Consider the following 119,535-nt stretch of genomic DNA (forward strand, 5'->3'; position numbering starts at 1 on the left):
GATTGGATCAAAATATGTTGAGAATTTTCTCTAATATATATATATATACCCTTTGGCCTTTGTCCTGGCTAATTATCAACAACGGTATTCAATTATATATGTAGAATATATAACTTTTAGTTGAATCAAAACTATTTTGGTGTTTATTTGAATTTGAATTATAATATATTAGTTTTGAAATTCATGTCAGATTAAAACGGACAATGTGAATTACATCCTAACGATAAGATATGTATAATAGCACAGTGACAAATGAATAGATGTTCGGATTCGGTTCAACGGGATCAAAATTTTGTAATTTGGTACAACAAGGAAGAAAAAAAAAAAAGCCCCCAAAAAAATTGCGTTTTTCTCGCAAATAATTCGTGATTTGCGTTTTATTCGGAGTTCGATACGAAAAAAAAAACACAGAGACAAGATGGACAAATTTGAGCTTTTAAACGAAAGAACAAAAAAAAATACAAATGAAAAGAAAATATAAAAAGATAATTTTAATATTATTCAATTTTTATGTACATTTTATTTTAATGTATATTATAAGATTAAAATATAAACTAAGAGAAATTTAATAGTTTTCTCTTTTCAATGAAAACATTATATTGTTGTCAGTTTATTTATTAAAATAAACAATAGATCAGTTATACTTAATATAAAAATCTAGATATTAAAGTATGGTAAATGAGCACATAAAATAACCAACTTTCATAGTGAGCATATTGACATTGATTTATTTTCGAACAATACAACGATTCACTCACGCCAAACAAGGGATAACAATAAGTGTGGCCGATATAGTTTAGAAAGCTGATAACAGTATCCGCGCTCAAATACTCGCAGAAGGAATCACTGAAAATTAAATATGGAAAAATAATTTTTTGTGGGGATCACAAAAATTCTACAATTCGAATTTTTTTTCTAAAATATTAATATCTATGCATAGAAGTATTTATACTTATGTACGGAAATATTTATAGCTATGAGGTGAACAATTATTTATTGTGTGGGTACTGTAGTGCGAAAATAATAGTACCCGCAGCACTGTACCCGCGCGCGGGGGGGGGGGGGGGGGCATCGAAAATTAAATGCAGAAAGATAACTTCTTGCAGAGATTGCAAAATCTCCACAATTTTAATTTTTTTTTCATATTATTAATATCTACGCAATTTTTTCTTTCAAATGAGATCCATGATGACGTACTATCAGACTCATTGTTCCGCAAGTATTTATACCTATTTTTGCAAATATTTTTTACATATGACACTGAAAGTATTAATATCTAAGCATTGAAAGTATTTATACTTATACACTGAAATATTTATACATATGAGGTCAACTATTTTTGTTACAAAAAGGCTGACGCGGGGATGATTGGGGTACTCGAAAATGGATAATCATAACAAGTCATGCATCAAAGTATTAATATTTTTTTAAGTGTTAATATCTTATCTTCTCAAATATTTATAACTGCGAATGTATGCATATCTAAGTATTTTTTACATATGACACTGAAAGTATTAATATCTAAGTACTGAAAGTATTTATATCTATGCATTGAAGTATTTATTCCTATGAAGTAAACTATTTTTGTTAGAGAAAAGTTGACGCGAGAACGAGTACAAGCATTGTAAAAATGAAACTATATAATTAGTGGGGACCATAGAGAAATGATATTGCTGGGATTTAAGAATAATAATTAGTTAAGATTATAAAATTAGTGGGGACAATAATACATTATTTCTCTAAGTGCGGGTACTGTAGCACGGGTACTAAAATAATTATTCTATAGTTTAATACAAATAAATTAGGGAAAATTTCTAGTGTACCTAATCAAACTTTCAAAATAGCCAATTTCTCTATCAAAATATTGAACTTTTTATGTTTCCATTTTAAATTGAAATCCTTTCTTATTTGCCCATGTGGTGATTAAATCTGAAAATTTAAGTTCAATTTATAATTTTATTTTATTTTGAAGTTCAAATGTCTATTTTGTCCCTCTTTCAAGACTAAGATCTTCTTTCTTTTTCATTCCATTGCTGCTAATGGTGTTTAAGGAATTTCTTTCTAATCTCAACGGAGTATTTTATGAATACTCCTTTCCAGTCCCAATGAAACTTTACTTATCTCAACTTAGAAGAACGACACTGCAAGACCAACTACAAATTACTTTAATTGATGATTTATAGCTCTCTGTTGGATGATAATAACTTTCTTTCTATTATAATTGTTTATTTTTATTGATGATAATAACTTCTCTGTTTTCAAATCAAAGTATTTTTTTTTTGAAAATCTTCACAGAAACTGCGAAGTCGTGAGAGGGAATCGAACTCTCGATCTTTGGGGTACAACAACTCTAGGACTTATTTCTAACCAATTGTACTACCTCCCCTTTCTCTTTCAAATCAAATTATTAGAGACTACAAATTAAAATGTACATCAATCGCAATTGAATTGATTACTTGTGCATAGTGTTAAATCAATGTAACACATGTGTGGAACTTGGTATATGCAATCTTGCTTAATATCAAGCAGAGTATGGGCTGAAAAGATTTAATGGCCCATTTCGTATTAATTTTGGAGCCTAATTTGATTGAGCAGATTTGAATTCAAGTGCAACTCAGAAAATTAAAGGATGAAGAATTCAAATGTTGGTCTCGAAATTTTTCAAAAAATTAAATTAGTTTTAAGTTCTTGACTTTATTATAAATTAATTCATAATAGATCTGATGAAGCATGACATATGGAAAGTGTGTGCTTCACAAAGGATGGAGGAAGAAGTTGGTCATGACGGTGTTCTTCTTAGTTGAGATCAGTTAAGACTTCACTGGAACTGGAAAGGTGTTTTCAAGAAATGCTCCGTTGGGACTAGAAAGGGATTCTTTGGTGGTGACACTATTGACAAAAAATGAAATGAAAAAGAAGAAAGGAGACCTCAATTTTAGAAGAGGGACAAAATAGACATTTAAACTTTAAAATAAAATAAAATTATAAATATAGTCTAAATTTTCAAATTTAATCAACACATGGGTAAATAAGAAAGGATTTCAACTTAGAATGGGAAAAATAAGATATTTCAATATTTTGATGGAAAATTGGCTATTTCGAAAGTTTAGATGGGTACACTGAAAATTTTCCCAATAAATTAACATGCACAAATTTACACTTTTCACATTGTTTACTAAACATTTCATAAGAAAACATCTAAAGTCATTAAATTTTAGAATAATTATTTGAGTATCTTCACTCACTTAAGTATTCTCAAAATTTCTACACCATATTTAGAGAAATTATGTACTATAATCTCTACTAATTATTATGGTACCCGTTTTTTAGTTCCCACACTCGTTCTCACGTCAACCTTCATAAATATAAATACTTAGAAGATAATATATTAACACTTGAAAAATAAGATATTAATACTCTGATGCGTTAATTGTTATGATCATTTTTTTTCAGTCCCCCAATCGTCCTCGTGCCAACATTTTCCTAATGAAGTAGTGTGGACCCATATCACTGCATCAACCTTCTCCAATCGTCCCATCGTCAACCTTTCTCTAGCAAAAATAGTTAACCACATAAGTATAAATACTTCAGTTCATAAGTATAACTATTTCCTGTACTTGATATTAATACTTTCAGACGTCATCCAGTGTTATATGTAAAAAATTTGTAAGTATATGTATAAATACTTGCATAACGAGGTATAAATACTTGTGTGACGATGAACCTGAAAGTACGTTATTATGGATCTCATTGAAATAGAAAATTGCGTAGAAAACGTTCGTGGTTTCAGATTCACAAAAGTTCTCACAAATCATCAGAAATATGAACAAGATTGAACGGAGAAAAAAAAACTCACATCTAAAAACGTGTATGTCCCCCATGTAGTTTGGGTGGTCCCCCACAAATATATATGGTGCAAGTACGTTTAAGAGATTTGATTAGGGAGATAATTATTTACGTAAAAATTATTCACCTCATAGGTATAAATATTTTATATAAAAAAAAATAATGCTAGAGTTTTTGTAGTCCTCCAGATAGTTATGATATAGATACAGTACAGATATTGTAGCTAGTGTATTAATAATACCCGGGTCGGGTATACCCTACCCTACCCGCCCGTGCCCGCTGCCCGGGGGTACCCGTGCTCGAGCCCGGGTATGGGTCGGGTACGCGGGTAGGGGCAAAAACCGGACAGGACAGGGTTTTTTGGACCCATACCCGACCATACCCGTACCCGACCTTACCCGTACCCGACTTTACCCTACCCGGGTACCCGTCTACCCTTACCCGTACCCGTACCCTTATACCCGACCCAATAATTTAAACCCCAAATTCAAATTTCCCCCCCGCAAATTCAATTTAATTTCTGTTTTTAAAATTATGTTTTTTAATTTCTGTTTTTAAAATTATGTTTTTATTTCTGTTTTTTAATTTTTGTTTTTAAAATTATGTTTTTATTTTTGTTTTTAAATTTTTGTTTTTAAATTTTTGTTTTTAATTTTTGTTTTTAAAATTATGTTTTTATTTTTGTTTTTTAATTTCTATTTTTTAATTTCTGTGTTTTAATTTCTGTTTTTTAATTTCTGTTTTTAAAATTCTGTTTTTATTTCTGTTTTTAAAATTCTGTTTTAATTTCTGTTTTTAAATTTCTGTTTTTTTATTTATATTTTATTGTTTTAAAGTGAAAAAAAACATAACAAAAACAGAAAAAAAAAATAACAGGAAAAAAAACGAAAAAAAAAACGAAAAAAAAAACAGAAAAAAAAAACGGACCTACCCGGACCGCCCTACCCGGCCCGTCCTACCTGGACCGCCCTACCCCTCAAGGGTATCGCGGGCACGGATATAGGATGGACAGGACACGGTTTTTGAAAAAAATACCCGAGATACCCGTATACCCGTGCCCGACCTCTACCCGTGTCCCTGCCCGGTTATACCCGGCCTGCCCGTGCCCTGCCTGAGATTAATACACTAATTGTAGCGCAGGTAATGTTATGAGCTGCCTAAATCTTAACAGCTCGATGTACATCACATGCATGAAAAAAAACTAATGATACATTTTAAAGTCAACGACATTTTAAAAGTCCGTCGTCATAATTCTTCCGTATTTTTTGTTTTGACTTTTCTTTCACCTTTTACTTTTTTTTTTTGCTGTATGGGTTTGAAATCCATCACATTTTAGTGTTTTTAAAAGTACACAAGTTTTAGATATGGTAATGAGCTTTTAGATTTGTTTTCCCATAATTTTTATTTGAATTACTTGTTTCTATTTAAATCACTCGTTAAGTAGTATTTAACTTTATAACTCTTAAATAAGACTCTAAGGGTATCTACATTCCAGCAACTCAAATGAGTTTTTAAATAATTATTAATTACTTTTTAGAAATTAATGTCTCTAAAATTTTTAACGCTCACATCTCTAAAATTAATTTTTAAATTTCTATTAAGTCACGTCAGCAATAAATTAAAAAGGAAAGATAATTTAAGCTAATTATTTGAACAGTGTGGAGTTTATAAACAGTTTCTTAATAACAAACTTTTCAGCATAGTTTCTAAATAAGATATCTGAAACTAAATCAAAGACTGCCACATCAAATTAGAAACTCTCATACCATTATAGATGTAGATGCTCTAAGACAACTACTAAACTTTTGAAGTGAACCAATAAATGACATTTTGTAAATGTCACAAGTGAATTGTATAGAGCGTTTATTTCAACTTGAAAAAAAAATGGTTTAAAAGAAGCTAATATCAAAATGCATCAAGGAACTTCCCTTGGTAACATTATTATAGTAAGTTGAAGGCACAAACTTATAAGGAGTATGGCTAATATAATATCAGTGTCATTTCAGTCTATATAACACCAATTCCAAAATCTATCAAATTGAGTTCAAATAGTGAATCCAAACCGTTCAAACCGATCTACTTCATTAGTTGTGCATTTACATGTAAAATTTATAAGTTTTTGAGTTTATTTGGTATCAAGTCAAGTGGTCAAATATGTGAGTTTTTAAGTTAATTTTAATACATTCATTTTTCAATTTTTTTGCCGCTTGATTTGATACTAAAATAACTCGAAAATATAAAAAAGTTTGCATATAAACACATCACTCATAAAGTAAATTAGTTTGAACGGTTTGGATTCACCATTTGAACTCGATTTGATAGATTTTGAAATTGGTGTTATATAGACTGAAATGACACTGATGTTATATTAGCCATACTGATCACTTATAAGAGCCTTTCGGTTTGTATTATAAAAAAAATAGCGGAAAATTGTTGTGTGCAAAACAATTCAAGATAAAATAATAAGATACGAAAACACTACTTTTTGTTTTTACTACTTTTAGTTTTTCAAAACATTAACATATTATAAGCGTGGGAATTTAAATTCCCACATATTTTTAAAAGAAATTCGAAATTATGTATTTTCCATGATCGTAGAGTTAAAATATCACATTGCCGTGTCTCACTTATATTCAATGGTTTAAATAGTGATTATAACAATATAGCGGAACGGTTAAAAAAAAAAAAGCGATTGCACTAAGTAGCTAGCTATAGCGCCTATAACTAGCTATGTATCGCCCCATAGCGCCATAGCTTTTAGGGTACGAAGAAGTTATAGCTAGCTATTTAGAACACTGCTCATATCTCACATTTTTTTTTTTCGTTTTCAAGATCTAAATATTCGATTCAAACTGCTCAATATGATTTATATATTAAAATATGCTTCAAAATCAAATTTTACATTTTTTTAAAATCATTTTACTATTTAAATATATAGATACAAAATCAAAAGATTCAATATCATAAAAAAAAAAAACATTGATTATGTTACCTATCTAGGATATGTTTGGATGAAGTGAGAATAGCTAGAATAGGAGCTATTTGGAATAACAATGTACATCCAAACAACATTTTTGTTATTCCAAATAACTATTATTCTCTATTCCTTGTAAATATTAGAATAACTACTATTTGGAAGTGTGAAGAGAGTGAAAAAAATACTTCCTTTTTAGATTTTCGTCAACAAAGTCCTGTAATGATAAAGTTGACATCATTTTTGATATCTTCATGCCGTGTCAATTCATTTGAGACCCAACTTAACTATATTTTCTCTTAATTAACATCTTGTTAACACTACTCTTTCTCGATTATAGCTATTCACTATTTCAAATATACAATCCAAACAACATTTTATTTAAATATGAGTGAGTCTATGGTACTATGCATATTACGATTTGGTCCGTAATACGGCTCAATATTTGACTTTTTAAAATCCTAACGGTCGATCCGAACCGTTCATCTTGTTCTATATATTAATATGTGTTTGGAGACCAAATTTTACATTTTTTGAATTTTTTTTACTATTTTTTTAGATTTATTGAAAATCTCTGTTTTTGGATGGTCCAGAATTTTCAGATCAAGTGATTTTCTAAATATCTAAAAAAATAGTAATTTTTTTCAAAAAAGGTAAAATTTGGTCTCCAAACACATATTAATATAGAGAACAAGATGAACGGTTCGGATCGACCGTTAGAATTGTAAAAAGTCGAATATTGAGCCGTATTACGGGCCAAATCGTAATATGCATAGTACCCTAGACTCACTCTTTAAATATATACAAAATCAGAAGAATCTATAGCATCTAAAACACAGAGATCTTGTTACCTATCTAGAGTTTAGCTAGTTTGATAGCGAGAGATTGTTGTAGAGATTATAAGAGAAACGTGTTGTTAGAAAGAGGCGTTAGCTTGTTATTGACTTTGAGATGTTGAGTACTTCGAGTGATAGTTTGATCTACCTTTTCTATACTAAATCGTATAATATCTACAACTTTCAATAGTGAAGTTTGTCAATTTGTTGACTTTCAGAGGATTAGTAGTAGACTCAATTCATTGAACCACATGAAATCCATGAAATAGTACATTTTTTTTTATTGGTCTCATCCTTTTTAACCCCCCAATTTTTTTTTTTTACCATTAAAAAAAAAAGATAAACACGATATGATCAGAATTCTATTTTTGATATGGATACAACGTGAAATTGTGGCCAAAAATTGAGTTACGTTGTGTTCGCCGACCTTCTATTTTCTCCAACACAGTAAAAAAAACAGAAATTGGATGGGCCCCACAATTTTTTTGGGCCAATCAGATTCAATCAAACCATTTGAATGATCAAAGTTGGTGAAAAAAAAATTGGTGGACGCAATGTGAAGCGGCCACTCAATTTCTGACCGCAATTTCAAGTTTCGTCCATATTAAAAATAAAATTTTTTAGATTTTGTAATTTTGTAATTTATCATTTTCTTAATGGTAAAAAAAAAAATTTCGGATTTGAACCACATCAACTATATTTTTCTTGATTGCTGTCATGCATCTATCAATGACTATGGATTTTTATGTATAAGAGGTGTATGACTGTATGTTATTTTTTTTACTTAATTAATGTGAAAATTGAAAATTAGATCTTTGGAAAAATATTAAAGAAATTTGATATTTAGGCATGCCGAAGTTTAATTAAAATTTCGACATTAATTACCATTGTTTTTTTGATGCTATTGTCTTTTATTTTCATGCTTCCTTTACTTTCGCCATCTAACGTAAGACATATAATAGAAAAAAAAAATTTCCATTTATTAATTATGGGTTGTACCTGATTAATTATTGATTTTTTTTTCATATGAAAGACTTATTAAAGGAACTGGCTTGATTTATTTTTTTGGATATCAAAAATATTCCTAATTATCCTCATGTGTAATTGTTGTATTTGAATAATGATGAAAAATGTTTTCCCTTAAAAGATACAGTACCTTGTATTCATTTATAATAACAATTTATTTTGATTAAAACAGAATAATAAATATATTTTTATTTTAGTTTAAACCAATTAAGAAAACATAAAATTGTAGGTTAATTTATGAGAGTTATTTTCTGAATAAACAATTTTATGGAACTACCATGAAAGCTTTTATTGGTGTTAAAATGCACTTTTATAATTAATTCGATGTAAATGGGAATTTTAAACCTAGTTCATGCGTTCATTCCAATTCTAAACCACAAGTAATTTTAGCATATGACAACCTACAAAACTATAAACCGTTGTAAAAAGAAAAATAAACTATAAACCGTTTTTGAGGGCATTTCTATGGCTAAAAATAAGTAATTTTGAAAGGGGGCCTTGAAAAATAATCCCAATTACAACAAATGCATGTAACCTCCTAACAAGGAGCTATTTACATTTATCATAAATCAAGGAGCTATTTACACAAATTAATTATAAAAAGCTACATTTGAAGGGAAAGCAACTTAAAGCCATGGCCTCTATGTTTTGTTTTGTAGCCTTTCTTTCTCTTTCCATCTCTATTTGTGCTGCACAAGCTCCATGGAATGCCTCTCAGTCTCTAACAACAGCATGCAACCAAACACCTTCACCTGATCTCTGTGTTAAGCACTTGTTAAAATTTAACGAGAGCCTAACAGCCGACATCCATTTACTTACCGGGCTTATGGTCAGGTACGTACTGCCAGTAAAATTTATGGATCAATTTTTTTTTTTTTGCTTTTAATTAATGGTAATAATTCATCAACAAATAAAAACATTAAGGGCTGCGGCTCAATACGCGAAAGAGACTGCAGATAATGTATTTGGTGAGCAGCATGACGAGTCGTCTGCTGATCCCGTGTATGAGACATGCCTACACGACTGCTCAGAAAGCGTGGAGGACGCAATTCAACAGCTGGACGACACGACAAAAGCTGTTGACATGAGAGCCTTTAAAGATGTTGAAGATTGGGTGGCAGCGGCAGTAGCAGACGCATCCACGTGCAATGAGAGTTGCAAGGGAGCCAACAATGGTGAGACGGAGATCAAACAGCTCAATGACATGACTGTTGAATTCACTGAGCTTTGCAAGGTCATATTGGCTTTGTCCAAGCTTGATGCACAAGGCCAACACTGATCGATCGATTGATCGATATTATTTCTGATATCATCTGATAGTTAACCTGTTATTCTTTCTTTGTTATATATATATCTTGTTATTCTTGCTTGTGCTGCTTTTGGATTTTGTGTTCACTTGCTCTCCAGCTATAAGATTGCTAGATTTGATTAATTAGAAATATTTGATACTATTATGTATATCGAAATTTTGGATACATACAGGGGCGGACCTAGGATTTTCGTTAGGGGGGGCAAAAAAATCGAACCGGGTTTAAATAACCAATCGGATTTAAATATATTAACTAATTAGATACTTGATAAAAAACTTTGCTTTAACTAATGTTTTTCAATACCCTGACTTGTAATTTCTGATTCTATAACTTATAATTCTAATTATCAATCATAATTCAAAAAAAAAAAAAAATTTAATGTCTAGAGGGGGACAAAAAAATTTCAAGAAAGAACAAAGTCGATCAAAACATTCAGATTTCCATTAAAACTCAAAATTCAGGAGAGGTAGCTCCCCACCGGAATACTCAAGGTCCGCCCCTGGCTGCATATGGTTCAGTAGATTAATTGTGTGTAATGTTTGAGAAAATGGTGAATGCTGAATTGTATATAGATAGTTAAAAAAAAAAAGAAAAAAAGAAATTAGCGATTCCTTTTGCTCTGTTATTTGTTGCCACTGACACGATTAAATAGCATTATTATACTAACCGTTGCAACATTTCAATAATATTTTAGGCAAAATTGTTCAATAATATTTTTTTTAGATAAAAATGAAAATCCAATATTTTCACTTTAAATATGAACGAGAGAACTCTCATCCGAAATTGAATTAACTCAATTTGAGACTCATGGGCTCAGGTATACCCAAGCCCAAGGCCCACAACACCTTTATTGCATTTACCGATGGCAGAAAAGCTTATCGGCCTGTCGGCCCGTCTATCCTGTCTGGACCGGCCCTTTACCCGGTCGGCCCACAACACCTTTATTAGAAATTGAGGGAAATGTATCCTCCCAGGTACCGGAATTCACGGTTTGAGATTAACTCCCATTTGCTTTGAGATTCGGTCTAGCACGAAGGACAGTATTGTTGTTCTTTAAGATTAGTGCCGATTTAAAAATAACGGTCCGGATCTACTAATTGTAAAAGATTCCCTATTAAGGTACCGGGGAGGATCTGAATTCAAAATTGAGTGTAGGCTCTGTCCCTGCCTCCTCCGTTCCTCTCATTTCTCATTTCCAGCGATCTCGCTCCCCACCTCCGCCTCCCTCAAGCCCTTCCACGGCTCCGCTGTCACACTGTGCCTTAAGGCCTCTTTCTCTACTGATCCGCCATCGTACGGCCTCTGCCTTATGGTTTGTTTATTATATTTCAATTCCCCTTTTGTTGGATTTGATTGACGAAGTTCATGGTTTGAATTGAATGTTAGAGGTAGAATTTTATATTTCATTATGTGGATACTTATTTACTGATTGCTACCAATTGGGAAATTTTCAATTGTTCATAATTTTCTCAGCTGATTTAATATGTGTGTGTTTTTTTTTAACAATGGAAGAAACAGCACTGAGTGAGAGGTATTCAGTTTATGATGGCACGAGTAAAGGATAGAACTGAAGACTTCAAAGAAGCTTCTCGTGTTGCAGCTCTTTCCCATGGTTATTCTGAGGTTCATCTTTTAAGCTTTTGTTTTAGTTCATTATCATTTTCCTATGAAATCTCAAATCTTTACTTACATTTTATTGTACTTTGGAAAACAGGCCCAATTGGCAGCTCTATTGACTTTGTTCATCATGCATAAGTCATTGCCAAAGTCGTCATTTACAAAATCTGCAATCAAAATGGTAATCCCCGCTCCCCCAAATGAAAAATGAGAAAAAAGGGGGAAACTGAGTAAAGATAATTTATGTTTTGTGTGAAAGGTTGCATATATCTTGAGCATTACAGTTACTATGATTAAGAAGAAGTTCTTTGTTTAGTGAATATAAGTTTGCGTCTGTCCATATATTTCAGCTTGAAAGTATCAAGGAGCTAGAAAGCTTCCTTGTTAAGCATAAGAAAGATTACAAGGACTTGCATCGAACTACAGAGCAGGAAAGAGACAACATTGAACACGAGGTATATTCAGCTTGAAATGTACGGTTTATTTTTGTTGAAATCAACCTGTAGAAAGGTAATCTTGTGATGATTTTTGGACATGTACATTGAATGCTTGATTCATTGCTGAATGATGTCTTGTTATGTATCAATGTTTTCTCAGGTTGGGATTTTTGTCAAGGCATGCAAGGAGCAGATAGATATCTTGTTGAATAGAATACATGAAGAAGAGGAGAACAGGAATACAAAAACATGGCTTTGCTTGAGTAATTTTTCTCATGTTGATCTGGTTGCTCACAAGCATGGCGTGGTATTTGCACTTGATTTAGAAATATAATTTGTTTTTTCAAATCTTTTGTGGAATTCTCAGTCACTCGCTCAACTCAGGAGATAGACCATTAGGTAATTTCTGTACAGAACTGTCCTTGAAATTTGCCTTGCGCAATGTAGGTTCTTTTTTTGTTTTTGTTTTTTGTTTTTACTGTTGCAGGTTTTAATTTTGAGCGAGCGGCTGAACTCAGTTACATCACAATTTGATAGGCTTAGATCAGAGCGTTTTCAAGATGCGATCAATAGAGCAATGCCTAGGAGAAAGGTTCAGAGCAAAATTGAGGCGAAACCTGTGGAACTGTCTGTAGAAAAATTGCCACAGATTGCAGAGGCCGAGACATCCACTAGGGCAACTGTCAGAGTTCAGGAGCAACTCTTGGATGATGAGACCCCGCTGTCTTCAGGTACCTTTTCTTTCTTTCTTTCTTTCTTTCTTTCTTTCTTTCTTTCTTTGTTCTTTTGTTGTAATGAAATTGATATAGCTTGATTGGTAATTGAGTTAATAATGCTTTACTCGCATATCAGATAGAGTTATCAGGCATGTTGGATGCTGTCGAGGAAACTGAGAGAAAGATGATGGAGATGTCGGCGCTGAACCATCTGATTTCGACACATGTCCAACAGCAGGCTCAACAGATTGAACAGCTGTATCTTCAGGTTTATGACCCCACCACTTGAATCTTTGCCATTCTCTCTTTTGAGTTAGGTTGCTTACTAAAGTGCACCTGCAACCACACAAGAGTTCAGTCTTACATTTTCTGAAGTTTCTGAGTTTTGCAACCATCTACCCAAACTATCGTCCACTATTTGGACAATTTTATTTATTGCAATATTTTTAAACTTCTACATCGGTTCCTCAGTTGTTATCTATGAAATTTTGCGACTTGTGTGCCTACTTATAAAAATTTAAATTGGATGGTTTCGGGAATCTATTTGTTCTTCAATCAGTGCGACAGCTTTACAATTGTGGTATTTGTCATTTTGAATTATTGCTGAATCTTGAATTTATTGGTTTTTTAGGCAGTGGAAACGACAAACAATGTGGAGAAGGGTAACAAGGAGCTGTCACAGGCAATCCAACGGAATAGCAGCAGTAGAACTTTTCTTGTGCTTTTCTTTGTTGTTCTTACTTTCTCTGTTCTCTTTCTTGACTGGTACAGTTAGAGCCCAAACTCTATTACCCCAAAACCCTAATTGGTTATGCCTGAGAATGATAACTTTTTGTATTTATAGATATATATTTTGGCTTTTTTTTTTCATTCATGTTGAGGTCTGATATTTATTATTTTGCATCTATGTGCTGAGTGTTCGACTGTGTTCTAATGCTTTTTAATAATTAATTGTCATTGTTGGTTTGCAAATTGTAATTTATATCTGATTATGTTTGACGCAAGTGTTTTGTGTGATTCTATTTTTGATATGTGTTAATGTGTTATTTCATGGATTGGTGTTGCAAGAGTTTACCTTCTGTATATCTCAATTTGAGTGTTAGAAATTTTAATAGTTTGTACATAGAATTCACTCTCTTCTCAAAATTTAGTGTTGTGCAGTAAGTAAACAGGATATCTCATATTTTGAGTTTATATGTGAAAAGTCCAGACCGTTCAAATCTTTTATGCAAGAATTTCAAAGCACAATAATACTGGTTCCCTCATTCCGAATAGGCACCGAAAAAAATTGATCCAACTTTAGACCGTTCAAGTCCTTTATGCACGAATCTTAAAGCACAACAATACTGGTTCCCTCACTCCGAATAGGCACCGAAAAAAATTTTGATCCAACTTTAGGTAAACTAAAAATTTGAAATATCTCATAAGATAAGGCATACCAATAAAATATTAATTTGTTTTTAGTATGTACCAAATACCAATAGGCAACAAGGAGAACATACCATAGGTTCCACACTGGTATTTTGCTATTATGAACTATGCCACCACCAAATATCAAACCCCCAAAAAAGTGCAGATCTAGACTATCCTAAAAAAAATTGAATTTACAAAAAAAATAAAAAAAAAATTGAAAACTAAGCAAAATTATCATCAAACTTGCTCGGATAAGCTCAATTCCTTTTTCATTTGCATCACTGTGCAACTAAAAAAGCATATAGAATAAAACATCAACAACAGGTCCAGAACAGAACAGCTTTTATCACTTCCAAACCAAATAGATTTCCAAGACAAGTAATAGCACGGCTGCCATCACGGGGACCTCCAATTTTCCCCTGCATAGACAACTCCACTTCCAAGCTCTTCCTCTATTCTAAGCAACTGAGGGAAAACATAAAAAATTTCATCAGATACAAACTGAAGGCAAGTTCAAACTGTCTTGTTTCCATACCAGCTAGTCAGGTACAATGCACTACCAGAACACAGGACATAAGCTGAAGGCAACACATGTACAATATAAAAGACTAGACAAACTGAAATACTGCATAAAAGAAGAGGGGAGAAAAAAAATTGCAAACAACCTGATTGTACTTGGAAATGTGCTCTCCGCAGTATGGGGCACCAGCTTTGATTTGACCAGCACCAATTCCAACCGCAAAGTCAGATATGAAGGAATCATTGGTCTCTCCAGATCGGTGCGAAACCACCACTCCCCAATTTGTATCCTTCGCTTGCTTTACCACTTCTATAGCTTCTGTCACTGTTCCTACCTGATTTACCTGCAACATTTTTTTACATGCATCATTTCATACAGACCATAGTTTAAAATGTTACAGATTTCTGATACCTCTGAACTTAAGATCCAGTGTATTCTATGATTACTATAAAAGGCCACCCACTCTGGAACAACGATAGATTTTGCACTAGTAAAATGTATTCAATGCTGAAATGCAGGTACAAAACTAATATTTCTCATGGCCTTCATAAATTTGATAGGTTTGGGAGGGGGGTCGGGGGGGGTCGGGGGGGGGGGGGGGGGGGGGGGGGGGGGTGATAAACATAGAAAAACGAACAAAAATATGGTTCATATTGCATCAAAATGCAACAGAATACTCTAGTCAAGTGTATACCTTAAGAAGAAGGGCATTGCAAGTAAATTCATTTATAGCGCGCTCTACCCGTTTAGGGTTGGACATCAGCAAGTCATCTCCTACCACCTGTATAGAAAGATATTACAAACTACCAACTGCCAAATAAAGGGAATAAACAATAGATCCTATAAGAGAAGAATACAGCACCTGGCAGTGCTCAAGAGCAGTGAATACTTTAGTATTCTCCCAATCATCCTTGTCAAAGGGTTGAGTAATGGAGACGATTGGATAATCTGCCCATATGATAAAACAATATAAATGGTCATAACCGCGAGGGAACTATGCTTCTGATTGGTAAACTACCATACCAGTATATACCTGTGCATAATTTGGTGTACATCTCAATCATCTCTTGACCTGTTTTGAAGTGCTTTCCAGATTCGCTTTGTGATTTGAAGTCCATATCATATTTCTTCCCTACTCACAATCAAGGTTAAGATAGACAGGCATAGAGAGAATAAAAATAAAATGTTAAATATATGGCCCCAAAGTGAACTCATAACAAACAAAATTAAGGGAATTGTTGAATAAGACATTGAACTTGTGTAAACTTCAAAATCCATACCAAAACAAAAGTCTGTTGCAGAAACATTTAATGCCAGTTTGATTCTTCCATTATAGCCCGCTCTGTCTATTGCTTCTATAACTAAATCTAGGCCCTCTGATATGCTGCGGAAATAAAACAGGCTCATAATGTAATTAACACAATAAAATTATATTTGGAATTTCAAAACTACAATTTTGCTAAAATATTTGGGAATACTTGCCTTGAAATATTTGGAGCAAGGCCACCATCGTCACCTACATTGCATCCAGTGGGTCCGTGCCTCTCTGAAATAATGGCCTATTAAAGTACACCAAGCTTTAGTGGCACATCAAAAGGCAATATTGATAGAGGTGGGTATTCAATCAACCTACCTTTTAGAAACAAATAAATGAATGATAAACATAAATGTAAAAGTTAAAGCTCGGCCATTCTGGAAAAGATTGCATTCCTTGAACAAATGAGCATAGTGTTCTTTTTTTTTTTGAATAAAGAGCATAGTGTTCATAAAGTGTTCACAACAAAAGCTGCATGGTGGTACCTTTTGTTCTTTGAATATTCTGAAATTACACCAACATGAAATTGCTACAACCATATAACATAACAAAAGCAACTATCATATACACACACTGGCAAACCTTAAGATGGTGATATGTCTCAACTCCCATTTGCATAGCATCCTCAAAATTGCTTGCTCCAAGTGGCATTATCATAATTTCCTACCAACACTAAAATATCTTATCACAAAATATAACAGCAGAGCACTGTATGATATGCGATTAAATTCCTTTGATTTTCCACAATAAAGAATGAGTGCACTGCCTTAAATTTAACTCAAAAAACTACCATAAACAACTGCTTGCGTAAGCTACTTTAAAGACACTCAGATATGTTTCTACAACAATGACTAGGATCTTGTTATTCTGCGCTGTAAACGTCATGTCTGGTAATATATTTTACCCTTACCAGTTCACTAACAAATTCCTGGTTATTTTGTAATTTAATTGGCTCAAAAATGGACATCAAATGAATTTTTTTCTTATTTGGAGAACAAGCAATACACTTTTATTAGAATAAAAGAATGAAATTCCAGAAAAAGGCAATTTGGTTGCGGCGTACCTTCACTGCCAGATTATTGCCAGCATGCTTTCCACCACTAATGACAGTAATTGCAGGAACTGGAATTACAGCATTTGTTTTACCGGAAAGATCTGCTATGTGCTTATACAAAGAAACCTGCAAGGCAGAAAAACAAAGTCAAAATCAAGAATGGTGTGAAAGCAATAACAGTAACTCCATACTAGGAATAAGAGACAAACCTCCTTTTCAGCAGCACCAGCCTTACAAGCTGCAATTGATACTGCTAACATTGCATTTGCTCCAAGCGCTGACTGCCAGATTTTATTTCAGTGTCAACATCCTTAAAATAAGTTCTTTGAGATTTCTAATTTATCCCATTTCAACTATTTGCAAATAGTGTGAACTGTATATTTTCTAATTAAACAATAACCAAGTCGAAAACCCTACTATATTAAACTCACAAGTGGAGAGGTAGAATTGAGAAAATGTGAGACAATCATTCTGGACAACCTCAATACAATATTGAAATAATGAGGTAGAATGCATATCTGGAATGAGATAATATAGAAAGCAAAATAGGAAACAAGCAGGAGATAAAAATAGCATTGGTTGCCTTGTTATCGGTCTTGTCAAGGTCAATCATGGCCTGATCAATCTGAGACTGTTGCTTCGGATCCATGCCAATGAGTGCTTCTGAGATCTTGTCATTGATGATAGCAACGGCCTTGTAGACGCCATTTCCAAAGTACTTGGCATTGTTGTGGTCCCGCAATTCAAGAGCCTCGTGGACTGCCACAGAAGCAGCAAGAGAAACATCAGCAGAGGGGACGGAAGCGCGGTAGGAGCCCTTGTTTGTGAAGAGATCAACCTCAATAGTGGGGATCCCTCGACTATCAAGGATTTGCCGTGCCTTGATCTTTGTTATCACTGGCGATACTGCTCTTTTAATGTGATTAGCCTGATAATGCAATTTACATTTACAAATCAATCTTGCACCAATATAATGATAAGAGTGAGGCTATGGTAATATGCATATTACACAACGGTCTGCGCTATTGACTCATATCTCCGTTTTTAAAAAGTCCAAACAGTCAATCTCAACCGTTGAGCATGATCTTCATATGAAAATGTACTAGCAATCCAAATTTTACATCTTTTCGAGTTTTTTTTACTATTTTTTTAGATAGAAAATCATTTAATTCGAAAATTCTGGACCATCCAAAAGTAGTGGTTTTATAAAAAAAATAGTAAAAAAATTCCAAAAAATGTAAAATTTGGTCTGCAATTACAGTTTCATATGGAGGTCATCTTTAACAATTCGGGTCTACTGTTTCAACTTTGGAAATAGAGATATGGATCCATAGCATGGATTGATCCATAATATGCATATTACCATAACCTCACTCTAATGATAATATTATTTGTTGTTAGAAGAGGAGAGAGGGAGAGGGATTACTATAAAGAGAATAGGGTCAGAAGCTTTCGCACGGACAGCAGCATTGACGGCATCCTCGATCTTACGGGCGACCAGGTACTTGTCCAGGTACTCCTGCACTGACATTTCCTCTCCCTTGATTTTCTTCTTTTATTTCTTGCTAGTTACATCCACATGTCGCTGACATATAAAATAGTTATAGCAAATACACAAGTAAAATACGTTGATGTGCATTTCTTAGGCACAACAACAAAATAAATTGTTTTTTCATGTGAAAAGAGTCACGCTAACAATAGGCCACCCATTTCCATTTATAAAAAAAACAGAACACTATGCTCGTATGCTAGAATATATCCCGTGCCAACTAATAAAAACTGAATTTTAAATAGAAACCTCACATTCTAAACTCAACTTCAAATGATTTTAGACTTCAAACTTTAGGCGTTTCAATTTGTTTCTGCAATTAACCACTAGAATTTCAAAGTTAGTCTTATCTATGAAAGCAACTGAAGTAATCAGTGCTGTTTCTTCCATCGTTAAAAAATGCATAACAAATAAGGCGAGAATGATGAACAATTGAAAATTAATGCAACTCGTCAAAACCAACCAACAAGATAAAGGGTTGGGAAATTTACCCAATTGGTAGTAATTGGTAAATACACATCACAAAATGACAAACAAAATGCTTACTGCAATTCATTCTCAGTATCCACATATTGAAATCTAAAGTTCTACCTCTAAAATTCAATTCACCCCATAAACATCATCAATCAGATCCAACCAAAGGGAAATTGAAATATAATAAGCAAACCATGAGAATTTCACCTTTTCCACTGCAAAAAAATAAACATGTCTAAAGTATATAGAAAAGTTCCACCAGCACAAAGTTTTTACCAGCTCGTCAGTAATGGAGAAGACCTTGAAGGAGCTTGAGGTAGAGGCGGTGAGACTGTACAATGGCGGATCTGTAGAGACAGCGGAGCCGTGGAAGCGCTTGACGGCGGTGAAGCCAGGGAGGCGGAGGTGGGAAGTGAGATCGCTTGAAATGAGAAATGAGAAATGAGAGGAACGGAAAAGGCAGGGGGAGAACCAACACTCAATTTTCTAATCAACGGTTGGTATTGTTTTGAATAAATGAACGGTCACGATATAGTGGAGGGAATGAGCTGTTGGCTAATGGGCCAGATGCAAAATAGGCTTCGGGGTTTTCGCCTAAGCCCAAACCTGATCTGTCACGTCTCTAATATGGGCCTTATTTAACCTGTTACAGTGTTGGGCTAACTGGGTAAAAAGCCGGGCCAGACAAATGTAGACGGGCCGATAGACTTTTCTGCCATTGCAGTCAATCCAAATTAAATGTTTTGACGCTTCAACATACTAATTAATTACTAATTAATTGTGTACAATTTTATTTTAGAAACGGTCACGCCCGTAACATATCCGGATCAGTTGATCACAACTTTTTTTTTTTTAAACGAACCGTATCGTTATAGATCTCTATTTTTATTTAATTTCATAGTTTAAAATTTTAACTTTGTCTCTATTTTTAAATACTTAGTTATACCAACTACCGTATTTAATCCCACCATCCAACTTTACTTAATAATCGATGTGAGAGAACGGAAAAGGTCAGATGTTTTTGGATTTGATGAGTTCTAAGATATGCTTTAAAATCAGTGTGCACAAAAATTAATGTGAACACGCACTAATATTAAAGCAGATTGCACATATCTTAAAGCAAATCAGACGGTTTTGGAGCTCATTGAACTTAAAGTAGGTTTGATGCTCATCAACCGACTGTCATGATACAGAGGTTGGAATAATCAGTGCTGATGTTTTATAAAAAGCTTTTTAAAATTTGTCAAAATTGAATCCAAGTTATTTACAGTAGAGGAGGTCGGACTCTCTGTGTAAATCGATAAATTGCAATTTTATTCATTAATTTTATAATTTTTTAGAAGTACAACTGTACAACTATTTTTAAATTCAGAATCAGCCTTTAATCTTATAGCAAGACAATGCCCTCTGTGTCAGAGGTTGCATGTTTAAAATCCAAGTAAAAAAATTCTTTATAGATATTAAATCGTCGGGTTACTCAAAAGAGAAAACAACTATTTTTAAGAATTTCTCATTATAGTATACTATTTTTTGACATTTTATTTTTCTAATTCTGCTCGTTTAAAAGTGTGTTAACGATTTTTTTAGGGGAAATTGCCCTTTTATTAGGCTAGGAAATATACTGACAAACCATCTCTTTCCTCTCTGATATATATATATTTTTTCTTTTATTTATTTATTTATTATTATTATTATTATTATTATTATTATTTTATTTTCTTGCAAATTTTTAGTGGCAATGACTTTGTTGGTGAGCTTGTAACGATGGCAAAACAACATGCAATGATTTTTAGGGAGAGAATTTGAAAATGAAGTTGTAATTTATTATATATTTTCGTAATTGCAAATTATTAATGTTGAAGATTCATATTCTAATGTTTGCTTAATTTTTTTTGTTTGTATGAACAAAATTAAGTTGCACGTTAAAATATTCCGTGGCCTTCTTTAAATTATATTGGCATTTTATATATCAACTGCTTTCTAAAATTTGAGAATTTTATACAATGAATTTCTAATGCATAGATTCTTGATCAGAAAAATATTATATTTTCCTATTTTCTTTTTCAGGTCCTGATCTGTATAACTAGCAAAATTTTCAATTGGATGACAAAATTGGAAGTATTGAAATCAAAGGTTTAAATAGCATTTACCGCCTCATAGCAGAACGGTTAAAAAAATACCGCTATGTCCATATAGCACCGCTAGCACCATAGATTTTATAGTCCGAAAATGTTATAGCAGTGGCAGTGCTATTTAAAACCATGATTGAAATACTTATTTTTGGAATTGCCAACTTAAAAAGGCAGCAACACACTGATTTACTATTTTTTTGAAGCTGTTCTTCATGGGACTTATCCTCTTTTTCTCAAGTAGAAGCTGGAATTGCACGAACATTTCCTTCTAAATTTTGCAATGATAAAAATGCTAATGCGTTCAAAATCTCTCATTAATCGTTATAAAAGATGAACATTTCAGGGGATTATTTTATTGAAAGATGAGACTGTAGCAGACAGCAGAATCAGGAAAGAGTTGAACAAAATCTTAAGTCAAAATTATGCGATGTATACATTGTTTTCCATGTACCATTTTTTTATTTTTATCAGCTATAATGTGTTTGTCTTGCCAGTACAAATGATCAATAACAGAAATAAATAATCATGAGGTACATAAAAATCAATGATCGTGCCATTATACCTAAATCTATAAACAGAATGCACCAGTTTTTACTGTGTTGCATCTTTTCAGAAGATAATTCAAGAGCCGACAAGTCCTTTGTGGCGAGCATAAGCAATGATCACTGTAAACACTATAATAGATATCAAGCCTGCACCTGAGACCACCTGTGCATCAAAATACAAAATCAAAATTATCAGGTATAAAATTTCTCAGAAAACCAATGAGAATAAATAAAGTTAATTTGATAGAGAAGATACCCATTTGAAGACCCAGGAGTAATCGTTATTCCAGGTATAAGGTATATTCATGCCAAAAATTCCAGCCACCAAAGAATAGAGAGAGATGCAGACTGTACCAGCACTCAAAAATAATTCCAGCTGCAAAATTATCACAACTTATATCTCAGATATGAATAATTTCACAGAAAGATCCCTTGAATACAATTATATCTCTATATATTTAGTTGGAACAACGAAATTACCCTCATAGTAACTTATTTGTGGATCAAATTAAAAAGGTGATAAGAGATGGAATAGACAATTTAACTGGAAACTGATGAACAGTCTGCAAACATTTATAAATTTACGACCTAACCAATCCTGCACCCTGTCCCAATGAATCAACAGTTAATAAAATTTCTGACACGAATTATGGTTGCAGCTTTAAAACGCTGTCTGGGTGAAAAAAAAAATTCACGGAAAAATAAGGGAATGAATTAAGTCACCTGAATCAACTGATTACGGTGGTTGTCAAGCTACAAAAAATATTTTAGTGTAATTAGTAATTGAAAGGTTACAGACTTAGAAATATAATAAATTTTCAGAATTTGTGACCAAAAAGTACCTGAATATTAATGTAATCCTCCGTGTCATCAATGTATTCTCTCAGCTGATAATCAATTTACAAAATCTATTACATTAGTGTTAGATATATAGACAAAATAAAGAATTCCAGGTTGGGTCTAATATTAAATTCATTTCATGGAATAAAGACATCCAAACTACTTACTGTGGTCAATTTATTCAGAGTTCCATCTATTTGCATGAAATATGCCTGCACAGATCACAAACACAATATTCAGTTGTGATAAAGATGGAAACAAAGATTTATAGAGATACTTTGTGGTAAAAGAATACGATAAATATAAATAAAAAGAGGGAAAGAACCTCTAGTAACATTTCAAGCTCCTCTACATCGTTCTCATTTCCATGTATGGTTGCAACGCTAGCTCGGCTAGCTCTAGAAATCTTGGATGCTATGGTCGGCGAAGCAGGTACCCAATTGGGAACACCAGACCCACTAATTGGAGAAGTTGCCATTTTTCTCGACAAGTACAGATCTCCCATGTCATCATCATCATCGAGTAGTTGCTCCAGTTCATCCCTTACCTAATTAACAAAAAGAAAATTGGCTATTAATTTACTCGTATATTTTGTAAACAAGTTTGTGATTTACTTTTGATAAGTGCAAACTGCTAAAACAAATAGATCTATTGGATGAAATTAATGACCTTTTGGACCCGGCCAGTGAGTCTTGTCATGGAACTCTTTAATTTACGCACTCTGTCCAAGTTGCGGCTGCTAACCTGCATTATTAAAGTATAAATAAATATTTTTGAATAGTGCTATTGATGAACAAAAATAGTCCGCCAAAATCTAGACATGATGATATGTACATGGACAGAGATTAAATTCCAAAAAAGATAATTTCAACTCATTACTGAAGAACAGTTATAATCAACGAGGGACCTAACTGGTATCGGTTAAATAACTCCTGATACATACTGATAACATACTGGACCAGCAAGGTCAATATTCAAATTTCCTCATTTTTGTTAGTTGTATCAATTTCTTTTCATACTTCTTTATCTTTTCACTTTCCTATTAGTAAAAGGCAATGTTATCAGAACAGGACCAGATATCGACCTGGTAAAGCTCCGAGTTAACGGTTTATTGATCGGACCGATGGGTCAACCGGTTTAACTGCTGGTTTTTTTAATAAGCTGAATCAGCGTTCAAAGTGCTCTTTTTAAATTTTAATAGCTTTATATGGGTTGCTGTCTAGAATTTGATCTCTCTGCATGTTATAGATCAAATTAGCGGAGTATTTTTTATTTCCAACTGAATTCAACTCCATCCAACAATCCTGAACGCGTTCATACAGACTGAAACCTTTTGCTCTTACATCAGCATCTTATGCATTGACCAATTGATCTTTGTGTGTTAAATAAAGTACCAGAACTCGTTCATAGGTCAATACTGTTCATACTATGGTACTTGTATTAGGAATATAAGTACTCTGACATTCAAATTGAACAAAACAAGGTTAGCCCGTTCGATGGGAGTTGAATATTCAGAGGCTACATTATAATTGAATTGATAATTAGAAACAAGGAAATGAGAAGACCCCTGAATATCATTGAAGATATAAGTTTTCACAAGACTGAACATTGTACTTGTACCAGTAGAAAAAATTGTAAGTTTTATGACTTCTCCTGGTGCTTTACAAATGAATGAAATAAAATAGAGACTACGGCAAGGCAAAGAAAAGCATTTTATTTGATTGAAAAACTACAACCGAGAAAAAAAATGATATGGGACAACGAGGGTAACAATTGAAGGTACAAGGTATCACTTTATCAACACAACTAATCAATAAATTTTGCAAGTTATCAACTGATTATACCAACGACTACATATTTCCTCACAAAACAGCTAAAGGCAGCATCAATGGTTGATCCTCATTTGAAATTGTCAAGAACGGATCGAAGAAAAAATAGCCCAGAGAGAGGAGAGAGAAAGAGATTTAATGGAACTTATTAGGTTAGCGAGATCGAACCTTACAGACCTGAGATGGGGAGCGGCGGCTCTGAGAATGAGATTTGAGAAATTAACCGGATGGTTAAACCCATTGTGACTGATTTATTAACTTAAACGATACTCGTGAAGAACCGAACCGGTAACCGGGTCCGGTTTTTCCGATCGAACCAACCGATCCGGTTACGATAACACTGGTAAAAAGTATATCCCCCCCCCCCCACACACACACACACATCCCAATACGCGCTTCCTGGGTCCATATTAACTTATAAAATAACATAGGCTTAATGACCAGGTAAGACAAAATCAATAGCACCAAAGACTACCTCAACCAAATAGAAGTTGGAGGTTCGCATTGATGAAAATTGGTTACGTTAATAACCAAATATGGACTTTTTCCCATCAAACGTCCAGCTAACAATTTATCAACAATATATAGAGCAGCAAATATGAGATTCCTATAGGAGTGCAAACGGATCAGATAGTGGTAAAACCATATCCGTATCCACTTTTATTTTTCGGATACAGATACGGATACGGATACGGATCGGATATTAGATGGATACGAAAACGGATATCCGCTTTTTATAATGGTGAATAACATAATTTTAATCATAATATATATTACACTGTATGGTACATATTTACTATTCGGATACGAAAAATTAAAATTTAAACCATATCTGTATCCGCACAAATATTCAGATATCGGATACGGACGGATAATATACGACCCGTTCATTCCTAGCAAGTTGACATTTTATTTTAGTGATTTGCAAAGAAGACCAATATAAAGGAAAAGCACGCATGCACACACACACAAAGATATATAATAGAGAAAGAGAGACCTTGGAAGTAAGTTCGTCTAAAGCCGGGTAGGCAGCAGTCTCAAGCTCAGTAGTGCGTGCATCTAGGAAGCTACATATTGCTTCTAGTGCTACTTCCAAAGCACGAAACTCAAATGGTGACTCTATAATTGAACACAATAAAAGAAATAATACATTATCAAAAATAAGATTTCATACATATACATAGTTTGATGAATCTGGCAATACTACAGTTTGCATAACTTTTTGTCTTTTCAAGATCACAATTTTATTATCCCATGCAGTATGTAGAAATTTCTGACATGCCCCCTCTAAAACACACAAAAAATCAAATGAGCCCCTTTCCACCTAATCACTCTGACGGTCTGATAATTCCAAAATTACCCCTGTTTCTTCCTTATTTTATGGAGGACATTTTTGTGGAAATTCCAGAGTAATAGCAAAGGACAGGTTATACAAGATACCTTTTGCTTTCAAGGAGGGCCTGCTAGATATATTTTCATTTTTCTATGGTTATGTACGATATTTCTTGGTTTAAAGGGTACAACCAACAGTTTAAAGAACAATTTATTGCACTGTAGATTTCATACCAGTACAAGACCTGGCTCCATTGGAATAAATTATCAGATTTTAACTGGTACGGTAGTTGATATGAGTGAATTCTGCGTGCCAGTACGGTGACAACAGAACTATTTTTTGGCACTAATACTATGATGGTGTAAACACAAATGTAATCACTAACCATGTTCGTCAGGAGCATCCGCCTCATTTTGCGCAGCAGAGAGTGGTAATCTTCTCCTAAGCTCCTCCACCACTGGTACTACATTCTCTTCCGTCGGATCCCTTAGCAATACCTTTGCAAGAAAACACAAGAAAATAAAGAAAATTACAAAGAAATGCTTTAAAAAAAATTATTAGATGTAGAACCTGTTTTACCAGAAAGAGATTGTCTTTTTGTCTAATCATAGTAATTAAATAATAAAAGTAATAAAGTTCATTTCTGTTTACCTCTTCAGCAGTAATTATCGCCTTTATATGCTGCTCAAAAAAACAAGTAACAATGACTTAGCGAATTGCTAGAAAAATTCACATAAATTTTCAATAGAAAAGAACAGGTACCTCTAAATTGAGCACAATCGCTCTTTCACGGCCGAGAATCGTGGAAGGGTACGAAAGCAAAGGATCTAAAATTCTTAAATCGCGAGCATGAATCTCGACTCTTTGCATGATCGCATATTTGTCGACATCTAGTATCGTATCTTCCCCTCTAGAGTCGAACAGGATCCAACTCCTGGCCGCCGCCTTTTTCTTTATCGAGACACCGCCTTGCTCAGCCGCCATGTCACCTCCGCCGGTGATCGCATCGCCAACGACAGCACGAATACCGCAGCGGAAATAAATCTGTCCTTTGATTCTTTTGCTATTATTGGTAGAATAAGAAAGTATTTATATTTTAAGAAAAAGAGAGGTTCTTCTTCTTGGAGGAAATAAATAAATAGTGGTGCTGGTTAATGGCAATTAAATTGAATTCGCATGAGATATCTCAAACTTTGCGTGACTTTATGGAAAATCCCAACCGTTTAAATACGCTCTGCACGAATCTCAAAGCACACATAATACTACCCCTACATCACCCCCGAATAGGCACCGGACACGTCGGTCACGCAAAAGTTGAGATATCTCAGAGGAAACGCACTCAATTAAATTTGGGTGATTGATTTTATACTGCAAGAGGAGAGAGGGAGTGTTATCTGAGTTTCAATTAACTGATTTGTCAATTTGTTATTTTATATGTGAGATTTTGTTTTATGGGGAGTTTCATATTCATATATACCCCTCGTAAAACTTGAAATTACTTTGAGTTTGAATAAGATTCGAACCGAACTGGTTTGATTTGTTTCAAAACGAATTTCAATCAAACGAATTAATTGCAATTGTTTTTAAAATTGAATTGAAGTCAATCGAATCACAGACTACGGATTTTTTTGGCAGCCACCAGTAGTTTATGCATTAGTTTTCTTCACGCGGAATAAAATTCACTCGGTTTCCCTTTACCTTTTATTTTTCACGAATTCACATTGATGAATTATGGGTCAGTCCAAAATTATCTTACCTTTAAGCTACTAGATTGATTAAAATCACGGCATGGACCTAGTCAAACGAAACTTATTTGTATTGTTAATTTGTTACGTTGCTGAAGCATTTTCCTATTATAAGTTACCATTATATTAACAATTTTGAGCTTTGATATAAGTTTAATTCCTGCATTATTAAAGATTGATAGTTGACGAGCTTTGATATTAGTTGCATTATTTGAGATTTGAATCTAAATAGTTCACGAGCCAATTTCGAACGAACTATATCCAGTTTGAGTTTGAATAAGATTTGAACCGAACTGATTTGATTTGTTTCAGAACGAACTAATTACGAACTTTTTCCGAATCAAACTCAAATAGAATCACGAACTACAAACTTTTTGTGCAACCCTAAATTTATACCTATTTATAATTTCAAAAACTCACAAACTTACTAATTTTATATTTATAAAATTTGCATTTTACTCTTTATTTAAAATGAAATATATAATATGTGTAAGAAAAGTATTCTGTCTTCTAATTGATTAGTTTTTGAAAACAAATGATTCATTTAACAAGTTAGTGATGTGTATTATTTACGAAGATCAATCAAGTGAATAATTAGGTTCACATTGGTCTTGGAATATTTTGGAGTACTTGAACATGGAAGTGTATGATTAAAGTTGACAACTTTGACAATTTTTAAAAATAAAGTTCAAAGTAAAATTTCTAGAGAACGATATCTCAATTCGTATATTAAGCACATAGATATCTTTATTATGATTAAAAGATAAAATTTCATTATCAGTACTCCAATCAAATAATTTGTCATTTTATGATTCTATACATCTTTCTGATGTTTTTTTACATATAGAAGTTTAAATTTAATTAGGCACTTACTCATCACATGCAAGTTGTATTATCTTTCAGATTGATCGTAATTTCTTTATATTTTCTAAATGTCATTTAAGAAATTTTTTAATTGATTGATGTCATTTAAGAGAGCTGGCAATTGCTAATGTCATTTAAGAGAGTTGACAATTGCTAATTATATTTTATTAGTCATCAATCGCTAACATAAAATACATAAATGTTAGGCATTTGTGTGCATAAAATTTTTGATGCACGGTAGAATTCTATTTGACTCTTGGAGTGTACATCTCGTAGTTTATATAAAGCATTGTTCTAAATAGCGGTTTTATAGTATTTTTTAATCTTAAACGCTAAATTATAAAATAAAAATGTTATTTCAGCTATGACTGCTATAGCAGTAATAGCAGCTGAAATAGCAGTCTGCTATAGCGCATAGCGTGTAACACAAATAACATACACTATGTTACATGAATTTTTATTTCAAGGTCCAAATTGAAAATTTCTTTTAAGGACCAATTGTTTTTGCTTCTAAATAGAAAAATATAGATAGTTTATGTATGATGCTTAGGTTATTTTGAATAGAAAAATAATAATTAGTTTATGATATTACTATGGATATTTTGAATAGGAATTTGAATTTTATATTGGTTCAATATGAATATTATAATTTCTTAATTAATTTGGTGTTATTTATTGCTCTATGAGACTTTAGATAATATTGATAATTAGTTATTATATAATATAATTTAGTGGATATATACTACTGTATTTATTATTTGTTATACTCATAACAATAATTTTTAAAATAAGTAATTACAGCCAGGGGCAGATCTAAAGTCATTCAAAAAGTGGCTAAGCCACCCCTATAATTTTAAAATTTTAGTTACATATACTAAAATTTAATTTAATTTTACTTTTTTGGAACATTTTATATAGTACAGCTCCCTCATAAATTAACACATGTCTACTTGTAGTCTAGTGATAAGAGCTTATGATGTTATTGTGGAGAGCTCAGGTTCAATTTTCACTACCCACAATTTGTGCATTTTAATTTTAGACTCCTCTATCGAGATCTTCTAGTTCCGCCCCTGATTACAGCAAGAATATAGCTAATAATAAATTTATACAAGCATCAAGCTAATGAGTGCATAAATATGCAAAAAAAAAAAAAAAAAAAATTCTAGGAACGGCAGGGTGTGCTTGGGGGGGAAATTTACTAGGAACGGCAGATTTATTTCCCAACGGCCAACAGTTGACCTTTTGGATGATTGCGAGAATAATTAATTAACAATAGCTAGGAAGAGTATCAGCTGACGATCAAAAGAGGTCTGGATTGATTCGACAAGGGTATCTAACCTATCACCTATGGCCCAAGGAAAAGAGAGAGAGCTGGCAATTGCTCATCAATTGCTAACATAAAATACATATATGTTAAACATTTAAAATGTATCATAGTGAGTGTGATTTGAATCTCAGACCTCTCATCTACAAGATAAAGCTCTAACAATTAAACTATAAGTATACATTTGATTATTATTGAGAGGGACTGGACTATTTTAGAAAGTTTTAAAAAAATAAAATTTAATTAAATTTCAATATATATAACTAAAATTTTAAAATTATAGGAGTGACTTAGCCACCTTTCCAATACACTGAGATTCACCAAGAGACTTAGTAAACTTAAGAACACGCTAGTTCTACTCCAATGCAAGACATTATATATGTTCTCTTGAAATGCTGTTACTGTCACACCCCCGATCCGGAGATGCGACAATCCTACTGTATCTATTTACCATTCAATTAACATAACATAAGACATGGATCTTTTTATGCATTGCCAATAACATCCATTATTTTTGCCACATCCCAATTTATTTACAATAATTATCTGACATTTTATAGTGGATAATGCTAGAGATATATTCTCTGCACCCTGTAAGATATAATAAACTCAAATCTCATACCTTTAAGTGGCCCTGCTGTCAAATATTACCCGGAAGCGCTCTTTATCTTCGTATAATAAACCTGTAACCCACAAGGGGAAACGAGTGAGAAATAATAAATTATTTCTCAGTGCTGATTGCCACTCAGATTATTGGATTCGAAGGAAATCCATATTCAGAATGAAATCACCGTGATAAGCCGAAATTGTATCTATTGAAACCTAGGGTTTGTTATGTAAATTAAGCCAAGTTTTGATTAAATTAGGTTTGATTAGGTTAGAAATGTCCAAAAGTTCAAGTTACTTCCCTAGTTATGTTTATTTTGCAGGTAATCAAGTGCTTGGAGCTTAACGGAGCAAAACGGGTGATCTGTAGCAAGTCAACACGAAATTTGGAGCATCTTTCACATTTATTGCGGACCAAAATGAAGTTATTGTGGGCCGCAACATTATCAGACAGAGCTAGCTTCCAGACAACATTTTTCGAACTTTTATTGCGGCCCGCAGGACCTTTATTGCTGCCCGCAAGGACCTTTATTGCAGCCTGCAAGGACTTTTATTGCGGCCCGCAATGACCTCTTCAGATTTTTCTGCGCAGTCTGTTAACTGCCTCCATTCATTGCGGCCCGCAATTAGGTCGGTTCAGAGCCCGAATTTGCTATTTTTAGTTAGTTATTTCTAGGTTTTACAAGGGGTTATAAAAGGGGACCTGTAGAACAGATTAAGTACGTTTTTTAGGCAGAATTTTTAGGATTAAACAAGGAAAAACAAGGAAAAGCAAGAAGAGAGAGAAAAAGGAAGAAGAGATCATTGATCAATCGGTTTTATTATTTTATTTCCTTTGAAACTCTTTTATTCTTTTGATTTCATTTGTGTCTTAGCCATGATTGGCTAAGGGCTTTTCTAGGGTTGATTAGGGCTGTACTTGAAACTTTTGTTATGATTTAGTTGGTTTTATTTTATATATTCTTGTTCTTTGTTATGATCTATTCTTTATTTTAATTGATTGTGATGACTTAATCGAAATTGCATGAAATCCTAGGATTTGGTATTTACAATTGAGAAATTGAATATTAGGTCCAGACCATAAGGAATAGGGTATTTGATAGGCTAAGTACCGAGAGGTGACGCTTGTCTTATACGGGCTTTACCTAATAGTTTAGAAAATTGTGCAAAGTACCGAGAGGTGAAAGATGGTTTTCTAGATCAATTGGGACAGTAAGAACTTAATGACTTTAGATTAGGGTAGCCAAGTACCGAGAGGTGACGTTTATTCTAATTTAAAGATGGTATTAATATAGAGATATCACTTTGTACCTACAACATCCAACTGTGCCTTCATAATTAAAAGAACAAATTTAATAAACCAATTAGTCATGACATTAGTGGAGAGGAACCCTAAGAAACCCTAATTTCTCATTCTTGTTAAAAACCTAATTTTGCTTTAAAGACTTTAGTTTAATTCATTTTAATCGAAACCAAACCACTTGAACAAACACAAAACCTTTTTACTTTCTTTTACTAAATTAAATTGTTAGGTTAGAGTTAATATTCGAACTTGTCCCTGTGGAGACGATCCCTAAGTACTACTTGACAAGGTTGTACACTTGCAACCGAATTGAGTATCAACTAGGATTTATTACTTGTATTGTAATAATCTACATCACACCGCACGAGAAACAAACAGTTCATTTCATAATGACGAATGCAAATGCTCAATAATAGTATCCAATTGAACAACAAAACTTACATAAATAAATCAGAACTCTAAGAATCTTATTAGAATAAATGGTTTGGGTCAAAATCTTTTAATACTTTAAGTCTGGTAATGTTTGGGACCTAATCTTTACAACCACTAAGTCTGGTAACGTTTGGTTTCTTAACTTTACAATTTCTAGTATGGTAACACTAATAGATATTATAACATGTATCTATCGTGTCAGGGCTTATACGGTTATACCGTTCTAACTATCTTGACACCTAATTAACGGAAACAATACGAAATCAATATCACAATACTGTCATTATCGGAAAGAAAATCAATGATAAGACAGTTACCACAGTTCATTAGTCTTACACTCACAATTCACATTTATTCAATATCCCCTATCCAACCGGTACTGGATTTAGTTGGGGCCATTCACCATATGCGCATAAGGATCCTGGAGTAAAGTCTAGTAGCTAGCTAGACTTTACGATATATTAATCATTTTTCTCCACTATATGGAGGTTCAAGGATTACAGTATTTCATATTCATTCAATTCAGTCACTGTGGTCTCCATCAATCATTTACAATAAGAATCAAGCAATCGATAAACAATATCAACATGACAGTCAACGGACTTACCTGTAATTCAGTTTCAGTTGTATTGGGCTATGCCTTTTCTTTCTATTTTGAAACAATTTGATATATATGTGTAACAAGGGCTAACATCCACTGATACAAGTTTCTTTTAATTTGAGGTTAAACTATCCATTTTGTTTCTTTAATATACTCATAAAGTTTCTCACAACTTTCAATCATTATTATTAGAAGTTCATATATACTTGGATCATATATACTAAAAGGAAGTACTAGGAACTCATATATATATACTAAAATTCATGCTCATTTTCTAAATAGAAATATTTCTTTCAATCATGCCCATCTACAGGTTTAGAGCAAGACTCCAAATCTAACTCACACATCCCTTTAACTTTATTCCTAATTAAGTCCTCTTAGAAAGTAAGATCTTAATTAGATACATATATTTACCAGTATGTACTAATTAGCACAAGAAAAGGACTTAACAAATTCATTGAAAGCTTATGTTATATAAGTTTATCAATTCATTATTATAAATGATACTCAGATTCTAACATAATCATACTAGTGAACATATATTACACTTTACCCCACATGATTAGTATATATGAAATAACTTTAGACAATATCCATAGTATATATTAATGCAACCATCAATTAAGCATAAATATGAGTAAAAGGTCTACTATATATATATGATTTTGTAAATATATGCCTTTTGTCCTTTTCTAATTATCTATAATCATGTAAAAGACATGCATGCACATACACATTCATGCACACCAAATATTAAACTAAATCAAGGGATGGTACAAACAGAATAGAGGAACAAAATCATTTGTAACTTCTTCCTATTAAAGAAACTTAAGAGATATGAAAATATTTCATACCATGAGCCTCGGTGTAATCAAGAGAGAGGGAAGAAGAGAAATAAAGGAATTGACATGCATGCGCGCGTCTATGCCAACAATCATCAACACCCCAGTTATCGATAAACCACATGCTTTACAAAACTTAACCCTCACTATCTAAAATTCAAACTCAGGTTCAAAATGAACATCAACGTTACATAACGGAGAGAGAAAATAGAATACAATAATGCATATATTATCTACATTGCCGATTGCCGTATGAAAGAGAGATATATCTTAAGGTGCAGCAAGAAAAGTAAGCAGCTCATTGATCACCTGATGCTTAGCAACGTTGGCATGATGAGAAATTGCCACGCAAAGAGAGAGTGAGCAATTAGAGAGAGAATGTGAAAATCAAGATGAAGAGAGAGATAGGGAGGAAAGATGAGGTTTAGAGAGGAGTTATACATGTGCTCCATGTGCCATTCGAGTTTATTTAATTAGTTTAATCTCTAATTCACAAATTATTATTGTAAGCACATTTTATTAATTTCAATTTTTATACATATCTATAAATATCTAAATATCTCACATTAAAAAAAATTTCAGATTTATTTTTATATGATTTATTTTAATCAAATATTTAAACTTTTTAGATGATCCAATTGACTATAATTAATTTAAATTTGATTAAGTTAATGATCTATCTAGAATACAAGCTAGTTAATTTATTTTGTTCCAATCTGCATAATTTTTTTTTTACAAAGAAAATTCTCTAAGACTTGCGTATATCATTTTCATAGATTCATTTCATATATGTATTTTTCATATCGTTACAATAATAAATCTAACCTAGTAAGAAGGGCACGGGTATGGCGGGTACGGGTACATTCCGGTCCGGGTACCAACGGATTTTTGCCCGAAAAACCGAGTCCGGCCCTTCTTATACCCGTACCCGTGTACCCGTGCATACCTGGGCAGCGGGCATAAGCGAACCGGTCCAGGTATACCCCCGACGTGTATTGTCAAACCACTAGAGGAAGGTACCTCGATCGCAACACGTATCCTTTGCATTAACTTAAAAAGGAATCTTTTAAGTTAATGAATATCAACCGTTTAATTTTAAACGGAGCCAATCTGATCCTGCTTATGATATAGGGGTTCTTGAATATTAGTGCGGATTTAGTCTACACGAATCTTAAAATATTTCGGATGGTTAAGATTCATTAACTCAAAAGGTTCCCTTTTGAGTTAATGCAGAGGATACGAATTCAATCGATAGCACGCGATCTCAGTCTCCACTCTCTCCCGATGCCTCACCATCCCAAACCCTAACGCAATCTCCATCTCTCCATGGATTTCGCTGAGCTCGAGGCGGTGGAGGGCCTGCGCTGGCCTTGGCATGCTTGGCCCTCCTCTCGCTCCGACGCGGCGGCGCTTGTCGTCCCTACTTCCGTCATGGCCACCCCTCTCGCCGTCACGTCGGACCTCCCTTTGCTCCCGTATGACCCTCTACTGTGCACCACGTGTCAGGCGGCCATAAACCCATTCGCGCGGGTCGATTATCGAAGTGCCACGTGGCACTGTCCCTTTTGCGCTTGTAGAAATCCTTTTCCTAGGTCCTATCATGGTATAGGAGAGAACAATCTACCAGCGGAGCTATTCCCGACCTATTGCTCAGTGGAGTACATACTGCCTTCAAATTCTAACCCTAATGCTATGGGGGTGGGGTTTGTGTTCATCATTGATGTGTGCACTGAGGAAGAAGAACTTAGGTTTTTAAAAAATGAGATGTTACATGTGCTTGCTCAGTTGCCGGAGAAAGCCATGGTGGGTTTGGTTTCATTTGGATCCATGGTCTGGGTGCATGATCTCACATGTACTGATTGTTCTAGGGTTTTGGTTCTGCATGGTGAAAGAGATCTCTCGTCAGATAAGGTGATCTTCTCTTTTGAATTTTATTTTCAAGGAACAAGGTTAAATTTCAGGTACAATTGCACCAGAGAGTGTATCTCTGTAGAATGTGCTCCAACTGTTAGTCAATTGTAAAAAAAATGACTCTTAATTAGGGATTAATAGAGTCCAATCAGGGGTATATGAAAGCAAATTTCATATAGGTGGCAATACCAGTATCCTCTGGTACAAATTTTGGATGGTGAATGCTTGAACTCTCTCCTTATCAGGCATACAAATACATGAACGATGTAACTTTAGAATCCCAATGAATATTTGTACTTGTTATTTTGCTATTTTCCAGTAACAATATGTTAAGAGAAAAACATGTGTGGATTCCCAGTTCCCATAATCTGCTTTAGCAAGCAATGAAAATCTATACAGAGAAGTGTAATTAGACTATAAATTAAATGGCATAATTTGGAATTTTTTTGATGTCAGATGAAAGAGTTTATGGGCATACCTCAACTCTCACACTCAAAATTTGGAACTCCAATGAACTTGCAAAATCAAAACTTTCTCCTACCTTTCTCAGAATGTGAGTTCAATATTACAACCGTCATAGAAGATCTGTCCTCCATGCGGGACCATCAGCGGGGTAGCCGCCATTTACGTGCCACTGGTGCAGCCATCTCTGCTGCTGTGGCCCTTCTAGAAGGTTCTCTACCTGACCATATCGGTGCCCGTGTAATGGTGTTCACATCAGGCCCTGCCACAAGTGGGCCAGGCAAGGTTGCTGATACAGATATATCCAAACAAATTCGGTCCCACCGTGACCTCATCAACGGCAATGCACCTCTAGCTGAGAAGGCTGAGAATTTCTACAAGAAACTGGCACATAGACTATCTGACAAATCAATCGTACTCGACTTATTTGCATCCTCTCTCGACCAAGTTGGTGCTGCCGAGTTGAGGTACCCTGTGGAGACATCAGGCGGGATCATGGTACTGGCCGAGTCATTTGAGTCCAACCAATTTAAGAAATGCCTGAATCACATTTTCAAACCAGGGGAAAACGGCCACCTTGGCATGAATCTTGATGCAACCATTGATGTGGTCACATCAAAGGAGGTCAAAATATGCGGGGCCCTTGGACCCTGCATCTCCCGTCGAGTAAAAAATAAACTAGTTAGTGAGAAGGAAATTGGAGAAGGTGGGACCTACTCATGGAAAACAAGTGCCATCACACCTAAAACGTGCATCGCATTTTTGTTTGAAGTGAGCGGCCATGAGAAAAATGCCGAGCAACCTACTGTCTTTTTTGTGCAGTTCAAGACTAAATATCGACATGGGGATGGTGGATTCCATATGAGGGTTACCACAGCTGCAAGGCGGTGGGCCTCTCCCCGCTCCCCCGAGATAACGTCAGGGTTTGACCAGGAGGCTGCTGCGGCTGTGGTTGCTAGGCTGGCAATCCGCCGGGCTGAGGAGTACTTTGTACGCGACGTAATCAGATGGCTTGACAAAATGCTAATTCGTTTCACAGCGAAATTTGGGGACTATGCACCTGAAGACCCCTCCACTTTTCGTCTCTCCACAAATTTCTCTCTCTATCCGCAATTCATGTACTATTTTCGTAGGTCCCAGTTCATAGATGTCTTCAATAGCTCTCCCGATGAGACTGCTTTCTTTCGATTGATGCTCAATCGAGAAGGTGTGGTTGGGTCGCTTATCATGATCCAGCCGACTTTGTTTCAGTACTCATTCGATGGGCCGCCTATACCTGTTTTACTTGACATTAGTTCAGTTTCGCCAGATGTAATTCTCCTCTTTGACTCGTACTTCCATGTAGTGATCCACTATGGGTCAAAGATTGCACATTGGAGGAAAATGGGATATGAGAATGACCCTGCTCACGAGAACTTCCAGAAACTTCTAGAAGCACCTGAGGCAGATGTGGAGTCACTGGTGGCAGATCGGGTCCCACCACCCAGGCTTATAAAGTGCGACCAGTATGGGAGCCAAGCAAGGTTTTTGCTAGCCAGACTGAACCCATCAGTTACTCAGAAAACTCGGCTGACGGATGGGTCCGAGGTAATTTTCACCGACGACATCAGCTTGCAATTTTTTATTGAACACTTGCAGGAGTTGGCTGTGCAGGGGTGAATTTTAACTATAAAAAAGTCATTAATCGCCTATTGTGTTGTGCAGTTTTGTTCAAAATTTTGGTGGATTATTGTATATGAGGTTCCATTTTATGTTATTATTTTATTGGTCTTCATTTAGGTGTTTAGACTAGTAACTAGGATTTCAGTTTTGTAAGTTTAGTAGGAAGAGAGGTTTGCTTTGAACAACCTTTTTATCTACTTACTATAAAAGGAAACATTTTGTTGACTGGGAAACTCCGATTGTTGAACTGGATTTGCAATAGGAGTTGATATAAAATTGGAAAAATAACTGGCGATTTGAATTGTTGATTTTTTTTTCTTTCGAGATTTTTTTTTTATTACAAAATGGTAACCCTACCTGTTTCATATAGAAACAAAACAGTTTATACTAGTATTCTAAATAGCTAGCTTTAACTGCGTTATAACTTTTTTGGACTCTAAAAGCTATGGCGTTATGGGTGATATATAGCAAGCTATCGGTGCTATAGTGTAATCGCTTATTTTTTTTTTAACCGTCCCACTATACCACTATAATTGCTATTTAAACCATTAGTTTATACAATAACCAATGAAAGTGGAATTCCATTGTACAAAATATCCTAATCAACTACAGCAAAACCCTACAATCAAAATAAATTTAAAAATCCTTAGGCCATTTTTGTATAAAGTTAAAAGGAATTACAAGTTTAAATTTAAATAAAACAAGAAAAACCTTCCTACAAATCCTCCTATATAGCCTTAAAATTGCACTAAAATTACCTTATTGGATCTAAATCAAAATAAATTTATAATCCTAAAATTCAACTCCTATAGTTCTATTTAGTGTAGTAAAATGCAGTTTATGTGACCGCATATGAGAAATTCTTATGCAATTCATATATGCGCTTCCGCATATGTAGTCATATATTACCACATACCTGTTTGTATAATACCACATATTACTGCATACTTATGTATATGAATTTTTATTTTAAAATATGCATATATAAGTTCGTATAAAAATCTCACATGAAAATCTATATATACAGTGACCTTTTACATACGCATTTAAAAACCGCATTTAAAAACATTAGTTCCATGTTATGTTTTCACTGGCGACTTTTCCGTTAGATATTTTATGCTTACCTCTAGATTAGATATTCTGTTACTATTTTCATATTTTGTCATTTAAGAAGAGAGAGAAAAATGTAAAAAAAGAAAAAAGAGCTTAATTGATTGCAATGAAAAACAGAGTTCATCTACAACCAATATTATTAATTCATTAATTTATCATCTTATATTATATTTAATTAAATTGATTATGAATGGGATGGGAGTATGGGAGCGCTAAGTCGGCAAGTGAATCAATCATGTGTTGCACAGTGAAAATGACAGAGAAGAGGATTGAACTGGTCTGTTCTGTTTGGCAGCAGTTGTGCAGTGCTGCCTTAATCATAAATCAATAAATCAATAAATCATGCCCCCTTTCTTTCTCCATGCTTAGCATTAAATGATCTACTGCCAAGTTCTTCGAAGATATTAGTTTCCTCCCTCCTGCTGCTGTTTTCTGTGTATCATTTAGAGAGTCAAATATCTGGTGTGAACATAGTCACAAGATTTGCGAATTAAATTTGAATAATTTGTTTTTTTTTTGTGATGTTGAATGAACACCGAATTATTCGGTTGACTGACCTTTAACCGAACTAAATCCGAATAATTTTTCCCAAATTTTTCCTGAATTTATGAATTTTTTCTGAATTTTATGAATTATCTGTGAATCTTTCCCGATTTTTTCCCATAACATTTTTTTTTTGTTTCTGCTCTCTTGCAGTACTGAGATCTCTGATCTGAATAATTCCGAATCATTCCTGAATTATACCCGAATTATTTTCAAATTACGAAATTTTGACCTTACCAAATTGAACGCAAATAATTCATTTGTCATTGTGAGTGTGAAAATAAAACATCCAAAACATTATGCACACATATTTGTGTGCATGCTGTGAAACCCAATTTGTATTTGTATATTTCACCATAATAGTTCAAATCCAAACCCAATTTTTTTTTCACTTACATTTTTTTTTTTTCATATTGTTATTTGAGCCGCAACATGTGGTCCCCTATAATGGTTGGCAACTTGGACAAGATGATTATTTGGATAACATTATACAGATACAAATCAGATTCCAAACAAAAAGAAGGATCCATCATTGTCCATTTATATATCTCCTTATATATGACATCAACAATGGTGACTGTAGCAACAGTAACTCAAGGTTATTTACTGTTTTCAAAACACAATGTCAAACTGTATATGTTTGGTTTACAACAACTCATTATGGAAAAAAAAAAGAGTTGCTAGCTAGTCCTTAATCAACTTGTGGTCCTAAAGGATTCGTTTCCTTTGTTATTTATTTCATGGAATTCTTATTTATTTCATGGAATTCAGAATTCTGCTTTTCATTTTTTTGAACCGTTTGATCTTCATCGAACACACCAGATCATGTTAAAAGCTTTATCCGATCTAGGGGACAAAAAAGGTCATAGCTCGTGGCTCAATCGTAACTCGCACCTGAGTCACTTGCTCGTTACTGTTAGCTCGGCTAAGCTCGGCTAAGCTCAATTTGTGAATTTGTGTGCATTTTATACTGTCTTGCTCGGTCTAAAAAGTATGTAGAATTTATTTTCTTCTAAAAACAAAATCCAAACAAACCCAACGAGCCAGCTCGTTATGAGCTAACTCGGTCTAGCTCGTGACAATTTCAAGCTGAGATTTCAGCTCAGACCTCTAAAATCAGCTCACTCATGACTCAGAAAAGCCAGCTCATAACAAGTTCAAGCTAGATCCAACTCATAACAAGCCAGCTCATTGCCACTCGTAATCTGATCCAACTCGTTCGTTTTAGTTCGGACGGTCCCAATATAGAGAGTAAGATTATGATTTTCATGTGATGACTAACAGTATAATGAATTGTACATAAACTTTTTTATCAATATATTGTTGGCCTAGGCCAACCTTCAAAAAAAAAAAAAACAGTAGTATGAACCCTACTGTTTTCTGTGCTAAACAATACACATACTTTGTTATTTCTTTTCAAAACAAAATACAAATATAAGAGAATACATAAATATATAAAAGGAGGAGGAAACTTTTTGGTAGCATATTTCATCCAAGAGGTCGGTTAAAACCCCTAAAATTTACGGCCCAATTTAATTTGCTAGACCCAAAATTGATCTTTTGCTAACCATGGGAGGTTTTTTTTTTTTTTTTTTTAAATATATATATATTTCAGATTCGTATTGAAACATATTCTTCCATCTTTTGACTTCACAATTGTTAATTAGATAAGAAATCCTCTGATAAAGTTCAAATGTGCATGTGATCAAAATAGCAAATTAACTTTGTTCATGCATGCTAGCTAGAATAAAACTTGCAATTTTTAGGTTGATTGAAGTCCATAAAAGCAAGGTCCGAGAAGGTTCATCAGATCAAAAAAAGGGTACTAATAATTATAGACAGATGGGTTGAGTATATAATAATACACATGCTCCAATTGATATGCACATGGGTTGCTTCCCCCACTTGATTCTACAAATCAAGCATCCAATACAATAATCAAATAAAGAAACAGTCAAAAAATTGCAAGATTCTCACAAATAATTAGAAAAATATAATGCCATTTAATAATAGTAATAATACTAGAAAACGAGGGAATAATAATAATTAAGGTACGGTTCTAACAACGCATAAGAGGGAAGCATCATAGCAATACACAAACCACCAACAATTAATTAATTAATACATCAAAGGCTTTGCTAGCTAGACAAACAAACATGTAACATGACAACCATAATTATTCTTTTACCTTGATTCAGATACATATCACAACACTTTTAATTTTTTAACAAAACAATAAACATATTGTCTAAATCAAAACCCTGACACACTCACATAAAAACATTATGCCAAGCTCATTAATTTTTCAATATTCATTGCTCCCTTACATGCCAATTAATTCAAGCATGGTTCTTGCATTTCTCCTTTGCCTTTGGTGCAGCTGCATTTACAAAAATTATATGCAAATTTAAAAAAAAAAAAATGTAAAAAACAAAAAATGTAAGAATTAAGTGCAAGAAAAGATACTAACCGAGGCCAATGGCTTCGGATCCTTTCATTATCCGTAAACGCTTGCATGAATCAACAAACATCCTGGATAAATTCATAAAAAATGAAAAGAAAAATAGATTAATATTAATTGAAGCAAATATTGTGTAATATATATTTATTTAATTGATTACTAACCCCCAAGGGACATCACCAACAAGCATCCAATCACCATCCTTGTCTTCATAGGTTGGCAGATACTCTGAGCCATTATTTCCACCTTCACATCAAACAATAAATTATTAATGCAACAAATAAATTAATATCACAATTTACAGTGCAGAAGCCTTGTAAATGTTGTAATAATTACCAGTAGTGAAAGAACTAAACATCTTCTCTAAGGCAGCAGAGAGTTCCTTGTAGCTATTGTACATCTTCAGATCTATTTTGCGAAGGTACGGCGCGCCATCCATGCTAACCTTCACGAATGATGCGCTATTATTGTTCGCAGATTTCTCTCCGTCGTCTTTCGTTTTGTTCTTCTCCGACTGGACGGTCATGATGTTCTTGCGGAATGATCGGACGGGTGGCCAACCAACTGCCTGTGCCCTATTAATTTAATTAAGATCAATATGTTAATTACAACTAGCTAGCTATATTATGAATTTCCCTGCCTAGATGCAATGATATAAATTATAGATCAATAGACAAATAATTTTGTACTATATATAGTAGTATTTATCCATTTTATTGTTTTTTTTTTCTTCTATTTTTTTGGCAGTTGAATGTGATGATAAATATTCAGTATATAGGTTCTCTTGTCTTCTTAAATTCTCCTCATATGTTTTAGAAGAAAAAGAAGTTCTTAACTAATTATAAAATTACACCTAAAACTGTATAAATTATGCAACTAATATTCAATCATCTTTTTATTTTATTGGTAATGAACACCGGATTTATTTTACCACGTCCGGGGTAACGATCGAAGGATCACCTTTCTCTCTTTCTAAACCTCTCCTCGCATCCCCCGTTCCAACCCCGAAGGACGGGAACGATGTGAAGATTAGTTTATTTTTGTTTATAATTTTTTAAATAATAAACATCAAGCATAATTAAAACTAATAATTGAGGCTAAGTAAAAGAAAGTATTAATATAGATATATATATGAACAGACAGTTAGAGGAAGAATTATGTACTTGGGAGCTCTAGGCTTCTCGGGGTCACTAGTGGCGACGACAGAAGCAGAAGCGAGATTTTTGACGCTAGGAGATCGGTTGATAGTCGTGATCTCCTCTTCTTTCTTCACGTCCTCCATTCCGATAGTTGGCAACTTTAGTTTGAGATCTATTGTCTCCTCAAATCCTCTCTTGCACGAGTTCTTGACCGCATCTCCATCTCCTGGCAACCCGAGTCGGAGCTCGGTCTCCTCCAACCGTAAACCAGTCATCACTCAAAAACAATGCAAATTAGTGCCACCTTTCTTCAATTTTCTCTCCTTTTCTCTCTCTTTTTTCTTATATATTTTCTTCTCTTCTGATCTCTTAATTTCCTATGCTCTTTGTTTGCTTTCAAAAGAGCTAGGCAAAGGAAGAGAGACCAAACAATAGGTATTAGAGTAAGTGGGTATATATAGAAAATGTATGCATCAGTTAGTTATGGTGAAGATATGAACTTGTCTAATGCTTAGGTCTCATATGTTCCCTTCGGCCTGATCAATTGTGGCTGTGTACTGTATACTTAAGTGTGCATCATTTGGTATGTGTCTGATATATATATATAGAGAGAGAGAGAGTAGAACTAGGGTGTTCTTAAGTTCACCAAGCTCCTTGGTGAACTCAAGTCTAAAACCTGTCAAATCGGCTTCAAATGACGAATCCGAACAGTTGAAACCCGCCTATTTTATAAGTGATGCGTCTACAAGTGAAAATTTTAAACATTCCAATTAATTTTATTTCGTATAACAGTCAAAATTAGAAGGTTAATAAATTAATTTTAATGCATTTATTTTTTGAAAGTTTTTTTACGGCTTGACTTAATACTAAATTAATTCGAATACTTAAAATTTTTCATATGTAGATGCATCACTCATAAGGTAGATGGGTTTCAACGGTTCGAATTCATTATTTAAAGCCAATTTGACGGGTTTTAGACTTGAGTTCACCAAGGGACTCGGTGAACTTAAGAACGCCCTAGTTCTACTCTATGTGTGTGCGTGTGTGTATTCTAGTCCATTTATGATCTTTAAAAAGAGTATGTGTCCCCCCCGATACTTGAGGTACAATTTAAAAAAATGAACGGTTCAGATTAATCCTGTCTAAACCGATCTCAATCCGGAGCCATGCCAGTTGGGACTATAGGGGGTCTGCTTTGGGATTTGTGCCACATGAAAAGAACGGTTCAGATTTATGACTTGCACCTCAGATATCTGAGGTGATACAGATTCCTTTAAAAAAGGTACAACAAACAATTTCTGTTTAGTAAGAAAAAAAAACTCAGACTTACAGTATACTGAATTTTATTTTATGAAAAGAGGTATGTTTTATTATAATGTAAGACACTTAAAGAAGAAGAAAATGTCAAGGTTCATATTTAATTTTTTTTTAATTATTTTAGCTACATGCTTAATTATGCGTTGCATCATGTCCTACTTTTACAATAAAGAGGAAATCACTTGACAACTCTTTATTTATTTGATAATTTTGACAATCTTAAAAAATAAATTTAAAATTACGGCCATGATCTAGCTATATATATTATCTCTACATATATCATTTCTATAAAAAAAAAAAAAGATAAAATTTAGTGCATATTACATTGTACATCAAGTGACTAGAAATTTCAATGTTCAAAATTAACGGTCCTTGATGTATCATCAAGCAAAACTTAAATTGTAAGAAATTCAATTATTACACTATCTATATGTATAACAACATACCTATAAATTTGTTTTGAATTTTCGATTTTAATTTGATTTTTTTAAATCAATTGTAAAGATTAATTATCAAAATAAGAGTGTTGCAAAGATTAATTTGATTTTAATTTGATTTTACTTGCTTATGTGTTGCATGCTGGTACGTTTGGGTGAGACAAATAAGAGTGCTAACTCATGTTAGCGACTATTTTGAAATGTTATTCTGTATTTGAGTGTGTTTGGGTTAGCAATTTGGGACTATTTTTTGTTTGTCTTTTGTGAGTTAGCAGCTATTCTCATCAAAATATTATATTGTGTACAATATTTTATTTGTTGATGTTTTATCAAATATTTTTGTTTTTAAGAAACTTAATTTTTGTTTAAAATCAAACAATCCTCCATCTTTAATTATGAGTTTTAATTTCATGTAATTAAGTTTCAGCTATTATTTCTCAGATATTGATTAGTCTCTTGTAAAAATTAAAGAAAAAGATGTACTTATTATTTAAAAGAAATCATTTATGCACTGAATACCTAACTGTCAATTATGTACATCCAATTTCTTTGAAGCTAAAATATTTGAAGCAATGACACACATAATTGAAATAGAAGAACATGTATCAATTAATACGCCCATTTAAAACAGAGCTCCACATCAGTTTGCATGCAAAGTGAGAAAAGTTGTTATTCAGCCCCCTCTTATAATTTTTTAATTAATCATAGTCACAAGATTCGCAAATTATATCCGAATTATTCGTTTTTTTAGTGATGCTGAACCGAACGCCGAATTATTCGGTTGACTGAACTTTGACCAAATTAAACCCGAATAATTCGCGAATTTTTCTCATAACATTTTTTTTTGCTTTCTTACAGGATTGAGATCTCTAGTCCAGATAATTCTGAATCATTCCCAAATTATATCTGAATTATTTTTGGATCACGAATTTTTGACCTTACCGAACTAAACCCGAATAATTCATTTGTCACTATATTTAATGCACCATGCTGCCGACAGGCAATCCTATTATATAGACGGCCACAGAGGATCTGAAGAGCATAGTAGGGTGGTGCACAAAACCCGATTGATTAGGTAGGCCCATCGGAGGCGCCACATGCTGACACGTGTCGTAGATTAGCTGGACATGAACCCGGTTTAGACGGGGGTTCCTCTTTCTTTCTCTTGGGGGAAGACTTTAACAGAGTAGTTTTATCTTTATGCAGCGCAAAAACCATATGAAACGCTGTTTAGTTTCTATAGTTCCTGCGCTGCATGAAGTGAAAAAAGCTCTGTTAAAATCTTTACCCTTTCTCTTTGAATCTTTGATTAGTGATTTAGTGGCAAGGTGACTTTTTGCGGCCGCACCTATATTTCGAATGATTACTGTGGGCCTCACCTCATTTAATGCTCCCTGGGTCCCACATCCCTCCCTAGTTGCACTTGAATTTTGCATTGCATTGCACCGAGTGTTGTAATTACCTGATTTCATATCATCATATCATATCTCCCTTTTTAGTTTCTTTTTTAATTATACATCATTTACCTCCATTTAGACTCCCTTGTTTCTCTCCAGCTCTTTAAATTTTGCTACTCTGCTTAGTGTGGAAAAAAACGTGCCGTGTCGTGACTAACACGCCGTGACTTTGATTTCGTGCGGTGACCAAGTTAATTTTTCACGTGCCGTGCCGTGTCTTGACTAATTTCAAGGGGCAGTCGCTGCACGCAAATGGTTACGCCACGTGAGTCACGTCGTGCCCAAACGTGTCGTGAGTCCGTGACCAAACATGACTCGTGTGACTATTTAATCATAATTTAAATTAGTTAATTCAAGATTCACTATTTAATCAATATCTAATGGTCCTAATTACACGTGACTCGCGTAAATACGTGCCGTGACTAAATTTTTCACATGCCGTGCCAAAGTTTCAAAAGATGGTCACAGCACGTAACTGACACACGTGCCGTGCTGTTCGATGACGGAGCCGGCTCTGCCGTGCCATTTTTCTCACTCTTCCTCTGCTCTTGCCAAGAAATTAAGACATTCTCCAGTGGATAGAAAATGGAGAAGACTGGAAAACTTTGGACCATGTAGCCGTAAAAGCTGTTTCTAGGACGTATTTGGCGCTGCTACATGTTATTATATTCATTAAATTTTAAAAAATATGAAAGTGGGGGAATTTAATTATGATGTTATTTGTTTATTACTTATTAATTAATTGACAGGAACATACAATTGGAGCTTATCAATATTTCATATAAAAATGGATAAGAAAAAAAATAGTAATTAATTCCAGTCAATTAACATGCCCTGCTTCCTGCAAATGCTCTCAGACAAACATAGAAAATAAATATTGAAAACAAAAATAAAACATGGAAAACTATATAAATATAGACCTGGTAACGAAAATTTTATTAATAGCATAAAAATAAAATAAACCAAAACACTATGGATTTGAAGGAATTCCACAAATACTCAGACTGCAGAGCCAGTATGCAGCCCCAATTAATGAGGTCTGCATAGACAATTTGCGGCTCCAGTTTTACTTTTTTTTTCACTTGGAATTCGTGTCGAGAATCAAATTTGAGCTTTTTCATAGTGAGGGAATTCGCGTCGTTTGAGATATCACATAGTTATTTTATTTTTTATTAATAAATATTTCTGTAGATAAAAAAAAATTGTGGGGCTGCAGATTGTCTGTGCGGACTTCAGTATTTGAGTCCGCATGTTGGCTCTGCAGTCTAGATAAATCTGAAAATTTTCAAAAACGAGAGTGTTCTAATTTATTTTTTATGCTATAAATAAAAATTTCGTGACTTGGTGGCTATATTTAACTGAAAAAAAAATCCAATATACTTTTTTTTGTAGATATTTTCTAGCACTTCAAAAAACATGTATATACTTGTAATATAACAATGTATGACTAGGGAATATATTTGCCATAAACAAGAAGAATAAATATGAAATCATATATATATATATATATATATATATATATATATATATATATATATATATATATATTTTTTTTTTTTTCTAAATAGGACAAGTTTTTAATTTTCATGAAGTTCCTACAAGGTCTATAAATTCAATAAATAAAAAATAACCAAGATGCATGACAAAAAGGTACTATTTTAATTAAACCAGGTGTTATAATTTCCTACATCAAATGATCAAATATAATTGTGCGCACACATGTGGATCATGGCAGTAGAAATAATTCGTACAACCCAAATTATGAATAGTAGTAAAAAATAAAAATAAAATAAAATAAAATAAATAATATGAAGAGAGGGTTGGTGGGGTAGCAATAGCACTGTAGATAAATAGAGAGAGATGAGATGAGATGAGATGAGATGGTGAAGGCGGTGGGGACAAGGTGTTAAGAGAGAAGGGGGCAGGTCAACTGAGCATGTGAACTGATTCTAATTCTACTGGGGAATTATAATTATAATTATATCGTCACTAATGACAGCATAATTATAGTCTATGCATGTATGTAAGCATCTTAATTTAATATCTCAATTTTTGACAATTTAATTTTAATTTTATTATTCATTGGCTTGGCAATTTGGCATGTGGTTAGGTGTTGCTTTGTCTCCTGGAATGGTTTGTCAAACCCCTCTTGAGCTTGAGCCCATGTGCTTTGCTTGCTCCGCTTGTACCGTTTCTCCTGTCCCCCTATTTGGGCTTCAGCTTCTGGTACCACTTTCTATGTTTGGAAATTCACTGCCTATTTATTATTATAATTTTTTTTTTTAAGATTCCATCATATATATTTCTCTTTTAGAGTCTGTTCGACCATCTAAAGAAAATGGAAATGGGAACAAGAACATAAATTTTTAAATGACCGAAATATTGTATGCATGAGCTGATTTTCGCGCAGTCTCAGTGGATTTTTTTTTTTCACACACACAGTAAACGGCTGAACAGGCCCTTAGTTTCAACCATTTTATTCAAGAAGAACATATCATATCAATTATCTCGTATTTTTTGTTTCCTCCTTTGTGAGAACACTTTTTATTTTTATTTTTAACATTAGCAACAATTTTTCATTTATTCTTTGTCAAATTTTAATGTTGGGTAGTGATAGAAAAGGAGTTTGGAACTACCATATTTATTATAAAATTTTGACCAAAATAAATTGAAATATTATATTGACTTCCCAGATCGTCACCTCCCAAACATCTTCAATTATTTTTGCCAAATTTTTGAAATAAAAAATGAATCAAAAATTTGTATTTCAAAATGGCAAAGTGTGCATTCCACAATTAAGCAATTGTAGACTATGCATATATACATTATAAAGTATGTCATTATGATTTATGAGGGTTTTTATAGGATGAATTTATGGTTTGTAATTATAAATACATTTGTATATAATTTTATTGTTGTGCAAAAAAGGAAAAAAAAAAATCTTCAAACTTATACTGAGAGAACAATTAAAAAATTTAAAACGTTTCAAATTAGTTTTCTTTTTTTTTTAATTAAAACAAAATCTTAAAAAAATGGAAGTCTTTTTCTTCTAAATTTTTACCTTAATAAATTATAATTTCCTTCAACTAAATTTCAAATATGCAATCTCTCATACTTAAAATATTATTTATTATTACTAGATTAAAAATTAATTATCAATTTCAAATTATTGTTAAACAAATAAAAGTGACGGATACTGCCTCTATGTTGTCGTGGGCATAGTCATAAGATTCGCGAATAATTCATTTTTTTGTGACATCGAACCGAACGCCATTGACCAAATTTTGACCGAATTATTCGCGAATAATTTGCCAATTTTACGAATTATTTGAGAAATTTTGCCGAACTTTTTCCATAACTTTTTTTTGCTACCTTGTAGGACTGAGATCTCTGACCCGGATAATTCTGAATTATGCATGAATTATACCCGAATTATTTCTAAATCACAAACTTTTAATCTTGCCGAACCGAACCCGAATAATTAGTTTGTCACGGTTTGCGGGTACCAAATGCTGATCCGCTATGCTCCAATGCCCATGCAATGGAATCTTTATCCTCTGCATTAACGTACCGTTTGAGTTAATTTATGTACTGTACGATTAGAATTTGAGCCAATCCGCCCCACACGTATAACGCACGGGCCCTTTAATATTAGTGCGGATTTAAATCGAACGGTTCAGATCTTAACTCAAAATTTGAGTTAATGCAGAGGATATGAATTCCATGCAATGAACATTGCCAAAGAATACAAGCGTGACCTTTTTCTTCCAGCTAGGCAGCCTTTTCTAAGTTCATCTATGGCCATTTCTATATAGCAATCCATGTGGCGTGTCTCTGTCAGCACAGTACCTCTTTGAATTTATTGAGAAGCTGTGACCATTTTTTTTGGGAAGAGTTAGGAGTATTTTCTTTTATTAGAAAAAAAAAACAAATTATGCACATAAACACTAGATAAATAGTAAAAACAGGGTACCAGAGATGCACAAAAGGAAATATCCTTTAATAGAAAATTTTATGATATCATGTACCATAGGAGGAGGAATTTCATTTATATCCCTCAAACTTTTCAAAATTACGTATATTTCCTGAAAAAATTCATCATATCATATTTACCCTTCTAAATTTCTTTTTTTTGAAAATCTTCACAGAAGCTGCGAAGTCGTGAGGGGAATCGAACTCTCGACCTTTGGGTACAACAACTCTATGACTTATTCCTAGCCAATTGTGCTACCTCCCCTTTCTCACCCTTCTAAATTTCAAAACTCACAAATTTATTGATTTTTTCTATTAAAAATTATTTTGAATTTATAAAATACTCACTTGATATTTTATTAAAAACAAAAATATGTAGTCTACTAGTATGTATAAAAAAAATATTATGTCTTTTAATTGATCAGTTTTCAAAAACAAATGGTTAATCTCTACTTGAGTTGTAAAAAATGTTTGTTTAGGCTTTAGTTGTTGGTGGTGCAGACTTTTTTCTAATTATGGCCGATTATTCTCGATTATTTCCGATTAATCGCTTGGCGGTACCTTGTTCGTTCGACGAGCGCATACCGTTATTTACAACGCTGATACGCAATGACATTAAGACATATTCTTGTGTATACGTTACAAGTGAGAATGAATTATTTGGTCTCAAAATCGACCAATTAGAAGACAAATATTTTTTAAACATGCTAAATATATTTCTTAAACAAACTAAATATTCCCTTATATGATGCATCTTTCTCTGTCAAGTATCAAATATCTTGGACCATGTTTCCATAATAAACCTCTACAGCTCTATTCATTGTACCAACAAAAACAAAATTGTCCTTTTTGTTAGGAGATCTGATCAACTAAAATGAATTTGAATCTGATAAAAATTTGCATCAGGGGACCAAACAATTGGATAGGTCAGAGCAGAGGTGGTGTCTCATTGATTTCATCATGCCAAATACTAAAGAGGCAAACAAATTTGGACCACAAAAAGATATTGGCATAGCTGACTTAGGCTGGTTTGGTTGGTTTTTACAAGCCCACATGACATTTCTCTCTCTCTCTCCACTTGGCAGCCTCTGCCAAGAATTTCAAAAAAAAAAGACATTTCTCTCTCTCTCTCTCTCTCTCTCTCTCTATACTATTCTGTTTTTTTATATCTGCTAGCCTGTTCAATTTTGGGATGGGCCCTTCTGTTTAGCCCTAAAAGTTTTTATTTTTTATTTTTGAGGAAGGTGGGTACATTTTTTTTTATCTAAGATTTTTGTTCTGTTTTTTACTTTTTAGTCATTGAAAAGAATAATTCTGCTGTTCCAACTCAAAGCCTATTCAAATTTTATTAAAAGTAAAGTCAAAGAGAGTTTACAAAAGATTTGTATGGATTAGAAAAGTAGGGGTTGTTCAGCACAATGGATGGGATTAAATTTTAAGTAGGACTAAGGAGTACTTTTTCGATAGAATCGGATTAAAAAAAGATGCTGAGCAGACAACAAAATATGCTAAGGAGGCTTAATCCAATATAATTAGTGTCTTAAGAATTAGAGTAAAAGAAAACTAAGGAGGCTTAATCTTGGACAAAATAATCAAAACTTAAGCCGAACTAAAAAGAAGTTGTTCAGTGAGATTAAGAAGCTAAAAAGTCTAATTTTTTTTTTTTTTTAAAAACTCTCAAGTCTCAAGTGAGACTTGCCTCACACCTACAAATTATAAAAGCAAAAGAAAGAAAGAAGAGGAAGTTAGAAACTGTGTATAGATTATATCTTCTTGAAAATCAAAATATTTTCAATATGAAATTTAAATAATTAGTATATAGAATACTTGTACGGGAAGAATGAAGTTTTTTTTAGCATGGAGGGCAACATATAATGTGCAAAATTACTCAAAATTGTTGAAATTAACTGATATCAACTATATAATGCAGTTAATTAAGATAATATTTTTCATTTGTGAAAGAGCAAATTTATAATCTAACATAAAGATAAATTGATACCGCTATATATTCTTTCTTGTAATGTTTTAAAATGCAGTTTTGTTCATACATGCGGAAGATCACTGCATATCGGATATGCAGTACGCGGCCATATATGCAGATTTTAGTGAGAAATTATATATATGTGAATTTTAAAATAAGCTGTCAATATTTACGGTTATAATGCTTATGTAGTATTATGTCTCCGCATGAACTGCATGTGTAGATATCATATACAGTACATATATATGTGACTGCATGACATTTTGATTACGATAGCTGATCGCATCTGCATATGCAACGACATTTAAAAACATTGTTTTTTTGTGTTATGGAGCATTTTTTTTAGGAAGTGTTATGAAATGCTCCTTTAAATGTTTTCACTTCTGTCCATATTTTGTAGTATGCCTTGTATCTAACAAGGTAAATGTTTAAGAGTAAGGCTTAGGTGTTCTGGATAACATAAGGCTTTTTGTGTTACGGTCTCAAAAACCAATCGTATAAATTTTAAACTTTAATCTAAGTAGCTCAATAAATTTGTTATATAATTAACTTGTAGAATACTAAGTTTTACTATTTTTGGAAAAAAATTAACTATTTTTTGTGATTTTTGAAAGATGACAAAAATGGTCTAAAACATTGACAATTTTCTTTTATTTTTAAGTCATTTTTTACCATCTTTCATATATCATAAAAAAAAAAAGTTAAAAAAATTCTAAAAATAATAAAAATAATAAAAATTGATATTCTACAAATTTATTATATAATAAATTTATTGAGTTACTTAGATCGAAATTTGAAATTTATACAATTGAATTTTGAAGCTGTAGCACAGAAAACCTTATGCCATCGCACCTAAGCCTTCCTCAATGTTTAAACTCACATTTACAGCCTACACCTAATTCTTGCAAAAATACAAATGATGAGGTTAGATGAATTCATTGTTGTTATTAAATTTATTCATGGACAGATGTGACTTTGAACCTTACACTCATTTAAACATACAAAAAATGCCTTCAATTAGGGGTTTTGGAATAATTTGTGGTGAGCAAATTATACAATCAAAGTAACTGTAATTAAAGCCACACGTGCGAGTGCCCCTAAAAATATGACAATTCCATGTGCACGAGCAACTCTTTTCGTTTATTACCTGATGACACGTGTACACCTCCAGCGCACAATACATTTGAGAGCAATGTATTTAATCTAGTTAATTAATTTGGGCCTGAAATAAACAAAGGTGCATTGAATTGATTCCAATTTCTGATTTATTGGTTGGTTCCATGAATGTTTGTGATTTTAAGCTTAATTTGCTTAGTTACAACTTACAAGTCAGAACTTGTACACCTGATTTAAATTTGTTTGATGCAATGAACTTAATTTGTGTTCTACATTTGTATACATTAATTACTTAATTAATTTTTTGACTTGATGCATGGTCTACATTCAAGGAACAAACATTAAACAGAGCTCAGTGAATATGTATTAACTTGTGTGTTATTATTTTTTACAAATTATAATTTGATACTTTTAGTATATCAAGATTTTTTTTTTTTTTTGTTAGTTGTGTGGGAGGAAAATGCATGAACATTCATTGGATACAGAAAAAGGTTATGTATGCAGGAGCGGAGTCAGACTTCCGAATTATAAGAGTCAAATACATAATGGGAATCAATTATATAAAATTTTCATGTTAGAAATGGGAGTCAATTCACAGTACTTGTGGTATTTTACTCTAAATTATATAAAAAATCATATGTAAATAAAAAATTCAAAAAAATAGGGGTCAATTCATATAAGCTTCCTTTGTCTCTGTATGTATGATTTTAATCTTGATGAAATTAGACAACCAACAAATTTAAATTGGGAGCCGAAACGTAAAATATATAATATATCGTCGTTGAAATTTGAATCTAAGTTAAGACGTTTAATATGCCGTTGTTGAAATTTGAATTAAATATATAATATGATATAAGTTAATTAAAAATATTTAAAATTATGAGGTGACTAAGTATTTCTGATTTTAATGAGAAACTTAAAAATTATTCTAAAATATTGTTTGTAAGCATGGTTTTATAGAGAGTAAGGTAAAAAATAAAGAAAGAAAAAAAAATTCAACATATGGGCCTACAATGATTAATACAAATGGCCCATTGTTGAAGCGAAACCATGCCATTATAAGCATGAGATGCATGTTTACAAATTTCTATCGTTTTTTCTAAGTTTAGATAGCCACCAACTTGAAATGCTATTGTGGTCCTTTAGTAAACCAAAAAATTTATTAATACCATTTCAACAAAAAAAAAAACACCCTTGAAATTGGAGAATTCAAAAAATACCAGATACTCCAATTCAATATGCAGTCTCATTCTTGAAGTGCCGAAAATTGAATTGGAGGTCCTCAAAAAACTAAATATCAGTATATTACAGTGCATTTTTGAGTTTGGGGCCTCTAATTCAATATGCCCCCCCTCTAAGAATAGAGCCGCAGATTGAATTGACAATCCTAGTATTTTTGAAATTCCACAAAAAATGTGATTTTTTGGTTGAATATTTTTTTGTGGAATATGATATAAATAAATTTTTTGGTTTAGTAAATAAAAAAGACTTATTATATGCACTACTTGTTATTTTATTATCATATATTCATATATAGTTATTGTAGGAGAATTTACAGAAAGTCATCTAATTCGCTTATAAATAATTTTTCTTATTAAAGGTTGGAAATCAAGCTATTTAATATTTACATAGGAATTTTTCATCTGGATTTCTAACCTGTGATTTTCCACACACTTTTATTTATTTTTTTGGAAAGAAGTGGCTTAGCCATCGATTTTCATATAATAGAAAATCATACAATATCCAATTAGTACCAATCTGACAAGATCGATACATCAACAAAACAAAACAACACATATAAACCTACTACAACTTAGCATAACCAAAATAAGTAATCAACAAAGTAACAAGCTATAATAACACCACAAACACCATAGACATGCCAATAGTAAAAAAAGACACTGTACCCTTACAAATTGGCAGAGGATATGGAGGAGCTGGAATCGGACACGTCATCCATCAAAGCTATCCCTGGTCCATGCATATGGGTTGAATCCTGTATAACCTCCATGGAAACTGTAGTGGAACCTATCAGGTCCTTCAAATCAGAAAGTAAGATTAAATTAAGTTGAGATATAAGATTAAACTTTTGATTTGTAGCCCAAAAGTTAACTACAGCAATAATCTTGGCTCCTAAAACCGATTTTCCACACACTTTGATGAGAAGAAGACTTTTTTTACTAATATTATTAATCAAAAGGACTTTTAAGAATTTTTTTGAATAAAGTTGAATGCTTATTGTTGGGATTATTTTCTAAATTTAGAATTAATTACAAATACATCCCCTTGAATAAAGTTTTAATTTATTGAAGCTAACTCATCATAACAATTCTAGAATTTCATTCTGATATGTAAAGCGTTAAGACGCGCGACAGAAGCGTAAAAGAAAAAGAAAAAGAAAAAGAAAAAGAAAAATAAAGCTAGGGTTAGGGTTTGCTGCCGTGTTTCATTTTGATATCCCAAGCAAAAACAAAGAAGGATTCTGGTCTTAAGTTTCTCTCTCCATGTTTTTTTTCATTTTGCTGTAGCTAACTTTTGAACATGCGGTATTATCAGAACCGACCGGAATTTTTATTAATATCATTTTAAAAAATAAAATAAATCAAAACACCATTGAAATTGAAAAATTTAGAAAATAACAGTCCCAAGTTAATGTGCAGCTTCATTCTTAGAGAGTCTCCAAATCAATCTGTAGCCTCTCAAAAACTTAAATATAAGTATATTATAGTATTTTTTTTTTTTTTATAGAGCCTTCAAGTCAATCTACGTCCCTTCAAAAATAAAGCTGCATATTAATTTGAAAGTCCTGATATTTTTTGAATTTTTAATAATTTATAATTTTTTTTTTTGACAGTGGTATTAATAAAAATTTCTGCAGAAGCGACGATATCTGGGGTATAGATATGTCTCTAAGGATCATAATTCCTTAATGCTCGTGAACTGGATAATTATTCCAGAATTTTTATATATAGAAATAATATAAAAGTAATACATGGCAATGGAATTTCATGAAAATTCTGATCTCATAGAAATAATTTATTTATTTTTTTCTTATTTTTTTAGAATTTTTCAGGTTCCTAATTTAAAATTCAGCATACTGATTCTATTCCTAAACTAAAGACAATCCATCTATTATCTGTTTTTTTTTATTATTTAAATTCCGGTTTCTTCTATGATATAAAATTCTCAAGACAATCCATCTATTATTTTGTTTTATTTTTAAATAATTTATTTAAATAAAAAAATTCTGTAATTTTCTGCTTACATGTACAATCCTTGGTGTTGTGGATAACTTATTTATTGATGCCGACACGGATATTTTTTAGCTTTCGGCTTATATTACATGAATTTATAAATTTTGAGCAAAAATTAGAGTGAAACCATTCAACTTTTTCATATTTAAAAATAAACACATATTAAATATTAATTCACGCTAAGAAGGGATTGTTCGGCAAGCTAAGGTGTAGGGAATTAAGATAACTAAATGAAGCTAAAGAAAGAGGAGAGGTGCCTTAAGGAAAGGGCAGGGAATTAAGATTCGGGCAAAAAGAGACTCAAGCAGGCTGTTTTAGTCCGCACTAAGGAACCATTATTCGGCAGAATTAAGCGGCTAAAGAAGCTAAATAAAAGTCCTTTAGTCTTAAGGAGATTTAAAGAGATCCTTGCTGAACAACACCATTTAGATTTTAAACTTGCGACTTTCTAGATAAACATAATTATATTAATCACTAGATCAAAAACTGTAGTTCTTAATTTTTTAATTCAAAAGTTTTAAATCATATGTGCTTTTTCCACACAATATTTCACAATAACTTGACTTAATAAATGGCATGAATAATGCTTGTTTTTCCAAATGTCATGGATAGTACTTGTTTGGCAAATTAGCTAAGGATTTCCTTATAATATTAAGCTCTATTATTAAATAAGGATCTTCTTTATTAAATTTGTAAACCTTTTAGTGAGTTTAATATGAGGCTTGCTCTGAAACAATGATATAAAAAACATTGCACTTTTTGGAATCTATCAATTAAAAAATCTACATTAAACTTAATTTCTAGAAGAAAAAAGAATTTTTTAGTTTATTGTGTTCATATTATTACTAATAGATTTTTTTTTTGTCTGGTAAAATTAAAGTTAACACACCGGCCAAGGCCTTTAAGAAAATCATAACTTAAATAAAAAAATTCGTGGAAATACTTATAATAAAAATTAAATGGTCCATGTTCATTGACTTATTAGTAGATGTGTTTAAATGGTTTAATAATTAATTTGGTTTTAATAGAATTTTGTTTGATTTGATTTAAGTTAAATAGTAGTTTGGTTTATGGTTTATATTCTATATTGACATTTAACAGTCAAATAAAATAAACAAGCCAAATGAACCGAAACATTAATCATTTTTTTTACCATAAAATATTAACAAATATTATGTTAGTTCTTATATTTTATTAATTAAAAATTATTTTTTTCATACTAATTTAATTTGGGTTGATGATTTGAAAACGTCTAGCCTTCAATCAAACAATTCAAAAAATTTAACCGTGAAGTTCTAATGATTTTATGATGAATAAACCAATCAAATTTCAAATTGACTCCAATTTGATACACATTCTATATAAATAATTGAGAATATATTATATATATTTTTTTAATTTTAATATTATTTTTCAAATTAATTTACCATAGAGGTCGATTAATTGGTTATGCTTATAATTTGGTTTATATTTATGTAAAATTATTTCAGAAAAAAATATATAATTTTTTTAAGGTTTATTTATGTTTATGACCACAACTACTGAAACCATTCAGTACTATATATATTAGTACTAAAAGAAGAAAAATAAAATAAAATAAAAGAAGTGCACAAATGAAGCAATCAAATTAATTCTTGGTGGCTTAAATGCAGCAGGAGACATGCAACCAACAAGCTTTGAAGAGCACCGCTGCCAAGTGTCAACAAAACAAAATCATAATGAAGGGAAGAAGAGAAACAGAGACAATTAATGCATAGAAGCGTGTCATTTAGGCAGCCTAGCTGTACAATTTTTAGTAATCCTGTGCTGTGTCCTTGCAAATATTAGCTGGCCAAGAACAACATCCAAAACTATATGTATATAAATATCAAGTTTTTTTTTTTTTTTTTCTAATATATATATTATAGTTTTCATTAGAATGTAGATAAACATATAAAAGAGCTTAAGAGTGAGGTTATATATGGTAATAGAATTCACATCCTCTCCATTACCTCATAAGGGAATCTTTTACAATTAGTACATCTCGACCGTTCTTTTTAACTTGGCACAAATCTCAAAGCCCAATAATATTGCCCCTGTACTAGCTTAAATCTCAAACCGTAAAGTGAGGGTAATCCTCTATTATATAATAGTAGAGAACTAGCTTTTAATCTAGTGGTAAAGATACATGATCTCTATGTGAGATGTCATGGGTTCGAAATCCGGATAGAGAAAATATTTTGTTATAATAACAAAGGTATTAAATAGTTGGGTGGCTTGACCTCCAATCTTTACTCATATTTTAAAATATTTATGTTTTTAAAATTCAAACAATTGAAATCACTAACCAACCTTTGATCTAGTAGTAAAGGCATATGATTTCTATGTGGGAGGTCATGGGTTCGAAGCTCGGATGGGAGAAATCATTTGCTTGTAATAACAAGTGTATTAAATAATTGGGTGGCTTGACCACCAACCTTTACTCAAAAAAAAAAAAAATCACTAACCTTAAAAAAAAAAGTTCAAATAATTAATTTGAGTTGTTAAGCATATCTTTATATGAAAATGTACCTGCAATTCAAAATTTACATTTTTTAGAATGTTTTTATTATATTTTTAGATAAATAAAAAATCACTTGATTTAAAAATTCGGAACAATTTAAAGGTGTGGTTTTTAACTTATCTAAAAAATAGTAAAAAAAGTTTCAAAAACAAAAAAAATGTATCTATAAGTATACTTTTATATAGAGATAATGTTTAATAGTTCAGATTATCTATTTGAGATTTGAAAATAAAAACATAGATTCATTGTACATATTGATGCGTAATATGCATATTACCATAGCCTCACTAACTCAGAGTTTAATAAATGCACGAGAATGATAAAAAAAAATTAAAAAAAAAAGAGAAGGAAAAAAAACTATTATTTTACAATATAGAACAACTTGTTAGATACTATTTCTGAAATTATTTTATAATTAATATCAGGAGGGTTCAAATGCACCCAAATGCACTCTATCTTTCAAATCTTTTTTCTTCATTTTCAAAGTCCAAATAGTCAATCCGAACCGTTAGATGCGATCTATATATTAAGATGTGCTTGGAGACCAAATTTTACATTTTTTGGAATTATTTTACTATTTATTAAGCCACTTTGAAAATCGCTGATTTTACATTTTCTGGACCATTGGATCAGCGATTTTCAAAGTGGCTTAATAAATAGTAAAATAATTCCAAAAAATGTAAAATTTGGTCTCCAAGCACATCTTAATATATAGATCGCATCTAATGGTTTGGATTGACTATTCGGACTTTAAAAACGAAGAAAAAAGATAAGATGCATTTGGGTACACAAAAATTTGGATGCATTTGAACCCTCCTCAATTAATATACTATTTTGAAACAACTTGTTACCAGAGAAAACAACTTGTTAGAAAATTAGTCACATCATTATTAATTTCATCACAAACATCACGAGTACGACATAACATATACGTGGCCAATTTTTTCCAACATTTTTTTTATTTTAATTTATTTTACAACTTTTCATATTTTTTGGATGACCTAAAAATTTGAAATAAATAAATAGTTAAACGTGACCAATGATTGAAGTATTTATCCCCAGTTAATCATAATTATTAAGAATTTACAACTCATGACAAACAAATTTTTTCCTTTGATTTCTCAACATGTTTTAATTGACTATAATTCAAACCCTAGATATTGCCACACACACCTAATTATGGATCCGTATCCTCTCAGGTACCTGACTCAACACAATTAAAATGGACAGCTCAGATTTAATTTCAGCCGGTGGGATGTCGAGATGGCGATAGGGGGGAGTATTATTTGTGCTTTGAGATTCGTGCCAAGTTATAAAATTGCAATTTACAATGACCGAAGAAGTTAATTGTAGCAATGCAATTAATAGGCTTGACCCCATAGCACACGGATGCATGTTCCCACCTCCCCCAACCCAATCAATGGTGACAACACCATTTGACCCCACACTTGAACAATCTTGTCCCCTTTATAAGAGCAAAAGTACACCAACAAATGGGACCAAATTAACCTAATTATACACCACCCTTGCCTAATTGTCTAAGGGACCAACTTCAATCAATTTTCTACATCTCTTGTCTCTTCTTAATTTATTTTATTAATTTTATTAATTTTATTAATCCCCTCCCCCTCTCTCTATATATCTAAACTTGTCAACTACAATAGCAAAGGAAAAAAATATTAGAACTTGATACATGGCAAGAGTTGAGATGGAAAATGATACAGAGCTCCGACTCGGCCTACCCGGAAGTGATGATGTAAAGAAGAGAAGCTCGCCTGATAGTCGATCGGTTGAAGATGACAACCATGACAAGCCTTCATCCAAGTAAGATTTAGTTCTCTGTCTAACAATGCAACCGGCTGTACTGATAATCGATGTGTACCATTTCGGTATGACCCAGTACCAGTTATGCCTTTCCTAATTCCTTCCTCATTGCAAAAGGTAGTATCAATGGAATTTGTTACGTGTCAGGTTCGGTACAATAAAACCTGTTCAAACTAGACTAACATAGCTCTTTGGTACGACCCGGTACCAGTTGTGCATGGATGTGCTTAGACTAAAAACTTCCAATTAAACATGGCAGGGTACAATTAGTCGGTTGGCCACCTGTCCGATCTTACATGAAGAACAACTTTTATTTAATGAAGAACAGGGATGACATGGCAGGGAGATATGTGAAAGTGAGCATGGATGGTGCACCTTATCTTAGAAAGGTTGATTTGAAAAACTACAAGGGATACAAAGAGCTTAGAGAAGCCTTAGAGAATTTATTTGGATGTTTTTCATTAGGTATATATATATAATACTTTGATTTTTTTTATTTATGTTATTAGTTATTACATTATTTGATGAACTAATAATCTTTATATTGATGAAATATTTAGGTGAACAATTAAGAATGGATGGCAAATATACACTGGATTACACAATTGCATATGAAGATAAAGACTTAGATCTGATGTTGCTTGGAGATGTTCCCTGGGAGTATGTTCTTAATTTACACATCTATATATTTCAATTGTGTGTGTGTGTGTGTGTGTGTATACTTTGCCATTAATGATTTAATTTCCCAACAAATTATTGATTCAGTAGTGAGCAAGATTTATTTTTAAACACTTTTTTTGTGTTTTTTTGTTTCACGGCACTAGTATAGGTAAGTACCAGCCTATAACTATTTCCTCTTACCAGTAAAATCAACTGACGGAAAAATCGCTGAGAGCTAAAATTCTTGATGAACCATTTGTGTTAATGGATATTTTGTTCTTGTTTTGATTTATGTAGGAATTTTCTATCATCATGCAAGAAGTTAAGAATCATGACGAACGCATCAGGAAACAAGGACACAATGAATTCAAATTAATTTATGGTTAGCTTATGGACCGATCGAACTGTACGGTCAAGTCACACATTTCCTTCGAGCATGACCAATGGAGCGAAATAATGCTTTCGACATCTAACTTACAGTTGAAGAATTCAGCGTATAAGATGCATTTTATCAGAAAAGCTTACTGAATTAAAGGTGTATGCTGGCATTCAGCAGGATAAACAGGAACATTTCGATATCTCCGATGAACTTGAGCATGAATTCCTTTAAAAAAAATCATTTTAAATCGGGTTGGAAGGCTTCCTCAACCCTTAGCTTAAAAAAATATTCTTATTTTCCTTTCTTTCTTTAGTTATTTTGTTTGTATGGTAGCAAGTTGGCCTGTAAATTAAAGAACCGTTTATGATATAATTTAAGTTCCTGTTTGTTCGTAAATGACAGCAAATATATATATCTAGGGATCTGATAAATCGTTCTCTGATTTCTTAATAGAATTATAACAATTAACAAGTGGTAATTTCTTAGTTATCTCATAAACCAAGCACCAATTCAGTCAGAACAGCAAAATTGAGAATTAAATTCCCGTTGTTAGAGAAGATAAGATGGCATCTATCTGGTAAAACAAAGAAAAATAGAATAGTCAAATTCTGTTCTCTTCTTCTCTTTGAAAGCTTCTCTCTTTTTTTAGGGGAAGCCTGTAGGCGCTTAGCATGCATTAAACATAGAAAAACCCATATTGGTTTCTAACTTACTGGTAAACACTTTACCAGAAAATAAAAATAATGTTTCTGCAACTGAAAAACCTTTGAAATCTTCTCACATGGCCATGGACATGTATAGCTAATGGGTAAAGATTTTAACAGACCAGTTTTAGCTTCATGCAGCGCACAGACTATAGAATCAAAATAGCTGCTAATGGTTTGTGCGCTGCATGAAGCCAAAACTACTTCGCTAACATCTATACTGACAAATCAACATCAAGCGTATTTATGATATATATATATATCACGATTCACGACACGGAAAGTCTCTATTTATTGATTAAAGCTTGTAGCAGGACAGTGTCTTTATTGCTTGAAAGCCAGATGGTACATTGCCTGTTTGTAGAAATAAGTATTCTCAATAAATTAAGATGTGCATGCAATTTTTCTGGACATTTGGTCGCTCATATCATGAAATCATCAAAATCATGGCTACTCTCCAAAAGCCATCACCTTTTTGAAGCAAATTTTGCTTCATACATAAACTTTTTGTCCAAAATTATGTTGTCGGTATACATACATTTACAACATATTTTTATTCAGTTCAAGATACATTTAGAGTCATATTAGAGCATGTAATGTGCTTATTAAGAGGATTTGGTGAATACAATTTCAAAAATATATCAAATCAGCTTCAAATGAAAAATCCAAACTATTTAAATTCATGTATTTCATGAGTTATGCATAAAATTTTGAATTAATTTGTAACAAAGTCAAGCGGTTAAAGATATAAATCTTTTATAAATTGTTTTATTTATTCATTTTTCATCATGTTTTGACTTCTAGACCTTGTAGTAAATAAATTTGAAACTTTCAAAAAATTTCATGTACATAAATAACTCATGAACTACATGAATTTCAACAATTTAAATTCGTAATTTAAAACCGATTCAATATATTTTTGAAATTATACTCACCAAACCCTCTTGGTGAGAACATCACACCCTAGCTTTGCTCGTCATATTATTATCAATGCTTAGAATTTTTGTCAAATATTGTTAAATAATAGCAGAAAAATTTAATTTGTGGCAGCACGTTGTATTTCTATTGAAGTCTATAATTAATTCAGGACATATTTTAAGTCATAAAATTATTACAACTTGTAATTGTTCGACAAATATCAACTACAGTAAATTTATTTGGGTAAATTCTAAATGAGAAAATTTGTGCAAAAACGTGTTGAAATAATATTCATAGCACATAAGTTTTAAACGATCATAAAATTTCTAAATATCAACTTATAGAAAATTTCTCTGTGCAAATTCTAAATGAAATAATTTTCCTGCCAATTCAAGTAACATTGTAGTCATAAATCCACCAAAACTTATAAATTAGTACGCCAAATATCATCAAGTAATTGCAAAAAGTTCAATTTATACATCACTTTTGTGCAAAGTTATGATTTCAGAATACACTTGTAGTACAATCGAGCTTATAATATATTGATGTTTTTAATTAATTTCAGACACATTTCAAGTATAAAATAACCAAAACATACAATTATTTACCAAGTACCATTAAGCAATTGTAAAGAAATGAACAAGGAGCATTGTAGCAAATAAAAAGAAAAGGAAAAAAAAAAAAACAATTGGAGAAGAAAACTTCCGAGAAAGATCAGTGGCTCAGATTTTCAAGCAAATAAAAACCCGAAGATTAAAAAATTCGAAAATATAAATTTCTTGCAACCAAAGGATCAACCATCCCAACTAATTTGGTTGCCTCACATTTAACATTAATATATAAGATTCTATCGATTTTAATGGGTTGGGTCAGACTTGATCCACGACCTATTTGGATCGGATACGGATTGAAATTTCCTTGGCCCAATCTTTCCCCTGTAATGGGTCAAATCAGATCTGACCCACAGTAAGCGCCAAAATTTTCAAGTTTTAAGATCCCTATAACAAAATTGCCTAACAACTAGGGTAATATTGCATAACAAATTACTCACCTAAGGTCCACAAGATGTATTAAATTACCTTTCCAAGAAAAAATAATAGCTGTTTGATTTGGGGATGATATTATCGCTTCCTTTTTATACCCTTCTCTGTAAGAACTTTTAGTTTCCGCTCTTTTCTTTCTTGCGCTTGCTCTTCGAATCCGTCATCAATCATTTTCATTTTCGCTACTCTTCTTGCCACAAACACCTATATAAGTTGCATCAATGTAATATTTCAAACATAATTAATCATTTAAGATAAAATAAACTTTATATAAAGATACTACGAAAATCTTCATTAGACCACCGGACTTTCAAATAATAATCTTAACTGAAACAATGATGTGATACCAGATTGCATAAATAATCAACTAATAATCTTAACCTATATTGTTGCATCAATGAAATATTTCAGTGCTATTGCAAAACTATGTCTCAATTTGGCCACATTTCATGTGACTTAACCTATTTTAAGCTTAAATTTAATCAACTTATCTTCAATTGTCAAGTATTAACTCAATGATTAACAGATCAAACATATGCAGTATGAAAATTGCTGACTTTGGAAAATAGCATTTGAATTTGGCAAAAAAAAGAACAATTCCTTCTAAAATAAAAATTAGGTTAAAACTAAAAAAAAATAAAAAAATTACCTGAGTAATATCCTCAAAAACAGCTTTCTCATCACAGTTGTACTCGCCTAATTTTCTTTTAATAACACCTTCTATCTCATGCACAAGAGATTCATCTCTCTGTAAACCACCATGCGATTTGTTTAAGCTTCACTAACATTAAAAAAATATGACAAATCCTAATTGCAAATAAAACAGAACTATAAGATAATGATCTCGCCAAAAGACAAAAAAAGTAAAGCTAGATACAAAATATTTTGCATATACAAAGTGAAGCATTTGTCTTCTCCATGTCTTTTGTTTCAAGTTTGAAAACAGAAAAAGAACTTCTCACTTGTAGGAAAGAGAAATAAATGGCCAAAATATAATATATATATATATATATATATATATATATATATATATATATATATATATATATGGTTTTGGCTAATATGCTACGGGTAGCTAAGAGGCCTCCGTGCTACGGCTCGGATTTCGAGTTTTCAAAATCCTAACGGTCGATCCGAACCGTTCATCTTGTTCTCCATATTAATATGTGCTTGGAGACCAAATTTTACATTTTTATGATTTTTTTTTACTATTTATTAAGCCACTTTGAAAACCGCTGATCCAACGGTAGTTTCTGGTTTTACTGTTGGGTTAAGCCACCGTTGGATCAGGGGTTTTCAAAGTGACTTAATAAATAGTAAAAAAATTCATAAAAATGTAAAATTTGGTCTCCAAGCACATATTAATATGGAGAACAAGATGAACGGTTCGGATCGACCGTTAGGATTTTGAAAACTCGAAATCCGAGCCGTAGCACGGAGGCCTCTTAGCTACCCATAGCACCGTAGCCACGTCCTATATATATATATATATTGCTCACAGATACAGAATAAAGAGAGTTGAACCTCGGTAATGAAGCTTATAGAGAGGCCACCTCTGCCAGCTCTGGCAGTTCTTCCCACTCGGTGAATATAGTCACTCGAATCTCTAAAATCAAAAATATGTCAAAATAAAGTATTATTGGCACATAAAATAATTCAACCATATCTCTATTTCAATTAATTAGCTGGACAGCCTCAGAACAAATTGGAAAAAGAAAAAAAATGGAGTTGAGGAAATAGATTAGCATAATATAAATTTTTTGTACCAACTTAAATAAAAAAGGATGCAGCAGCATAAATAACAAATATGACAGACATGAGGTTGTGACATGTACTGGTAAAACAAAATTAGGGTTAAAATAGGAATGACCCGTAGCAGGTACATAACTACCCCAAACTGCCTACAATGGCACTGAGATCTGGTACATAATATAAATGAAAGGGAGAAGAGTGAGATTTGGAATTAAACAAACCTAGGAATGTTATAATTGATAACAAGATCAACCGTTGGAATGTCTAAGCCTCGGCTAGCAACATCAGTAGCAAGTAACACTGGCACCTGACCAGATTTGAACCGACTCAGTGAGGCAAGCCTGAGAGATTGTGACTTGTGGGAATGCAGCGCCACTGCCGCCTGACCCACCTCTTCCAACAATAGCTCTAGATAGTGACACGTTCTGTGAACATAATTCAAATAAGTATATTACTCATGCTTACTGATCACGGTAATAAGATATGGTAGTACTATTAAGGCTCGATTAACAGCCAGTAATACAACTGATATCAATTTCCGGATTTGCATTTAATCCTCCATTCAACCAAAACTATCTCACAGAGGTTTAAATTGAGAAAATATGCCTCGATCCGCAATCAATTCTAAAAAAGGGATTGAATGGGGCACAACCAAACTAGCCAGAATAACCTATTTTCTTCCGGTAGGGCCCACAACATAAAAGTATAGCAGGATGGTAAAACAAGAATAAGTAATACTAATAGAGTAGGCTCAAATCGTGCCTCACATCTTTCTCCGTTTTTGAAGTCCAAGCAGTCAATCCAAACCGCTCAACATGATCTCCATATTAATATATTTGGAGACCAAATTTCATATTTTTTGGAACTTTTTTTAATATTTTTCTAGATACGTACAAAATCACTGTTTTTGGATGGTACAGAATCTTTTGAAAAGTAGTGATTTTGTACCTATCCAAAAAGGTAGTAAAAAATTTCCAAGAAAAAATAAATAAATAAAATTTGGTCTCCAAGCATATTTTAATATGGAGATCACGTTGAGCGATTCAGATCGACTGCTTGAAATTCGAAAACGGAGATAAGAATGTGAGGCATGAAAGACATGAGGCATTTGAACCCCTACTTAACTAATATATGTACAGAAGTAAACATACCGACAAGTAGAAACAAATACAATGGCCGAACGGGTGCCGTCTTCCTCCATGTTAGATAAAATATGAGAGAGGTATAACTCCTTCAAGTCAGGTGGTACTTTGAGGTATTGTTGCTTCAGGGTCTCGACTGTCTTGCCCCCTTTGTCCCCCTCGAACAAGAAATATTTATTTCCAGAAACTTTTGAAAGTGTTTGTAAATTACCAGTCATGGTAGCCGAGAAGAACAGCGTCTGCCGTTTTTTGGGTAAAAGACGGAGAATTACATCGAGATCCTCCTTAAAATTTGCATCCAAGACCCTATCTGCCTCATCCAGCACCAAAAACTAAGAACATACAAGTTAAGACTCTTGAACCAGTAATCATTTAAGGAAAAGCACATTTTCAAATGATAACTATCATGTGCATCATCCCAATTAACTGAAGGAAATACCATCTATGTTTCTACAAAGCATTTAGTATGTCATTTACGAGACATTCCTTCCTAGGTTACGAGAGGTAACAAAGAGGTTAACCAGAGCCCCATGATAATAATTTTTTTTACTGCAAACCTTGGTATGGGAGAAAGCTGCAGCAATTTCAACACCCTCCATCAAAGCTCTAAGTCTCCCCGGTGTAGCTATAACAACATGAGGCTTCTTTGCTAAGGCCTTTGCTTGATCAATTGTATTGTAACCCCCTATTGCTACCACACACCTTGAAAAAAAAATTAAAATAACAATTTAGCTTCATATTATTTATCAACATAGAAAAACAATACACACTAATGCTCATTACAATTATTGCTAAATCAGAGGTAGCCTAATAAGCAAAATAACCCAAATTTGAGATATAATTACAAATGAACTATTCCTAATGAAAACCCTTTCTACCTTAGATTAATAGGCGCACCAAGAGCTCTGAATTGCTCTGCCAACTGAGTTGCAAGCTCTCGTGTCGGAGAAAGAACCAGCGCATACACTCCGAACAACTCCTCGGCGAGTCGGTGAAGTATCGGAAGGGTAAAAGCGGCGGTCTTTCCACTTCCCGTCGGTGCCACGGCCAAGACATTGTCACCAGCGAGGATGCGAGGGATGCACTGGTGCTGGACAGGTGTAGGTCGGCGCATGCCCAGCTCCCGACACGTGGCGACCGCCCATTCGGACAAACCAAGGTCGGAGAAGGAATCGGATTCGACGGTAGTTTTGGATTGGGTTCTGATAGGCGGTTTAGGAGGGGAGGAAGGTCGGTTATCGGGTTCGGGTTCGGGTTCGGGTTTAGGTTTGGGTTTAGAGGTGGAAAAGATGCGAAAGGCCGCCTGCTCCGGCGCTGGCGTTTCAGCTTCCATTTATTTCTTCTAATTCTCTTTTCTTCTTCTTCTTTTCTCGGCTCCGAACCCGCAATGAGTATACCCTAATCAAAACCCCTGTGAAATCAGAGCTCACATCCAGTGCAATTGGTCGATCCCAACCGTTCTTTTAACCTGCCCCGAATCTCAAAAATAACTTCCTATTGTTTCCTTAATCCTTATACACCGGATTGAGTTTGATCAAGCTGGAATTAATCCAGATCGTTGATTTTCCATGCAATAGTCTTAGGTTCCAGAATAAATCTTTAACCCTGTGATCGGTCGGAATGGCGACACGATTTCTCAAATACGAAATGGAAAAGGAATTCGCGTTGTGTTCGTGATTGGAAGCGAAGATTAAAACATCGAGAATCGATTCGACAGGATTTGAGAAGAAAAATGTCGCTCAACAAAATTGTGTCAAAAGTGAAGGTTTTTGACGAGAATCGAATTTAGCGAAGTGTTAAGACGTAATAGCTCTTCGTTTTCTCTTTCTTTGTATTTATGTATAGAACTAAGATCTGGTGCTTCGGAGCACTTAATGGAGGATAAATCTTTCAATTAGATTTTTTTTTTCTCTACGTATTTACTTTAATTCTCTGTATGTGGCTTTTACTTTATAATTATTTTTCATACTAAATTCGAAACCCTAGTCGGTAGATTTTAATGGTAGCTTTTGTAAATTAAGTGAAAACTTTTGACTTTTTTTGTTACTCTAAACACTGAATTCTCTCTCTACGCTTGAAAGTTCCGATGAATAAAATTCAATTCTATATCATATCTTCTAATTTTTTTTTCTATTGAATTGAACTCATTTTTTAATGTTGAAGTGTTCCGATCAGTCGATCACAGTGTAAGAATTTTGATTTTTGAGTGATTATCCTCTGAGGTATCTCAACTTTTGCGTGACCGACGTGTAGGATGCTCAATTTTTGAGATTCGTGCAGACGTATAACGGTTGCGATTTAAAAAAACACTCAAAGTTTGAGGATGCGAATTCAATAATTTTCTCCGATTTTTGCAGAATCTTTCTTAAAGAGTTTCTGCGTCGTACAATAAGTAGGCAAGATATAACGAGTCATGATTAATAGGGATTAGGGAAGGTTATAACTTATAACGAGTCATGAATAGGGAATTTAGTAGGCAAGATATAACGAGTCATTATTAATAGGGATCATAGTGACATGACTCATGTTTTATACACATTTAATTCGCATATAAAACGTTTTTTTGACGTTTCCGAACTGAACTCCGAATAAAACGCAAAAAAAAACGTATAATACATTTTATTCACGAATAAAACGCAAGTCATGTATTATTCGCAAGAAAAACAACAAAAAAATTAAATTTTTTTTTGCTGATTTTTTTTTGAAATTTTTTTTTTGGGCTTACTTATTATACTGAATCATTCCCGAATTATACCTAAATAACGAATATTTGAACTCGCCGAACCGAATCTAGACTTTTCGTTTGTCACTATGATAGGAATTAGGGTCTAGGGAAGTTTAGAAAAAAAAAAAAAAGATCGCTTCGCCACCTTCGGATACGACATGGAAAGAAAATGTGAGGGCATATGTGCGACTGTGAGTGACGTCGAAATTTTTATTAATAGAAAAATCCAAAAAAAAAAAAAGAATTGAAAATAGTGAAATAATTTGTTTGATTTTGAAATGTAAGAAAACCGTTATGGTTTATAACATCTAGCGGGTGTCATTAACCATAACATTTAAATTATAAAGATAATTAACTCTTAGTCAACTTAATAAAAAAAAAACGAAAAAAAAATCAGGACGTTACTATATGTAACGTTCAGAAATCATACCAAAAAACAATCTATTTTTCAGATATCTACAATACATAATATCCTCTAATTTTTTTATTTTTTTTATTCATGGTGTCTGGATGCTATTGAAATGAATGTCCTTCTTTTTTTAATGTTTCGCTAATTAGCGGGTTAGATTTCATTAATCAGGACGTTGTGGTTTATAACGTCCATTTTTTCTTAGATTTCAAATTCTGAGAAAACCTTTTACTATTGTCAATATTTTTTATATTTCAAATTATGACAAAATCGCTGGACGTTATAAATCATGAAGTTTTCTTAGATTTCAAATTCTGACAAAACCTTTCACTATTGTCGATATTTTTTTTTTATTTTTCTATAAATAAAAATTCCGGGTGAGTGACGACATGTTGACTTAAATCATCTATAGTAACACAAATTTTGAGTTTAGAACTGAACTATCAGATCTGTTTCAGCCTCCTGCATTCCACTTGGATCGGATTTTGATTGGATGGTTTAGATCTGAACTAAAATTTAAGTTACTTCAGAGGCTTTGAACTCTGAGCTGTCCCAATAGCGAGAATTAAAATTTTATGTTAAAATCACGTGAGACATCATACAGTACGAGACCAAAATCACAACATATTAATCACAATATAATATAATATGACATGACACATTTTTTTCCCATCTATTCGCATCAACAGTGCGGTGTAAGGAAATAACCTCACACTACATGTTGCGGCAGTCTACTTTGACCCGTATAATTGTTGTGTGACTGTGTGAGGCTCATCTTCCCTTTCACACCGCACCAACAATATAACATAGTTCGTTTTTTTAAATTTTACCTCCGCCTTCCGTCCTTCTCTTTCCAGCAGGAATTTTTTTTTTTTATTGATTGAAAGAAAAGAAAATTCCTGATGTGCGTATGTGCAGGATAGATCAGTCAGCATACAGAGTGCGTATCCTCTGAGATATCTCTTATTTTGCGTGACCGACGTGTCCGGTGCCTATTCGGGGTGACGTAGGGGGCCAGTATTATTTGAGCTTCGAGATTCGTGTAGAACGTATTTGAACGGTTTAGATTTTCCAAAAAGTCACGAAAAATCTGAGATATCTCAGAGGATGTGAATTCCAACCTATCGGCTATAGACTAGCTAAAGCCTAAAGGCAAAGGATAAACGAAGACCTGAATAATCTCCCTTTCCCAAGGTGCATTTGACCAAATTTGGTCCTACGTTCCATCCTAACTGTCCGATACTTATCAAGATTCGCTCCATAACTTCAATTTTCTCTCAAATCAAGTATACACGAATCTTAATTCAATCGGACAGAGCTAACCGGTCATGAGGACGAATTTGGTCAGACGAGCATTGGACAACCCCTAAGTCTATAGATAACTTGTTCCAGTTCAATTTTTCAGATCCGCCTTCGATCGTAAGTCTAAAATAAAGAAGAAAAAGGGACCAAAAGTGAAGAGATTCGCTCCGATCAAGCGAACTGATAGCTTCCTTCTCATCTCTTCGTCTCCATCAATTGATAGATCGATAAGCTTCGGAGTAAGAGAGAATCGAGATGGGAGTGCTAATGTCGAAATTCTGGTTCATGCTTTTCCCCGCAAAGGAGTACAAGATCGTCGTTGTCGGACTCGACAACGCTGGAAAAACTACAACGCTTTACAAATTGCATCTTGGCGAGGTGGTTAACACCAATCCCACCATTGGAAGCAACGTCGAAGAAGTTGTCTATAAGAATATTCGATTTGAGGTCAGATCTCTCTTCTATTATAGTTCAGATAAACCAAAACTCGAATTGGATTTTAGGATTTCAAAATTCCAGAGAAGGAACAATTGGAGTCCTGAGTAATTTTCTGTGAAAGGAATTTTATAGAGAAAAGAAATGCTATAGAACAATTGTTGTATAACAACTGAATTACCTTGGGACTAGATATGAGGGAGCTTGATCTGGATAAGTGCTTCCTTGGGACTTTTTTGTGTTGAAGCCAACACAATTGAACTTTTTTTAGCAAGCTAGATGTTTTTACAGGCTGACAGTGGGGTCAGTCAATTGTTCTATATACTGGCATAGCTAATTAGTAGTTACTGATCAAAACTGAGACACCTTTACTAGAATTCCTTTTTCTCATCTTATTCAATCATTGTAAGTTTGCGGAAATTTGATATCTGTCAGAAAATAATTTCTTTATTAATTTCAAAAATTAATTCCCTGGTTGTGAATTGTGATAGCATCTTGGTTACCGATTCTCAAACTACATTTGTAATTTTGTATGGTATCCTACCTTTTTCTTTAAATTTATATTGTCAGAAGTTGATTAGTAAACACTTATATTCAGCTCTCAGTTATCCATGATGAAGGTATTGTATGTTCGTGCATTTACTATGAATTGAAACACTCAGGATTAGCTGGTTATAATTTGCATTTACTGTGAATAGCGTGAAACTGAAACTGTGATAAACTCGAAAACAAATTATTCTCTATATGGTATCTTCGAAAAAGAATCTGATATATTTGTGTGCTTGAGGCAGGTATGGGACTTGGGAGGTCAAGAAAGCCTGAGGCCATCATGGACCACATATTTTCGTGGAACCCACGCGGTGATAGCAGTGATAGACAGCACCGACCGTGCACGCATATCCATCATGAAGGATGAGCTGTTCCGCCTCCTCAGTCATGGCGACCTGGAGCATACTGTCGTGCTTGTGTTTGCCAACAAACAAGATTTGAAAGATGCCATGTCACCAGCTGAGATAACTGATACCATGTCATTGCACAGTATAAAAAACCACGATTGGCATATACAGGCATGCTCTGCTCTGACAGGAGACGGTTTGTATGATGGACTTGGCTGGATTGCTGAGAAAGTGGCCGGGAAATCCACGACAGCATCCTCTAGTACTTAATTCTTTTTTTCTAATTTCGGGGAAGGGGATTGTTGGTACACGATTTTCTGCATGTTTATTGGGTCCATTTCCAGGCCCAAACCTTTATTATGTATCTTGGTTGCTTTGGAAAAATAGGAATAGTAGTTTGTGTTTTCAATTCTTATTTCTGTTTTTACCCGTTCTTATCACTGTAGTTGAATTTTAGGGTTCTTTTAAGTCTGGTTTTGTTTTCATTTTTTCGAGGGTTCGTACCCAGATCCGAGAAAACATGATGGTACCACCGTACCAGTGGTGATAGTTCGTGTTGATCATGATGGCCAAGAAATGAAAAGGACATCTGTCATCTTTTTTATGGTACTGTTCCTAGCTGTCATTTTTCTCCATACATTGTTCAGATTCAGTATGAAATGCTACTGGTAAGGTTTGCTAAGGTGCCATTTTGAGCAAATTTTTCCATTTCTATCTGATTCATCCCTGGCCAAGGTAAATAGCGTTTATTACATCATGGCGCTATGTCCATATTACGCCGCTTTAACAAAATGTACCCTTTTTTTTTCCAGATTGATAGAACGGTTCAGTCAGAGCAGAATTTATGTGTTTTTATGATTATTAGATTATATCATCTGAAAAAAAAGTTCTACCATTTAAGCATAGTCTTAAATGTTCATCTGACTATATGCATTTAGGTAACAACTAAAGTTTTTGTGAAATTTTTTATTCAATGTCTATTCTTTTTTCACTAAAGTCTGGCACTTTTTTTTATTAAAAATCTGACTAACAAAACACATTTGTCTCTTGAATTTATTACAAAATTCAACAAATCTAATTCAACCAAGTAACATTATATTTCATAATGTTAACATAATGTGTTTCACGTCTTATTCATAATCTGATATCTAATAAATAATATCATCATGACAATAACAATAAAAATTCCATACTTATATTTCATAGGACCCAAAAATCAGAGTAGGAACTTGAGGTAATGTAAGAATATTTAGTCACTTCTATAATTTTATAAATTTTCAACATGTGAATAGAAATTTAATTGAATTTTTATTTTATTTTATAGAGTTTTTATACAATTCATCTCCTCCTCATAAAATATTAAATGTATATCAGAAAAAAAAGAAGAATCTTGGTTTATATAAAAACTTACTCCAATACATAATTTTCAAATTAGTTTTTAACTATTCAATTAAAAGAAAATACGAAAAGTAAGTATTTGAAACATTTTTAGCAAATCTTATATTATTTTTTCATATGAAATTATTTCGATATTTTAAAAATAATTTTTTAATTAAATTACAGGTGTCAGATTAAATCCACATTGACCATTTAAAATATTCTTATTCCGTCTAAAAAATTAACGGAGTATACTCATTTCATCCAAAATATTAACGGAATGAGTATATTCCATCCAAAATACTAACGGAATTAGTATATTCCGTTAAAATTTTGGATGAAAAAAAATAGAGGGACTTGATTGAGACAAATAACAAAGTTGAGTAACTCAAAAGGGACAAATCAAACTTAAGTGACCAATTCGTGACAAATAACAAAGTTTAGTGACATACAGCGAAATTTACCCTTTATTATATATAACAATGCAACATAAACAAAGAGACCAGAAATTACCTGAAAATTTTCAAAATTTTCTATCATCTCAACTGCCTCATTTTGACTCTTTCCTTTCCACCTCCATATTCGGTCAAGATTCTGCAAGTATTGCTTTCTATCAACGTTGCACGTTAAGTAGACATGTACTTGTGATGTATATCTATTTTTACATGATAGGCCGCAAAAATCAGTTACCATAAAAGGAGAAAAAAAGGTAGCGCGTTAAAGTCTAGTAATTTATGGTTCTTCCTTTCTCAGTCTCTCCACATGTTTTGACGTCAATTTTTATAGGTACATATACTTGGGAATAAGAGATTAATACTTGTAAAGTTAGATATTAATACTTGTATACTTAACGTGATATGACAATCTATGTTTTTTAATCCTCTAATAGTCTCTGCGTTAACCTTTCACTAATGAAGTAGTGGAGACTTTGTATCCCCGCATCAATTTTCCTATAACAAAAATATCTAACCTCAATTCATAGGTATAAATACTTCAATGCATAAGTATCAATTCTTACAAAATAAAATATTAATACTTTAATGTATAACTTGATATAATCAAACGCCTTAATATTAAACTTTGTACAATGTATATACATATAAATACTTTAGTGCATAGGTATATATTGATATTTTTATAAATGTGTATAGTCCCCCTAGTTTCCCTCGTTTAGTTTCAGTGGTCCCCACAAGTATTTATGGTACAGGGACAGTTTGGGAGATTTAATTGAGAAGACAATTATTTAGGTTAAAATACTTTCGTGTATTTTTATAAATACTTCCGTGCATAAGTATAAATATTTTTGTTCATATGTATTAATACTTTAGAAATTGTACGAAGACAATACGTATTATAAGGAAATTGTGCGGGGACAATCCCCATGTATGAAGAAAGTACAGAGATAGAACTGCGGGGAATGTTATCAGCATCTAAACTTAAATAAATGTACATGACATAATATTTGGAAATCATAGTATTTTTTAAAATTTGTGAGCTTATGTTAAAGTTGCAATTAATAAGTAACAATTGAATGAGTTTTACTTTAATTTCTTGAACTACTTTAACTAATGAATGAGTTGCTAAAAAGAGAGGAATTGAAAGAAAAAAAAAATACTATTATTAAGAAAAGTGGAAAGTAAACTTTTATTATTCTATTGATCAATTTATATTTGATTATATAAAAATTGATACTTCTTCTAGTGTGCTTTTCAGTCCAAACTAGCGAGCTAAAATTAGAACTTAAGAGTGGAGGTGCTTAACAAAATTTAGCAATATAAAACATTTTTTTTTCTTAGAAAATCACATTGACTAGACTTGAATGTCTATTTTTGTTTGTTTTATAAAATTGTTTCTTGGCTTTTGGACGGCGCTTGAGCACCACGCTACGCGGCAATGGAAATTTCAAGAGAAATGACAACGTTATTGTTTTTAATTTAATTATCTTTTTACAATATTTTATTGAAAAAAATTTACATGTCTTTATTTTTCATGTCTCTATCGTATATTTTAGTTTTTAGTTTTTAAATAATATATATATTTTTTAAATTTAAATGTCAAAACATAATTGTTAGACATATATTATTTTTCATATGTACATAAAAAATTATTATTATTTATTTTCTTATATGAATTAATAGGTTTAAAAATAAACTTTTAGAAATTATCATTAGTATTTATTAGCACTTGTAGATCAAATTTTATCATTAAATATCATCTTCATATGAAAATGCACTTGTAGATTAAAATTTCTATTTTTTTAGAACATTTTTGTTATATTTTTATAGGTAGAGAATTACTTGATCTAAACATTTTAGACCATTCGAAAACAATGATTTTTATCTATTTATAAAATAGTAAAAAATTCTAAAAAATATGAAATTTGGTCGCCAGGACATTTTTATGGACATAGATCATGTTTAATGATTTAAATTGATTATTTGAATTATGAAAATAAAAATATGAATTTATAATACGAATTGATCCATAACATGTTACCATAGCCATTAGCCTCACTCATTATTTCTAATGCTTTGAAACTAATTAACCTTAGTCTAATTAAATGACTATAAAGATGATTATAGAATGAGATTAATTAATAGCTTTTGATATATATACATGACAACCACATAGATATTTTTCTTATTTCAAAGATAGAAATTAACCAATGATTTAGTCTCGATATGATAATAGTTTTTGTAAATTACAACATGTCTTTGTTACAAAAAATCTAAAAACTTGTAAAAAAAACTATTTTTTGAGTAAAGATTAGAGGTGAAGCAACTCAACTAAGTAATATCTACAGAATTATCCCTTCTGAATTTTGAACTTGCGACCTTCCACACATAGAGCATTGTCTTTGTCACTAGATCAAAGACTGGTTCTCCTCTCAAACAAAACTATTGATTCAATCCTAATAAAATTTGTAAAATTTGCAAATCCTTTCCTCTCCCTCATTTCCTTTTTTCCACCCCTCTTCGCCTTCCATTGGGGAGAAGCCAATGAGGGAAAATCAATGGAATTGGATGGTTTGAATTTTAAATTCTACAAATAAAAAAAATTGGCGCCTTGACACGCCTTGAATGACGCCTTGTGCCATATTATAGTTTTTTTTTTAAAATTAAAAGCTAATTAAAAGGATCCTTCCCATCTCTTTCCTTTTGCTCTCTCTCTCTCTCCATATATATATTGCTATTCAGACCTTTTTACCTACTTTCTCGCTCTAATTTATTGTATACAAAAGTTAGCTATCTGGTTTATTGCTAGTGCATGCATGGATCACAATCTGACACCTGAGCAAATCTCTGAGCTTCACCAAGTCTTCTTACTCTTTGACAGGAACAATGATGGTACTCTCTCTCTCTCTCTCTCTCTCTCTCTGTCTCTCTCTCTTTATTTTCTCTTAGAAAAATTGATGATAGTGTTATATATTCAAATAGAAGATTTGGCTTATACTAATATATATCTCTGCCTTTTTTTAGTTCTTGGTTAAAGTTCTAACAGAAAATTTTATACAAAGAAGGCCAATATGCCTTTTGATGTGCTTGTAATTGGAAGCAATTCTCTAAAGCTCTTCTTAGTAGTTAATTAATTTGCTGTAAACCCTGTAAAAAGGTCTTTCTTTTTAAATAGTGTCTGACAAAAAAAAAAACCCTATTTTCTTAAAACTATAAATTTTGTGGGCACGCATCGATGCCTCGTGGAATTTAATGTTTTTGTTTTTTTGAGAAAACAAAAGAGGTCGAGCTGATCTATTTTTCTATTAACCGCATTTGGTTACATGGTGCGTGTTTCCGAGGGAGGAAGCACAGAATTTAATGTTATAGGACTTAAAAGAGAAATCAGAAAATATAGAAGGAACATGTCATTAATAAAATGAAATAAAATAGTTGATCACAACAAGATGATAATAACAAAAAACAACATATCCAACAATCGTATCAGGAAATAATTCGATGGGAAGATTTTTTGTACTGGCAATAAGCATTTATCCAGGGGCTCATTTGAATATTCAATCAAACTCTTCCTCTCTGCATAGACTTGAGCAAGTCAAGATGATGTTATTACTTATTAGGCCTATTTTGTAGGGTAATTACAATTTTTTTTTCAGTTTTTTCCAAACAATTTTTTTATGATTTTTATTATGACAGGGATATTACCGTGTTTTGATTTTTGCATTCTAGTTTTACAATTTAATTCTTCTTCTGAAGCCACTTTTTCCTTTCATGTGCCTGATACTTTGCTTTTATTTAAATTTGTCATATTGATATTTGACAAGGACTATAATGCTTACTTTCATGTTACCAGGTTGCATCAGTAGAGAGGAATTGGCAGTTGTGATTCATCAGTTGGGTCTGAACCCAACTGAGGTCGACCTTCTTGACATGATACGGGAGGTCGATATCGATGGCAATGGTACCATCGAGTTTCATGAGTTTATTAGCCTCATGTCAAGGAAACTCATGGTAATTTTAAATTTCATTTCATATGATATTTTATGTACATAATATACCTTTCATCAGCAACAACTTATTTTTCATTGCTTTTTTTTTTTTTCTCAGGAGACCGAAACGGAAATGGATGAGGAGATGAAGGAAGCTTTCAAAGTGTTTGACAAAGACCAAAATGGGTTAATATCACCTACTGAGGTTATATATTTTTCTTTTAATCAGATATCTCTTTAAGGATTCTCAATCCTTCAAGTATCCTTATTTATTTTGCTAATATTTGACTTTATTAGCTGAGAAATGTGATGATGAATCTTGGTGAAAAATTGAGTGATGAGGAGGTGGCACAGATGATCAGTGAAGCTGATCTCGATGGGGACGGTTATGTCAACTACAACGAATTTGTTCATATTATGAACAAATGATTACTTCCTGACATGTCAGATTAAACAGTCATTGTGTATATGGTAAAGTTATACAGGGTTTTCATTTCTCTTTAGTGAAGTATTATGCCTCTTGGAGGCTTTACAATTGTTCATTAGTTGCATCTGCATGCTTTCGTTCAAAGGTCGGAACATCAGTAAATAACCTGTTTTTAGATAGGAGTACGCTTGCCAGTGAAAAGCTTGTCAGGGAAGCATAAGCTATTCATTGATTTGTAAATTATGTCTTGATGGTTGTGAAGTTGTAGAATGTAATGGAAATTAAGTAATTGGTTTGTAAAGTTGTACAGTGTATCAAAAGTAACTGGTCTGTAATACTGAGTATTGTTGATTATTAACTTTTAGAATTATTTTCTTGGTTGTTAAGTTCATTATCTTGTCTGTGAAATGCAATTGTTCATTTTATCAGAAAAAAAAACAAAATTCCACCAACAATAAAGCATTTCCTTAGCAGACAAATTTCACATACAAACAATAATCCTGTACAAGAGCAACAGCATATAGTTTCACACAAGAACAAACTGACTGACACAAAGTACAATCGAATTATTGAAAACAAACCTCCGTACAACATCACCCCCTAATACTATCATTCCCTTCCATTCATATAGCACACCTGAACACAGGAGTAAAGCCTTAGGGTTTAATAAAGTCCTATAAACCTGGCCACACACAGACATCGAGAGATGGAGAGTTCTCTGAGTCTGGCAATTATTTATTTAAAATTTTTAACAGTAGCAAATAACAAGAGTCTCCAGCAATATATAAATATCTAGATATGCTTAGCATCGGTAGCAGTTACAACTTTCAAGCAGCAACTGCTTCACGAAATTTGGCATTGGTCTCAGGTTTGCTGATGCTGTCATAATAATCGACAAGAACTTGCCATCCTCCCGGGCACATAAAACCGTCGGGTGGGCTTTCCCGGTTTCTAGCTAGGGCTCTCATCTGTGTTTATAATTTTTCAAATTAATTCCAACTATTTTACTAAATTTTTTTTTTTTTTTGCATATAGATGGAAATGTAGAAAGTACCTTAGTGCCTGAAATAAAGAGGAAATCATCTTTTCTTGAGGGGTCAAAGAAATCCATCTGCTTCTTGTTTAAGTCATAGGCTGCAACCTGTATGCATCCACAGTAATCCAAAAAACAGTTAGTAAAGAATTTTAGTTTTAACCACTATAAGACTAATACCAGACCTAACTTGTATAAAGCCTGACAGCATTATCAGCTCATAAAAATGTAACTAAATTGATTTGTATATCAAAATTAATTAATTTGCTTTCATAGGCCAAGGAGAAAAAGGTAAAATAATTCAAAATTTTACCCTGAAAGGAAGGATATTGAGCTTCTCAAGGCCAGGTGCCATGCTGAGCACCTTCTTTCCATGGTCGGCATCATATAAATCTCTCTTCTCTATTGGGTGACTCATGCCAGCTGGGTCCCGACCCACTATGTAGAAATTCGCACCTGCATTTATGCGGGCCTTAGCGTGCCACTGCACCTCTGTGGGCCCCGCATAGTGCATAGGAGACGGGAAGATTGCCACCACTGTTGAGTCAGGGTTCAACACCCCATCTTCAAGCACCTATATTAGTAATTTCTTTTAATTAAGTAAAGCAAAGAACAATACTGAAATGACAAATTTATGATGATTATCTATTAATAAAAGAAGAAGAAGAAGAAACCTTCTGGTGTTGTTTCATGCGCCAGCTCAGCGGCACGTCATCCGCCTTAGTGAAACCACCGAGAGGATGAAGCAACAGAACGGGATTTTTGTAGCCCATATCAAGGAGGCGTTTGCGAGTATCAGTCATAAGCAGTGCGTGCCCATTATGCACCGGGTTACGGAGCTGAAATGCGAAGACCGCATCCGCACCCCGTTTCTCAAACTCCTCCCGCAGCTGAGCTGGCGACAGCCTATAATCATCCAGGCCATCGTTGTATTTTATTGGCTTAATCACTTCTAAGTCTCCACCGATCAGCCAGTTACCTGTCATGAAATGTGTCTGTATTTAGTACCCAATCATTGCCATTATGTTATTTTACCAATTAGGCAAGTCTATACTCAAAGAAATTAAAAAGATATTAAAATCAAAACAAATAAACAAAGATGCTAGTATCTGTAGGGTACAAGTCATGACCAGATTCTGCTAGTACCAGTACAATATGAAGAAAAAGGCATATTCACGCCATTCTAAATTAGGCATCCCAAAGATAATGATAATATGAAAGATTTTTAGAATCAAATTTTACTTACCAGCATGTGTGATTGCCTCTTCAACATATGGGAGACCTGAGGCAGTGGTTCCCCAGGTACGTGCAATCCTTTCTTCTTTGTTGTGCTTGTATATCTCAATACTGCAAAAAGTGGTGTGAGTTTTGCATTAGTACTTTTTGCATGAAATAAATACAACCAAAATCTCTCCTCAGAGAACCCAGTTTCTGGTTTATTTACTAGTGAAAGTACAATATAAAATAGTACATTGTTAGTAGACTAAGAAGTGTAAAAATAAAAATACACAGAGTATCTGGTGCACAAAAGTGTACAGATTCAAAGCGAATATATACATGATAACCGTAAGTCACGACAATACATTTGCACATTCTTACTACATTGCAAGTCCCTAAGATAAATGACTTTTGGAAATGATAAAAAAGAGACAGAATGATTGCTAAAATTGAAAATGTTAAATTGTAGATAGGTTATTTATAGTTTAAATAGGTCATATACCATGGTACAATCTGAAAGCCAATTGGTAATACATCAAGCAATTAAAGCAACTAAGTTTAGTGTTACTGGCACTTGATTGTGGACAAAACTATTTCCAAACTGTACCTAAATTGATATACAACATATCTGCAATTTTAATCTTTTACTTTGATAATTATTTTATTGTTTGTCAATAAATCTTCCCTCTAATACACAGTTCAATTTTTTCTAGTTTTCTGTTTGTACCAGGAAAAGGATTAAATAACTGGAACTTCAAAATTTTACCTAACAACGAGAAAAGTAAAATGCACACTACTTCCTTCATTTATCGGTTTTTACCAGTAATAAAGAATTAAATTAATCCAATCAACATAGGAAAAAAAAATATTTTCTCTTTAATTTTGTTGTTATTTATTATATTAGGCTGACGTGCCATCGTACAATTGTACAAAGTCTCTTCAAACTAAGTCAATGTTTAAACTAAAGTATAAAGTCGTATATTTTAATCGCTTCCAACAGAAATCCAATACAATTTCCAGAATATTCGGGATAAAAGATGGCTAAAGAAAACTAAAAAAAATTGAAAAATTGAAAAATTGAAAAATTGAAAAATTGAAAGCACTTACTTGTTCAAAATTGCCACAACCTTGTTGGTGCTCCGATCGACAAGCGCAACCTTGGTACCATCTCCGATCGATCGTTTGGTAGTGTCGTCTATGGCGAGCACGATCGGTACGGACATGTTCACAACCGACCCGTCATCAAGTCGGAGTGAACTGAAATGAAGTGTTTGGAGAAACTCGGCTTCCCTCATGAAGCCTCTGAGCGGGCTGGCCCACCCCTCGCTCAGCACATGGACCCACTCCATGTCCACCCTTCCCAGCTCAACCCGTGGCAACGTCTCCGCTTCTCTCCTCTTTAACTCCCTCGTGGGACCCACAGGCACCACTAGATCCACCAGCTTGCCTCCGTCAGGCTCGATCAGGCTCGCCGTTACCACCATATTCAACCCACGCGAACTCCGATTCAATTTCAAATTCCACCCACGCGAACTCGGATTCAATTTCAAATTCCAGCTCAGATTCGAATTTCGGAAGGAAATTTGACCGTGACTGGTTTTGGCGCGTGATTGGATGTGGGAATTTCGACTTGAATTTAGGGTTTGATTGGTATAATTTGGGAATTTCGCGAGAGAAGCCATTGTGCTGGCGTTGAATTGGTACGCTCTCGCTTCCCCTCTTTACTCACAAGTTTCAGAGGAAAAAAAAAAAAAAAATCAAATTAGTTGCTTGATCAATGGGAGTAATGGTGGTGGGGAATGGTACTTATATATATATATATATTGACTGAGGTTGAGGGGGTATTGGATGAACCTAGACGGAAAAGCGGGAAGCTTTTCGGACTTCAAAAGGGTCGGAGGCATTTTTTAAACGAGGAAGAATTCGGATCCCCTAAAGTTGCTCAAATTTTGAGTTTAGATCCGAACCGTCCGATCTGATATAGCACTAATATTAAAGTCTGTATTGGACCGGATTATGATCGGACGGTTTGGATAGAAGCTAAAATATTTGGGGTTACTTTAGGGGATCTGCAGAAATGGATCTAGACGGTTGATTAGGCTTAGGTTCTGAGTTTTGATCAATTCGTATTTTTTTATTAGAGTAAAAAGATTCGCTGTTCAAGTTGCTCCTTTCTTTTCCATTATTAAAAGGTTTTAGTGGATTTTGTTCTTTGTTTTTTCTTGATGGATTAAGCATAGACTCCCACAAGTGCGTATCCTCTGAGATATCTCAACTTTTGGGTGACCGACGTGTCGGGTGCCTATTCGGTGATAGTGCAGGGGCTGTATTATTTGTGCTTTGAGATTCGTGCAGAACTTATTTAAACGGTTAAAATTTTCTGTAATGTCACGCAAAGTTTGAGATATCTCAGAGGATACGAATTCGACTCCCACTTGTATTCAAACAAAGCATACCAACTCCTTGGCGAGTGCGGATTAGATTGCTCCAATGGTAGAATTATATTAAATATTCATAGACGAATCTGGACTGTTCAATTTAGATCAGACAGTTGACTGATCGAAAATGAATGGTTCGCATATTGTACAATTGGAGAGGATCACGCCGGATTGTGATCGTAAAGATAAGATGTTTCTGCGGTGTTTCCTACTTCAGTTGTAAAGACTATCTTGCTTACTGCTTCCCATGTTTCTCAATATACCCCTCAAAAGTTCATTATTATTAGAATTCAACCAAATTTTCGAAGGTGCCGTCAGAGTGGGAAAATTGGCACGGTGGAGCTAGTTTTGTCACAGAACGGCACGGTTACGGTACGAAACGCGTGTCTCGTGTTGTGACCATTCGCGTGCCGTAACCATCTTTAAAAAATTTGGCACGACACGGCACGTCACACGAAAGATCTAATAACGATACGACACGGCACATGATCACGCTAGTCACGTGTAATTCAAGGGGTATTCTAAGGCGGACTGCATATGGGACCCACTTGTCAACCATGGTCGACGGATACATATGTTTTAGTACAGTGGTCCACGGATTAGATTGGACTAAAATGCTTAGATCGTAATGGCTGACGTGACATTATAACACTTGTCGTCTTGTCCTTATTTTCTCTACAACACTAGATATTCTGTGGTCAATCCATATGTTTGATATTTTCTTCCTATTTAAACCTCATTCACCAAGATTTAAAAGTTGATAATTCGGATATAATATAAAGATATAAAGAGGAGGGATCCAATTACACCCTTTTTTTGGTGATACAGAATTATACTCTCTATTTTTAAAGTTTTCAAATTTCAAACAGTCGATCTAAACCGTTCAACATGATGGATATATTAAAATGTGCTTGCAGATCAAATTTTTTATATTTTTTTGAATTGTTTTTTTTTACTATTTATTAAGTATTTTACAAAATCATTGTTTTCATATCATTGAATTTTTGTACTTATTTTAATAAATAGTAAAAAAAAAAAATGTAAAATTTGATCTGCAAGTATATTTTAACATATTCATCATGTTGAACTGTTTGAATCGACTGTTTGGACTTTGAAAATATAGGATGTAATCCAGTGTCACCAATAAAGAGTGTAAGTGGATCCCTCCTCTAATATAAATATAAGTTGAAAATAGTTTGTGGTTTTATGATAAAATAATATTAAAATATTGGTATATTTACAAATCAAATAAAAAAAATCAAAAGTTTGATATGGAATAACTAGCGTTTTTGTTCATATAATTACCAAATGATGAAAAAACAATAGTTGAAGAATATAAATATAATTAGAGAATCTTGTGTTAGTTTGTAATAATCTAGAAGTCAATAATACGATAAATTAATCATAAAGCTTTGTTCATGAATTGAATGTTTATTTATATATCATTTTGTTGCCTTGAGTATTATTGAAATTATGGATCATTTCGAGTTCATGACTAAAATTGTGAAACTCCATAATATAGATAATATATACTCTTAAAAGTCACTGACCAAGGTAATTAGCAGGAACACTAATTACCGCGATAAGGTTAGCATGTGGATTAAAAGATGGTTAAGTTTTACAAACCACCTGACACGAGATGTCATTTTAATCACATGGATACATGTTCTAGGAACATGGTATTTGACAGACCCCGAATGAAACATTAAATAGAATTGTGTTCGTGTCATTTATGTTTTCATTCAGTGTCAAAGTTCTACAGTATGAGGTATTTATCGTTCTCACTAAGAAATATATATGAGTAAGTGTTATCTAACGCTGTCCGTAAAAAGCAACCATAACGGTAGCATTTCCATATATATAACTTAGCTGAGGAAGTGATAGTCTGCCAAGAATACTACTTGTCCCTCGTATCTCTATACGAGCTATAACATCACTGGGCCCCTTGATAGAGTTAGATTATCTGCATGCGGTATAATTACAAGAGTAATTATATTTGATAATCTACTCAAGATCAAGAAAAGATACAGTTACCAAGGATGACACACATCTACCTTGAAACTGATCTGATAACTATGAGACAGAAGAACTGACACAAGTAAATTGTTTACTGGATCGTGATATTGTACAGTACAGCATCATCTGTGTAATTGGATGGTCATGATGTGTTGCCAGATGCCACCCATGACTAACAGAAGTTAAAACAGTTTTAACTCTGTTTACCAACATAACACAGATCCTATTGGGTCACACCATATAGGAGCTACTCGGAGAATCTTACTGATTAATTATAAATTGATTATAATTAATATTAAGATGGTTATAATTAATTATACGTGATATAATTAAATTATAAATGTCATTTAGAATGACAAGCAGAAACAACGGTTAATTTATAAACGTACACGTTACTTTGTATAAAAGTTACCGAACAATAACCGAAAAGAAATATAATTGTACATGACAATTATATATATATGATTTGGAATTTTAATTGTTAATTATGGGTTTGAATTATGGATTTAAAAGCCCAAAATAATCAAAGCCTTAATTAAAATTAAAGGCCCAAAGTCAAAGCCCAAAATCAAAGCCCAACACTATTCATGCCTTAATGGGCCAAGGGCAAAATGGTCTTTTTCCCTTGGTGCCGACTTCCCATGTGTTGACATGTGTCATGTGAGGTGGCAAGGGTATTTTGGTCATTTCACATGATAAAAGGATGAGGTGTCAAGGGCTTTTGGTAAATAGATTTGTTTTGAGGGGTATTTTGGTCTTTTGCAAACCTCCTCAAAAGTCTATAAATAGAGGGGTAGGGGTAGAGAGAAAGCCTCACTAATTCACGTGTTAATCTGATTACTTCGTTAATCGGTTTTTCTCTCTTCCTTGATTTCGGTTATTTCGAGATTAGGAAATAATATATTTTGTGTAATCCTGCGGTTTACGGTATTTCTGGCAGAAGAAGTAAATCGCTCTCCGGTTAGTCCTGGTGGATAACCAATAGAGGTATCACATGTGTGATACTGCGAGTCGATTCCATCCATGGTGAGGCTCTACTCGCTCGGTCTGCATTCCAACTGAGATTTGGAATCAAGGTATAAATTGTTATATTAATCTATTTAATTTGTAAATAGATTTAATGCTTTAGAAAATCAATTATGGAGTAGATCTGTAAATGAATTAAATGAGGTTTTGATGCCAAAGGAATACTGAAGGTGGACCGCCTTGGAAGGTTTCCTGACATACCTCGTTTAATTTTTAGCTTAACTTAACCGTAAAATTTTTGTTTTACACACTTCCGCTGTTAAGCTAAACTAATGGGTTTGAACCGTTCCATAAGACCCAACAGTGGTATCAGAGCACAAGGCTCTCCCGCTGATTGATTTTCTAAAGTTATAACTTATGCAAATAAGGTGCATGTACCGCGTATCGGTTTAAATTCTTACATTTGCAGCACAAGTCCAAAACCGATTAGAAATGAGATTTTCTTGGTTCGGTTTTTCCGACTGAGAAAGTTTAAATTAGATTTACGCTTTCTTTATGCTTTCTTATGAAATGTAAATGTTTACATTTCTTGGATCGGTTTTTCCAACCGAGAAAGATAAAATAGGATTTTATGCTTTCTTTATGTTTTCGTTTTTCAAAACTTTTGACTGCGTTAAAGTTCATCAAAGAATGTGATGAAGCAATAAAGTACCTTAGTAAGAGCTGTCATTTCCACACCGTAAAAGAGATGATTCTGTCTAGGAAAGATTGAGTCTAAGCGGTCCTTGTAACCCCGATCTTTCCTGGGAGCCCCTTTTACACGTCCTAATGGCTGGCCGAAAAGGAACTTTGTCACGTTACCAAATTGCTTTAACGCTTTTGAAATGGCAAAATTTAGTGTAAATCTTTCGCCTTTTCGAAAACCTTCGGAAAATAAAGTTCATCGAAGAATGTGATGAAGCAATAAAGTACCTTAGTAAGAACTGTCATTTCCACACCGTAAAGGAGATGGTTCTGTCTAGGAAAGATTGAGTCTAAGCGGTCCTTGTGACCCCAATCTTTCCTGGGAGCCCCTTTTACATGTCCTAATGGCTGGCCGAAAAGGAACTTTGTCACGTTACCAAATTGCTTTATGAAACGAAAAGAATATCTGTTTTAAAAACATGTAAACTGTTTATATGCTTTAAACGGTATAGAATAAAGAACTGAGCATAGCTGCAAAATAAAGAATTAGGAACTGATAATTATATATACCTGACTTGGTCCTGTATATAAGTAAATTAGATTTACTGCTTTGATATGAATTGAATAAATTAGATTTATTGCTTTCAAAGGAACCGTGAAAGAACGTGATGTCAAAGAAAGATTTGTGAAGGAACTCACCGTTGTCTTTCTGGCAGACGACTTTCACGTGTCCGTAAGAATGTCCAAAGTCAGTTGCAAGAACTGATTGCTTAACAAAAGCTAAGCGTATCAAAGAGGTACTGATAAGAACAAAAACTAATGGAGATCACATTTCGTATTCAAGACTTCCTTTCCACGACTGCTTAATGAAGCATATGAAAGAGGTCGTTATAAAGATACGAATAAAATCACATTTAGTCATTCTTACATATGCTGAGAAAAGAAAGTAATGGGGATCACATTCGATATTTTAGACTTCCTTTCCACGACTGCTTAATGAAGCATATGAAAGAGGTCGCTATAAAAATATGAATAGAATCACATTAGTCGTTCTTTCTGACATAAGCTAAGAAAAGAAATGGAGATTACATTCGGTATTCAAGACTTTTTTTCTATAATTGCTTAATGAAGCATATGAAAGAAGTCGCTATAAAGATACGAATAGAATCACATTAGTCGTTCTTTTTCACATACCCCTTTGGAGATTGCTGGCACTGTTAAGCATAAACACCAACCCATTAATTAAGTATTATGCCCTTCCTACTCTATCCTCCTCACATCATTGTTCATTGGTTGATGATTGAAACCTACTCAGTAGGCATCGCCTTTTACCTTTGGTGGTCGAGGGTTATGTGAGACATAACAAAACAAAATAGAGTGAGGTTACTTACCGATGATTTCTAAAAGAGTTTTAGGCTCGGGGCAAAGTCTTTGTTAAAAACACGTGATGTTTTAACGAAACCAAGAATCGCAAAGAGATGTGATTAGCAAAGTTTGCTTACCTAAGATAACTGATAGCCATGATATGCATACACTGCCTTGGTTATTGGTGAAAACATGGATCTTGGTCCTACTGCAAAACGGGAATGAAACAAATTTGCAGTAGGAGTTTTATTATTAGAATAAAACATTACATGAACAAAGCTAAAATCTTTACATTTAACATTGTAGTAATATGGCTAAAGAAACGTCCTTCTCTCTACGCTCCTTGCTCGAAAAACAAACACGTGAGAAAAGGGAATATATCCGAAATACACCGGTCCCTGCTGAAATAGTAGAGAGCAGCTCTGTCAGTACTCACACGCTTCGTATGACAAGCGATGATGAGAAACTGGAGAAGCTTAACTGTCCGTGGAGCCACGAGTTGGCCACAGAAGTTATCCTGAACTCATTTCCTCCTAGCTATTCGGAGTTCATTGTGAACTCCCATAAGCAAGATTTGGATAAAAGCTTGCAGGAGCCCCAAGGGATGCTGAGGATCACTGATAAAGACATTGAGAATAGCTCTCATGTCCTCATGATCCAAGAAGGTGGGAAGAAAATAGAGAAAGCCCCAAAGAAGGTGGCTCCGAAGTACAAAGGCAAAAGGAAGTTGGTTCTAGGAACGAACTCTCCCAAGATAAAAGTTTCTGCTAACTTTGACTGCTATTTCAGCAATAGCAAAGGTCACTGGAAGAGAAACTGCCCGAAGTATCTTGAAGATATGAAGTTTGAGAATGTCTCAAAAGTCTCAGTCTCAAGTATCAATGTTATTGAAGTTAACGTTGCAACCTCTATTAATGATTGGGTACTGGATACCGGATCATGTGCTCATATTTGTTCAAATATGCAAGCACTGAAAAATAAGAGGAAGCTACATAACAAGGAGATACAACTCCAAGTTGGAAACGGAGCACGAGTTGCAGCCGTAACAGCTGGTAATATAGAGTTGTGTCTACCCAGCGGGCTTGTAATGGAACTAGAAAATGTATATTTTGTTCCTAGCATTTCCAGAAACATCATTTCAATCTCATGTTTAGAGATGAATGGTTTCTCTTTTGTAATAAAGGACAATAGATGTTCTATATACAAAGATGAATTATATTATGGATGTTCATATATGATGAATGGTCTTTATATACTGGAAATGGACAAACCCGTGTTTAACATCAATAACAAACGACTCAAAACATCACATGAAAGCACGACTTACATGTGGCATTGTCACCTTGGTCATATAAATGAGAAACGCATCAAGAAGTTACATAAAAATGGACTTCTCGGTAAATTTGATTTGGAATCAATTGACACATGCGAATCTTGTATACGAGGTAAAATGACCAAAGCGCCTTTTCTCCAAAAAGGGCGAAAGGGCAAGTGACTTATTAGGTCTAATACACACAGATGTATGTGGACCTATGAGTACTTGTACAAGAAATGGTTTTTCTTACTTTATCACATTTACTGATGATTACAGTAGATACGGTTATGTCTACTTGATGAGACATAAGTCTGAATCATTTGACAAGTTCAAAGAATTCAAGACTGAAGTAGAAAATCAATTGAACAAAAGTATTAAGGCTCTACGATCTGACCGTGGAGGCGAATACTTGAGTTTTGAGTTTAAAGAGTACTTAAAGGAATGTGGGATAGTCTCACAGCTCACACCTCCGGGGACACCGCAATGGAACGGTGTTTCTGAGAGACGGAATCGAACTCTGTTAGACATGGTTCGTTCCATGATAAGTGAAGCCACCCTTCCGAAATCGTTCTGGGGGCACGCACTAGAAACTGCTGCACGAACAATAAATATGGTTCCATCCAAGTCAGTAGAAAAGACTCCATACGAGTTATGATTTGGGAAACTCCCAAATATGTCTTATCTTAAAATATGGGGTTGCGAAGTGTTTGTCAAACGCCCGACGTCTGGCAAACTTGATCCCAAGGCTGACAAGTGCTTCTTCGTAGGGTATCCTAAGGAAACGAAAGGATATTACTTCTATCACCAATCCGAGAACAAAATAGTTGTTGCTCGTGATGGTAGATTTTTGGAGAACGAGTTTCTTGCAAAAAGAAGTAGTGGGAGTAATGTAATACTTGAAAAAATTCAAGATACATCACACAATACAATATCTGAACCAGATCAGATCAACCCACCTCTTGATTTTTCGGCTGATGAGCATCTGGAAGTACCAAATCCACAAGTAGCTGTGGATGAGGTTCTAGTCCCGAGCTCAAGCACTTCGACGCAAGTTGAAGTAGAACTAGATCCGCAGACAGTTGTGGATCAAGTTCAACAGCCTGAAGAACAAGTGCTACGTAGGTCAACAAGAGTAGTCCATGCACCTGAAAGGTACTTGGGACTGCACGAGATCTCAGCCTATGACACTGAAGATCCTTTGACCTATGCGGAAGCAATGGATAAGCCCGACTCTGATAAATGGCTGGAGGCCATGAGATCCGAAATACAGTCCATGTATGACAACACGGTCTGGAACCTAGTTGTACCACCTGATGGGGTAAAACCCATAGCTAACAAGTGGGTTTTCAAAATGAAAACAGACATGGATGGTAAGATGACTATATACAAAGCACGGCTAGTAGCGAAAGGTTTTAAACATATTATCGGTGTAGATTATGATGAAACCTTTTCGCCCGTGGCTATGTTTAAGTCAATTCGGATACTCCTAGCAATTGCCGCATTTCATGATTATGAAATATGGCAAAGGGATGTCAAAACCGCCTTCTTAAATGGAAATTTAGAAGAGGATGTGTACATGACACAGCCTGAGGGTTTTGAGGATTCAAAGAATGCTGGGAAGGTGTGCAAGCTTCTTAAATCCATTTATGGACTGAAGCAAGCATCACGGAGTTGGAATCTTCGATTTGACGAAGAAGTCAAAAAGCTTGACTTTGTCAGATGCGAAGAAGAACCATGTGTATACAGAAAGACTAGTGGGAGTGCCATCGCTTTTCTTATCCTATATGTAGATGACATACTACTAATGGGAAATGATATTCCTCTTTTGCAACAAGCCAAGTCTTCGTTGAAGAAAGTCTTTTCAATGAAGGACTTGGGCGAGACTGTCTATATACTAGGCATAAAGATCTATCGAGATAGATCAAATAGACTTATAGGTTTAAGTCAAAGCATGTACATTGACAAAGTGCTGAATCGGTTCAGCATGCAGGATTCTAAGAGAGGATTTCTGCCAATATCTCATAGTGTTCAGCTAAGCAAGACTCAGTGTCCTTCGACAACTGATGAGCGAAGCATTATGAGTAGAGTACCATACGCTTCGGCTATTGGCTCTATCATGTACGCCATGTTGTGCACTCGCCCTGATGTCTCGTACGCTTTGAGTGTGACGAGTAGATATCCGGCTAATCCAGGCCAAGAGCACTGGATTGCTGCAAAGAATATCCTTAAGTACTTAAGAAGAACTAAGGATATGTTTCTCGTCTACGGTGGTGATTCCGAGCTTATGATTAATGGTTACACTGACGCCAGTTTCCAAACTGACGATGATGACTCGAGATCACAGTCTGGGTATGTGTTCATACTCAACGGTGGTGCTGTGAGCTGGAAGAGTTCAAAGCAAGAGACTACAGCAGACTCAACCACCGAAGCAGAGTACATAGCTGCATCCGAGGCAGCTAAAGAGGGTTTCTGGATCAAGAAGTTCCTTAGCGAACTTGGAGTGGTTCCCAGTGTTCAAGGCCCTGTGGACCTCTACTGTGACAATAATAGAGCTATAGCTCAGGCCAAAGAACCGAGATCGCACTCGAAATCCAAGCATGTTCTACGGCGTTTTCACCTGATACGAGAGATCGTAAATAGAGGTGATGTAAAGATATGTAGAGTTGACACAGTCAGCAACACAGCTGATCCACTCACGAAACCTCTTCCTCAAGCCAAGCACCAGATGCATATTGCCTCTATGGGTCTGAGACACATAGGAGACTGGCTATGAGTTTTTTCTTTAGATCTACGAGATTTTTAGAATACTAGAGATTTGTGTAAGTAGAGCCTACGATGATTGGCTCCTAGCTTAAGTGAGAGATTGTTAGTTTGTAATAATCTAGAAGTCAATAATACGATAAATTAATCATAAAGCTTTGTTCATGAATTGAATGTTTATTTATATATCATTTTGTTGCCTTGAGTATTATTGAAATTATGGATCATTTCGAGTTCATGACTAAAATTGTGAAACTCCATAATATAGATAATATATACTCTTAAAAGTAACTGACCAAGGTAATTAGCAGGAACACTAATTACCGCGATAAGGTTAGCATGTGGATTAAAAGATGGTTAAGTTTTACAAACCACCTGACACGAGATGTCATTTTAATCACATGGATACATGTTCTAGGAACATGGTATTTGACAGACCCCGAATGAAACATTAAATAGAATTGTGTTCGTGTCATTTATGTTTTCATTCAGTGTCAAAGTTCTACAGTATGAGGTATTTATCGTTCCCACTAAGAAATATATATGAGTAAGTGTTATCTAACGCTGTCCGTAAAAAGCAGCCATAACGGTAGCATTTTCATATATATAACTTAGCTGAGGAAGTGATAGTCTGCCAAGAATACTACTTGTCCCTCGTATCTCTATACGAGCTATAGCATCACTGGGCCCCTTGATAGAGTTAGATTATCTGCATGCGGTATAATTACAAGAGTAATTATATTTGATAATCTACTCAAGATCAAGAAAAGATACAGTTACCAAGGATAACACACATCTACCTTGAAACTGATCTGATAGCTATGAGACAGAAGAACTGACACAAGTAAATTGTTTACTGGATCGTGATATTGTACAGTACAGCATCATCTGTGTAATTGGATGGTCATGATGTGTTGCCAGATGCCACCCATGACTAACAGAAGTTAAAACAGTTTTAACTCTGTTTACCAACATAACACAGATCCTATTGGGTCACACCATATAGGAGCTACTCGGAGAATCTTACTGATTAATTATAAATTGATTATAATTAATATTAAGATGGTTATAATTAATTATACGTGATATAATTAAATTATAAATGTCATTTAGAATGACAAGCAGAAACAACGGTTAATTTATAAACGTACACGTTACTTTGTATAAAAGTTACCGAACAATAACCGAAAAGAAATATAATTGTACATGACAATTATATATATATGATTTGGAATTTTAATTGTTAATTATGGGTTTGAATTATGGATTTAAAAGCCCAAAATAATCAAAGCCTTAATTAAAATTAAAGGCCCAAAGTCAAAGCCCAAAATCAAAGCCCAACACTATTCATGCCTTAATGGGCCAAGGGCAAAATGGTCTTTTTCCCTTGGTGCCGACTTCCCATGTGTTGACATGTGTCATGTGAGGTGGCAAGGGTATTTTGGTCATTTCACATGATAAAAGGATGAGGTGTCAAGGGCTTTTGGTAAATAGATTTGTTTTGAGGGGTATTTTGGTCTTTTGCAAACCTCCTCAAAAGTCTATAAATAGAGGGGTAGGGGTAGAGAGAAAGCCTCACTAATTCACGTGTTAATCTGATTACTTCGTTAATCGGTTTTTCTCTCTTCCTTGATTTCGGTTATTTCGAAATTAGGAAATAATATATTTTGTGTAATCCTGCGGTTTAGCTTTTAAGCAAAACCGAGTTACTTCGGGACACAAATATATTTATTTCATCATTTTCTCGGTGAATAGTGTTTCTGCAGAATTCTGCGGTTTACGGTATTTCTGGCAGAAGAAGTAAATCGCTCTCCGGTTAGTCCTGGTGGATAACCAATAGAGGTATCACATGTGTGATACTGCGAGTCGATTCCATCCCTGGTGAGGCTCTACTCGCTCGGTCTGCATTCCAACTGAGATTTGGAATCAAGGTATAAATTGTTATATTAATCTATTTAATTTGTAAATAGATTTAATGCTTTAGAAAATCAATTATGGAGTAGATCTGTAAATGAATTAAATGAGGTTTTGATGCCAAAGGAATACTGAAGGTGGACCGCCTAGGAAGGTTTCCTGACATACCTCGTTTAATTTTTAGCTTAACTTAACCTTAAAATTTTTGTTTTACACACTTCCGCTGTTAAGCTAAACTAATGGGTTTGAACCGTTCCATAAGACCCAACATCTTGTTACTCTATATGCTTAAATTTTCTCTCTTTTTGAGATAGATTGCTTATAAGTAACTTCATAAATAATTACGAGATAAGATCAAATATAAAATATAATGAATATTTATGTAATTTTTAGGGGCGCTAATTATTAATTGGTGGGAAAATAAATTGTCTTGATATAAAGATAGGAGGATTCTCTTTTTCTCTAAAAAAAAGAGCTGATTCCGTTCCACCTCCTCTTCCATTCACTTCACCATTTTACACTTTATTTCAATTAAATAATTCAATATATCTATAATTTTATGACAATTTTACATTGTGTGCATTAAATTATAATTTTAAAACATAACATGATCATATTGTTCTATCAAACTTATTTCAATATGAAAATATTTGATTCTCTTACTAATTCTAGTTTGAAATAGTTATCACTTTGGGTCGTTGCTCCTCCCTTCTTTCTCCTCCACCTCTCTCCATTTCACTTGTTCCATTTCTAGTTTTTTTTCGGCATAGCGATATTCTTCTCTCTCTCTCGTCTCTATCTTCTCAAGCGGAGAAGAGAATGAGAAAAAGGGGAGGGAGCTGAGAACGCGGTATCGTTGGAGCTCGAAGTGTAGAGTCTTTACCCCATCTTGATCAGAGCACGACAGTGAGTAATTCAGCTGTTGGAGCACGGCGGCTATCAGACGAAAGAGGATCCGGTCGTAGATAGAGATGGAGAAAGAGGTAATAGGGTATTTTTTAGAGTAGATACGTATAATTAGTTGATTAGAATAATTTACGTGATTTTATGATAATAAATGAGTTTAGATCTAGGAAGAATGGTCATTTGATTCATTGTAAGTCTGTTTTTTATCAATGAAATTGTTAGTGTGAATTTAAAGTCACTAACCTTAAAAAAATAGTTATCACTTTGAGAATGGGACGGTAGTACATTTGATTAGAAAAAAGTCATAGAACTGTTAGATACTCAAATGTCGAAACTCGAAAGTTTGAATCCCGCTCACCACTTTGTAGCTTCTGAGAAACTTTAAAAAAATAGTTCTGTCCTTAGACTTTATTAGTCACTAAACATTTAACTACAGATAAAAATAATTAAAGAACTAAAAGGTGAAATGTGTGTATATGTTTTTTTTTACAGACTAATACTCAACTGGCACCAACAAACTTATTTTATGATGGTAGATGTTACATATCATAAACTATACATAAATCTCATTACTAGTGAATTATGGTTTCTTGTTTGGAACCGAATACATTAAAAAAAAAACACACACACAAACTTGCATAATTTCATTTGTTTTGTGAAAAGCTATAAAGCGACCGTCACCTATTCCCATTTGAAAATTAATAGAAAACGAGGTTCATTACACAATACTTAAAATTACAACCAATACCCAAAGCAACTACCAATTATATTATATTCCATTTAATCATTTTCTCGAAAGATACAAGAAAACAAATTTATTTATATTTTAATTAGAGGTACGTGATCAAGTCATTCAATAATTTTATATTCGTAAGAATTTTTTTATCCATATTTCTAACGTGCGACCTCTCACGAAAACATTACCTTTGCTATTAGATTAATGATTGATTCTCAAAACAATTTATTTTTATATCAAGTCCATCAACTCACATGCATTATATACACTAAATTTTAAACATGTAATTCTCACACAAAAAGTAACATCTTATCTACTAAATTAGTTTGTGGCTCAACAACACAAATTTTATTAAATCCAAAATTTGTTGAAGTTTTTCCTCAAAAAAAATTTGTTGAAGTTATGTGATACGTATTATCTTAGGGTAAAATAACAAATATAACAACGGTTATTTCATGTATAAAATCTTATGCAAAATATGATTTTTTTTTTTAAAATAGTACCAAATTTAATTTTTCAACTGAACAAGCACCATTGAATTGTTTTTTTTTATAAAAAAAAACAGCTCCACGGATCCGTAGGATCGGTGGAGCCATTTTATGATCCCTCCATACAACTTAATCACGAAAAACAATAGCAAATGACTCCACTGAGCCACAAGATCAGTGGAGCTTTTTATAAAAGAAAACAATTCAATATTGCTTGTTCAGTTGAAAATATTAAATTCAGTTCTATTTAAAAAAAAAAAATCAAAAATACGGTTCCTAGGTTAGAAGAGTTTTATTTGGGGGCGAGATCGAAGAAAAGTCAGTGTGGAGTTATTTCATGTAAATTGTTTACAAGGATAGAACTAGAAAATTTAGATAGAAAATTAAAATTTAAAATGCATAATATATGATCAACACTTAAATCCAAGTGTTCAAGATAAGAAACAACAAACAATGCTTAGTCCTGAACCATGCGCCACAATAAATCTATCCATGTAGGCCAATGAACGCACCTAATTTTTTTTTTTTTTTTTTATACTAATGATTGATGAGGAATCCCAAATATCAGGGCAATTATAATATCTTAAAATTTATTGGGGTGGTACTGTAGCGAGGAACAGTACCACCCCAGCTGATGTCATATGACGTCATACACTAATTTTCAGCAGCTTGCTCGTATCTCAACTTCCATTCGGCCGTCAATTTAGCTCGTCGCTTCCTTCCTCCCTACTGTTGGCTCCGCGCCGTCAATAGTAGCCCCCGTCACCGCCCTTCTCTGCTACGCTTCCATTTCCGTCATCCACCACGACGCCCTGCTCTCTCTCTATCTCCGCATCCCGCTGTCCTTCGGTTACTGTCCTCCTCTTCTTCTCCGGCGCTGATCTCCGACCTAACTGCTCCCATCGCCTTCCTTCACTCCGTCTCCTTCACTCGGTAAGTCTCCATTCACTATACCCCTGTACCGGACTCAATTATTCCCACTATTTATGACATCCTTGGAAATGCTTTCAATTGCTGCGTCTTTCACTTTCGTCCATCAAAAAAATTTTCAGCAACATTTCCCATGAAAGCTACCAATCCCATTCTTACACCTTTCGATCTGTTATAAATGTAGAATTTCTTCCAAACTTCAATGCCAATTATTGTGAAGCATAAAGTTGGGGAAGGACGATCTAGACTGCCGTGGTGCTCATAAGCCTCACCTAAAGCATAAATTAGAAGAGTTATCCAGTAAACATCCTTTTTTCCTTGATATATTTCCCTTTCTGCTTCAGATGTGAAATGAAATTGGATTGGCTCTTTCGACTATCAAATTGAGCCTTCGCGTTCGAACCACAGAATTGTATGCTTATTATTAATCATGCTCTGTTACGATTTTTTACGTGCTCATGTCAACCCCTCGACTAATGAAAGGGAAAACCTGGAATTGTTAGGCTTATGGTCAGATTGATGCACTATCTTTGGTTTTACTGAAATTAATTAGTGTTGTGGTGCTCGGGTTTAACCTGACTCACAAACTTCTTAGTGCATTTGTTAAGGCGCATGTGCTTAAATCGATTAGAGTAGGTACCACTTTCTAAAGTGAACATTTTCTTTTATAAACAAACATATAGATCAAAGAGCAACCCACTAATATGCTGAGGAACTGGTGAGGCTGCCAACGAGTACGCAGCCGGTCTTGCATAGCCATCACTGGTAACCCTTTTCAAGCTTCAATGTTTTCTCGTCATTTTTTTTAGCTATTTAAGCTTTTAGCAATGCTTATTTTTATAGATCAGCTTAGTTCTTTTCTTAATGCATTTGCATTTAAATGTATAGATGTCTACTTATTATCTTGTCTGACATATACTTCTTATAGTTTTATGAAGTCAATGTAGAAAATGTAGTCAACGGGTAATATTTTATCCACTTGGTAGGATTTTAGTGTACCAACTTCAAATTAGTTTGATAGCGCTTTCTAATAAGTAGTTGCTATTAAAGATACTTGCCTCAATTAAGTTGACAGATGCTCGAGGAAAATGTTTGCAGTAATTATTATTTATTTTTTCAAATTAATTGGCCGGATGCTAGCTGATGGACTGAATGTCGGTAGTCTTAAGCCAATTTGTATCCTGGTACGAGGAACCAAGAATAACATAATTTATGTTGGGTCTTTTGCAAGAGAACTGAACTTAAATTTACTGTCATTTATTTTATTTTCTATTTGGAGTCAAAAGTTACTGTACAGTAGTGCCACTGGTACAAGTCAGTAAAGCTAGGCAATACCATTACTGGTATATTTTTTTTCTGAAGTTAGATCCAATGAATATTTACTAGGAATTAGTGTTGGGGTTGAGGGAAGGAGAAGGGAGAGCACTAGATACCGGTGCTGCTGGGGTCGATCGGATATGTTTGACAAGGACTTGAATGCAGGGGTAGGTCAGTAAAAGAAGTGCAGAATTAAGCAATTCTTGTATTTTTCACATAATTAACTTCAGGAGTCCATATCAAATGATGTTAATAATTGAAAAAAAATGAAAAATATTGGTCTAGGTGTTGTATTTTGAAGTCCTCTATGTAATCACAGTTTTACTTTTGCTAAATGTCCAGTTCAGATGTACCAGTGGAGTGAATGGTGTCTTTGTTTCTCATTAGGGTGTTGTGCAGGTCTCATATCATGTTTGAGTGTTGGTTTAGAGGTATTTACGCCTAAGGTTAATATTTGACAATAGCCGAGTTAGGTTTTAAGGTTTACATATCCTCTGGTTATTCATGTCAGGAAGCAATAGAAGATCTAAGAGAGTTATCAAAGAGGTGCAACAAAATATATCAAAGCTGAATCATAAGAGTTCACTATCAGATAGGTAAGTAATTTTATGAAAATACCGTGTGTTTTATTGTATTTGCATGTTTTGTTGTATTTACATGAGGGACGGGATAGGTAGCGACAGCAATATGAAAAGTCATTTTATGTGTTCACGGCTGCACGATTTTTTTTTTGTGTGTAAATAGCATTGTACAGCTTATATCTTATTCAGTGTAATTTTTCAAGGACTTGACAATGTAGCATGTCATGTAAGATCGGGAAAAATCTTCAGGTGTAAGCTTTGGTACCCTTTTCTTTGTACTCTTCTGTCGTTGCTTTGATGTTAATGTAGCAGTTCAGACACGGACAGCAGGGGCGGAAGGTAATGGTTTCAAAAGGAGGCTTAGCTACTCCCATCCATTGAAAATTTGTAATTTTGTCCATTGAATTTTATAATTTTTATATGTATTAATACTTTTAGCCCCCTCTATAAAATAAAATTACACTATTATTTGTTTCCTAGCCCCCGTCATCTCAATATTCTAGTTCCGCCCCTGACGGACAGGTAAAACAAATCAGGCAGTAAAATACTAAGTTGCCAACCGGATATAGTTTTATATATGAAGATGCAAATATCAATGTAGTTAATTTGATCAATATGAGTTCATGACTTCCATCAATCACATGTAATTCTTTTTAGGTCGAGAAATAAAAAGTTCTGACTACCAATGATCATGATTACCAATATCTATCAGACATTTTGTGAGATTTCAGTTTCACCTATCGATACAAAAATTAATGTCAGATTTAATATTTTCTCTCTATTAATTTAGAATTAGATTTGACAAATGAATGAAAATTAGTGTCAGATTTAATATTTTCTCTCTATTTTCTGATCCGAGGGTACTATTCACCTACATTATAAAAAATAGTACCGCTGATGTGAGTCCTACATGCAGCGAAATAATTTAATTATTGTGAAAAATAAATGATAATAAACTGATATATAAACTGCAATTCTTGCCGAAGCTTTCATCGATCCAAGAATGCAAAGTATTTTGTGTAAGTGGTATGTCTTAGCTGATCTCATCTAATTTTTTTGTTCCCACAAAAAAAAAAATATACAATAAAATTTATGCATATATATAAAAGTCACTTTCTCTATATTTACTTAATTAATGCACTTTTCAAAATGAAAATCCACCCAATAATAAAAGAACAGTTGCACATTTGCGGTGTAGCCGCAAACAAGGTAACTAGTTATTATTTAAAAAGGTTAATAGAACGTGCATTAGAAATTATTATTTTTAAAATAAGAAAACGCAACCGGTGCTGTTTTTCACGGATTCAACTCCTGTTCAGACTTTCAGTACTGTTGATGAGGGTCCGGATTCCTACAGTAACTCAATTTTTGGATTTTGGATTGGGACCGTCCGATTTGAATCTGTTGTTTGAGTTTATTTTGCAATTCAAATTCATGTCTCGAGATATGTGCGCTCCACTTTGGATAGATTATTATATATTCGAATCGGACGGTCGCAATTTAAAATCCAAAGATTGAATTACTTCACTAGATTTGAATTCCTTTAGATGAAGGGCTTCACTTTACCGTTTGAGATTATATCTCATTGCTTTGAGATTCAGACTAGCGCAATGAGCAATGTTATTGGACTTTGAGATTCATGCCAAGTTAAAAAGAACGGTTCAAATTCATTAATTTTAAAAGATTTCCTCGTGCAGTATTGGAGAGGATGTGAATTCGTTTTCCACGCGAGTATACAAGGGATCTAGCTCCTTTCAAGTACTGTAGAGGATCCTCCTCACTTTACAGTTTGAGATGTAATTTCAGTTAGTTTGGGGGGGGGGGGGGGGGGGGGGGATTTTCTTTTCAAATAATGGAGAGGATGTGATTGGAGTATATCTGATGTTGCAATTGCGTGTAATGCATAATTATGTTGCTAAATATATGATGGCGACTGTTAATGTAAGAATTATCACCCTTTAGAGCATCTACATTTATAAATTTTGACTGAAATTAATTTAAAAATTGAAAAAGGAATTATCATATATCCAAAAATTATTTTAATTACTTTTAGCGTTCAAAAATTGAAAAAGAAATTATCATATATCCAAAAATTATTTTTTAAAGTGAATAAGCGAATAAAAATTAATATTTTTGCCAACATTACACTTTGAAAACAATTTCATTAATAGAAATCTTTGTATTTATGAAGTTATCACAGATTTCTGAAATTGCAAATAAAATTGACACCTAAAATTTGTAATTGAAAAATATATATTTCCTTGGTGGTAGTATCCAACAAGCGTCTCTTTAATTTTCATATTTTTCCATTTAATTATTGTTACCTTATTTTTTATGTCGCCAAATTCATATTTGAATTGATAAAAACTAGATAAATAAAAACCGAAACTTATTCATTGATTGTGTGTGTGTGTGTGGGTGGGTGGGTGGGTGGGTGGGTGGGGGGGGGGGGGGGGGGGGGGGGGGGGTAGGGGCAATTATTTAATTTAAGCACGGGAAATCTTTTAATTCGAAATCAGAGCAAATTGATCTGATATTTCTATTGCTAAATTAACAAGATCGATGTTGCAAATTTGTATTCTAAGAATATATTATGCATAACACAGTTCTACGAGTTGATTTGAATTGGTAAACATAGATCTTCATATAAAATTTGAGTCTGACTTGTATGTACATCAGTGTCATTTTAGTCTATATAACACCAACTTCAAAATCTATCAAATCGACTTCAAACGGTGAATTCAAACTGTTCAAACCGATCTACTTCATTAGTTGTGTATTTAAATCCAATTATAATTTTTCAAATTTATTTAGTATCAAGTCAAGCTGTCATATGTGTGAATTTTTAAGTTAATTTTAATACATTCATTTTTCAATATTTTTACCCACTTAATGTGATACTAAAATAACTCGAAAATATATAAAAAAAAAAATTACATTTAAACACATCGCTCATAAAGTAAATCGGTTTGAATGGTTTAAATTAGTTGTTTGAAGTCTATTCAATCAATTTTAAAATTAGTTAAAATCTTTAGCATAAAATATTATCAAGTGCTCCTTTAAAAAATTCCGAAATTCGCACGAATCCCTCTGGAATCTGGATTGCACTTTTTATTTTTATTTTTTAAACTCTACCTTGGCTTCCATTAAAATAGGACTATCTTTCAAAAGAAGTCCACAACATCCATTATAGTCTTGAGTTTCTGATAATGACGTGTCAACTGTTCATTGGCTGTTTCTCTTTTGAAGTCCACCAAATTCTCCACTTGTCAAATCAGGTGCTTCCACTTCAGCAAAGGTAAAAAACATCAGTAAGAATCTCAGGTGCAAACCATTTCAAAAAGTCATTATCTGGATTAAGAAATTGGAAGCGATTTTGCATACGTCACTCCAAAGCCCAAATCCTAAAATTTGGAATTATATTCCAAGTTACAACCATTTCTCTATTTGTTTACCCACTCCTTAACTAAATCAAAATTATCTCTTCTTAAATTATAGAAATTGTTGGCTAACTATTGATTAAGAAAAACCCCATGGATTAACCTTTCCTTTCCAATGTAAGCCGATCGTACCTGATGAAGGCATCAACGCCCGTTGATTCATTCTACTGTTCAATTAATTAGTAATATATTCACGATTCTCTATTTATTTACTGTTATGTTTTCTTTTTCTTTTATAACAGGAAGAGACGAAGAGCTTAATTCGTACCAGGATTCTTGCTCCAAATTAAGAGATCTCAACGTAAATGTAAAATGAAAATGAAGGGTTAATTCAAGGGTTTTTCTTAATCAAAGGTTAATCAAGATTTTTTATAAGAAATGATGGTAAGAGTTAAATAGTTAAGTGGCAAAAAAGATAAATTCAATTCTTGAAGGGTAAATAAGAAATTAAAGATGTCTTTAGGGGCACATAGAAAATTATCCCATTAAAATAGTAAACTGGATGACACTGTCAGAGTGTCAGATACCAATATAGTACTGGTCATATCATGCGCTCGCATAATAAAATAAAATAAAATTCATTATAATACAAGTAATATTTTTGGATCTTAATTTTTTGCATCAGGAATAAACGAATAGTTAACAAGCTGTTGAAGTAACGTCCGCATCTAGCATCTAGACTGTGTTTGATTTTGTTGTTAATTAATTATATATACTGATGTGGTATGGTTGCAATGCCATTTTGTTGTTAATTACATTACATTCACTTAGCACAATATTTCATTTTTAAGTATATATATATATATGTTCTGTTTTGACGATTGCCAAGATAACACCAGGTTCTGCAAGTTAAAGAACAAAACCAACCCACCTACCTTATCATTAGTCATTACTGTATTTGATACATAATGAGGTACCTTAGACACAATGAAAATAATAAGGAAATTAAATCGAGTGGGAATATATATATGGACTAACTTTGGTAGTATTATCCATCTAGTCTCAATAAAGTTGTGTCTCCTACAACAAATGAAACGATAGTGAGACAGACTGTGACTCGATCAGAAGAGAAGCGGCAAGCTCCAAATAGATATTATGGTGATTTCATAGAGAAATGAAATTGGCTATTTCAAAAGTTGTGATGGGTACATCAGAAATTTTCCCTTTTATGAAAAGAATGTTACAGAGTCCATATATATGGATCGGGGATTAACTGCTACATGCAGGTACCAGCAATAAGCATGGTATTAACTTATCAAAGAAAAGGGGAAAAATAATTAACAGTTTTTAGTTATGAGATGTAAGATGAAAGATGAAGTCTAATAAATGGATTAGAACCTCTTAAGCACATGTTAATGTGTTAAGACGTACTGTTAGCCTTCTTTCTTCAATCCAAAGAAAAAAAATAAAGTATAAATATCTCCATCAAACTTCTAAATATAAAAATAAACCAAACAAAATTTGACCCTCTATTAAGAAATTCAAGTCATTTCCTTCTTTACAATAAAAAAATAGAAGACAAATCCTATATTATTTCTATCTCAACATAATATAACAGAAAAAGTAAGAACAAAGCAAGAATTGACGAAATAAATAAAATTTAATCGCTTGTGTTGAGGAATTGTGAAGCTTTTTTCAGCTTCTTTCATTATTATTTGTCTCCAACTGCATCGACGGTATAAGAGGTGGCCTGAGTGCACGATCACCTCCATTAGTTGCCCCCATCTTTAGAGAATTCGGAAAAATGGGGGACCTATCACCATTAATTTTGTCATCAAACCTGGCCTCATTGGGCTCAACTTTGGGTGAACAGGAAAAACTCTGACTATTCTTCATAAATCCCACTGAGGGGCCATCTCGGGGTGGCGGTACCAGTACCCCCCTCTGCTCCTCATCAGTTGTTGTTGTATAAAACATTTTATCCCCTATGTCGTAGAAGTTTCCGGTTCTCACCTCTTGGGCTAGTGAGCAAGCCCAACAAAATTGCCACTGAATGTAGTCTGTCACTGACGATCGGCCACAACAGTAGGGATTTCCTGGCAGTTTAAATCTTTTTCTCATCTTAATCCTCCAAAATCCCCCATATAGCAATGCCAATATACATAACACAATTCCTGTTATCCCGACAACGTATCGTACTGTGACATCGTCTATTTTAAGCGCAGTTACGGTAAAAATTAGTAGTGGCCCGAGGAGTAACAACGCGAATGATAATATGTGCACGTACATGTTTCCCATGCCTAGCCTCTTCAAGTTCCAACCAAAGACGCAGAAGGTGCAAAGAGACGAGAGAACGAAGACGGTTAGGTCATCCCAACAATCAAAAAGCCCGCCAATCCACTCGGGGCTAGTCACCACAACTGTTCGATGGTAAACCGGCATGAGTTCAGTTTGATCAAGTTGTGGTACAGAGGAGTTATGGTTTTCGTGCTGAGACTGTCTTTCACCATGTTCATTGTCTTCTAATGCTAGTTCTCTCTGCCTACCAAGCGGTCCGAAACGGATAAACAACCTCGCTATAATCAAGGCTGCTATCCCAATTATGTATCCAAGATTAAGAGGCCAGTCTGGTCGGTTGTGTCTATTATAAGCCCAAAAAAGCGCACAACAAAAGTACTGAGAGAAACATGTTAGATGGAGAAGAAATACCGCAAATAACATGCACGCCCTTTCGTGTGGTTTTGGCCAATTGCCCTTCGAGTAGATACTCCTCACATCTTCTCTATCTTGTGGCCGCCATCTTAGAATAAGTACCATATGGTGAAAAATGCTCGGGTGTCGAAACACACACATATAGGTAAATAGTGCGTTTAGTATTTGATTTATCACCTCGTTCCATTCTGATCTAGTTGAACTGCTTGGTATTGCGCTATTGAGAGCTCCGATCGATATTAAACCGAACAATAATAGCCCGATTGCAACAGCTAACAACCATAGACACAAGGCAATTTTGGATGGGTCCTTGATCCATGAATGCAGCATTTGGTGAGGGTTTGGTGAGTTATTATTACACTTCAATTGCACAAATGTTGCTCAATCATCTGAATTGACAGAAAGAACAGGTAAATGGTGTTAGAATTTTAGCTAACAAAAAAATAAAGTTTTGTGAGAAAAACAAGCAAAAATGAAATCTAAACAACAATTATCAATGGTGAAATTGATAAATAAATTAAATTAATTAGGTTCTGCATGGTGAAATTGAAAAATCATTTGGTATTTAGAATGGTAAATATGATATTATGAATTTTAGAGGAGGGCGGGGGATATGTAATTTTGAATTTAGAAGAAATCTCCAGTTAAAAAGCAGGAATTAAAACAAAAAACAAAAAACTTACTAGCTAGTAATTGAGGCTCAACTTGATGAATTAATTTATTGACGAAGATCGATGAGAATGTAAGAGGTGAGGAGCGGAGGCACACATGCAATTTTGCAATTAATTATGGTGGTTTCGTATTTAATTCTTTGGGCAGAACTAGTGACATTATATAGGGGATTGAAATTGAGGCAGGCTGGCCGTGTATGAAACAGAACTGTCACCTTAATTCTCTGCATGCAGTAAAGGAAGAACTTAACTTGGTGTTGGTGGCATGGGGGTGGAAAGTGGAAAGTTAATTAATTGGGAATTCACTGGAAAATCCAGTCAGATAAACTCTGTTTCAAAACATAGAAATGATTAAAACGTGCATGGTAGAGAGAAATTAAAAAGGAGGACTTAATTTTCTTCTACATTTAATTTATCTGAGATATCGATCCATGCATTTGCATACAAGAGAGAGTAGCTAGGGATGTTCTCATTGGCCCAATGTCACTCGCTTTGAGAAAAAGTCTACGACTTCACAGGAATCGTTTTAGATGTGGACTTGCATTTTGTGACCGTGTTGCATGTCAAGTTGTTAACGCAATCAACTGGAAAATGGTGGTTTCTGGTAAAGCTGATCAGTGCTTATATTATTGCATGCTACCTGTCCCATATGAAACCATTTGTTATGTGAATATAATAGCAAACGTTCTATTTAGAAAATATAGTTTATTATCTATGCGACTATACCCAATTGTATATTCAACGATCAACATTGATTTGCGACCATTGATCGATCATGAATTATATATAGTTTTGGAAGGAAGGCCAAATAAATCATTTTTATTTTTAACGATCAACATTGATGTCCGGTATCAGAGTTGATCCAAATTCATTTTGGATGTGAAGATCAATTATAATATTAAGAAAAACTATTCTAAAAAGTTATTATGCTACACACATAATTTATTTAGTAGATTAAATTTTTGAACTTTGAATACATTAGTTTACAGTTCAATGCATAAAAAAGTCTATATATTATACTGCATAAGGATCCGACTCTACTGCTCTTCAAATTGGAGAGCAGGACCGTGTTATTTAAAATCTAACTATTGAATTTTTTTCATGCACAACTCCCAACACAGATCAACGGTTAGATTTTTAATAACAGAGTCCTGCTCTCCTATTTAGAGAGCAGCTAGCGGAGTTGATTCCAATGCATAAAATCCCCTTCTATTATTATTTTTATAGACATGATATGCAAATAGCAATTTTACCCATAGATTTTGTCTATAATATTGGATTTTAAAATTCAGCTTTATTTCTAGAAAATTGTCAAGATAGCCAAAATAAAGATTCTCAAGTGATCCCCTCAAATTGTCAAGCTGCTCACCACCCCTGGATTTCATTTTTTTGTTTTTATCGGTATTGCTATTTAACACTCCCTGCCCTGATTTGAAAATTGCCCAACCCTGGTCCAATTACACAATAATTAAATAATAACCCATATGAAAAGTTCTTGCCATAACCCTTATATTCTTTAATTATATTTATATTCCTCAACTATTGTTTTTTCATCATTTGGTAATTATATGAACAAAAACGCTAGTTATTCCATAACAAACTTTTGATTTTTTTTATTTGATTTGTAATTATATTAGAGGAGGTATCCACTTACACTATTTATTAGTGATACTGGATTACATCCTATATTTTCAAAGTTCAAACAGTTCAACATGATGAATATGTTAAAATATACTTGCAGATGAAATTTTACTTTCTTTTTATTTTTTTACTATTTATTAAAATAAGTACAAAAATTCAATGATATGAAAACAATGATTTTGTAAAATTCAATGATGTTCATGTTAACCTCAAACTAGCTAGTGCCTATTTATAGAAAAAGACTAAATGAGAGAGAGAGAGAGAGAGAGAGAGGGAGAGGGAGGGAGAGGGAGGGAGGGAGAGACACACAAGGGTACATGGGAGACAAATGAGAGTTGTGTGTTTGAATGGAAATGAACCTCCTCTTTTATAGCCAAGGGTTACGCGCAATTAAGAGGCTATGGAGTGGACTTAGTGGGTGCTATATTTGGATTGTTTCCCAGATTGTCTTTTTCACATTTGACTGTCAAAACACGTCCTTGGTGCGCTAAAAATAGAAAAACTATTAAACCATATAATTCTGGCTGTCTGCGGGTCCAGTGCGGATGCTTCGGGCCGCACTGGAGGTGAGTGCGTCCGAACTAGGCTTAGACTTTTTTTTTCTGTGAAGTGCTGAGATGCTGAAAATTGGTCCAAGTACTAAGTGCGTCCGCACTGGATCCCAAATTTATTTTTTTAATTTATCATGTGGTAGATCTTCTCGCTAGCTTTCCGAAAAGTGGTCATATGCCCAAAACGGAGTTACGAGTTAAAAGTTATTGCCGTTTTAAGTTCAAGCTCTATTTTTGGCTGACTGCTGCTATAGTGCTACAGTGCGTCCAGACCACCCGCACTGGATTCGGATTTTTCATGTGCGACCAGATTTCGGCCGCATCAAAATCCGTGTGTCCATACGGATTTTGATGCATAGCTTATTAAACATTTTTCAAATTGGCGCGTGTCCACAAATTAATCTAAGTACTTAGTGTGGCCATATCTCAAACCGTGCGTCCGCACTGAGCATTTTTCTTCAGTTTTCTTCATTTTTCTTCATTTCCTGCAAATTAAAACCAGACAAACGTAGTAACTTGATCATATGTGTATTCTATTCACTTTATATTCAAAATATAAGATATTTGGTGTTATTTCGTAATAAAAATTAGATCGAATGTGTATATAATTTAGGTCTATCAATAAACCTAATGCACAAAGTTAAACCTCAACAATAACACTTCAAAGCATATAAACCTCAACAATAACACTGCATTTACAAAACTCATTTACAAAACATATAAACCTCATGTACAAAGCCTTGAAAATTTTAATAGTTGTAGACTGAGAATTTAAAATTTTGAAAATTTAAAATGCTCATGAGTCTTATTTAAAAAAAAACAAATGACTTTAAAATGACTCAAAAGTATTTCTTCATGGATCTTATTTGAAAGATAAAATCGAATATAAAATGTTCGTATTTTCAAATTTGTAAAATTCATCACGGATCGTCGAAAAAATAAATTATAATGATAAAAAAAAAATGGGTGAAAAAAATCTTTCATTTTTTTGTTTGAAGACAAAAGTAGTTGAGAATTAAAACTATCTAGAAATACTTTCAGACAGAGATTTATATGTTTGCGAGTAATATTTTAAAATGTTATAAACATAGTTTTAAATGTTTGGATACTAGTGCTGAAAATAAAAGTTAGACAATATTGGAAGGTTTTTTTTTGTTAAATTACTTGAGGGACGCGCTCAGGTATGATGACTCGAAGTACCAGAACATTATTATTTTTATATTATTTCGGTAAATAAAAAAGTGCTCATTCTTGATGCCCCTATTTAATACTTAAAAAAAGGAAAAATGCATATACATGTCCTTCTAGGCTTCTATTTGTTGATATTTAGGAGACCTATTTTGTATATATAGATAGGCTAGCTAGTAGCTAACATAGTCATAAGATTCATGAATTATATTCGAATAATATGGTTTTTTGGTGATGCCGAACCAAATACCGAATTATTCAGTTGACTAAACTTTGACCGAATTAAACCCGAATAATTCGTGAATTTTACTAATTTTTCCCAATTTCTTTTAGAATATATTTTTTCTTTTATTGTTCTTTTGTGGAACTGAGATCTCTGATCCGGATAATTCTAAATTATTTCCGAATAATTCATTTATCACTATGCTAGCTACTGGAAAACCTTGACCATCATACGGTGTTTATAGGATACAAAACCACCCCTTATCATTGGAATCAAAGGGCTTATCCTAGATGCAAGGGGAATTTTATTTACTTTGCAGACTGCAGGCATGATTTATAAGATGGACGGGTAAACGCAAAGATTTTATATATATATATATATATGAGTATGGCTAACACGCTTCCTCTAGCATATGGGCCGAAATGCTTCCGGTGGAAAGTTGAAATTTCAAAATCCAAAAAGTCGATCTGAACCGTCCATCTTCTTCTCCATATTAATATCTGCTTGGAGACCAAATTTTACATTTTTCTGAAATTTTTTACTATTTATTAAGCCACTTTGAAAATTGCTGATCCAACGGTGGCTTACCAAACAGTAAAAATCAGAAGCTACCGTTGGATCAGCGATTTTCAAAATGGCTTAATAAATAGTAAAAAATTTCAGAAAAATGTAAAATTTGGTCTCCAAGCAGATATTAATATGGAGAAGAAGATGAACGGTTCAGATCGACTTTTTGGATTTTGAAATTTCAACTTTCCACCGGAAGCATTTCGGCCAATATGCTAGAGGAAGCGCGTTAGCTGTACTCATATATATATATATCATGATGTTGGCGTATATTGTATGAAATACCGGAAAGTACGTGAGATATATATTTTAAGAACTGCGAGGCATCATCACCCAACCCATATATGAACTTGCGATGCAAATGATCCCACGATATATATATATAACATTTCTCCTCAACGCACATGCAATGGTACTTATTATGTTGTTGTTATATGTTTCTTTTGTAGCGGTGATGCAAGTTGTTTATTGTCGTTGTTTGTATTTGGTGGGCGAGATTAACTGTCCTTAATTTAATTATTCTACAAATTTGTCCTTAATGTATGTATTTGGTGATACAAATTTGTTTTGTTGTGACCATTTTATCAATTTTGCTTCCATCCCAAATTTTTTCACATAGAAAATAATTCTTGAAACTAATATATATAGAATTTATTTTTTTACCTATCCATTAAAAAACATTAAATTATGGGTACCCTCAGCTCAGAATCAGATCTTACGAGACGCACAAGAATAAATTAAATATATAAGGACTAGAGAAATTAACCGTGTATTCCAATTCGTTGATTTATGATCGATCGGTCACTTGATAGATGGCCAAAGAGAGTTGAGAGTTGTTCTTTTTTGGCTAGTGATTAGTGAAGCTGCATGCAAAGCTCCTGAGTCCTCACAATTAATAATAATAAATAAATATTATCAACATTTGGTTTCAAAGATGGCGGATTTTTATCCAAAATTTTGGACAAATGTTCCAATCTTCTATTTGAAGAAAAAAAATAGTCAAAACTTCATATTTCGAGATTTTTAACATTTTGATTTGAAGAGGAAACGAAAACAAGAACAGGAATCAATAAAAAGATAACAAACTTTTATCAAGAACTATTGGCATTGATAGAACAATTCTTTCATTGGAAAAATAAAAATAAAAGATTCAGAAAACCTAGATTGATCAATAGTTGAAAAGCAAAAGAATCATCAGAGGACCAAAACCCCAATAGATAAAACGAAATAGATTATAAAATCAAATCTTTTTCTTTCGCTCTTCCTCACTCCTCACGTTAAATTAAAATAGATTATAAAATCAAACCTTTTTCTTTCGCTCTTCCTCACTCCTCACGTTAAATTATTGCGCACAAGAGAAAGAAAGAGAGAGAGAAGGAGAAGAGGAGAGGAGATGTTGAGACGCCGTTGAAGGGCAGCGTCTCTCTCTACCGTTGAAGCATTCTTTCAGCAGTTCGGATAAATTTTGAGAGATGATATTTCCCGATCTGTTTTGAGATTTTGTATGATACTTCAGAGTCTTGCTCTACGATGTCAAGATTGCATGTCGGTCAATTTTCATGATTTTTGAAAATGTTTTACTATGTTAATCAGAGATGCAAAGTTGGGCTCAGAAACACTCCTTCAGCAGTTCGGACAATTTTTTAGAGATTACATCTCCCGATCTGTTTTGAGATTTTGTATGAAACTTCACAGTCTTGCTCTACGATGTCCAGACTACATGTCGGTCAATTTTCATGATTTTTGAAAATGTTTCGCTATGTGAACCAGAGGTGCAAAATTGGGCTCAAAAGCACTCTAACTTTAACAATTCATACAAATAAAATTCATATAAACCTCCAACTTAACAATTCAAAATAATCTAAATTCCAAACAAACTGAACAACATAATCTCTTAAAAAAAATTTAAAAATCCCAGGCCGCGGATTTTTTCCGCGGGTTAGGTATTTTTAAAAATTCCCCCAAACCTTTGTTATTTTTAATAAAATATTTATAAATTTGGGTATTTTTAAAAAACTCGATTTTCTACCCATCTTAAAAAATAGTTAAATTTTTTCAAAAATTATAAAATTTCATTCCCAACCATATTTTAGTATGGATATCATGTTGAACAGTTCGGATTGACAATTTAGCCTTTGAAAACGAAAATATAAAATATGAGGCATGAAAGGCATGAGGCATTGAAACTCTCCTCATTTTTTGAATATATTAATTTTCATACAAAATATTGTATAAATTAATTAAATGACCTTGATTCTCATTCATATTATAAATTTATTCTTAATTAGTATTTGGTTTAATTAAAAAAAAACCACGCCCGCAATTGAAACCTCATAATTTAATATTAACACCATAAGTGTTGATTATGAATTTGTTTTTTTGTTTATTTTTGGAGGTGTAGCCTCAGATTTCATTGAGACTATAAAATAATTGTTATATCTAACATGACAATAATGATCATAGCAACACACGGTTTGTTGTTAGTGACTTCGGACTCGAACAAATTATAAGCTGTTCTTTTAAAAGTATAATTAAGGAAGTTTTGCAATTTATGTACATTAAAAATCTGGATATATATATATAGAGAGAGATGGGCTACGGTGAGTTGTGAAATAAAACGCGTTTCTATTTCACGCTATATTTTTATTTTGAAAGTCCAAACGACCGATCCGAACCGTCAAATTAGCGACTTTCAAATTATGTGTGTAGCATAATAACTTTTTAGAATAGTTTTTCTTAATATTATAATTGATCTTCACATCCAAAATGAATTTGGATCAACTCTGATACCGGACATCAATGTTGATCGTTGAATATATAATTGGGTATAGTCGCATAGATAATAAACTATATTAATTTTCTAAAGAAAACGTTTGATATTATTCACATAAGATATGGTTAAATCCATATGGGACAGGTAGCATGCAATAATATAAGCACTGATCAGCTTTACCAGAAACGACCATTTTCCAGTTGATTGCATTAACAACTTGACATGCAACACGGTCACAAAATGCAAGTCCAAGTCCACATCTAATATAAAACGATTCAAGGTATTCTTGTGAAGTAGTAGACTTTTTCTCAAAGCGAGTGACATTGGGCCCCACATGCATCCCTACTCTCTCTTGTATGCATGGATGGATATCTCAGATAGATATAGAAGAAAATTAAAGTACTCCTTTTTTCTCTCTACCACGTTTTAATAATTTCTATGTTTTGAAACAGAGTTTATCTGACTGGATTTTCCAGTGAATTCCCAATTAATTAACTTTCCACTTTCCACCCCCATGCCACCAACACCAAGTTAAGTTCTTCCTTTACTGCATGCAGAGAATTAAGGTGACAGTTCTGTTTCATATACGGCCTGCCTCAATTTCAATTCCCTATATAATGTCACTAGTTCTGCCCAAAGAATTAAATACGAAACCACCATAATTCATTGCAAAATTGCATGTGTGCCTCCGCTCCTTCTCACCTCTTACATGCATTCTCGTCTTCGTCAATAAATTAATTCATCAAGTTGAGCCTCAATTACTAGCTAGTAAGTTCTTAAGTTTTTTTTTTTTTTTTTTTTTTTAATTCCTGCTTTTTAACTGGAGAATTAAAATGAACTTCGTCATTATATCTATTCAATTTTTCCTAGTGCTTTAATTTTAGCTAATTTTTGCTTGTTTTTCTTACAAAAGTTTATTTTTTTGTTAGCTAAAATTCTAACACCATTTACCTGTTCTTTCTGTCAATTCAGATGATTGAGCAACATTTGTGCAATTGAAGTGTAATAATAACTCACCAAACCCTCACCAAATGCCGCATTCATGGATCAAGGACCCATCCAAAATTGCCTTGTTTCTATGGTTGTTAGCTGTTGCAATCGGGCTATTATTGTTCGGTTTAATATCGATCGGAGCTCTCAATAGCGCAATACCAAGCAGTTCAACTAGATCAGAATGGAACGAGGTGATAAATCAAATACTAAACGCACTATTTACCTATATGTGTGTGTTTCGACACCCGAGAATTTTTCACCATATGGTACTTATTCTAAGATGGCGGCCACAAGATAGAGAAGATGTGAGGAGTATCTACTCGAAGGGCAATTGGCCAAAACCACACGAAAGGGCGTGCATGTTATTTGCGGTATTTCTTCTCCATCTAACATGTTTCTCTCAGTACTTTTGTTGTGCGCTTTTTTGGGCTTATAATAGACACAACCGACCAGATTGGCCTCTTAATCTTGGATACATAATTGGGATAGCAGCCCTGATTATAGCGAGGTTGTTTATCCGTTTCGGACCGCTTGGTAGGCAGAGAGAACTAGCATTAGAAGACAATGAACATGGTGAAAGACAGTCTCAGCACGAAAACCATAACTCCTCTGTACCACAACTTGATCAAACTGAGCTCATGCCGGTTTACAATCGAACAGTTGTGGTGACTAGCCCCGAGTGGATTGGCGGGCTTTTTGATTGTTGGGATGACCTAACCGTCTTCGTTCTCTCGTCTCTTTGCACCTTCTGCGTCTTTGGTTGGAACTTGAAGAGGCTAGGCATGGGAAACATGTACGTGCACATATTATCATTCGCGTTGTTACTCCTCGGGCCACTACTAATTTTTACCGTAACTGCGCTTAAAATAGACGATGTCACAGTACGATACGTTGTCGGGATAACAGGAATTGTGTTATGTATATTCGCATTGCTATATGGGGGATTTTGGAGGATTCAGATGAGAAAAAGATTTAAACTGCCAGGAAATCCCTACTGTTGTGGCCGATCGTCAGTGACAGACTACATTCAGTGGCAATTTTGTTGGGCTTGCTCACTAGCCCAAGAGGTGAGAACCAGAAACTTCTACGACATAGGGGATAAAATGTTTTATACAACAACAACTGATGAGGAGCAGAGGGGGGTACTGGTACCGCCACCCCGAGATGGCGCCTCAGTGGGATTTATGAAGAATAGTCAGAGTTTTTCCTGTTCACCCAAAGTTGAGCCCAATGAGGCCAGATTTGATGAGAAAATTAATGGTGATAGGTCCCCCATTTTTCCGAATTCTCTAAAGATGGGGGCAACTAATGGAGGTGATCGTGCACTCAGGCCACCTCTTATACCGTCGATGCAGTTGGAGACAAATAATAATGAAAGAAGCTGAAAAAAGCTCCACAATTCCTCAACACAAGCGATTAAATTTTATTTATTTCTTCAATTCTTTCTTTGTTATTACTTACTTTTTCTGTTATATTATGTTGAGATAGAAAGAATATAGGATTTGCCTTCTATTTTTTTATTGTAAAGAAGGAAATAACTTGAATTTCTTAATAGAGGGTCAAATTTTGTTTGGTTTATTTTTATATATAGAAGTTTGATGGAGATATTTATACTTTCTTTTTTCTTTGGATTGAAGAAAGAAGGCTAACAGTACGTCTTAACACATTAACATGTGCTTAAGAGGTTCTAATCCATTTATTAGACTTCATCTTTCATCTTACATCTCATAACTCAAAACTGTTAATTATTTTTCCCCTTTTCTTTTATAAGTTAATACCATGCTTATTGCTGGTACCTGCATGTAGCAGTTAATCCCCGATCCATATATATGGACTCTGTACTTTGATCACATTTATGTCCCTGATTTTGTGAAAGCACGTGGATTGTCTTTCTGTGGGCTTATTTTGTTCAATTTATTAGTGGCATGTCGGAACATTTAAATTCTCCTGCATCTCGTTGGTACCGTATCATCATTCTCAATGCATTGTTTTTCTGATTACTGCTCTGTTGTGAAATTTGGCACAATTTATCCATCTCTTTTTGCCTTCTATTTGGGTATCGATTTGTCCCCCATTTTTTTTCCAAGTTCGATTAAAAACAGCCTGAAAAAAGATTCTTTAACATTCAAAGGGGCTTAAAAATATAGTACACTAATAGTAACCTTGGCCCAGATAGGTATTAGTGTACAATGGACTGTCCGCACGACTTTTTCCTTGGCGAGAAGAGAAGAGAAGACGAGAGAACACTTATTTTATTATGGCAGCGCATGATATGACCAGTACTATATTGGTATCTGACACTCTGACAGTGTCATCCTGGTACGAATTAAGCTCTTCTGTCTCTTCCTGTTATAAAAGAAAAGAAAACATAACAGTAAATAAATAGAGAATCGTGAATATATTACTAATTAATTGAACAGTAGAATGAATCAACGGGCCTTGATGCCTTCATCAGGTACGATCGGCTTACATTGGAAAGGAAAGGTTAATCCATGGGGTTTTTCTTAATCAATAGTTAGCCAACAATTTCTATAATTTAAGAAGAGATAATTTTGATTTAGTTAAGGAGTGGGTAAACAAATAGAGAAATGGTTGTAACTTGGAATATAATTCCAAATTTTAGGATTTGGGCTTTGGAGGGACGTATGCAAAATCGCTTCCAATTTCTTAATCCAGATCATGACTTTTTGAAATGGTTTGCACCTGAGATTCTTACTGATGTTTTTTACCTTTGCTGAAGTGGTAGCACCTGATTTGACAAGTGGAGAACTTGGTGGACTTCAAAAGAGAAACAGCCAATGAACAGTTGACACGTCATTATCAGAGACTCAAGACTATAATGGATGTTGTGGACTTCTTTTGAAAGATAGTCCTATTTTAATGGAAGGTAGAGTTTAAAAAATAAAAATAAAAAGTGCAATCCAGAGGGATTCGTGCGAATTTCGGAATTTTTTATAGGAACACTTGATAATATTTTATGTTAATGATTTTAACTAATTTTAAAATTGATTGAATAGATTTCAAACAACTAATTCAAACCAATCAAACCGATTTACTTTATGAGTAATGTGTTTAAATGTAATTTTTTTTTTTATATATTTTTGAGTTATTTCAGTATCAAATTAAGTGGGTAAAAATGTTGAAATATGAATGTATTAAAATTAACTTAAAAATTTACACATATGACATCTTGACTTGATACTAAATAAATTTGAAAAATTATAATTGGATTTAAATGCACAACTAATGAAATAGATCGGTTTCAACAGTTTGAATTCACCGTTTGAAGTCGGTTCGATAGATTTTGGAGTTGATGTTATATAGGCTAAAATGACATTGATGTTATACAAGTCAGACTCAAATTTTATATGAAGATCTATGTTTACCAATTCAAATCAACTCGTAGAACTGTGTTATGAATAATATATTCTTAGAATACAAATTTGCAACATCGATCTTGTTAATTTAGCAATAGAAATATCAGAACAATTTGCTCTGATTTCGAATTAAAAGATTTCCCGTGCTTAAATTAAATAATTGCCCCTACCCCCCCCCCCCCCCCCCCCCCCCCACACACACACACACACACACACACTCAATGAATAAGTTTCGGTTTTTATTTATCTAGTTTTTATCAATTCAAATATGAATTTGGCGACATAAAAAATAAGGTAACAATAATTAAATGGAAAAATATGAAAATTAAAAAGACGCTTGTTGGATACTACCGCCAAGGAAATATATATTTTTCAATTACAAATTTTAGGTGTCAATTTTATTTGCAATTTCAGAAATGTGTGATAACTTCATAAATACAAAGATTTCTATTAATGAAATTGTTTTCAAAGTGTAATGTTGGCAAAAATATTAATTTTTATTCGCTTATTCACTTTAAAAAATAATTTTTGGATATATGATAATTTCTTTTTCAATTTTTGAACGCTAAAAGTAATTAAAATAATTTTTGGATATATGATAATTCCTTTTTCAATTTTTAAATTAATTTCAGTCAAAATTTATAAATGTAGATGCTCTAAAGGGTGATAATTCTTACATTAACAGTCGCCATCATATATTTAGCAACATAATTATGCATTACACGCAATTGCAACATCAGATATACTCGAATCACATCCTCTCCATTATTTGAAAAGAAAATCCCTCCCCCCCCCCCCCCCCCCCCCGCCCCAAATCCCAAACTAACTGAAATTACATCTCAAACCGTAAAGTGAGGAGGATCCTCTACAGTACTTGGGAGGAGCTAGATCCCTTGTATACTCGCGTGGAAAACGAATTCACATTCTCTCCAATACTGCACGAGGGAATCTTTTAAAATACGTGCGCACAAATCTTGAAACAAATTAGACGGTAGATCTGTCCATCGGAACCAAATTAGGTCTGATGAGCATCGAACCTACACCTTTCCCCATCAACAGTACTGAAAGTCTGAACAGGAGTTGAATCCGTGAAAAATAGCACCGGCTGCGTTTTCTTATTTTAAAAATAATAATTTTTAATGCACGTTCTATTAACCTTTTTAAATAATAATAATAATTGCCCTGATATTTGGGATTCCTCATCTCAATCATTAGTATAAAAAAAAAAAAAAAAAATTAGGTGCGTTCATTGGCCTACATGGATAGATTTATTGTGGCGCATGGTTCAAGACTAAGCATTGTTTGTTGTTTCTTATCTTGAACACTTGGATTTAAGTGTTGATCATATATTATGCATTTTAAATTTTAATTTTCTATCTAAATTTTCTAGTTCTATCCTTGTAAACAATTTACATGAAATAACTCCACACTGACTTTTCTTCGATCTCTCCCCCAAATAAAACTCTTCTAACCTAGGAACCATATTTTGGATTTTTTTTTTTTTTAAA

General features: G+C 33.6%; 13 protein-coding genes and 1 long non-coding RNA gene across 16 annotated transcripts; 8 read left to right on the forward strand and 6 right to left on the reverse strand.

The window, feature by feature from the left end:
* The first annotated feature begins 9,292 nt into the window (after positions 1 to 9,292).
* Positions 9,293 to 10,121, forward strand: LOC144556107 (pectinesterase inhibitor-like). Its single transcript, XM_078304598.1, has 2 exons — positions 9,293 to 9,516; positions 9,607 to 10,121. Exons 1-2 carry the CDS (start codon positions 9,317 to 9,319, stop codon positions 9,959 to 9,961), a joined length of 555 nt encoding a protein of 184 aa, XP_078160724.1. The 5' UTR covers positions 9,293 to 9,316; the 3' UTR covers positions 9,962 to 10,121.
* Positions 10,122 to 11,264: 1,143 nt separating this feature from the next.
* LOC144556033 (syntaxin-81-like) lies at positions 11,265 to 13,581 on the forward strand. Its single transcript, XM_078304515.1, has 8 exons — positions 11,265 to 11,285; positions 11,505 to 11,615; positions 11,707 to 11,790; positions 11,960 to 12,064; positions 12,207 to 12,353; positions 12,534 to 12,777; positions 12,873 to 13,030; positions 13,394 to 13,581. Exons 2-8 carry the CDS (start codon positions 11,535 to 11,537, stop codon positions 13,535 to 13,537), a joined length of 963 nt encoding a protein of 320 aa, XP_078160641.1. The 5' UTR covers positions 11,265 to 11,285; positions 11,505 to 11,534; the 3' UTR covers positions 13,538 to 13,581.
* Positions 13,582 to 14,198: 617 nt separating this feature from the next.
* On the reverse strand, positions 14,199 to 19,587 carry ENOC (cytosolic enolase). The gene is made up of 13 exons (XM_078304069.1): positions 19,364 to 19,587; positions 18,491 to 18,649; positions 17,648 to 17,992; positions 17,274 to 17,345; positions 17,074 to 17,190; positions 16,593 to 16,673; positions 16,178 to 16,254; positions 15,976 to 16,079; positions 15,729 to 15,827; positions 15,558 to 15,643; positions 15,390 to 15,476; positions 14,841 to 15,038; positions 14,199 to 14,640 (listed from the first exon to the last, which is right to left on the reverse strand). Exons 2-13 carry the CDS (start codon positions 18,593 to 18,595, stop codon positions 14,572 to 14,574), a joined length of 1,440 nt encoding a protein of 479 aa, XP_078160195.1. The 5' UTR covers positions 18,596 to 18,649; positions 19,364 to 19,587; the 3' UTR covers positions 14,199 to 14,571.
* Positions 19,588 to 21,608: 2,021 nt separating this feature from the next.
* LOC144555523 (magnesium transporter MRS2-I-like) lies at positions 21,609 to 26,934 on the reverse strand. 2 transcript variants are annotated; one of them, XR_013512055.1, is made up of 11 exons: positions 26,529 to 26,930; positions 26,418 to 26,447; positions 26,152 to 26,263; positions 25,431 to 25,552; positions 23,274 to 23,348; positions 22,930 to 23,151; positions 22,772 to 22,816; positions 22,607 to 22,672; positions 22,488 to 22,517; positions 22,021 to 22,140; positions 21,609 to 21,927 (listed from the first exon to the last, which is right to left on the reverse strand). XR_013512055.1 is itself a non-coding variant. In XM_078303900.1 (11 exons), the coding sequence occupies exons 1-11, from the start codon at positions 26,748 to 26,750 to the stop codon at positions 21,841 to 21,843; spliced, it is 1,110 nt and encodes a 369-aa protein (XP_078160026.1). In that variant the 5' UTR covers positions 26,751 to 26,934; the 3' UTR covers positions 21,609 to 21,840. The 2 variants fall into 2 exon arrangements, 1 of the variants encoding a protein (XP_078160026.1); XM_078303900.1 differs by having other exon boundaries at positions 22,607 to 22,651; positions 26,529 to 26,934.
* Positions 26,935 to 34,727: 7,793 nt separating this feature from the next.
* LOC144555398 (Sec23/Sec24 protein transport family protein) lies at positions 34,728 to 37,626 on the forward strand. The gene is made up of 2 exons (XM_078303711.1): positions 34,728 to 35,394; positions 35,851 to 37,626. Exons 1-2 carry the CDS (start codon positions 34,810 to 34,812, stop codon positions 37,513 to 37,515), a joined length of 2,250 nt encoding a protein of 749 aa, XP_078159837.1. The 5' UTR covers positions 34,728 to 34,809; the 3' UTR covers positions 37,516 to 37,626.
* Positions 37,627 to 41,333: 3,707 nt separating this feature from the next.
* Positions 41,334 to 43,268, reverse strand: LOC144556034 (auxin-responsive protein IAA13-like). The gene is made up of 5 exons (XM_078304516.1): positions 42,799 to 43,268; positions 41,972 to 42,210; positions 41,800 to 41,881; positions 41,645 to 41,706; positions 41,334 to 41,554 (listed from the first exon to the last, which is right to left on the reverse strand). The coding sequence occupies exons 1-5, from the start codon at positions 43,047 to 43,049 to the stop codon at positions 41,514 to 41,516; spliced, it is 675 nt and encodes a 224-aa protein (XP_078160642.1). The 5' UTR covers positions 43,050 to 43,268; the 3' UTR covers positions 41,334 to 41,513.
* A 17,261-nt stretch (positions 43,269 to 60,529) lies between these two features.
* LOC144555611 (auxin-responsive protein IAA4-like) lies at positions 60,530 to 62,104 on the forward strand. The gene is made up of 4 exons (XM_078304007.1): positions 60,530 to 60,674; positions 60,934 to 61,139; positions 61,235 to 61,334; positions 61,632 to 62,104. The coding sequence occupies exons 1-4, from the start codon at positions 60,544 to 60,546 to the stop codon at positions 61,708 to 61,710; spliced, it is 516 nt and encodes a 171-aa protein (XP_078160133.1). The 5' UTR covers positions 60,530 to 60,543; the 3' UTR covers positions 61,711 to 62,104.
* Positions 62,105 to 64,088: 1,984 nt separating this feature from the next.
* RH36 (RNA helicase 36) lies at positions 64,089 to 68,681 on the reverse strand. Its single transcript, XM_078304517.1, has 7 exons — positions 68,151 to 68,681; positions 67,830 to 67,974; positions 67,282 to 67,604; positions 66,352 to 66,555; positions 65,903 to 65,984; positions 65,028 to 65,126; positions 64,089 to 64,582 (listed from the first exon to the last, which is right to left on the reverse strand). Exons 1-7 carry the CDS (start codon positions 68,603 to 68,605, stop codon positions 64,457 to 64,459), a joined length of 1,434 nt encoding a protein of 477 aa, XP_078160643.1. The 5' UTR covers positions 68,606 to 68,681; the 3' UTR covers positions 64,089 to 64,456.
* Positions 68,682 to 71,814: 3,133 nt separating this feature from the next.
* Positions 71,815 to 73,448, forward strand: ARFC1 (ADP-ribosylation factor C1). Its single transcript, XM_078304519.1, has 2 exons — positions 71,815 to 72,155; positions 72,935 to 73,448. Exons 1-2 carry the CDS (start codon positions 71,964 to 71,966, stop codon positions 73,307 to 73,309), a joined length of 567 nt encoding a protein of 188 aa, XP_078160645.1. The 5' UTR covers positions 71,815 to 71,963; the 3' UTR covers positions 73,310 to 73,448.
* A 4,151-nt stretch (positions 73,449 to 77,599) lies between these two features.
* On the forward strand, positions 77,600 to 79,665 carry CML11 (calmodulin-like 11). The gene is made up of 4 exons (XM_078304521.1): positions 77,600 to 77,763; positions 78,722 to 78,879; positions 78,976 to 79,062; positions 79,155 to 79,665. Exons 1-4 carry the CDS (start codon positions 77,688 to 77,690, stop codon positions 79,284 to 79,286), a joined length of 453 nt encoding a protein of 150 aa, XP_078160647.1. The 5' UTR covers positions 77,600 to 77,687; the 3' UTR covers positions 79,287 to 79,665.
* A 62-nt stretch (positions 79,666 to 79,727) lies between these two features.
* On the reverse strand, positions 79,728 to 83,435 carry APS1 (ATP sulfurylase 1). The gene is made up of 6 exons (XM_078304518.1): positions 82,643 to 83,435; positions 81,564 to 81,664; positions 80,992 to 81,296; positions 80,631 to 80,891; positions 80,339 to 80,425; positions 79,728 to 80,252 (listed from the first exon to the last, which is right to left on the reverse strand). The coding sequence occupies exons 1-6, from the start codon at positions 83,215 to 83,217 to the stop codon at positions 80,112 to 80,114; spliced, it is 1,470 nt and encodes a 489-aa protein (XP_078160644.1). The 5' UTR covers positions 83,218 to 83,435; the 3' UTR covers positions 79,728 to 80,111.
* Positions 83,436 to 97,746: 14,311 nt separating this feature from the next.
* On the forward strand, positions 97,747 to 100,217 carry LOC144555797 (uncharacterized). 2 transcript variants are annotated; one of them, XR_013512120.1, is made up of 4 exons: positions 97,747 to 98,056; positions 98,238 to 98,353; positions 98,737 to 98,818; positions 99,882 to 100,217. It is a non-coding gene; the product is annotated as an uncharacterized LOC144555797 (long non-coding RNA). The 2 variants fall into 2 exon arrangements; XR_013512119.1 differs by having other exon boundaries at positions 97,750 to 98,056; positions 98,737 to 100,217.
* A 4,809-nt stretch (positions 100,218 to 105,026) lies between these two features.
* On the reverse strand, positions 105,027 to 106,148 carry LOC144555238 (uncharacterized). The gene has a single exon (XM_078303501.1). The coding sequence runs from the start codon at positions 106,146 to 106,148 to the stop codon at positions 105,027 to 105,029; it is 1,122 nt and encodes a 373-aa protein (XP_078159627.1).
* Positions 106,149 to 114,563: 8,415 nt separating this feature from the next.
* LOC144555550 (uncharacterized) lies at positions 114,564 to 116,228 on the forward strand. Its single transcript, XM_078303935.1, has one exon. The coding sequence runs from the start codon at positions 114,689 to 114,691 to the stop codon at positions 116,033 to 116,035; it is 1,347 nt and encodes a 448-aa protein (XP_078160061.1). The 5' UTR covers positions 114,564 to 114,688; the 3' UTR covers positions 116,036 to 116,228.
* Positions 116,229 to 119,535: the final 3,307 nt, after the last annotated feature.

This window comes from Carex rostrata, chromosome 6 (assembly GCF_964058835.1).
Source record: "Carex rostrata chromosome 6, lpCarRost1.2, whole genome shotgun sequence".
In the NCBI taxonomy this organism is placed as follows: domain Eukaryota; kingdom Viridiplantae; phylum Streptophyta; class Magnoliopsida; order Poales; family Cyperaceae; genus Carex; species Carex rostrata.

Bases quoted from the DNA above. Each gene is read 5' to 3' on its own strand.
- LOC144556107 (XM_078304598.1), top strand. From the start codon at position 9,317: ATGGCCTCTATGTTTTGTTTTGTAGCCTTTCTTTCTCTTTCCATCTCT. The intron at 9,517-9,606 runs GTACGTACTGCC...AAAAACATTAAG, and splicing joins CTTACCGGGCTTATGGTCAG to GGCTGCGGCTCAATACGCGA.
- LOC144556033 (XM_078304515.1), top strand. From the start codon at position 11,535: ATGATGGCACGAGTAAAGGATAGAACTGAAGACTTCAAAGAAGCTTCT. The intron at 11,791-11,959 runs GTAATCCCCGCT...CATATATTTCAG, and splicing joins CAAAATCTGCAATCAAAATG to CTTGAAAGTATCAAGGAGCT. The intron at 12,354-12,533 runs GTATTTGCACTT...TTACTGTTGCAG, and splicing joins TTGCTCACAAGCATGGCGTG to GTTTTAATTTTGAGCGAGCG.
- ENOC (XM_078304069.1), bottom strand. From the start codon at position 18,595: ATGTCAGTGCAGGAGTACCTGGACAAGTACCTGGTCGCCCGTAAGATC. The intron at 16,080-16,177 runs GCAAGTATTCCC...TTATTTCCGCAG, and splicing joins CTTGCTCCAAATATTTCAAG to CATATCAGAGGGCCTAGATT. The intron at 15,039-15,389 runs GTATACACTTGA...AAAATGTTGCAG, and splicing joins GCAATGCCCTTCTTCTTAAG to GTAAATCAGGTAGGAACAGT.
- LOC144555523 (XM_078303900.1), bottom strand. From the start codon at position 26,750: ATGGCGGCTGAGCAAGGCGGTGTCTCGATAAAGAAAAAGGCGGCGGCC. The intron at 26,264-26,417 runs GTAAACAGAAAT...TTTCTTGCAAAG, and splicing joins CGATAATTACTGCTGAAGAG to GTATTGCTAAGGGATCCGAC. The intron at 21,928-22,020 runs GTATCTTCTCTA...TTTGATGCACAG, and splicing joins ACTCCTGGGTCTTCAAATGG to GTGGTCTCAGGTGCAGGCTT.
- LOC144555398 (XM_078303711.1), top strand. From the start codon at position 34,810: ATGGATTTCGCTGAGCTCGAGGCGGTGGAGGGCCTGCGCTGGCCTTGG. The intron at 35,395-35,850 runs GTGATCTTCTCT...TTTTGATGTCAG, and splicing joins GAGATCTCTCGTCAGATAAG to ATGAAAGAGTTTATGGGCAT.
- LOC144556034 (XM_078304516.1), bottom strand. From the start codon at position 43,049: ATGACTGGTTTACGGTTGGAGGAGACCGAGCTCCGACTCGGGTTGCCA. The intron at 41,707-41,799 runs GTTAGTAATCAA...GAATTTATCCAG, and splicing joins GTTGGTGATGTCCCTTGGGG to GATGTTTGTTGATTCATGCA. The intron at 41,555-41,644 runs GTTAGTATCTTT...TTGTAAATGCAG, and splicing joins ATCCGAAGCCATTGGCCTCG to CTGCACCAAAGGCAAAGGAG.
- LOC144555611 (XM_078304007.1), top strand. From the start codon at position 60,544: ATGGCAAGAGTTGAGATGGAAAATGATACAGAGCTCCGACTCGGCCTA. The intron at 60,675-60,933 runs GTAAGATTTAGT...TAAACATGGCAG, and splicing joins CATGACAAGCCTTCATCCAA to GGTACAATTAGTCGGTTGGC. The intron at 61,335-61,631 runs GTATGTTCTTAA...TGATTTATGTAG, and splicing joins CTTGGAGATGTTCCCTGGGA to GAATTTTCTATCATCATGCA.
- RH36 (XM_078304517.1), bottom strand. From the start codon at position 68,605: ATGGAAGCTGAAACGCCAGCGCCGGAGCAGGCGGCCTTTCGCATCTTT. The intron at 67,975-68,150 runs GTAGAAAGGGTT...TTTTTTTTCAAG, and splicing joins GGTGCGCCTATTAATCTAAG to GTGTGTGGTAGCAATAGGGG. The intron at 67,605-67,829 runs GTTTGCAGTAAA...GTATGTTCTTAG, and splicing joins CAGCTTTCTCCCATACCAAG to TTTTTGGTGCTGGATGAGGC.
- ARFC1 (XM_078304519.1), top strand. From the start codon at position 71,964: ATGGGAGTGCTAATGTCGAAATTCTGGTTCATGCTTTTCCCCGCAAAG. The intron at 72,156-72,934 runs GTCAGATCTCTC...TGCTTGAGGCAG, and splicing joins ATAAGAATATTCGATTTGAG to GTATGGGACTTGGGAGGTCA.
- CML11 (XM_078304521.1), top strand. From the start codon at position 77,688: ATGGATCACAATCTGACACCTGAGCAAATCTCTGAGCTTCACCAAGTC. The intron at 77,764-78,721 runs GTACTCTCTCTC...TCATGTTACCAG, and splicing joins CTTTGACAGGAACAATGATG to GTTGCATCAGTAGAGAGGAA. The intron at 79,063-79,154 runs GTTATATATTTT...TGACTTTATTAG, and splicing joins GGTTAATATCACCTACTGAG to CTGAGAAATGTGATGATGAA.
- APS1 (XM_078304518.1), bottom strand. From the start codon at position 83,217: ATGGCTTCTCTCGCGAAATTCCCAAATTATACCAATCAAACCCTAAAT. The intron at 81,665-82,642 runs GTAAGTGCTTTC...CACTTTTTGCAG, and splicing joins GTTGTGGCAATTTTGAACAA to TATTGAGATATACAAGCACA. The intron at 80,426-80,630 runs GTAAAATTTTGA...GGATGCATACAG, and splicing joins TCAATATCCTTCCTTTCAGG to GTTGCAGCCTATGACTTAAA.
- LOC144555238 (XM_078303501.1), bottom strand. From the start codon at position 106,148: ATGGTACTTATTCTAAGATGGCGGCCACAAGATAGAGAAGATGTGAGG.
- LOC144555550 (XM_078303935.1), top strand. From the start codon at position 114,689: ATGCCGCATTCATGGATCAAGGACCCATCCAAAATTGCCTTGTTTCTA.